The 117,804-nt window shown below is 44.2% G+C and overlaps 4 protein-coding genes, 2 long non-coding RNA genes and 1 other non-coding gene across 15 annotated transcripts in view; 4 read left to right on the plus strand and 3 right to left on the minus strand.

Annotated features, from left to right (window-relative positions):
- The window catches only part of wdfy3 (WD repeat and FYVE domain containing 3), a 75,690-nt gene extending 67,418 nt beyond the window's left edge, over positions 1-8,272 (plus strand). For 7 of the 8 annotated variants that reach the window (XM_034596213.1, XM_034596209.1, XM_034596208.1 and 4 more), the window contains 22 exons: positions 384-532; positions 1,104-1,224; positions 1,390-1,475; positions 1,721-1,801; positions 2,177-2,231; positions 2,326-2,445; positions 2,582-2,699; positions 2,825-2,931; positions 3,355-3,508; positions 3,604-3,695; positions 3,770-3,982; positions 4,085-4,226; positions 4,475-4,629; positions 5,011-5,169; positions 5,381-5,560; positions 5,651-5,833; positions 5,941-6,034; positions 6,122-6,265; positions 6,481-6,762; positions 6,903-7,014; positions 7,156-7,353; positions 7,571-8,272. In XM_034596213.1, the coding sequence (XP_034452104.1) occupies positions 384-532; positions 1,104-1,224; positions 1,390-1,475; positions 1,721-1,801; positions 2,177-2,231; positions 2,326-2,445; positions 2,582-2,699; positions 2,825-2,931; positions 3,355-3,508; positions 3,604-3,695; positions 3,770-3,982; positions 4,085-4,226; positions 4,475-4,629; positions 5,011-5,169; positions 5,381-5,560; positions 5,651-5,833; positions 5,941-6,034; positions 6,122-6,265; positions 6,481-6,762; positions 6,903-7,014; positions 7,156-7,353; positions 7,571-7,691 (3,066 nt within the window). In that variant the 3' untranslated portion in view covers positions 7,692-8,272. The remainder of the gene's footprint in view (positions 1-383; positions 533-1,103; positions 1,225-1,389; positions 1,476-1,720; positions 1,802-2,176; positions 2,232-2,325; positions 2,446-2,581; positions 2,700-2,824; positions 2,932-3,354; positions 3,509-3,603; positions 3,696-3,769; positions 3,983-4,084; positions 4,227-4,474; positions 4,630-5,010; positions 5,170-5,380; positions 5,561-5,650; positions 5,834-5,940; positions 6,035-6,121; positions 6,266-6,480; positions 6,763-6,902; positions 7,015-7,155; positions 7,354-7,570) is intronic. The other variant, XM_034596211.1, reaches the window with a different exon arrangement.
- Positions 8,273-21,388: 13,116 nt separating this feature from the next.
- On the plus strand, positions 21,389-40,548 carry cds1 (CDP-diacylglycerol synthase (phosphatidate cytidylyltransferase) 1). The gene is made up of 13 exons (XM_034596225.1): positions 21,389-21,743; positions 30,372-30,529; positions 32,590-32,686; positions 32,783-32,880; positions 34,177-34,316; positions 36,105-36,163; positions 37,208-37,290; positions 37,649-37,736; positions 37,853-37,921; positions 38,909-39,061; positions 39,317-39,436; positions 40,100-40,203; positions 40,308-40,548. The coding sequence occupies exons 1-13, from the start codon at positions 21,675-21,677 to the stop codon at positions 40,441-40,443; spliced, it is 1,374 nt and encodes a 457-aa protein (XP_034452116.1). The 5' UTR covers positions 21,389-21,674; the 3' UTR covers positions 40,444-40,548.
- A 502-nt stretch (positions 40,549-41,050) lies between these two features.
- On the minus strand, positions 41,051-41,803 carry LOC117768116. Its single transcript, XR_004615011.1, has 2 exons — positions 41,765-41,803; positions 41,051-41,620 (listed from the first exon to the last, which is right to left on the minus strand). It is a non-coding gene; the product is annotated as an uncharacterized LOC117768116 (long non-coding RNA).
- Positions 41,804-43,645: 1,842 nt separating this feature from the next.
- LOC117768117 lies at positions 43,646-76,614 on the minus strand. The gene is made up of 3 exons (XR_004615012.1): positions 76,604-76,614; positions 74,602-74,621; positions 43,646-45,068 (listed from the first exon to the last, which is right to left on the minus strand). It is a non-coding gene; the product is annotated as an uncharacterized LOC117768117 (long non-coding RNA).
- tmem175 (transmembrane protein 175) lies at positions 45,498-49,949 on the minus strand. 2 transcript variants are annotated; one of them, XM_034596224.1, is made up of 12 exons: positions 49,911-49,949; positions 49,579-49,791; positions 48,990-49,028; positions 48,731-48,828; positions 48,590-48,641; positions 47,884-47,919; positions 47,715-47,798; positions 47,415-47,579; positions 47,222-47,300; positions 46,833-46,968; positions 45,904-46,582; positions 45,498-45,870 (listed from the first exon to the last, which is right to left on the minus strand). In XM_034596224.1, exons 2-11 carry the CDS (start codon positions 49,777-49,779, stop codon positions 45,910-45,912), a joined length of 1,563 nt encoding a protein of 520 aa, XP_034452115.1. In that variant the 5' UTR covers positions 49,780-49,791; positions 49,911-49,949; the 3' UTR covers positions 45,498-45,870; positions 45,904-45,909. The 2 variants fall into 2 exon arrangements, with proteins under 2 accessions (XP_034452115.1, XP_034452113.1); XM_034596222.1 differs by having other exon boundaries at positions 45,498-46,582; positions 49,911-49,948.
- A 30,264-nt stretch (positions 76,615-106,878) lies between the features above and the next one.
- Positions 106,879-106,950, plus strand: trnam-cau. The gene has a single exon. It is a non-coding gene; the product is annotated as a tRNA-Met (tRNA).
- Positions 106,951-112,285: 5,335 nt separating this feature from the next.
- On the plus strand, positions 112,286-115,039 carry LOC117767432. Its single transcript, XM_034595063.1, has 3 exons — positions 112,286-112,407; positions 113,640-114,278; positions 114,426-115,039. Exons 1-3 carry the CDS (start codon positions 112,359-112,361, stop codon positions 114,923-114,925), a joined length of 1,188 nt encoding a protein of 395 aa, XP_034450954.1. The 5' UTR covers positions 112,286-112,358; the 3' UTR covers positions 114,926-115,039.
- The last annotated feature ends 2,765 nt before the right edge of the window (positions 115,040-117,804 follow it).

The following is a 117,804-nucleotide window of genomic DNA, read 5'->3' on the forward strand; positions in this document are numbered from 1 at the left end:
CCCGAGCGGAGCAGAAGAAAGAATAAGAGATAAGACACAACAACACTCAGCCAGTGGGACGAGGCTTTTAAAGATTTGAATTGCATTTGATCTATGTCGTAGAAAGTTCAGGAGGAGAGTGAGTGTTAACAACTAAATAACAGCAGTTTCAATTTGGGAGGAGAGTTGATAACTCTTCCTGAGTTTTACATTTTCACATAATAATAACACAAACTTTCGGAACCTGAATATGAGCAGAATATGTTTCCTTTAAGTTTCTCAGTAAAGTTTTATTCCCTGAATTAAATCTGTAAACGAGAGTCTCCCTGTAGTCACATGAGTTTCAGTCAAGTCCTTTGTTTAGCAAATGAACCCTCGGTTGTTTCTCACGTCCCTTGTTCCAGATTCAGCACATGTATCGCTGTGCCAGAGTTCAGGGTCTGGACACCAGCGAGGGTCTGCTGCTGTTCGGGAAGGAGCACTTCTACGTCATCGACGGCTACACCATGACCGTGTCCAGGGAGATCAGGGACATCGACACGCTGCCGCCGAAGTAGGTCCACGCCTCTGAGTCAGTGTGTTTGTCCTGAGGTGTGAACGCCCGTGAGGAGCGTTGAGACTCAGCACCAGAGCTTAGTCATGAATCCTGAAGCTGCAGTTCACAGATGACTGTACTGTGTATGACGGTAACTGTACTTTTGAACGATGACTTCATTCCTCTGGACGCTGCAGTGGGAGCTGCTGCTGCCAGGATGATGTAATGCAGCTGAGGGAGCGAGTGTTGTGATGCAGACAGAACGGCTTGGACATATTTAGTATTTTTTTTTTTTTTGTGAGGGAGGATTTTTCTTTGTCTCTTTCTTTGAGGCATCATTTGGGAAAACAGCCAAAAAACCTGTCGCCAACAGATGGTTCTTAGATCTGAACACGTTCCCCTCAGGTGCTGGATGAATTAAGCAGAGTATCGGCTTCAAACGGCAGATGGGTAATGAAGTAGTTGAGGATGAATCTGCCATTTTATTTTGACTATTGTTATTTTTTTTAATGTTTAATAAACGGGAGGGGGGCAGCAAAGGGTCATTTTTCCCCTAATAGAAATATTATTAATAAAAATGTGTTTCCAGTTTGCATGAGGCCATCATCCCCAGAGGAGCCAGACAAGGCCAGAGCCTGCTGAAGAGGACCTGCAGCATCTTCGCCTACGAGGACATCAAGGAGGTGCACAAGAGACGCTACCTGCTGCAGGTCAGTACACACACATCACGCTGACACACACACACACACACACACACACACACACACACACACACACACACACACACACACACACTTTAAACAACAACAGTAAAGTATTTTGGGTCAGCTCTTGAAATGCTGATGTTTGGCTGGTGTGTCCTCTTCCTCTTTCAGCCGATGGCCGTGGAAGTGTTCTCAGCGGACGGGAGGAACTACCTGTTAGCCTTCCAGAAAGGGGTCCGCAACAAGGTTTACCAAAGGTACTGAATTCAAACACAGATGCTCTGTCAGTAACAGCGACAGTAGTTACAAAATTAATTTTTACTTTCTTTTGTGCCGAGTTCTACGTGATTTTCCGCTCACCGACAAATTAGTTTTTTGTGTTTGATCGGCAGTCGCTCACTATGAGTGATCTCTTTAAAGAAGTGATGTGAGAGCCACGTTGATCCATCAGATATTGCTGTTTTCCTTTCTGTTTTTACATTTTGCTGTTGATTTCCTGCAGGTTCTTGGCCGTGGTGCCTTCGCTGGCCGACAGCTCGGAGTCGGTCTCAGGTCAGAGGCCGAACACCAGCGTGGAACAGGGGTAAGATTAATACATATCCATGTTACCACTTCAATCTGCTGACTATTTTCAAATGTTGTGAGATGATTCAGAAGGGCAGAGGATGTCACACCATGTTAAAGCCCTATGAGACAAATTGTGATTTGTGAATATGGGCTATACAAATAAAATTTGATTGATTGATTGATTGATTCATTGAAAGGTTAGATATTCATTTTTGTTGCTTTGTTTTTAAAACAATGTGTTGGATTTTGATTAGAGTCTAAATATTTTACAGATATTATGATTTGAGCTATTTACAGAAAATAAATGAAAACAAAACCACTCAATCCCACAAATAACACACGAAGAAGAAGAGGTTTGAACTAAACCACCTCCCTGTGCTGGTGTTTTCAGATCTGGTCTGCTCAGCACACTGGTCGGAGAGAAGTCGGTGACTCAAAGATGGGAGGTAACAACCTGAACTCAGTCTAAACTTCTGCTTCGTCATATCAGCTCCTCCAATCACAAACCTCACTGATGTGTGTGTGTGGTCTGTTTTCCAGCGAGGAGAGATCAGTAACTTCCAGTACCTGATGCATCTGAACACGCTGGCAGGACGCTCCTACAACGACCTGATGCAGTATCCTGTCTTCCCCTGGATCCTGGCCGACTACGACGCCGAGGTGAGTGAAGCTTTTCTCTCCGCTCTCTACTGGTCTCGTGTTTATGACGATGGTACGATGGCTGCACGGCTAAATGTCAGGATTTTGGACGTATGCATGAACTCTCATTTGTTCTAACTTTGGTCACGCTAACCAGGAGCTGGACCTGAGCAACCCCAAGACGTTCCGTAACCTGGCCAAGCCGATGGGCGCCCAGACAGAAGACAGACTGACCCAGTACAAGAAGAGGTACAAGGACTGGGAGGATCCCAACGGTAAGAGGCCAGAGACGGGTTCACAAGCACCAGGAGGAAAACAAAGTCTGTTGTTTTTATTCAAAAGGTCAGAGGAAAACATTAGAGTGATGTTAATTTCATGTGTGTTGTTTCCGTCGCTCCAGGTGAAACCCCGGCTTACCACTACGGCACGCACTACTCCTCAGCCATGATCGTGGCCTCTTACCTGGTCCGAATGGAGCCTTTCACACAGATTTTCCTCAGACTTCAGGTTTGAACTGAGCTTTCGTTGCCTACTGAGTGTTCTGCTCATCTTCTACATGTTCCCACTGTGAAGAGAAATGATTCAGACGAAACATTTGGAAGTTATTCTAACGTTAAGCTCAGTTACAGAATGTAATAAATGGGTTTGATCTCCAGAGGGAAATAGAATCAAATAAAAAAATTTGGCGAAGATTTCTTTGCCTCCTCTTCCTGAAAGATACACACAGAACAGAACCGGTAAAAGAAAGTTCTATTGATCCTCACATCAGAAAGTTTCACTGCACTGAGTGCTGTTCAGTTTCTTCAGATCTCAAGGTCTAACAGAAAAGATCATCGTCCTCTCAGCCCCTCAGGTGGAAAACATTGATGCTTTCAAGTGTGAAACAGTGTGTAACAGTGTGTAACAGTGTGTTTGTGTGTTGTGTACCAGGGAGGCCATTTTGACCTGGCTGACAGGATGTACCACAGCGTGCGTGAAGCCTGGAACTCCGCCTCCAAACACAACATGGCTGACGTCAAGGAGCTAATCCCCGAGTTTTTCTACCTGCCAGAATTCATGCTCAACGCCAACAACTTTGACCTGGGTCAGTATGAGGTCGATAGCAGCACACGTCCAACTGACTGAGATACTGGAGTTCATGAATATTAATGTTCTGCCCTCTGCCGTTTGACGAACCAGGCGCCAAACAGAACGGCACCAAACTGGGCGACGTCATCCTGCCGCCTTGGGCGAAGGGCGACCCCCGGGAGTTCATCAGAGTCCACAGAGAGGTAGGACGTGAACCCACAGTGAAGGTCTCGGTTTCAGCGAGTCACGCGTTAACCTCCATCTCGTCCTCCTCCAGGCGCTGGAGTGCGACTACGTGTCGGCCCACCTCCACGAATGGATCGACCTGATCTTTGGCTACAAGCAGCAGGGTCCTCCGGCTGTGGAGGCGGTCAACGTCTTCCACCACCTGTTCTACGAGGGTCAGGTGGACATCTACAACATCAACGACCCGCTCAAAGAGACGGCCACCATCGGCTTCATCAACAACTTTGGTCAGATCCCCAAACAGGTTGGATGGACACATTTCTAACCCTTTCCTGTCAGTAGATGTCTGTTAAACCCAACTCTTCAATCACTCACGCGTGTGTGTGTGTGTGTGTGTGTGTTTCAGCTCTTTAAGAAGCCCCACCCTCCTAAACGGGTTCGCAGTAAAGCTAACGGCGACGTAGCGAGCGTTCCTCCGAGCTCCAACAGCGACAAGATCTTCTTCCACCATCTGGATAATCTCAGACCTTCTCTAGCGCCTGTCAAAGGTACGTTTGTGCACAACACACACAGAACCACAGACAGGCCAACGCACTGTGACGTGCTTATGAGAATCTAAAATGAAGAAAACGCTGCTGACCCTGATTTAGTGTGAAACCCCTGCTCTGACTTTCCACCATTATTTGTTCCTCGCTCATAGTATTTTCTGTATATGCGTTTCCGGGTGGGTTCCTATAAACCCTGTATTATTACTGATTATTACTCATACATTTCTTTGTTTGTCCCCTTTATGCAGAGCTGAAGGAGCCCGTGGGACAGATCGTCTGCACTGACAAAGGCATCCTCGCCGGGGAGCAAAACAAAGTCCTGGTTCCGCCCACCTGGAGCAAGACCTTCGCCTGGGGCTACGCCGACCTCAGCTGCCGTCTGGCCAACTACGAGTCTGACAAGGTCTGCAGCAGCTCCTACGACATTTAAACTCCTCTTGTCGAACGTGTGTCTTCATCCCCGTGTCATTCTGCTGCGTGTGGAGGTGTAATACGATGTGTCATGACCTTATGTGATTTGATTTCTTTAACGAGTTTAACTGACGTCCTGATCCAGTGTTGCTTTTCAACACTTTCCTGTTCACACGTGTGTCACCATGAACCTGTCGGGAGAAAGTGAAACGTTATTAAAGACTTTGCTTCCCCCTGCTGGTGCCTGAATGACACTACACATTCCTTACTGACTCTATTACAGACGTCTCTCGTGCACTTCTTCAGCAGAACCTCCTGTAGAATAAAGTGTGATCATTGAGTAACAGATAGAAAACTGCCGCTGTCGTTTCAGGCGCTGGTTGTGTACGAGTGTCTGTCAGAGTGGGGTCAGGTCCTCTGTGCAATATGTCCCAACCCAAAGCTGGTCGTCACCGGTGGCACCAGCACGGCCATCTGTGTGTGGGAGACGGGAACGTCCAAGGAGAGGGTCAAGTCCCTCGTGCTCAAACAGGTACACACACACACAAATCAAATCCAAAAAGTCAAATCTCTATGTGCATAAGTCGAAGGGAGAGAAGTCAGCTCGATTCCTCTGCAGCATTTTGATATAAAAAAGTCGGATGTAAAGATCTCAATTGTTCTCAACTGTTTAAATGACTTCCCTCTCGGTTCAGGCAGCAATGAAGAACTGTAAATCTAATCTCGTTTCTGTCGTCTACCAGGCGTTGCTGGGCCACACGGACGCTGTGACGTGTCTCACAGCGTCGTCAGCGTACCACATTGTTGTCAGCGGCTCGCGGGATCGAACCTGCATCATCTGGGACCTCAACAAGCTTTCCTTCGTCACGCAGCTCCGGGGACACCGGGCGCCCGTCTCTGCTCTGTGTATCAACGAACTGACGGTGGGTGAAGCAAAAGAACAGAACTCCTGATCTGCGTCATGGTGAAATGAGGACAAACTGATTTTAAAGATGATATTTGTGTTTGTTCAGGGCGACATTGTGTCGTGTGCAGGAACCTACATCCACGTATGGAGCATCAACGGCAGCCCCATCGCCAGCGCCAACACCTTCACCGGACGCAGCCAGCAAATCCTGTGCTGCTGCGTGTCGGAGATGAACGAGTGGGACACACAGAACGTCATCGTCACGGGACACTCGGACGGCGTCGTCAGGGTAACCATCCAATGTGTTCTCATGCTGCTTTGATACATTAAGTATTTAAAATGCTGCTCGTGGCGTTTTGCAAACAGTCATTGTTGTTACTCTTCTCTTTGTCATAGTTTTGGAGAATGGAGTTCCTCCAAGTCCCAGAAACCCCTGCTCCGGTGCCGGTTGAGCCAGATGTGCCCGACTGCTGTGGCGAGGAGAAGATCGGTGAGTCCATCAGCGACAGATTCTGACTTTCACATCAGCAACACCATGTCACAGAACATATCTGACGAGGTTTTCTTTCCGTCGCAGAAGGCGGCGAGAGTCACAACGGGGAAGACATCAGCAGCGAGTCCGACGGAGACGAACCGAGTCTGAGCCAGGAGCCCAAAGCGCCACGCAACCCGTCAACAGGCGGAGGCAGCCAGCCGGGCAGCGCCGTCCACAGACCCAGAGGTAAACACGGACTCCACCACCAGTCGCTGCTCATGTTTCTACAGCCACAGCACGTCTTGACCTCTTCGTTAGTTTAATTCACTTTGTCTGTGATGTTGGTTTGTCATGCTTTTCACGTGTCCTGTGTATTTCCTTCCCTGAGATTCAGGACAGTATTTTCACGAGTGTTAAACCACAGTGATGTTCTCACTCCTGATAAATAAAACCCCTTTTAGGTCCCTCAGCCCGAGCGGGAGCGTCATGGTCGATGGACAGCGGCTCCGACGACTCCCACCGCTGGTCAGACACCCTCAGCATCGACGAGAAGGACGGCTTCGTGTTCGTCAACTATTCTGAGGGTCAGACCAGAGGCCCTCACCCTCATCCTCACCCACACCCTCACCCTCACCCACACACTCACACTCACCCTCATCCAGCGCATCCAGGCCACAGCTCGGTGCCTCAGCCGCTCCAGGCCTCTGTCTTGGAGGCACGGACGTTCAACCAGCTCAGGGCAGGTGTGTGTCCGAACATCAGGTTTTAACGAGTCATGGTTTAAATTTTTTAAAGCAAAGCAACATTTTCTGAAGAGTTTGCTCCGCTGATCTGATGACAAGGCGTTTGTTAAAATGCTGCTGCTTTATTTGTGTGTCCGCAGGCTACAGATGGGAGCGCCAGCTGGTCTTCCGGAGCAAACTCACCATGCACACGGCGTTCGATCGCAAGGACAATGCTCACCCAGCAGAGATCTCCTCCCTCGCCATCTCCAAGTAAGAACGATGGAAGAGCGCGTGTCCTGCACCAAACTGACAAACTCTTAATGTTTGTGAATTGTAATGTAACTGGTTTTTATATGGTTCTAAATTCCACTGACCTCCCACTTTCCCCTCCTTTTTAAATCGTCTCCTCAGGGACCACAGTAAGATCCTGGTGGGCGATGGGCGCGGCCGGGTCTTCAGCTGGTCGGTCAGTGACCAGCCGGGCCGTTCGGCAGCTGATCACTGGGTGAAGGACGAGGTGGTCGACAGCTGCTCCGGCTGCTCAGTTCGTTTCTCCCTCACTGAGCGACGCCACCACTGCAGGAACTGCGGGCAGCTCTTCTGCCAGAAGTAATTCTTTGTTTCTGAATTGTTCTTTCTGACAAAAACTTCTTGTATGAACGCTTTGCACCTTTCTACTCACCTGATCCTCTGCATCTTTTAGGCTCCGTCCTGGGTCCCCTGTTATTTTATCTCTACTCTTTTGCAACGGCTTCATGACGGAGAACCCGAACTATCCCACCGATCCCTTTTTGGAATGCTCACCTTGTCTCCCTGTGTTTTTCAGGTGCAGTCGCTTCCAGTCAGAGATCAAACGGCTGAAGATCTCGTCGCCGGTGCGAGTTTGTCAGAACTGTTATTACAACCTGCAACACGAGCGAAGCGTCGAGGACGGCTGCAGAAACTGAGCTCAACCTGCCGCCGACGAAAGAAATCCTCCTCTCGGGGACCTGAGGAGGATTTCACTCCTTCATCTGCCTCGTCGTTCCCTCATCAGCCCCCAGATAACCTGAACCTCTCTCCCTCTAAACCCCCTTTACCCTTTGGTGTGTACAACCACACGAACTGTAACACACTGACAGACCAGAACAGGAAGGAACGGCCGTCCTTTCATCTTTGTGACGGTAAAACTCATTGAAGGAGAACGGAGGGAAACGGAGGTCGAACGTGATGGAAAGGAAATGAAAACTCAATCACCACTTTACCACCTGCTCTCGTCCCCTGGAGGAAAGAAGAACGCCCCTCGAGTGCGGCGCGCTTGATTCAATCACCCGCCATCTTTGTGTTGACATCGAGAAACATGGAAAACTCCTTCCTCCGTCACTGCAAGACATAAGAAACTTGTTGATATTGTAAATATTTAACATGGCCTTTTTAACTGTAAGAGGAACAAACAGAACAAAAAATAAGGTCAATGAAAAAAGAGCAAAAACAAAAGAAATCGCCTGTAACATAGCGTTGTGACTAACCACTCCTGGCTTTAAAAAAAAAGAAAAAAGAAAAAGAACAAAATCGATGGTGTGTCGTCCGCGTCACGAGTCACGGCGAGTTCAGCGGAGTCACACGGGAGGGAAATGAATGTCAATAATTAATGTCAGTGGGTTGAATTTACTCGTGCGTCTAGTTATTATGCAACGTTACTTATTTTCTTTTTTTTAATTTCCTGTTTTGTTTTTGTTGTTGTTTACAAAAAAAATGTGATTAATTTTTGTGCGTGTGCGTTGCCCACAGCGTCGAGCGCTCGCCATCACACGGATTTATTATCAGATCGTCTTTTCCTTCTTTTGCCAAATTGTTTAAATGTATAAATTAGGATGATTTTTTTTTTTTTTTTATCCTTAAATCATCGATTCTGTCCGTTACATGAATTCCCATTTGGAGAATCTTTGTTGTTGCTGCTTTTTTTTTTTTTGAAAGACTGGACACGTTATCACGTCAGATTCTTTATTTTTTTTTTTTTTAATTTTATATATTTTTTAGAAAACATATCACTTTATTTGTGAAAGAAATATGAATTAGGTTAAAAAAGAAAATACACCTTTAATGTTGCTGCACATCTGTTTTGCGTGTTTAGTTACTGTACAGTGTTGAAGCAGCGCTTTGAATGCGCACACAGAAAAAAGGGACTCGTAGTTTTTATTTCTGCACAGACTCGTCGTTCGCTGGACTCCCCCCCCCCCCCCCGATCCTGTGGCATTATTACAGCGGGTCAGGGAACGCGGCACTCCGTACACTTTATCCTCAGTTTGTGTTGAACTTGGAGGAGCAGCAGCCAATCGTCTTTCAGTGTGAGCAGAAAGTATGAAAAAACTTAAATAATCATTCATGAGATCAATTTAAAGACAGAGCTGCTGTTTGACGCTTTGATTCTTTATGTCGCAGTTTTGGTACAAATGCAGAAATTATTGATTTTTTTTTTACATCTTGGCTCTTTAGTCCAGTGGAGGAGGATGACAACTCTAATTTCTGTTTCAGCTCCTTCGTGGACATAATTTACGAACCAGACGAGTCCATTTGGTTACGATGACCAGGAACCGTTGGAAATTGTTCTTTCTCCAAAAGTTTTTTGTATTTGCATCTATTCCCGTTACAGGTAAATAAGAGTTTGGGAGGAGAGATGGGGGAAAAAAAGGATCTAGTGTAATTTTTGACACTACCACAAGGGGGCGCCACGTTCTACACAAAGAGTCCAGCAGGGACGTAAATGTCACTTTTGGCAACAAATTGAAACTCGTACACGACTGAGATGTTAATATCGGAGGTGTTTTTTTGTATTTTTTCTGTTAAAACGTAACTTACACGTACGGACACATCACGTAAACATGACGGTCGTCTGCGTACGAGTTTAGAATTCGTCACCACACGATACAGTTTCAGTTGCTGCTGCTGCCTCGACAGTTACACACGATGAACGCGCGTTTGTTTTCACCAACAGACCGATCGTGTTGTTTTCTGGTTTTTTTCGCTTCGTACGTGTTTGTGTTCGTGTTGTTTTGTTCGTGGCTCTGTGGGCGACACGTGTGCATTCAAGTGCTGCTTTCGTTTTCTTTCTCTCTTTCTCTGAGAGAACGTTTCATTATTTTCTGTTTCCACACTCATCTTCAGTCTTCAACATGTAAAAAAAGCAAAAAGAAGACACTTTAATATTCACCCCCACAGATCCCTGACATTATACTAATAACACGCACTCTTGTTATCGTCCTCTGCGTTTACGTACTGTAACTTAGCGTGCAATCATGCCACCTAGCTGAAACGGCCGAGTCGGCTTCCGTCAATCAAGAGTTGCTTTGCACCTTCACGTGTACAAAATAAAAGTCACGAGTTTTTATTCAATGCAGTTTTACGTTGTGGTTTTAACAGAGAGGTGCGTTTCACAAGCGGATAAATGAACTGAACAACGTATTTATGCAAATATAAATGGATTTAGATTTTTTTTTTTTTTTTAAATGATTATTGCGATTTCAGCAAGTTTTGTTACTTGTTGCATGTCTATTAACACAGCTGACTTTCTGTGTCAGTGCATTGTACATGTTCTTGGCATTATATTGTTTTTGTTTTTTTGTTGTTCTTTTTCTTTTTCGGGTTTTTAATTTGTTTTTGTTTTTTTGGAGGCACTGTCTGATGAGTTACCCCCGAGTGACCGAGCATCAGGTTTATGTACAGAGCTGCAGATCGTCTCCTGACTCAGACTTTTTGTATTCTTAACGGAAAAGAATTCATGACAAGTGGAGAGAAGAAGAAAGAGGAGGAGGAAAAAATCTCGGATTATTTTGGTGGTCTTGTGTTAGACTGCGATATTACAGTATCTGGTGTGCAATCTGTGATAGCTGAATGTTCCTTGTATATTTGTGTTCACTACATCCCACAAGAGAAAAACCAGTAGAGTAACGACCCCGCTCCCCGTTACAAAAACAAAATGTTACAATAATGCAATAGATCTGGTACTTATTCTTTTTAATTTCATTTCAATAAATAATTGCTGTTTACCACCAAAGGCAAGACTCACATGGTTCATTTCTAATTTTGGCAAAAGTTGATAAAATGTGGTTGAAATTTCACACCTGCACTTAAGTCTGGACATTTTCCAGAAATCATCCGGAGAGTCTGTATGTGAGAACGCAAATGTCTGACTCAGTTGCTCTGGTTGTTTTCTGGATTTTCTCTTGCACCCCCCCTGGTAAAATGTCCGAGTGAGGAAACAGCAGGACAATGTCCTGAAGCTTCCCAGTGAGCGAGTGGACGTGTTGATGAGGTTTCTAACACGTGACGGACGTGAAACTGGAAGAACACAAACATCTCAGGATGAAGAAGAGGAGCCGTACACGTAGAAGACGAAGACGTCAACTTGGAAAGACGAGGAGATTCCAGAGCTTCTGGTGCTGAGGGCCGACGCCGGTGTGGATGAGCTGTAAACAACAACACTGATCTTTCCACAGCAGAGTTTATACGTCATGTCCGGCCTCCTGCTGCTCTACAGGCTCCGCCCCTCGCCTGGATGTTCCCCACATGTTCCTGTTGGCGTGAACGAGTCGGGACCCAACAACCTGCTGCTGCTGCTTCACAGGAGAAACACACTTTTACAGGGTGAAACAAAAATATTTTGTTTTAAAAATGTATGAGGTGTTAATGGTTGAGCTTTATCATATGTTTTCAAACTGAAAACTGAAAGAACTTTAATTTTTAGAAATGTTTCAATTAATAATACTTAATGAGTCTAAATGAAATTGATGTAAGTGTGTGTGTGTCTCAGTTGGGACACTGGTCACTGCAGCATGAAGCAGAGCAGCTGGTTGACCAAGTATAGACTGACTGAAGAGAGAGACACTTGTTTTACTTTTAACACAACTTTATTTAGATCATTTCATGATTTTTCATCTTTCCAATAAACCGCAACAGCAAAAAAACAAAAACAAAAATCCTTCATGTCACACACACAAAAACAAACGCACACATGTTTATACTTCTGTCTTAGTGAGGACACTCATTGGCATAATGCATTCCCTGGCCCCTTACCCTAACCCCCCAAACTGAATGCCTAACCCTAAACCCTAACCTAAACCTAAATCTAACCCTAACCTGAAAACCAAGTCTTAACCCCCAAACAGTCCATTAAAGGGGGGTCACAAAGTGAGGACCAGCCCAAAATGTCCTCACTCCATAGGCTGTAGGCTCAAGGTGGTCCTCACAAAGATACACAAAGGACACACACACACAGTCCTAGAATGTAGAATATGTCCACTTCAAAAGGAATCATAGAACTAAAGGTCTTAAAGCATGATTTTGATCTATCTCCTATGATGTTGGTTGCCCCTTGTCAATAAACATCATAGAACTAAGGATCTTAAAGCATGATGTTGATCTATCTCCTATGATGTTGGTTGCCACTTGTCATAAACCATATAAAGAGGAAGAAGAAGTAAGATAGAAAATAGAAGCTGTCCAAATGGCCACTCATTGGAAGATCGATTTACTAGAAGTTATTATCGAGGAGAGTGAGGAGGAATTTGAGGACGACACTAGAGAGGAAGTTGACGAGACTGGAGACAAAGAGGACAAAATGGAGACGATTATAGAGCTTGAAGTATGATTGACTCCATTTTGATAATTGACTATTTCCATAATTCTGTGCGAAATGTATAAGATAATCCCCCCCCAATTTTGTTAAATTGGTTCAGCTACAAAAGCACAAGAGTAATAATTGTTTTGTTTCACAGGAAAGTGAATCCGAGCAGGCGAGTGCAGGTGGTGTCCTAGAAGCTCTACAGAGAGAAAGAGAAGCCAGAGCTGCAGTGGAGTTGGACCTGAAGCAAGAACAAGCTCAAATTCAGATTCAGCACATGAAGGCACAAAGGGAGCAGGCAAAGAACTGCAAACTCCAGAGGGGCGATGAGGCTGGAGTCTCCCAGCAGCAGATGGACGGAGAAGAACTGATCCGTCTAACTCAGGAAAACCAACGTCTGGCTTCTGAGAACAGGAAGCTACAAGATGAACTTGAGGATGCTCTAGAGTTTGGTGAAGACACTATCATCGTCATGAATCAGAAGACAGAAAAAATTCACCAATTGGCTTCTGAGAACAAGAGGCTACAAGATAACCTTGAGGATGCTCTAGAGCTTGCTGAAGAGGCTGTCATCTCCCTGGACCATAAGGACACAGATAAACTGGACCAGCTGACTCTGGAAAATCACCAACTGGCTTCTGAGAACAAGGAGCTACAAGATGAACTTCAGGATGCTCTACATGAGATAGTCCTTGCTCATCAGGCTGCCATCTCCAAGCAGCATAAGGAAACAGATGAAGTGATCCGCCTGTGTCGGAAAATTCACCAACTGGCTTCTGAAAACAAGGAGCTACAAGGTGAATTTGAGGATGCTCTACGTGACAAAGACCTCGCTCATCCGGCGTCCTTCTCCAAGCAGCATAAGGAAAAAGATAAAGTGATTCGCCTGTGTCAGACAATTCACAAATTGGCTTCTGAGAAGAAGAAGCTACAAGGTGAACTTCAGGAGGCTCTACACGAGAACGACATTGCTCATCAGGCTGCCATCTCCCAGAAGCATAAAGACACAGATAGACTTGACCAGCTGACTCTGGAAAATCACCAACTGGATTCTGAGATCAAGAAGCTACGAAGTGAACTTCAGGATGCTCTACGTGTCAAAGACCTTGCTCATCCGGCGTCCTTCTCCGAGCAGCACAAGGAAAAAGATAAAGTGATCCGCCTGTGTCGGAAAATTCACAAATTGGCTTCTGAGAAGAAGATGCTACAAGGTGAACTTGAGGATGCTCTACATGAGAAAGACCTTGCTCATCAGGCTGTCATCTCCCAGCAGCATGAGGACACAGATAAAGTGGACCAGCTGACTCTGGAAAATCACCAACTGGCTTCTGAGAACAAGGAGCTACAAGGTGAACTTGAGGATGCTCTACATGAGAAAGACATTGCTCATCAGGCTGTCATCTCCAAGCAGCATGAGGACACAGACAAACTGAACCAGCTGACTGTGGAAAATCACAAATTGGCTTCTGAGATCAGGAGGCTACAAAGTGAACTTCAGGATGCTCTACATGAGAAAGACGTTGCTCATCAGGCTGCGATATCCCAGCAGGAGGAGGAACTGGACCTGCTGACTCTTGAAAATCACCTACTTTTTTCTGAAAACAAGACGCTACAAAGTGAACTTGAGGATGCTGTACGTGAGAAAGACCTTGCTCATCAGGCGGCCATCTCCCAGCACCGTGAGGATACAGATAAACTGGACCAGCTGACTCAGGGAAATCACAAATTGGCTTCTGAGATCAGGAGGCTACAATATGAACTTCAGGATGCTCTACGTGAGAGTCAGCTCACTCGAAGGTACAGCCAGAAAGACAGGGAAGCTCGCATCAGACTCGAGAAACAACTGAAGAAGGAGAAAGCCTTCATCTCTATGAATCAAGCTACGATTGCTAAGCTCCAATATATGGTCGATAACTTCAAAGCAGAACAGTCAGAGAGCAAGACAAGACAGGCCCAACCTGAAAATGCCCTAAAACAGGAAAAGATACAAAGGGCTGTCTTGGAGGAGCGAGGCAAACACTCTGCCTCTGCCTTTGAAAACGAAAGGGAGAGAGCTGCTGAAATTGGTTCTGCTCTTGAAAAAGAAAGGGCCACAAGATGTGCATGTCTTCCGCTTAAGGGAGTTATGATCAAGAAAGTCAAAATATTGGAGAAGCGGCAGAGTTTGCTTCCGAACCGCCTTGAAGCTACAAGAGCAGTCGAACCTTCAGCGCACATTACGACCATAATGAGATGATACTTTTAACCCTTGTGTTGTTCCTGGGTCGGATTGACCCAGAGTGTGTGTGTGTCTGTGTGTGTGTGTGTGTTCTTTTTAATTTCATTTCAATAAATAATTGCTGTTTACCACCAAAGGCAAGACTCACATGGTTCATTTCTAATTTTGGCAAAAGTTGATAAAATGTGGTGGAAATTTCACACCTGCACTTAAGTCTGGACATTTTCCAGAAATCTTCCGGAGAGTCTGTATGTGAGAACGCAAATGTCTGACTCAGTTGCTCTGGTTGTTTTCTGGATTTTCTCCTGCACCCCCCTGGTAAAATGTCCGAGTGAGGAAACAGCAGGACAATGTCCTGAAGCTTCCCAGTGAGCGAGTGGACGTGTTGATGAGGTTTCTAACACGTGACGGACGTGAAACAGGAAGAACACAAACATCTCAGGATGAAGAAGAGGAGCCGTACACGTAGAAGACGAAGACGTCAACTTGGAAACACGAGGAGGTTCCAGATCTTCTGGTGATGAGGGCCGACGCCGGTGTGGACGAGCTGTAAACAACAACACTGATCTTTCCACAGCAGAGTTTATACTTCATGTCCGGCCTCCTGCTGCTCTACAGGCTCCGCCCCTCGCCTGGATGTTCCCCACATGTTCCTGTTGGTGTGAACGAGTCGGGACCCGACAACCTGCTGCTGCTGCTTCACAGGAGAAACACACTTTTACAGGGTGAAACGAAATATTTTGTTTTAAAAATGTATGAGGTGTTAATGGTTGAGCTTCATCATATGTTTTCAAGCTGAAAACTGAAAGAACTTTAATTTTTTGAAATATTTCAATTAATAATACTTAATGAGTCTAAATGAAATTGATGTAAGTGTGTGTGTGTCTCAGTTGGGACACTGGTCACTGCAGCATGAAGCAGAGCAGCTGGTCGACCAAGTATAGACTGACTGAAGAGAGACACTTGTTTTACTTTTAACACAACTTTATTTAGATCATTTCATGATTTTTCATCTTTCCAATAAACCGCAACAGCAAAAAAACAAAAAACAGTTCAATCAAATAATTTATACAAAAATCCTTCATGTCACACACACAAAAACAAACGCACACATGTTTATACTTCTGTCTTAGTGAGGACACTCATTGGCATAATGCATTCCCTAGCCCCTTACCCTAACCCCCCAAACTGAATGCCTAACCCTTAACCCTAACCTAAACCTAAATCTAACCCTAACCCGAAAACCAAGTCTTAACCCCCAAACAGTCCATTAAAGGGGGGTCACAAAGTGAGGACCAGCCCAAAATGTCCTCACTCCATAGGCTGTAGGCTCAAGGTGGTCCTCACAAAGATACACAAAGGACACACACACACAGTCCTAGAATGTAGAATATGTCCACTTCAAAAGGAATCATAGAACTAAAGATCTTAAAGCATGATGTTGATCTATCTCCTATGATGTTGGTTGCCCCTTGTCAATAAACATCATAGAACTAAAGATCTTAAAGCATGATGTTGATCTATCTCCTATGATGTTGGTTGCCACTTGTCAATAAACATCATAGAACTAAAGATCTTAAAGCATGATTTTGATCTATCTCCTATGATGTTGGTTGCCCCTTGTCAATAAACATCATAGAACTAAGGATCTTAAAGCATGATGTTGATCTATCTCCTATGATGTTGGTTGCCACTTGTCAATAAACCATATAAAGAGGAAGAAGAAGTAAGATAGAAAATAGAAGCTGTCCCAATGGCCACTCATTGGAAGATCGATTTACTAGAAGTTATTATTGAGGAGAGTGAGGAGGAATTTGAGGACGACACTAGAGAGGAAGTTGACGAGACTGGAGACAAAGAGGACAAAATGGAGACGATTATAGAGCTTGAAGTATGATTGACTCCATTTTGATAATTGACTATTTCCATAATTCTGTGCGAAATGTATAAGATAATTCACCCCCAATTTTGTTAAATTGGTTCAGCTACAAAAGCACAAGAGTAATAATTGTTTTGTTTCACAGGAAAGTGAATCAGAGCAGGCGAGTGCAGGTGGTCTCCTAGAAGCTCTACAGAGAGAAAGAGAAGCCAGAGCTGCAGTGGAGTTGGACCTGAAGCAAGAACAAGCTCAAATTCAGATTCAGCACATGAAGGCACAAAGGGAGCAGGCAAAGAGCTGCAAACTCCAGAGGGGCGATGAGGCTGGAGTCTCCCAGCAGCAGATGGACGGAGAAGAACTGATCCGTCTAACTCAGGAAAACCAACGTCTGGCTTCTGAGAACAGGAAGCTACAAGATGAACTTGAGGATGCTCTAGAGTTTGGTGAAGACACTATCATCGTCATGAATCAGAAGACAGAAAAAATTCACCAATTGGCTTCTGAGAACAAGAGGCTACAAGATAACCTTGAGGATGCTCTAGAGCTTGCTGAAGAGGCTGTCATCTCCCTGCACCATAAGGACACAGATAAACTGGACCAGCTGACTCTGGAAAATCACCAACTGGCTTCTGAGAACAAGGAGCTACAAGATGAACTTCAGGATGCTCTACATGAGATAGTCCTTGCTCATCAGGCTGCCATCTCCAAGCAGCATAAGGAAACAGATGAAGTGATCCGCCTGTGTCGGAAAATTCACCAACTGGCTTCTGAAAACAAGGAGCTACAAGGTGAATTTGAGGATGCTCTACGTGACAAAGACCTCGCTCATCCGGCGTCCTTCTCCAAGCAGCATAAGGAAAAAGATAAAGTGATCCGCCTGTGTCGGACAATTCACAAATTGGCTTCTGAGAAGAAGATGCTACAAGGTGAACTTGAGGATGCTCTACATGAGAAAGACATTGCTCATCAGGCTGCCATCTCCCAGCAGCATAAAGACACAGATAGACTTGACCAGCTGACTCTGGAAAATCACCAACTGGATTCTGAGATCAAGAAGCTACGAAGTGAACTTCAGGATGCTCTACGTGTCAAAGACCTTGCTCATCCGGCGTCCTTCTCCGAGCAGCACAAGAAAACAGATAAAGTGATCCGCCTGTGTCGGAAAATTCACAAATTGGCTTCTGAGAAGAAGATGCTACAAGGTGAACTTGAGGATGCTCTACATGAGAAAGACATTGCTCATCAGGCTGTCATCTCCCAGCAGCATGAGGACACAGATAAAGTGGACCAGCTGACTCTGGAAAATCACCAACTGGCTTCTGAGAACAAGGAGCTACAAGGTGAACTTGAGGATGCTCTACGTGAGAAAGACCTTGATCATCAGGCTGTCATCTCCCAGCAGCATGAGGACACATATAAACTGAACCAGCTGACTGTGGAAAATCACAAATTGGCTTCTGAGATCAGGAGGCTACAAAGTGAACTTCAGGATGCTCTACATGAGAAAGACGTTGCTCATCAGGCTGCGATATCCCAGCAGGAGGAGGAACTGGACCTGCTGACTCTGGAAAATCACCTACTTTTTTCTGAAAACAAGACGCTACAAAGTGAACATGAGGATGCTGTACGTGAGAAAGACCTTGCTCATCAGGCTGCCATCTCCCAGCACCGTGAGGATACAGTTAAACTGGACCAGCTGACTCAGGGAAATCACAAATTGGCTTCTGAGATCAGGAGGCTACAATATGAACTTCAGGATGCTCTACGTGAGAGTCAGCTCACTCGAAGGTACAGCCAGAAAGACAGAGAAGCTCGCAGCAGACTCGAGAAACAACTGAAGAAGGAGAAAGCCTTCATCTCTATGAATCAAGCTACGATTGCTAAGCTCCAATATATGGTCGATAACTTCAAAGCAGAACAGTCAGAGAGCAAGACAAGACAGGCCCAACCTGAAAATGCCCTAAAACAGGAAAAGATACAAAGGGCTGTCTTGGAGGAGCGAGGCAAACACTCTGCCTCTGCCTTTGAAAAAGAAAGGGAGAGAGCTGCTGAAATTGGTTCTGCTCTTGAAAAAGAAAGGGCCACAAGATGTGCATGTCTTCCGCTTAAGGGAGTTATGATCAAGAAAGTCAAAATATTGGAGAAGCGGCAGAGTTTGCTTCCGAACCGCCTTGAAGCTACAAGAGCAGTCGAACCTTCAGCGCACATTACGACCATAATGAGATGATACTTTTAGCCCAGCTGCAGGAGGATGACCCTGGTCGTCTTTCACAACACTCTCTCACAAAATAACACTTGTATACTCGTCTTCATGTTATAATTAAAGATGATTAATTTATGTTTTCGTTTTGTCGATATTGTTATTTTGCCCTGATATAGTGGTGATTGTTCACTTTGAGGGTGGAGAGAGACAGAGAGAGAGAGAGAGAGAGAGAGACTTTATGAATTTTGAAAACAACTTTATTAGGTACTATTTTTTGACAATACACATTGAAACACCTAATAAATTATTTTAAATTACACATTTAGCTATAAATAAATAAATAAGAGAATCACACAAAATAATCAGTACAAACGAATTCTCGAGTTGTCACAGAACATAAAACATCTTGAAAACACCACAGATCATTAAAAGAGTCCAGGTCACCTGCTGCTTTATAAAAACTATCTAATCATGTTGACACCGACAGGGACCGACTCAATGTGGACGTTCTGCTCTACCTTCCTCTTCCTGGTTATGTACACGGCCATCGTAGCCTGCCCTAAAACAAAGTTTAAAAGATGGCTTTTGTGTTTTTGTTGGCAAGTGTATTTAAAACCATAAGCAAAAACCTGCTTGTTAAAAACCTCTTTAAAACTGGTAAAAACAACTTGTAAAAACAGAAACAAATCAGAGAGACGGTGACACTCATAAAAACAGTGAAAGATTGTTTCCTTGACACTACAAAATGGACATTTGTCTTCCACTGTGTTCTTGATTATTGATATAAAAGTGTTCACCGGGTCCTCCACATTGGGGGAAATGGAACCATCTTTAAAAGAGTTTAAAAGCAAGATGTCCTGATCGGCCAGTCTTCTCCTCCAGTGGTCAAGTACCCTCTCCATCGTTCTTTCTGATTTAATCCCCAGTTTGTTGGCCAGCCCTGTGGGGTCTTCTAGTCCAGGCCCGGCTAGCTCCACCACCTGGCCCAGCGTGGAGACCCCCGCAGGCTGCAGCACTCTGGACAGGGTAACTTGTGCCCAGCGGGGGGGATCTAAAATGGTCCCATACAGGACAGGCTCCTGCAGCAGCCAGTGCAGGGAGGCCCCCTGTTGCATTCACTCTTTTTTTTTAAAGGTTCCAGACTTTACAAACACTCTTGTAAAAACCAGGAAGAGATGGTGAGATCATCTTGGTATCGTTCATTAAAAACAGGCTAAAATCCAGACCCAGGCTGTTAGAATGTTAGATAGAGGTCTCCACAGAGCGTCCCTCAGCAATCTCTGGATGAACTGGAGGCGGAAGGCAGCGCCCCTGCTGGCCAGATGGACCAGACACTCTGTGGGAGGGAGGGAGGGAGGGAGAGGGAGAGGGAGAGGGAGAGAGAGAGAGAGAGAGAGAGAGAGAGAGAGAGAGAGAGAGAGAGAGAGAGAGAGAGAGAGAGAGAGAGAGAGAGAGAGAGAGACCACCGCAGACATGCGTCAAGTTCAACAAAGAAACAGACTGAGACTTCCCCTTCAGAATAAAGCTCTCCTCATCTCTTAATAACAGATCGAATGAATATATGAGACAAAAGTTTTATTATTCAACTTCTTAATGGCAGTTTTTCCTTTAAAAGGAACAAAGTAAAAAAGTTTGTACTTCTTCTCACTCCTTTTCGAATATGTAGATTAAATCATTAAGTGTTTGATTTCTTTCCCCTCATCACTGTTTGTAAATAATACATTTATTTTGTTTTACTTGTTTGTATAATTTCTCTTTTTTATTTACATGATCGAAATAAATAAAAATGAATGAATGAAATAATGCTCTTGATTTGCACTTTAACTACGTTGGCTCAGTTGTTAAAGTTGCTTCTTGTCAACTGTTTTGACAATTGGTTGAATAAATGTGGTGAAAGTTAAATCTTAAAAAAATTGTTCAATCTAAAAGCAATACGATGCATGTGTGTTTTAACTCAACCAACGGTTGAGCAACTGCATTCATTTTACATGCAAAGCAAATAAATCATAAAACAAATTCAGCCTGTGATTTACCTGATGTTACAGCTATGTTCCTGTGATGACAGTATTTACATATGTTGAATTGCTTGATTATAATATGTCAGGCAGAATTTGGTTGTTGTACCTGGTTGAGCTGAGGTCATTTTTGTTGGAAAGTTTAATCTGATGCAATTTGTCATATTTTAGAAGATGTTTTATTTATTTTTTAAATACATTATGGACAATTAGCCAGATAACTGTGACGAGGAATACAATTTATAATATTTGCCTTTGCTGAGGAGGTGATGGTGTTGAATGAGTCAGGGAATAACTCATTAAATCTTCATCTGGATCTGCATCATGTAATGGTTTGGGGAAAAATTAAATATCACCTTCTTAAACATTGCATTTTTCAACATTTTCACAAATTTATCTTGGAATAATTCAAGTTAGACATATCAAGGTAAGTGACTGAATTTAAGGGCCTTTTGGGGCCTTGGAGAAGGTTTGAGCTCAACTGAGTAAAAGTCGTGTTCCCTGTTCCCTAACAATAATTTCAATGTCCTGTTTTATTGTAGTGCTGCAGTTTTATGGGAGGGGGTTGTGGCAGGCACCTTTACTACTTTCTAAGATAAATAATTAGCAGATGAATTTATAATAAAATACGTTGATAGTGTTGATCATTAACATTTTTAAATTTATCGGAGAAGCAAAGAGGAATGAAATGAGCGATGAAGCCTTTTACTGTGAAAGAGTCCAGCGGAAGTCGTCAGTGTCGGTTGGCGGAAGCTGACGGCGGAGGGAGGACCGGAGACTGCGGAGATAAACAAACACACGCAGCGGACTCTCCACTCACCTGCTGCGGACTCTCCACTCACCTGCTGCCGCTGCCGCAGCTCCGCGTCCGACCCGGGTCCAAGCAGCCAGGAACGGAGAGAATAGCCCGGGATACCCTCCTCTTCCTTCCTCCCCTTCTCTTCACCCCCACCCCCCCCCCACCCCGGAGGCGGCGGCTTGTGTGACTCGCGTCCCGGCGGAGAACCGAGCGAGACATGACGGAGCTGAGGAAGCGAGGCGGCGGCGGAGCAGACACCGACAGCACCGACAACATCAGCGACAAGGTAACGGCGTGAAGCCGGAGAACAGAGGCCGGTTCCCCCCCCCCCCCGCCGAGGCCCCGGCCTGTGGAACGGGTTGGGCCGGTTTGTGGCTGCGGTCAGACCCGCGGGGCTAGCTGCGGATACCGGTTAGTTAGCAGCGGTTGCTACATGAGCTAATGGGTTAGCCTCCGGTAATCCCGCAACAAGCTCCCGCAACAAGCTCCCGCAACAACACGGTGACGAAATAACGACTTTTATTTCGTGGGACGTTCATGGCATCTTGGGTGAAGATGTCCCCCCATGTTTTAATCCTGTCATCAATGACACAGAGTCAACAACAACAGTATAATAATAATAATAATAATAATAATAATAATAATAATGTATGACGTTTAATAGTTCCTTTATTAAACGTAGCACATTTCAAAACAAAACATCAAAGACCTGACGTCACACTAAGCTGCAGTGCAAGTTACGTAAAATGACCAAATATATTTGAAATGTGAATTCAATCCTGCCAGTTTTTCAAATTTTAATTAAGTTTTCAGTGAGATTTCTCGGCTGGAAAATATGAAGTGTAGCAAAAACTCTGCTTTAAAATAATGATTTCAGTGCTGAGGCCATTAACGATCAATAGCATTGATTGATCTTGACCTGTCAGTCTTCACTTTCTAATCAGCTGTTGACCAAACAATGTCCAGTCAAACAGGGGCGACCCCCCCACCCACCCACCGGCTTGTCCCTGCATAAACTCAAACCAGAAAAGAGGTTTCTGGTTAGAATCCTGACGGGAACAGGTTCTCCCAGTGTCTTTGTGAGTTTTTCTCCGGCTTCCTCCCACAGCCCAAAGACCGGGGGTTTGGTTAATTGGAGACTCTGACTTGTCCATACGTGTTCTCGTGGCTTAGGTCACCGTCTGTGGGTTTCTGACATTGGTTTCTAACACTGTCTCCTGTACATTAGACGATCGTATAGTTCAAGAGGGTTCTCACAAAATAGTTCTTGCTGTGGACTCAACCCTCCTGCTCTGAGGGCTCTTACCTCCACTAAGGCTGTTGTGTGTTCACTGCTGTCCATTGGTTTGTTTGTTAACACTTCATGCGTCGTCTTGTGCAAATCCCTCAATGTGGCCTTCATGCAGGTTCTGACTCTCGCTGTGTGGAGTTCAATCCTCTCTGGAGCCTCTGGTGCTAAAAACAGATTCCCCACATCAGTCACATGTGCTGTGCATCTAAATGTATTCGTCCCCGGTGGTTACTGTTGCCTGGCCGTGTGTTTACATTCAGGCACTGAGCTCCACATTTGGCTCTTTCACGGTTAGTTTTTTGGCGAGTCTGCCGTCGTCCCAGGGAAGCCCCCCCCCTCTGAGCACCAGAGATATGTGAGAGGCATGACTCGACAGGGTTCAAGCAGGGATACAAACTGTTTGTTAACCCTTGTTTAAATTTATAGACGAGTATAACACTCTTTCCTAACAAATTGTGAAATATTCTCCATCAGGATTTTATCATTTTCATTTCTGTAGCATCGAGTCACCAAACCTCAGCCTGATTTATTAGCTTGACTCTGGTGACTCCACGTGACTCTGGTTTCCACACCCTGATTGGCTTGTCCTTAAATGTTGTGAAAAACACAACACAACAAAGCAGCAACACGACCTATTCCACTATGATTCAGATCAGAAGGAATAAACTGAAGAGAGGGTCCAACCCAAGTGTTGAAGGGAGCAGGGTTGGGCAACTCGTTTTCTAGGATGTGGCCCTGTTGTTGTAACTGACAATCCTCTGTGTCTTGTGAAAGCAAAACAGATCTGCAGAGAGGGAAGAGGAAAAACCCGTTGGGCGTTGAAGTCGGCTGCATAATAGACCAAAACCCTGCCTCCTCCATATTAGGCAATGGCACACAGGCTTTTGCTAAGAAGAGTGACTTCTTATCACGCTGATGTATGTTCAAGTGTTATTTAATTTGGGGCTTTAATTGGTTATCTGTTGCTATAAACATGGGGCAACGTCATGATTGACAGCTGAGAGTGACTCCCTAATGGTCAAGAGTGTGAATCGACGGGACCGTGAAACCGTGGCGTCGTCCCACGTTCTCTACTCCGCCGACTCTGGCTCCAAATGAAGTCGACAGTGCAAAAGTGAAGCGTTCGTTTCTCTGATACTTTGGCCTCATTTCTGGATAGTGGAGAAAAAGGAATGGAGGTTCTTCATCCGTCCAGTCTGTGATGTGTCCCCTGAATTGCGATGCTGCCACTGCTCACTTCCATTTATTAGACAGCCGCATGCAGTGTGTGTGCTCGACTTACATATTGAGCTCGCGTCCTTCACACTGCTTCTCTCCAGTCACGGCTCTAACACCGTTGTCGGGACAATTAGCGGCTGTTCAAGACCCCAACACGACAGTTGACCTTGGTGGGCTGTCTGCTGGTTGGCTGGGCGTAACGGAAGCCTCCAGCAGCAGCAGCAGCAGCAGTGATGGTGGCAGCAGGCACTTAAACGCTCTGATGGTCACAGCTTCATTCCACACAGACCTAGTTAGAAATGTCTTGGGACAGCACAGGACTGTTATTCATGTGGTGGCTCTGTGTATAGATAGCATCATGTTGTGTTTTCAACCTCAGGCTCAGTAAAGTTAAAACACAGATACTGTAGATTTTGTTTTTTCCCCGTTAGTATGGTTCTTGGAATAGTAACATCGGTTTGTAAATCTCTCGACCACCGTTGGATAGATTGTTCTTTATGTTGCTTTTTTAAACTTCTTGGCTCTTACCCACGCGTGTCACCATTGTTTCTCTGACACTGGAGGATAACGTGCGTCTTCGTGTTCTTACTGACAAAGCTCTGATTAGCTCGGATGAGAAAAACAACCCCCAGCACCAGACCTCTTTTAAATGGCTGTTAAAATCAGAGATGTGGCTGAACCTGCAGAGATCTTGAACAAGGTTACTTGCCAATGGCAATTTTATTCGAAGAAACTCAATGTACTTCAATTTGAGAAAATACATTAAAACTAAACAAACACACGCACATACAGATGCAAAGATAAATACTATAATAACAAATACAAGAGCATTATATAATACAGCATTCATCAAGTACACCACTCAGGAACCAATTAGAGATACCACATAATGCTAACAGAACATGCTAACATTCGGATGTACTCTATGTTGGCTATCATGGTAGCATTTGTGGAGGGTGTTATTAGCTATCATGCTAAATGTTACACGTGAAACTACACTTTATATAAAGATGGACGACATCTACACTTCCTCCCGTTGTACACAAATGTGGCCAAAAATATCTTGGATACGGATGCTGCTATCTTTTGCTTTTCACGCCATTCATAGCGGGCCAATGTGCTAAATGTCCAATGGTAAACTAGTGTTTTAACAATGAAGTACTATAAGCATGTTGTGCTAAGCTGTTGACTTGCTTACATGCTAACATTAGCATTCAGCTCAAACCAATGCAGAGCCAGGCTCGCTAAGTTAAGTCATGAATGAAGACAATGTATTGATGTATTGTATTGACGATGTATTGATTTCCGGTTTGAGTGCCACCTCTGAGGCGTCACTCTGTCTCCTGGACAATGTCCCTTATTGCTTCGTGCAGCACTTCAGAGAGTTGGAAGTTGCAGCAGTGCTACTTCAGGTCAATGTTCGCTGCTGATTAGCCTAAATCCTTCCTTGCAGCATGAGTGAACCAATGCAGGCTGTAGCTTACTCATTGATCCTCAATGAGCCTGGCACTGCTGCTGCTGCTGCTGCAGGTCTGCACCTCACAGGTGTAAAGACGTGTTTGGTGTGCCGGGGGGGGGGGGGGGGGGAACTGCTGCCATGAAAGCAGCTTCTCACTGCGATTCAACCTTCCAGGTTAATCCAGAGCCGTCTGGATGAAAACTGTAGATCACGGCCCCGTGTTCGGTTCTTCTGATTAAAACTAAATGGTTGTAGATTCAGTGGATGCTGGTTGCTGCTCAACTCACCACACTATGTTTTTAGGTTGAGTTTGTGATGACTCAGGGTTTATTCATGAATGTTGGCAGGTTCTGTTGTGTCTGGTGATAGTCAGTCTGTTTTAGAGGCTCTGCTGTTTCCTAAAAGGTAATATTGTTATAGAGTTAAAAAAATGTTCAAAATAAAACAAGTTTGAATGAATTCTGTGTATTTGAGTGCGTCCCACATGTAGTCGGATGAAACAAAGAGGTCAAACAGACTTTGTGACTCACAATCACTTGTCCTGATTGTCCGCTCAGGACAGGTTTTTGTCAGTGTATGCTTGAAATACAAACCACCATCTGTGAGTGTACATGTGAGACTCGATGAGCCGGATTCATTGGACCTTTTTTAAGTAGAAAACCATTTCACCTCCACTGTCACTGGAGGGAAATTTGTCACCATAAAAGGTTTCGTTAATCCTGTCAGTGCTGCAGACGGTGGTGTTAACTGTGCCCATTTATATTGTCAGTCATGCTTTGGACATTCTGGGATAACCTTGCACATCCACAATCAAACACACTTGGACACGCACCCGAGCAGGAAACAGCTTTTTATCTGCAGGGCACAGAGGCAAAACCAGTTAGTCCAAGTTCTCTCAAAGAGTGAATATCATCAGTTCTGCTTTTATGTCCCAGACTGTCCCAAAGTCATGGGTTCAGTGAATCTATCTCAGATTTCTTAAAAGTCTGAAATCCATCTCACGGGTGTAAAAGTAAAGAAGCAGAGATTCTCCAACTGGTTTGATGATCTGGTTTCAAACCCTCTATTTGCACAATGGCACGTTTGTCCCCTGAATTCTTACAGAAACACATTCTTAGAAAAGATTTTCACAAAAAGTAAAAATGTCAGTATCGGGCTTGGAAGGCAGCGGAAACATAATTAAATTAGGAGTTTATCTCTTAGTAGAGAATTTAAGGTGCGATTGCACTGAGCTAAGTTTTCCTCAATCTGTGTCGTCATTATTTCAGAATCTCTGGGTCTGAAATGCTGACACATTATAATAGTTTGGTGGTTTCTATTTGTAGTTGGTCAAATTTAATCATCTCACAAATTTACCAAAACATAAAACCGTGATTCTTTTGTTTGCATTAAACTGCGACAGCTCTCACGTGGTTTTAATTGTTTTCCCTCGTGCGAATTCTACAAAGTCATCGTTGTTTCATCCAAATGAAATGAGCTGCTGGGATTTGATTTCACGGTAAAGTGGAGGCAGAGGATCAGGTGTCAAACAGCAAAACCGTGTATTAGATAAAGTTTCGGATTCCTCCCAAAGGCTAAAAGGAGGCATGTCATCTTGATGTCTTCTGTGTCGTCGTGATGTCGTGTCACAACAAACTTACCCGTGTGTAGTAATGACACAATAATAATTATAATGACGGTGCTGGTATCTGGAGGCAAAACGACTGGAGGCAGTTGTAACACCGGGGTTGTCACGACTTTATTAGCGACTCATCGCCCTCCTCTCTCTCCTGTGACCCCGACTCTCTCCTCCTCCTCCTCCTCCTCCTGGCTCTGCAGAGAAGGCATTAATAGCCAAGAGAGGAGGACAAAGACGACAGGGGAGGTGAGATGAGCTGCAAGGACAGTCGCAATGCTGCTGCTGCTGCTGCTGCTGCTGCTGCTGCTGCTGCTGCTGCCTCTGTCTCTGCAGCTCACAGATTGTAGGAAAACATGGGCGTCTGGTAGAAGGTGAATTCTTGGATGCACCACCGGCTGTGGCTGCTTTTGTGTTTCACTCAAACCTCTGTTCACAGTGTTTTCTGTCTGTATCAGCCGGTGTTGATGAGGGGCTCAGGGTGGCACTACTCACGTTGATATCACGCAGATTTGCAGCTTTGTTTGACTGTGATTACACAGCAGGTACCAAACTTCACTCAATAAACAAAAGATTAACAGTGTTGGACAGTTTGATTAAGAACGTTCACACAGATTAAGCTTTAATAACGTAGCTCTGCATGTAACATATTCGTGTGGTTGAAGTAATGAACTGACCAGAGGCTCGTTTCCCCGTCACCGAATCTTTTATTAAGCTGCTGACTAACGGCATCAACGACACACGGGTGAGAAAACACGCTCACTTGTCATATCCAGGCACATTATCATCATCATCATCATAGATTTCCATCCATCTATTCATCCGTCATCTATACTTTTAACGTTGGTCACGGGGAATCATGACTGGAAAATCATGAGTTATAATTTCCCAAAGCCTGATGTGATGTCGTCAGATTTCTTACTGTATTCAACCGACCATCAAATATGGCAAAGAACTTCAGCCAATCATCACATTTTAATTATGCCTCGAAAAAAAGTGATTCTGTTATCAAATATATAGAACTTTGAATTAAGAAGTTTTAAATGTAAACATTATTAAAATGTAAAATATAAACTGTACACAACTTTTCTAATTATTCTGATTAGCTGGTTAAATGGTCGGTCTGTTTAAACAGCTACAGATGAACTTGTTTCTAGTGGTGACCATGATTTCAAATGAAACTGTCTCTCTTTGACTTCAGTGTGAGTCGTGTGAGTTATTATTTTCCTCTTTCAGTCAGGACACCGTGTGTAAGCATCGCCGTCTGAAAGGACCGTGTAGCTTTCCACGGTTTCAGTCTGCGGGCCTGAAAAACGTTTCCTCATTAAAACCTGAGTAGAAATCTACACTTCATCTTCTCTCCTGAGCGCTAATGCCAACTGAAGTGACCCCAGGCTAATCACAAAATCTGGACAAGATCACAGACCTTCTTTCTAAATGAAAATCTGTCCGAGTTAACCCCGACGCCCTCCGCTCACCGTATTTAGCAACGTTTGAGTAAAAGCAACCATGAAAGGGAAAAAGTGTCCAGGAGCATCAGCGAGGACGTCAAGTGCAGAGAGAAACCTAATCTCCTACTGTGTGTGTCTGTGTGTGTGTGTGTGTCTGTGTGTGTGTTTGGTTTAAAAAAAGACTCCCTTAGGAAGAAGAAGCGTCTCCTCTCACCACTTTGTTACCTCACAGACCATTACTGGTTAATTTAAGAACAAAAGTGCTGGGTTTCTGTCACTTTACTTACTTTTTATAGAAGTTAGAGTGTCCAAAGTAACTCTGCTCAATCCGTTTGCCAACATAAAAACTTTTTTACAGAATAAATAATGTGGAAAATATGTGGAGTTATATTTACACATTTACTTTCTCAATTCACCTTCTGTATATTTGCTTGTGTTTTCTTTTTATTCATAGTTATTTATTGTAACTGCTTCGGGTTAAACTGTTAAACATCAAGTTTCAAATAATCCATTTCTCTGTTGTAAGGTTTTGATAATTACATTTTAGGGATCATTGCCAATTTAAAAAACTAAATACACACACACACACACACACACACACACACACACACACACACACACTGGGTCTGTTGACTGGGTTTAAATCCAGATTAAAGATTCATTAACACCAATGAAGAGGTTTGCCTCCCGGGCAGCCGCCTGTTAACCTGGCGACACTCGGTGTAGACTTTCAGCTCCGTCATCCTCACGTTTCTTCACCAGCCTCCAATCCAACATTTTCTGCTTGTGTACATTTTCATGTTGGAATTATGACGTTGGGATTAGTTTAAAAGATGGAAATGAAATTCACTTCTGCCTCTGGTTTTAAATACGACCACAAACACACCCACACGCCGCCACGTTTACTCACAGGCCGTTTGAATCACAGCCAAGTTTAGAAGACACATGAACCACTTAGAACCACATGTCTAGGAAACTTCATCAGAGAGACGACCTATATCCTGTGTGTGTGCTTCATATCCCCCCCCCCCCCCAATCAGACAATACTAACTTTATTTCATTCTAAAAATGCCAATTAGAGCCTTTTCTTACTAGCTAACAGATGTACAGGGGTGAAAACATAACCTCGTCGTCATTTATACCATTTTACTGGTTAATCTGACCAATATGTAGATTGTGTCTCTAATATTAATGGTTGTGAAAGTTGATGAATTACTCCACTCTACGACGTAATGTTCTGACTTCGTAGTGACATCATGACGACGTCGTTCCTTCCATAAGATCATAATGATTTTTTTCAATCTATATAAGCTTCAAGTCGTGTCTGTAGGACGCAACGATACCTCGAAAAATGCATTTTTTTAAATGTGCATCACATCATTTTCTGATCAATATTTATTAACTTTTTCTCCGTAGCTCTATTATTAGCAGCCTTGACCTTTAATCGATCATCTGGAGATAAACTCCCAAATAATAATTAGTAAATTTGGTGAAGAGCTGTCCATGCTTTATTGAGTTATTTTGTACACACACACACACACACACACACACACACACACACACACACACACACACACACACACACACACACACGGGTAAAAGCAATACCCAATTAAAGCACCATCTGCTGAGTCGTATGTTTCCCTCCTCGGCTCAGACTGATGACGACCTCAACATTTACTTGTCGTTTGCATCTCAGCAGCTCTCAGTGTCTGACCTCTGTCTTCTCACAGGACGACTTTCATGTTTTCCTTCTCTGTTGTCACCTTACGACTCTGCTGTCTGAGCTTTCTACACTAACCTGTGTGTCAGGTGAACACCCACCATCTTGAAACACTCTTTGAATATCTCTCTGTGTGTGTGTGTGTGTGTTCTGACAGGAGGCCGATGGTGATGACAGGCTGGGTCTGCACGGTGACGCAGAGGGAGAATGTGACGCCGACTCCAAAGCAGACACTCCAGATGTTCCTCTCTCCACAGCAGACACAGACAACACTCCACAATGCCTGAACAAAGCTCTGGAGGGCCTGCCGCCCAGGTACACACACACACACACACACACACACACTCCCATACACTCTCACTCTCACTCTCAGGAGACAGATGCTAGCAGCTGCTGTTTGTTCCTGAAGTGCATCCTCACTGCTCGACCCTGCCACAGGACTATGGGACAAATATCAGCCCATATTCCGAAACTGAAATAACCTGGTATACAACATGTTATCGGACTTGGTCCAGAAGAGAGTAAACTATAGACGAGGAGCAAATGCCGCTGCTCTCCAGGGATCAGTTTCGGAGTTTCTACAAAACAAACAGGAAGGATTGAGGATCTGTTAACACGTAGCTCAACAAGCTTTATTCAAGATGGTGGGAAAACATCAGCAGATGAACTGAGGTCAATTTAACTGTGAACAATCATGTTCAGGAAATAAACCGTTTTATTTTTAAATAAATCACAAACTCCCACGACTGGATTTCCTTCCCTGCTGTGATTTCAGCCATAATTCTACTGTAACAAGCAGCTTCTCCTCCATCTTTTCTAGAAAGACCCTGACAGGGTGATTGATCACCTCCCCTGCACCATGTAGGTTAATTGGACCAGAAATAGATTGAAGTCTGCAGAGGTGCACGAAGACGCCCTTATTAATGTAGTGGAGGAAATACAGTAACTCTCTGTTAATACACTGCAAACATCGACCCGGAGGTTTACTGCAGGTCTGTGACACATGGGGTCATATATATATATATGTTGCCGGCCACAGGTACAGTTTAAGAAGTTCATTGACCACATGAATTGAAACTTAACACAAGTCCTGTTTACATTCTGACAGTTTGCAAAACGCTTAATGCCAGGCCTTCAGCAGTGTTGATGCACCAGGTCCGGTCTGCAGCACCTTGCATGACGGAGGTTTGATACACGGATGAGTCGTGGAGGGGGCGTGACCAATGAGCGACGGCCAGGTTACAGGGCTTAAAGGCTCACGAGGAGGGAAGCACTAATCCCCGCTGGCTTGAACGGCATTGGAGGTGGTGTGCTGCAGAGAGAGAGCTGTGGATGAACAGACTGCAGAGGGAGGGAGGGAGGGAGGGAGGGGGAGAGAAACATATGGAGAAGCTGTAGTAAAAATAAAGAGGAGGAGGAGAGGCGGAGGGAGGAGGAAGGGTGGTGCTTTGAGTGCAAGTGAGTGAATGATGATGGTGGGAGGGAGTCGGAGAGAGAGCGAGCGTTGTGCTGCGTGGAAGCAGCAGCAGCAGCTTTTTTGATGACGCAGCTGTTTTCCTCCTCCATTCACATCCAGGCAGCTCCTGTGCAGCTGTTAGCTCGTCCCTCTCTTTTGTTTTGCTCGCAGGCGGCGGGCATGCGGCAGTTTGTCTCACAGCAACACGGACCGGCTGACGTGTTGTGAAAAACACATTCCACACTTTTGGCCACGCTAGCGTCACGGCACAGGTCGTACTGGTGAAATGATTTGATGTGAGGTGCCGATGGTGATAATGAGCCTTGAGGCTGCACCAGCTTAAAACAGGCCGCAGCATTTCTTTAGATTACACTTCTATAGCACTTTTCTTGATGACCCCTCAAAGCCTTTTTACAGTATTAATACAGTTTTTGACATTCCCCCATTCATACTTTCTCTATCATGCATCATTCATACAGTGCTGGCACAGCCGTCAGGGGCCATTTGGGGTTCAGTGTCTTGCTCAAGGACACCTCAGCACGTGGTCACACCTCTGGTCAGTGGACAACCCGCTCTACCTCCTGAGCTACAGACGGCCCCTACTTTTAGTCCCAGGAACTTTTTCAAGGAACTGAAAGGGTTCCCTCTTTGACATGGAGGGGGCCGTGTTCGAGACCTATACTGCAGCCAGCCACCAGGGGGAAGGGGGTGGGTGGATGTATCTAAATGACTTTGGTGACTCCAAAGACATCGCAGTTAAAAAAATAATTGACGAAATACTAACTGGAGCTTTGGACATTAAATAATATACTGTATACTTTCCTCTCTCGCCATCTTCCTTTCATATGGAGTATAAATTAATCAAATTAGTTTTCAGGAGGGAAATAAATCACTAATTCAAAGTTTCCATTCTCCACAGATGGAAGAACTACTGGATACGAGGGGTTCTGTCGTTAGCCATGATTTCAGGCTTCTTCCTCATCATCTACATGGGACCTGTCACTCTTTTATTAGTGGTAAGTGGCAGCACTCGATACCATAGCTGGTGTTTGAGTCGTCAATGCGTCTGTTCACGTGTCACGCTTCCGCTCTGCTCCTGTCTTCTCATCTAGGTCATGACCGTCCAGATCAAGTGTTTTCAAGAAATCATCGACATCGGATACAGAGTTTACCGTTCCTACGAGCTGCCTTGGTTCAGGACTCTGAGCTGGTGAGTACAGGATGTCACGATAGCAGCAGATATGCTCTAGAAACATTTATTAACGGAGATTAGTGCAGTTATCTGACCAACCTCTCATTCAGCAGCACAGTACGTGTGTTAACAGACAAACAGGAAGTGGTTTGAGAATCAGTCCAGCATCTGCGGTGTGGTCGGAGATAATTCAGAGGGTGGAATATTTGAATTTCAGACTCAACACATGTCGATTTCAAGTCCACGAGGATGTTCCAGGGAATTTTACAGACTGTTCTGGAAAAGAGCAAAGACAGACTGATTTATTGGTTCACAGATAAAAAACGTCGGATATGAGCCTTTCACAGACATAGAAGTATATGTGTTGGTTTGCTGATATGAAAACTTATTTTACAGAATAAACCATGTGCATTTATGTTTCTAATTATCTAAATAATTTAAATTTCTTCATTCAAGATCTATACCTTTTGTGTTTTCTCTTTATTTAGAGTTATTTATAATAAAGTTTATGGTTGAACTGTAAAATATCAAACTTCTTTTACCTGAGATCAATCTTATCGAGCAACATCTTTTTCTTACATATATCAGCTGATATATTGATATCCGAATCTTTTTAACTTGCTAATATCAGTATCGACCCAAAATAATCTATATCACACGAGCTCTCGTCTTGTGGAACAAATAAAAACACATGATCAGCATCGTGAGCACCAGGAAGTATTCAGATATAGTTCTGATACTCAAGTTAACCTTTACATCTGAGCACCAATGGTCTGTTACAGGACCCCCGGCTGTCTGAGCCACCTACAGCCTATTGTATGTTATAGTATAGTGTAGTATAGTGTATTGGTATGTAAGCAGGTGGAAGAAGTCCGTCAACTCAGTTCTTCCTTCAGTGAAACATTGACTCGACTTCGTCTGCAGCCACATTCTCAGAAAATGCAACATCCCCCTTTGTTTGCTCCCGTTTCTGTTGCAGTGTTACCTTTGTGTACACAGACACACACCCACAGCATGGGAGCAAAGATCACTGCCGTGTTGGAAACAAATGGAGGCTAATTGAAACTTGCCCTTTCCCCCCAAGGCCACCCATCACACACACACATACAGCAGGTCAATGTACAGCCAGTGTAACACTGTCAGACGTCTAAACCCAGTGACCCACACAAGAGGTTTTTCATACATTAGCTCATTTCTTCATAAAGACAGAAACTAAAGACAGAGTGCTTCTTCATAAAACCAAGAAGCACTCAAACATACTTGAGGCCAACTCAAATAACATGTAAAGTAAAACTAGTCCCGTCTGTTTCTCAGGTACTTCCTGATCTGCGTCAACTACTTCTTCTACGGGGAAACGGTGGCGGACTACTTCGGGGCTCTGGTGCAGAGGGAGGAGCCGCTGCAGTTCCTGGCTCGCTATCACCGCTTCATCTCCTTTGCTCTGTACCTCGCAGGTGACTCCCGCCCTCAAGACTCCTTTATCTCAGAGAAGAAAAGAAAAACGTGCTCTTTGACCCCTGGGCTCCCAACCCCCTTTTCTTTATGGACTAGATGTCACCATACGCAGTCTGTAGAGGAGCCGAGTTACAAGTCACATTACTGAGGAGGAAATAAAACAAAAACAAAAACCCGCAGGAAGACGTTCTATATAAACGTTTATGAGTTTTTAAAGTGATTTTACATTGTGACATATTGAATCTTTTCATGTTCCTGCAGCAGGAGGTTTTTATTGCTCCGCTAATCTGCAGCCGGATGTGTCATAAAACACTGAGCTGAGCTTTCATCGTCACATCGCAGTTAACCAGGGATTCATATAAATATCTGTAAAAAGAAGTGAGCTTATATCCTGGATTTTACTGAATTTTTTCTCCTTCTCTGGATCACATGACACTAATTTACAAACACATGCTTCTTCTTCTTCTGGTTCTGCATTTATACAACGTGGAGAAAAGGGAAAAACACACATTACACACCAAAGAGGAAACAAAAGTCAAGAGTTGAAAAATTATATCATCACATACCGAACTATTACGTGTGTTGATGACAGTAAAACTGAGATCTTCACTCAGGCCTTTCCATAGAGCAGATGGCAGAACTCTGGTTATTACTGCCTTTACTTTACTGTGAGCAAGATTAGACTGTTAGTCTGCAGGATTACGCAAAAACTACCTCATGAATTTCCACGGGACTTGGTGGCAGGACGGGTCAAAGAAGAACCCATTACATTTTGGTGCACATCCAGGATTTTGAGGTTTTCTGAGGGAATAATTCATGGATCTAGATGATGAGGCACATTAAGGGGAACTGAAATCTAGCAGTGTGTGTAGCTTGGTGCAGCTTGATTGAAGTGGACTGTTGAAAGCTCCAGTATACTCAGACGAGTCTTATTATTTAGTGTTTACACAGAGACGACTTTTCAAATTAGTCCTGACTTTCAGCTGCGTTGCTGCTTTAGTTTTAACATCTACAAGAACAAAGTAAATTCTGAAAACAAGTCTTTTACAAATTGATGTTCTTACTTTGGAGACAAAACTAAAAACCACATTTGCCTTTTGCATTTATTAGAATAAAACTGTAGTCACAAATGTAACCGCTGAGATATCTGCATGTGACGATATTTCAACGAATATATCCTTCGGGGCAAGAAGGCTTTGACGAGTAAAAAGATTTTTAAACCAACTTGTCGAAAAGTACAAATTAAATGGAATAAAAAAACCAACATCCATCTGAATATAAATCAAGCATTTCCAGAGGATTTGGGTAAATTAGTCCTAAACCACAGTGTAAATCACAGCAGCAGCAGTTTAACAAAGATTCCCTGTGGGATGAATACAGGTTCTGTCCGCTGATCGCTCAGTGGTGAACACGTCGGCCCGAGTCTCGCTGACATAGCTGCCTTTCAGTCGACCCAGCACCGGCGTCGGCTGCAGTTTCACACCCCAAGGACGCCCTGAAGCAGACAGCCAGTTCCCAAGGGTAACCCTAACCCTAACCCCGGACTCGAGAATGCAAATCAGTGTCCAAACAAGTCACAAGATAAAACTCCTCTCAATGCTTCATGTAAAGAATAGTCTGAGTTGTGTAGTCACGGTCCTGCTACACACACACACACACACACACACACAGACACACACCTCCCTGTACATTATATATGATGTGTTACTGTTGTTCTGATCCACAGATGTTTAAACCTCTGTAATGTTGGAGTAATAACTGACAGCATGTTGTCTACTCTTTCACAGGTTTCTGCATGTTTGTGCTGAGTTTAGTGAAGAAACATTACCGCCTGCAGTTTTATATGGTGTGTATCAGCCCAGTAACCCTCTCCTCCTCCTCCTCCTCCTCCTCTACTACACCACTTACCTTCCTGTCCACCTCCCTCCACCGCTTCCTGCTGAGATGGGTCTCCAGGTTCTGGAGTCTCATCTTGTGCTTTGCAGTTTGCCATTGGAGAAGTCTCCTTTTAAATGCTGTGACCCTTCTGTTATTGTGCATCACACACGTTAGCTGCTCTCAGACACGCACTGAACTGTGGGTGATCCCCTGACGTTCTCTGGAGGGGCTGTGTGTGAAGAAGTTCCAGAAAAGTGTCTGCAGCAACTGACTCACACACACACACACACACACACACAGCTCCTCTGGAAAAGTTCAGTCGAACAGCTGATGTTAACAGTGCGTGTGTGTGAAAGCAGCTCCAGATTATCTGTGCACGTCACTGTGCAGAGTTTAAACCTGGATAACTGCCGGACTTCTGCAGTGGCTTCAGCTTCCTTTCACTTCTCATGCATCTGTCGAGCTTCCTCTGACATCTGAAGGCCGCTCTAGTGCAACACAGTTTATTGGCCTGGACTGACTTTATTGCCCATTTTGCTTTTATTGAGTCAACGTGTTTTCATTGAGCAGGCAAATCTATGCAAATGCTTTCATTGCAGACATTCGTAGAGTGTTTTCATAACCACCTATTGAAACGTGATCATTTCAAGTTAAACCTTTCTGGAACAATTTGACCTTTTCATCATAATTGATCTTGTATATGAGGTAGATTTCAAAAAGCTGCTGCCTTGTTATTTGCATGCATCTCCGCAGAATCCTTGTTTGTGACATTTGCTCCACCTGCTGCCTGCTCTTCTTCATATATTATATATTTATTATATTTAATTGTTTTGATGCATATGACATTTGCTGTTTATCATCTCACTCTGCGGCTCCGTCAGTGTCCTTTCACCTCATTGGCCTGTTTGTTTGTACATTGCACTATTTCTGACACGAGCCAACTTCTGAGCAGGCGCGGCTACATTCCAGTGCAGTGACACTGTCGTGTTTGTGTTTGTGTTTGCCATTCCAGTTTGCTTGGACCCATGTGACCCTGTTGATTGTGGTAACTCAGTCCCACCTTGTCATTCAGAACCTGTTTGAAGGAATGATCTGGTAAGCAGGACACAGACAGACCAGAGGAACCGGCCCTGTTATCTCTGACTATCACCACATATGTGTCCTTGCACCCGTGTTCACTGTTGTGTAGCTCGTCATTCTGTTTAAGTTCGAACACAATCATATTCTGTTTTAATTAACTTCTCTGAAGATAACAAGTCATTGAATTTCACAATAAAAACACACGTTGCCACAGTAGAAAACCACAAGTATACATTTTCCCTGTCTGCCATTTATCAGTTTATAGAGTAGATCATATATTTTCCAGCCACAGAGACGAGATCAGAGTTTCTCTGGTGGTTGGTTTCATTTCTCCCTCCACCTCTAAACTCCTTTGTTAAATCCTGTTTTCCAGGTTCATCGTTCCGATCTCCATCGTGATCTGTAACGACATTGGGGCGTATCTGTTTGGATTCTTCTTCGGGAGGACGCCGCTCATCAAGGTAAATCAAAACGCCATCTCAGAGACGGCGTTTATTTAAATCACATGTAGGCGAGTACAAACCACGTCATGCTGATATGAAAGACCGACGCTGTTTCTGTCTCTCGCCCCCTGCAGCTCTCGCCCAAGAAGACCTGGGAGGGCTTCATCGGCGGTTTCTTCTCCACTGTGGTTTTTGGCTTCATCGTGAGTACATCACATTCGCTGCTGCCTCACATGCTCTCGTGTTTCAGGGCTGAAGTCGACCACAGAAAATCCTACAGGGCTGAACGCTGTTTGCAGAGTTTACACTCGACTTTGTGATCACATCAAATCGCAGCGCACTGACGCCGCCTTTTGACGCGGTGTCGATTCCTTTTAGAGCCGACTCTGAATGAACCCTCAGTGAATATCAAACAAGTTCCCTGTTCCTCCCACCGCCGGAGAGAATGGATTCATCCTGGAAGATTATGGATGAAGCTGTTTCTTCTCTCTCTGAAACACCAGTTATCGATGGTGTTTGAGGAAGTTTGGAGTAAAAGTATAGATATATATAGATAGATGAAAATGTAAAGCTGGAAGTAAAAGTACCACATTTACTTTTCTACTCAAGTCAAAGTGAGTAAATACTTGCTTTTAAATATACTTGAAAACATAATGCTTTGTTAAAATGTAGTGGAGTAGAAAATACAAATATTTGCTGATATATGTTGTGGAGTAAAAGTGAAAATAAATCTACTCAAGTAAAATGTACATAAGTAAAAGTAGATGTACATCCCAGACTTTGGGTGGACAGCGTATTGAAGGAGGGTGAAACCGTTTTTCCGTAGTAAAACTCTCACTAGTAAAGATAAACACTCCAACTAAAAAGAATGAGACGTGTAAACCGTAGCTGGTTATCACAGCCGGCTGCTGGAGATCAAAACAGCCGTTACCAAAGCTGCTGGCAGTTTCCCATCATGCCTTCAACTGCCAGACACTGTTTTCATAACTTAAAGTCACATGACCTCCAGCTTCCGTCTCACGCTGTGTTTGGAAATTAGATTTCTGTGATTTTAATCAGGACACGAAACTTTCACTGCATCTTTTGAGTGTTTCCAGGAGTGCGATGATCCCGATGAGGTGACACATCGATGCACTCGGAGTCAGACGTCGATCTTTACTTACTGCTGTTGTTTGTGGTTCTGCCCTCAGCTGGCGTACCTCCTGGCTCGCTTCCAGTACTTCGTGTGTCCTGTGGGATTCAACAGTGAGACCAACGGCTTCACAGTCGAGTGTGAGCCCTCGGATATCTTCGTGATGCAGGAGTACACACTTCCTGTGGTCGTACAAAACATTGTGACATGGGTAAGCCTCTGTCCCTTTGGCATCAACTCAGACCTTTGGAAATATGATGATTCATTATCGTTAATACCTTTTAATATATTTGTTTAGTGCCATATTATTGTGAAACTATTTTCTGGTCGTTCCCAGAGTCTGATTGTTGACTAAAGGCCATTCGGCACATTTCTAAAAAAAAACATTAGCATAATTTAGCTTTTTTCTCCTTTTGTAAACATTTGATTAAATCTTATGAGATTTCTCTCTCTCTCTCTCTTTCAGAAAACGGTGAACCTCTATCCGTTCCAGATCCACAGCATCTTCCTCTCGTCCTTCGCGTCGCTCATCGGGCCGTTCGGCGGCTTCTTTGCCAGCGGCTTCAAGCGAGCCTTCAAAATCAAAGTAAACACCTCAGTCTTTGTCTTCGTCTCTGTCCTTCACCAACAAGCCAACACCATCTGAGATTTGCTTTCCTGCGTCTGACATATTGTCTTAGTCGTGTTTTCCTTTCTCATTTTTAAAACTAGACGCAGTTTTCCTTTTAAAATCTGTATTAGTATTAGAACCAGACGTTAGAACATACACTGATCACCACACTGTGTTTGACACAAGTCATTTTGTACAGGCAGTTATATGCGTTTACATTTGTTTCATATATTCTCAAAGTTTTTACTTTAATCTCAACATTTACACTTTATTCTCGAAACGCAAAATCTTCCTCTCCTCATTTTTATTCTTGTACTTTTCCTCTCCTGTAGATTCAGGTGTTGTTGGATAAATATTTTCTATTTCAAGCTGTGGTCTTTGTGATCATAACTTGAATATCAATCCCATGTCGTCATAGTGACTCCACCTCAAGCCTCAGGCTCACAGACACAGAGATTTGTTTAAGGGCGACATTCAAATATTCTAGAAACTGGTCGATCCACTTGTGTTAGGTCTCTTGGATTTGACTCAGCAGCACACACAGAGGTTGTGGCGGTGAACTGCAGCCTCCTGCCATCAGACTCTGTGGTTCCTGACATGTTCTCATGCTGTATCTCCCTGGTCTCGCTCCTCCTGCAGGACTTTGCCAGCACCATCCCCGGCCACGGCGGCATCATGGATCGCTTCGACTGCCAGTACCTGATGGCCACCTTCACGCACGTCTACATCGCCAGCTTCATCAGGTAAGAACAGCACGAGCGCGGCTGCTAATGACACTTTAAAGACGTGGGGATACTTTCTGACGCTCTTGTCGCTTGTTGTCTTATTTGTGTCTGTTGTGTTGCAGGGGTCCGAACCCCAGCAAGGTGCTGCAGCAGCTGCTGATGCTTCAGCCCGAGCAGCAGCTCAGCATCTTCCACACACTGCACTCCCAGCTGAGGGAGAGGGGCATGCTCCCCCCCGCTGTCGCCCAGGCTGAGTGAACGACTTCACGGGGGGATGACGGGGGAGTGTGTGTGTGTGTGTGTGTGTGATGGTGTGGATAGTTTGTGTAGGCATGTACACACACACACATAGTCACACACACACTCGCACGTATGCCTGTATGGTGTGTGTGTGATCCCAGGCCCCCCCCTGCTTCCGTCGTCATCCTGCCGCCTCTTCATTCGACTACAAACCAGCGCGAAATCCCACCCGAAGCGACTCTCGTTAAAAAAAATAACAAAACACAAGTGGCTTTGTTGCTTTCCACTTGGAGCGGCACATAAACTACAACGGCAAACAGGAAGTCCACATCCTGAAGACTCACGGACGGAAGATAAAATGTCTCATCACACAACACAGACTTCAAAGCACACAGCTTTCCCGGCGCAGGTGGACGGTGGACGTGCGGTTTCCCTTTGCGGACGGCAAATATTGCACTGAACAAATGGATTTAAGAAGCTTTTACCAGCATGAACTGGGCCCAGAGCGTCGGACACGTGGACCTGAGCTGCCGCCGACCGCCCGGCGCCACTCGTCTCTCTGGGGTTCGGGGTGAAGTCATGATGCAGCAGGGTCGTTAAAGTGTAAACACTGTTTTTCACGGTGTTTGCTCTATTTAAGGATCTTAACCTCATGTAGCATGTTCCTGAGTCCCCTGTCAGGCTTCTGCTTGGATAAGCCATGTTTCTTGTTTTTCCTCCACAGCGTGAACTGTCAGCTTTTAGGTTTCTGTCCGAATCTAAATAAGTCGCACAAAAAGTCAACGGTGTTTGACTGTAGGCATGTTAACGCAGAAACTAGAGCATCAGCCTCACACTCATGTATTGTACATAAATACATTTTGAAGATATTTAGCTAAACAAATACTTAATATATAACTACGTATGTGACCTGCTGGGGTGAAAAGATCACTTTTAAACTAAGAGAAATAATAATAATAATAGCATGAACAAATTAGATTTTTAAAAGTAGGGACGTAGAGTTGATCTGAGGTTGCTGCTTATTTAGAGGGTGTGAACTTTAACTAGAGAATGTGAAAAATAATCTAAAGGAATAGTTCTAACATTTGTAACACATCTGTTTTTCTTTTTGAGAATAAGATGAGATGATTGATTTCAGAGGGGGCTGCTGTCCCTCCTCTTCCTCCTCCTCCTCTTCTTCTTCCTCCTCCTCCTCCTTCAGACCAAGAGCCAAGTTGCAAACAGTTCCTCAGAGCCAGCGTCGCATTAGATGCTTTATTTTATTTGAGCCTCAGTCGGCCAGGACACCTCACATGACGTCTCCAGTGTCAATCACTGTTGATTTGTGATCATCTCAAACTCTCTGAAGGAAACTAAGATGTGTGCTTCTGGAAATGTTGAACTATTCCTTTCTAAAAGACTCGTGCTTCCTGCTTTATTGATTTAACCGATGACTTCAGTTGCACTGTAGCAGTGGAGGTGGTGATGATGGGTGGAGGTGGTGATGATGGGTGGAGGTGGTGATGATGGGTGGAGGTCGACTCTGAACGGTCCCACGTCCTCACTCTTTACTCTTCTTCTCTCCTTATGCTTTAAATCCCCGTCGTACGGATTCAGTTCCGAATGTAGTTTGCAATCTGAGATGTGATCGATGATGACAACCTATGTGCTGTATGACATGTGCGTGTATACAGTATGTGCAGTACTGTATTTACACATATCTGAAGTATATGAAGGGCGGTGGTTTTATTAGCAATATTTTCATCTTATGCAAGTCTGAGAATTATGATTTGGAGGATTTCATTCTACAGGGGATCTGCCTTGTTTCTGATTCTCCAGAGCTCTGCAGAGATGAATGTGAACCAAAGCCCCGTGTGATTAACACAGATTTCCCTCGATTACTGAAACAGCTCCAGGGTCCAGGCCCGGACGCTCGACTCCGTCCTGTTCCGACGACTTCTCCTCAGTGAGGACGGTCGGGGAGAGAGAGAGTCTGGAGCTGGAGCTCTGACAGTTTCATCTGAGGCCCGTGCAATGCGTTTCATTTTATTCTGTCCACTTCCTTCACATGTGGGACGAACAGGATGTCTTCATTTATTTGTCCAGTTTGTCCTTTTTGAAGGTGAATGAGGTGTCGGGGGGGGGGGGGGGGATTTTTTAGGGACCAGCTGTGTCACACTACAACGAAACCTCGTCCTCGGCAAAACACACACTACTGCTTTTCTGTGAGAAACTGTCCAATGTAACACACTGAACAAGATGAAGCAAAACACGTGCGTCGCATCTCTATCGCTGAAATCTGACCAAAAACAGGAAGCAAAACAAATCAAACTGAAAACACTGAAATTATTTGGAAGTTTTGAAACTGTTGTCTGGAGTCTGGAGTGTGTCAGCGGACAAATTATAATTGTTATATACCGTGTTTGTTTCTTTGTTTCCAATTTAATGTTTGATTAGTTCATTTATTTCTTTGTCTGAGAAATGTTGACAAATGTTCCTTTTTAAAGTTCCAGGTTGATGGAATTCTCCAAACCCAAAGATATTTAAATTGATGTAATAATGTTTAACAGGTAAAAACACAAATTTTTTAAAAACTGATTACTAAAATAGTTGCAGGAGGAATTAGTCAATCAGCTTATTAATTTAGAAACAATGACATTAAGCTATTGTCAACTTTACCAAGACGAATACAAGTGAAATTAACTTTCAACTAGAAGCATCGATGAAGTATTATAATTAAGAATATTACATTGACACGCTCAAGACTCCAGTTTCACAGCTGTGGTTGAAATTAGATTTAAGTGTCGACTATTTTATATTTTATTTACGGTGAATGAAACAACCGGTAAAGAAAGAGAAACTAAGTTTTAGAAGCTGAAACGTCAGGTAATGATGCACTGCTGATGTTTGGTTGCTCGTCTTTTTAATTGATCCTTTCTCTGTATATTTTGTTTGATTTGCTTTGAGGAGAAATGTTTTCTAATGAAAATCTATAGCTTTTTGGAGTGGATAATATTTAAAGGTTATACTGAGGAAGTATGCTGTTAATATAGGGGCAGTAGAAATCTGTATAAACCACGTGTTGATATCTTGTTAGGGATATTGCAGCTGTTTACTGTATGAAGGTGAATAAAGTTGTTTTTTCTTTAAAATGTCTTGAAACCTGTTCGTTCATCGTGTTTCATATGTTTTTCTAAAAATGACAAGTGGTTGAATTTCGAGTTAAAATTAACAATTTCAGATTTATTCACAAAACAAAGACGTGTGAAAAGGCAGATTCAGAGTTTGAACTGGTGAAGCAATAACACAATAAATAGACATTGATGCTTTGACAATAGAAATCTGTCAATCAACACTGAACAATGTTGGAGGAGTGACGAGAGAAAACTAGAATTACATCACTGGTTGTATACGTGTGTATATATTTCTACAAACTTTTATCATATAAAGGTCACGGTAACCTTTGACAACTGAAACACTAACATGACGTTGTGGACGGACGGACGACATGAAGCAAGCTGCCCACGGCCGATGGCTGATGGATGACAAAAAAATAATTCTTGCATCAATTCCTAGATCGAATTGTTGATTAATTCATGCTAGATATGTAAACTTAAACCAAAGCTGACTAAAAAACAAGAGATACACAAACAGCAAAATATCAATAAGCTTTTCATTCAACAAACAAGCAAAGAGAAAGATCATTACAACAAATAAAAGATTAGTGCTACGGTTGGGACTCAAAAGACTCTTTATGTCTCTAAACTCTGAAAATATGGCTTAAAATACATTATGTCATATGTATACGTTCAAAGGTCAAACTGACGACATTTTGGGTTCATTATTTTGGACTTTCACAATAAATATCAGACAAGTTCTGGCTTTCGTTCCTCCATAAAGTCCTGAAAACAAAAGTACTTCATCTAAATTAATCCACGCTTGATACATAAAAACAAACCAGAGTTGCTGCTGATCTGCAGCTGAGCTAAAAAACAAAAACAAACATCAGTTTTCAGTCTAATCACATTCGAGCATTTGACAGAAAATTGATAATTCAACGTTTCCTTCTCGTCACTCGTCCAAACTCTGAAGAAAACGAACTCTCCTCCATCACGTGACAGATTTCCATTAAAGTGCATTTCAGATTTGAGCCGATATATAAAACTCATCAGTACATCAAAGCGCGTGACATCATCGCAGCAGTAGCTCAGGACGCGCGACAGTGACACCTCCTGGTGAAACCTTGACACACAAGCAGAAACATACATTTTTCCAATAATCTTACGCTGAAATGACGCAACATTTAAAGTTTTCAAGAACTGAACGTCTGAAACTAAAACCAACAACAGCCCTGCGTCATAATCCCACAGTTTTCTCATTTCAATACATTTCTTATTAAAAGATAACAGTGGAGGGAATATGACTGTGGGGACATATTTGACAATATTCCTGTTGCTGTGACACACAAACATCGTAATATTTTGAGATTAGTGCAATTTGAGATGGCGCTACCCGCTCAGTGTAACGTTTAAAGTGCCCAACGCTCCAGACTTAAACCCAATCCGAACTCAGTCTAGGATTTGAGCCAAAGTCTGGAAAAACCAACGTGCCCTTGAGCAAAGTATTCAGAAGTTCTTCTGCCCTCAGCGCTCCTGTGTGAATTTCTGCAGCTGGCCCAGAAACTGAACCATAAAATTATAAAGTTTTTTTTTTCTTTCTGCTCCGTTGAATTTGTGTGTTCCGGCATGTGTTGAATAATTAAAAAAATGTGTGTGCTAGCTACATGATTTGAAGCCATTCCCCAAATCAGCCATCCTCAAAGACTGTAAATAAAGATGGACGACATGACAGCTCAGTGAAAGTAAAGCCAAAACATTTAGATCGCCCCCCCCCCCCCGGTGGCCGGTTCAAGTATAGATTCCTTCAAGTTTGTTTTTAATGAGTAATTTGATGTTAAAGCTAAACGGGTGGAACATCATGACTGACGGCAGAGACTCACTCCACGATCACTACTGCGCAAACTCCAAATAACATCAGAACTCCAAGATGGCGACGCCCGAATCTGAGATATTTTGGCTTCATATCACTCATCCAAACTGTCTGATTTGGATGAGTGATAAAAGCAAAGCTGGAAACTTTAGTGAGGGTTATTTGAAAAAAGGCTTTGGTTGCTTTGAGATGATAGCGTTGGCATATCTTCAGTTAGAAGGACTAAACGAGTGGAGAGGCTTTGTCTGTCAGGATCCTTCACTACTCTGCTCCACCACGAGTTACCTTCACCTCTACAGGTCCATATTCCACCTTCAACACCTGTGGTCACATCTTATCGATCGCCTCTCAAGATTTGAACCACTTTAAATGCTAAACAGAGAAGAATCCATTTTCCGTTTTGTTCCTGATTCAAACCCCAACAGGCTCCTGATGAGAGGTCGTTTCTAACACTTTCAGAAACAAACTGTTTCAGCAGTGACGCCTCGCAGCGCCGCCACTTCCCTTTAAGCTAGTTTATGCCACTACAGTGTTGAACGGCACTCTGGCCTCGTCAACGTCCTCCTCTACAACAATCCTCAGGTCCGGCCTATCGGGAGAGAAGATCTGCCGTATTAGCGCGAGCCCGACTCGCACCAACAGCCTCAACACGAGAAAGGCAAAAGGCACCGTGATCTCCATCAGGTGGAAAATTGAAGCGCTGAATTTACTTAGAATACACGTCAGGAAAAATGTCCCTAACGCTACGCAGGGGTACAGAGATAGTTTAGCTAGCATGAACGCATGCTCCCGTCCACCGTACCGCACGTACGGGTGCAGAGTTTCCCGCTCGTTGTAAAGAGCGGCCACCCAAATGGTCAGCTGAAAAATACCTGCGAAGAAAATAATCACACAGCTGATCTGAATGGCTTCTAGTTCATTCCGGGAGTTGGGCGAGAATTCTTGCGTTAGCTGGTAGGCTAACGGTAACCCTCCGACAAATGCCAGTGAGAAGGTGTTCAGCAGGCCCATGAAGCGCGTTGTCTTGGTGACGTGGAGGAAGAGCGAGTGGTGGACGAACCAGAGGAGGCCGACGGTGGCAAAGGAGCCGAAGTAGGCGAGGTACTCCGGACCGTAGGCCTGCAGAGCTGCTACCAGGCTGCCGCCAAACTGGTCCCGTACAACGGCCGGGTCTGGAACGTTGTCCTCGCTGAAAGGAAGGAACCAACAAGGTATAACGTTTGTCAACCTTTCTGTTTATCGCACCTATAGGTGATTAGTTCAGGTTTCATAGAGCCAGCGTTTGTTTTGTCCATTTGGGGCTACTGTAGAAAGATGCTGCTGTAGCATCTCAAACTCAATAAAGATATAAAGGGTTCACTCGATTCTTAGGTTCTGGTTATTTTAGCCATCTGATAGTTATCTGTCTTTCCCATTCAAGGTAATGAAGAGAATCAAACCATATGTCCAAGATGAGAAGCGTTGCTACGATGGCGTAAACTCCGTCACTGAAAGCCTCCACCCGTTCTTTAGTGAGCGGTTCATCAGGCAGGAAGGTGTAGAACATCAAGGAGTCTGGAGACTCGTCCGCGGGACCTGGAACGGACACAAATGAGTAAACGTAGGTTAACCTTCTACAGAAAGACGACTGACTCCTTTCCCATTGCCAGTAGAGGAGTCATTTCCCCCAGTGCGTCATAGTCAACGTCACAAAGGCCCTGAACACTGCGATGCTCTCACCTCGCTGGTTTGCCAAATTGGCGTCTTCACCCAGGTCTCATGTTCCCATCACAGTGTTTGTGACCAGTGGAAAAGGGATTTTAGTGTCAGGGAAAACTCTCGTACTTACCGATTGCTTTGCTGCGACACCACTTCAGACCCCGGGAGATGTAAGGCAGGAAGATAACGATGGCTAACAGCACGTAGGACTAAAAAAAACACAAAGAATATAATCAAACGTCACAACACAACAACAGAGTACAAGACGAATGGAACCCCGAGGAAGACGATTGTCCTCTGATGAAAAACAAGATGTCACCCACCAGCTGGAAGAAGATGACGGAGAAGATGCTGGCGAAGAGGCACATGAGGGGAACTCTCATGATGACTTTGAGGATGTGGTGCTTATAGAACGTCCGGTTCTCTGAGATCTGGATCTGTTCGTTCAGGAGGAACGGGCGACTGAAGGCGTACAACACGATCACCGACTGCAGAGACAAGAGACACAGGAAGTCGTGACGCGACCACACAGAGTGAAAATAAGAAACAAGACAACTTCGCATTTAGTTCCAACACAAAATAACAAAGAATGTGATGGATTAATACTTTGTTTCTAGCCTCACCTGAAGGACGCCAGTCACCATCACACAAGCACAGAACAGGAGAATCCCCAGGATCTTCTCGGGGAACGTCGCCATTAAAGAAAACTGCAAGAGAAAAGATCACGTGCAGAGAATGAGGAGCTTGAATGGATGAATTGATCTAATTTAACTTCCACTGACTCGTACTCACCGTGTACGGTAGAAAGGTGATCACCATCATGCAGGCCTGGAAACAGAAGGAAGAAGAGAGAAGGAAACGTGGTCACGAGAGAAAAGGTTCATTCATCGCACATAAAGTCCTGAAAACATGATTCTGATGATTTCATCCCACCAACATAAACAAATCATCTATTAATTATAAGATAAATACTTTAATTCATATGACAGAGTTGTTTTTTTAAATATTTGAAGACCCAATGAAATGAAAAAATACAATTTACCAGTTTTTATTCAGTGTCCACGTGTTAAATGTTATTTATATGTCAAAATACAATATCATAGTATTTGTCCATCTAAATCTCTGTCTCTTCTCGTCCTGTAAAATGTGATGACTCATACTTCCCTCAGGGACATTTTCTAATTCAGCGTTTTCAGAACTTTAACACTTCTCTATGCAGCTTTGTGTTTAACTCTAATATAAATGTAATAATTAATTAATTTAATTATGTGTAAATATGACAAATCAATGCATCTGTTTCGCAGAGTTTTCCAAAAACTTGTTTCCTTTATGTCACAATTAAAAACTTGACAGAACCATCGTTCACACTAACATCTTGTTTATTTATATTTCGGACTAATGTTGAATGTTGAATGTTTGAATAAATATCCAAGATGGTAAAAATAAACTTGTATTAACAGGATGCTCCTGAACTCCTGATTTCCTCGGTGACACTTACGAGGTTCAACAAGGCGAGGCAGTCGTCGATGCGCACAATCACCTGAAATAACCTGTGAAATGGAAAAACAAACCAGTGATGAATAATAATAATAATAAGCGACTGAAATCAGCTGCTGTGATCATAACGTAGCCAACTCACCTGATGTGAGCCGCCCACGCCACAGTCACGATCAGGAAGGTCATCAGGTAAACAGCGATCTTTGTGGTGAGCAGGAGCTGAACGCTTTGTCTCAACTCCTGCAACAGACAAGGATTTACAACATGTTCACGGTGAAGATGAACTGAAACTGTTTTAATATCAATATGGTGAATATTCTTAAACTTAATATCTGTGGTTACTTCCTGACTCCAGGTTTTTTTAATGCTACAACACGTGAATCACTGAAGTCATTACGTACCTCGTCATCTTCCACCTTCGTATGGGCGACGGGTAAGATCTGAAAAAACGTGAAATGAAAAGTTTCATTTGACAAAATCAAATGTTTGTGAGGTTTTTTTACATCTGATGATGAAATCTGATTTTCATTTGAATCCTAATAACTGATGATAAGGAGGAGTCTCTGCATTGAGGCCCCGCCCACACATGCCCTCGACCAACTGAAAGCTGTCAATCATGATGTTTTCAACTCGTTTTATAGCATCAAACACATTTATTCTGAAATATGTATTTGAGCTTAACCTCGTTGGTTGATTTGCTTCATGTCCCATCCACTAACATAGAGGAGGTCGGGTTTGTCTCATCTTTTAACTTGTGATGAAGAGGGTGGGGGTGATGCTGTGCTGCACCTCCTCAGCCTCAGCAACTTATCTTAAGTTTATCTTATCTTATATCTTATATCTTATCTTATGATGGGATCTGCGATGATGGAGATGAGAGCATCTGTGGGAGGACTGGGTTTCTTATCTTAAGTTTATCTTATCTTATCTTATCTTATATCTTATCTTATCTTATCTTATCTTATATCTTATCTTCTGATGGGGTCTCACCATGACAGTGGCGATGATGGAGATGAGAGCATCGCTGTAGGCCAGCAGTCTGTGGGAGGACTGGGTGCTGCTCGGCTCCTCCCCCTCGGACGGACTGACGCTGCCCGGGAAGGAGGAGGAGGAGGCGGCGTGGCTCCTCGTCTCCTTCCCCTCCACCGGCTCCTCGACCTGCTGCTCGATGATGTCTTCGTGTCCCTCCATGGTGGAGGAGCCCAGAGGAGCTCAGGGGAGGCACACGGAGTTTAGGGGAGGCACACGGAGCCACACGGAGCTCAGGGGAGGCACACGGAGTTTAGGGGAGGCACACGGAGGTCGGAGGAGGCACACGGAGCTCAGAGGAGCCACACGGAGCTCGGAGGAGCCACAAGGAGCTCGGAGGAGCTCAGGGGAGGCACAAGGAGCTCGGAGGAGCTCGGAGGAGCCACAAGGAGCCCGGAGGAGGCACAAGGAGCCCGGAGGAGCCACACGGAGCTCAGGGGAGGCACACGGAGCTTGCAGGAGCTCGGAGGAGGCACACGGAGCTCGGAGGAGCCACACGGAGCTCAGGGGAGGCACACGGAGCTTGCAGGAGCTCGGAGGAGGCACACGGAGCTCGGAGGAGCCACACGGAGCTCAGGGGAGGCACACGGAGCTCGGAGGAGCTCGGAGGAGCTCAGAGAAGCCACACGGAGCTCGGAGGAGCCACACGGAGCTTGGAGGAGCCCAGAGGGGCCACACGGAGGTCGGAGGAGCTCAGAGGAGCTCGGAGGAGGCACACGGAGCTCGGAGGAGCCACAGACAGAATCCACGGGGCCCGTGTTTGTTTGCAAACAGACGAGAATCAGCTGATAGAGGGCGGGGAAACCGGAAGCAGCTCCACTTCCTGTTCCGTGCAAAGATCGTCTACTGAGTGAGAATAGCCGCTCTGTTTTTTTTAGTAGAGAGGATACAAATAAAGAGACAATAACTTATGAATAGATAACAAGAGAAACAAATGATCATTTAAAATGATACATATTTTGTGTTTTATTATTAATTTCATATCATGTATTCTGTGTACAGTGAGTTGTAAAAATGTAAAATAGAATAAACGCAGTTAATGAAAGAAGTCGAAAATCAGACAGAAGTTTATAAACATAGAAACATGCAGAGAATAAAAACCTGAAAGAAGAGGATGGATGAGTCGTTGTAGAATAACGATGTAAAAGGTCACGTGTCTCATTTCCATTTTTATTTCTGTAGTTTATTAGAAGATCCAGAGGCAGCAAAGTGTAAAAGACTATAAGTCACTATGAAGAAAGAAAGAAAGAAAGAAAGAAAGATGAATAGATACAACAATGAGCGGCAATAAAAAAAGAAAGAATATTTCAAACTGAAGTCTTACCTTCATATTTCCACCAGGGGGCAGTAGTGGTGTGAACAGGAGGCTCCACATGAACACATGATACAAATCTATATTAAATGTGACACTGTATTTACATCCAAAAACCACAACATCTCTATATTTCTACAGCTGACAGGTAGAGTTTTACACATTTATATCTTTTACATGTGTTTTTATGTTTCCTTATATTGTGAATTTTGTGACATCTGAAGTCTGAAGGGAATTAATCGTTCATCTCTGTCAGATTCACAATAAATGATCTATATAAACTCTAATCTGTTCACCTTTGAGTGCAACTGAACATTTTTACCAAAATACAAGAAGTTCCTGACGCTATTGTTGAGATATGGTATTATGTGATGAGTGGTTATTGTTATTAAAGAGCAGCGTAACACAGACCTCCATCAGACAACAGACGATTACATAACACGGTGCAGACTGTGGATTTCATGGCTTAACTCCTTCCACCAGACAGCAGATTAATTCAATCTCATTTCCCCCAACATGTGGTGGCGCCACACATCTGGAGCAGCTGAAAAAAAACAAAAAAACAACATCTGTAATATTACAATATTTTGTGTCTCTGCTCATATGAGAAACCCCAAATATTTAAATTAAACCTCACAAAAGGAGCACTTCTCTCTCCTCCTGTCCGTCACCACGACGTGTTGCATGATGGGATTTATTCTGCTGGGCGCCAGCTGCCGTGTAACACTGGACGTGAACATGCAGCCTCTCCTCTCAGCCTAAGCTCCTTTTACATGTTCAGGACAAACTGCTGCAGAATCACAGCATCGTTTATTCTGAAGGATGAAACTGGGCTGATGTTTCCCCCTTTACAATAAGATTGTTCATGCTTTGATCGTCTTTCACTGCCTTAAACGTGTTTGTTTGTAAAGTTGTGTTGATGCTTCAGAATTATTCCTTGTCAATAGTTGAATCGTCCTCAAACTCTTCTACGATAAACTGTCACTTTTTATTGTTTGTGTGACGTTTCACTCTGTTTTGACAGCATCAAATATTTAATTCAAACCATAACTTAACAGAAAACTGAAAACTTTATCTGATGCATGTGTTGACTTTTTAGTTCTCTTCATGTCCCATCTGCTAACATGGAGGAGGTGGGGGTTTATGACCTTTGCTGCAGCCAGCCACCAGAGGGCGATCAAGAGGATTTGGCTTCACTTTTGAAGAGCGACAATGTCACATATCACGTCCTTCCACCAAGTTTCTCTCTTAATCCCTCAATTCTATTTGTGTGTAAAGCTGCTAACAAACAGATAAACAAACAAACACTTCTACCTCAGGAACATCAGCAGGAGGCATCTCCAGCCCACTGCCCCTTCACCGGGTTCTGACACCACATCAAAATCTATTTCCCCCGAGAGACGTCCAGGTGGAGGCCCATCTGTCGAGGACTCGTCTCCGTGACAGCACATCAGTCTTTCCTGCTCGTTTCCCGTCCTCCTGACCCCTCTCCTCCTCTCCTCCTCTCCTCCTCGTGCCATCTCTGGATCTCCAGTGTTCACATCCCATTATAGAGACATTACTTAGTCTGGGATATTGTTGTTGTAACCCAGGCCGTCCCTTCCCCAGGTGTGAGCCCTGATACCTTAATCAGTGTTGGCAGGAGAAGTGGCTGCCATCACATCCCTGCTGTCTGGATATACAGCTCATCACCCCGACTTAATAAACTCTGTCAGATGTAACGGAGGAGCTGACGGCGGCGCCTTCCCTCAAAGACCCTGCTGCGACCACAGTTCATCACACGACGCTCTGAAGGACGGGGTTACGGGACATATGGTTTCCAGGGTCAACTGTCAACAGAGACGTTTGATTATTCCTTCATAAAATAAATATCTATTTGAGAGACTCAACTCCTTGTGCATTTATTTAAACGTGTGTTTTAAGAGATCTACATACCTGCACGTTGTGGTGTCAATGACAGAGTGAGGATGCATCGTTGATCTTTATTTACAGTCACAGTCGAGTTTACCAACAGATTAAATCTTGTATTAGCTCATTCAGCAGATTTCTTCTCGCAGCTCTTTGGTAAATAAGGTTGAGCTTTTTTTTAATTCCTCACAGAGCGAAGCCGTCCAACTGTAAAACCGTGAGATTCAAACGATCGTTTTCATTCACGTCTCTAATTCAATATCTCAAATCTGAAATAACTACATCAAGATAAATAATCTGCAACAATATTGCACATATTGTAAATCGTAAATTTATATTGCACGTTTCTACTACGGCCCAATATTGTATGTAGTATTTCTATTTTAATCTTATTTATTCTAGATTCAGTTTCAGTTCTTGTTTTGCATTTCTTGCCCTCGTGCTCCTGTATCACTTTTGAATTGATGCAGAATCACTAGATGTAAACTTCTCGTCTCGTAAACGAGGAAACATCTTCCTCTTGTTCTGCTTCTGATCATCAAACTCTCCCTGACTCTGCTGTGAAGGTGCAACACAGCACCGTCAAAATAAAAAAGACCTTTTACCCTCAGTAAATCTCTCATGGGCAACGAGCGTATGAAAATATAATATGAATTTCTCGCCTCCTTCTAAACGACACCTTTGACTCACGTCTGTCTCAATTGCTGCTCTATTTCCATCTGGTCGTTAATCTCCTCATTTGCGTTGCGGTGGTGTGTCGGCGCCCGGCGGTGATGTGGCTGCTCCAACCTTTCACTCCTCGTCAAGTCGCTAATACCAAAACGTCAGAGCTGCAGGTGTCATTATGGATCCAAGACATTTACAGAGTGAACGACTTTTATCACAGAGATAATAATGAGCAGTTATGACTCAATCACAGGAGTCGAGATGAGTTTTATTACAACAGCACAGAACAGACAGACTTTTGTCGATATAAATAAATAAGCAAATCACCATATTTTGTTAATGGTCAGCATCTTTTTAAAGTGACCCAACTAATATGGGAATATATTTGTATAATCATGCAACACTATGTCACATTTATTGATCAACAGCGCCCCCTGCAGCCACATGTGGTGAGTAAAGTCTATCAACGTGTTGAGTGGACACAACTGAACGCTGGATATTACCCATGATCCTCGGCTTCCTTCTTCATATTTTAAAAGTCTCTGGTTTTTAATGACGTCTAAGTCTTTTTAACAGATCTACAGTCGAATAGACCATAAAGCACTGTATGCATCGACGTGTGGATACCTTGTGATTGACAGCTAGTACCGTCCAATGGGTGGAGGTGGGCGTGCAGTGTCCTCGAGCTCTCAGTCAGGCTCCACCCCCTGCTCCTCCAAATATGGTTACTTGTGGTTTAAAGAAAACGAGACGGCTCTGGACTAAATACCAAAATCAAGGTTTCAAACTGCAGCTCACAAACCAAACGGTTGACGTCACGGCGGTTTGATACCCGAGGGTGGTTTTCCTTCCCCTGCGACCCGACCTTGGATAAGTGGTGAAAAGTGGGTGGATGAGAATTAAAATGACGTTTAGAGAAATGACCACAGAGCCTTTAAATCCCGGAGCCGCTCAACGACAGCCACTGAACGTAAACACAACTTTACCTCTTCTGACAGTGGAAGGTCGCTCGTCCCGCAGACGTCTGGAGAGAGAGAGAGCGCGCCTCGCCCCTGCTGCTGCAGCTGTCCAACCTTTATTTACAATCTGCTGAGTGTACAGTTCGTGCTGCGCCCCGGCCCAGCGCTGCACATCTTATTGATGGGTCTATTTGCCAAGTGGCGGAGGATTGGCGGTGGAGGTCAATTCCATTACACCCGGCCTGTGTAGTGTCCACACGCCTCAGCCCGGAGGCTCTCAGGGAGATTGTGGGAGCGGAGGAGAGAAAGTCTCGTTCTTTTGATCCGAACTTCTTCATGGACCAACGGGCTCACATGCGAGGTTGGACCTGAGCTTGTGAAGCTTCTTCTTCATCATCAACACGATACTTCACATTCACACAGATGAACAGTCACAGTCGGGACCAGTCGTCTGATGTTCTGTCAACACACGACTTAAAGCTCAGATCGGAAATTCTACCTTTCTTCTGCCAGTTTATATTTTATTTAAAAAGAAATTCACCTTCACCAAATTATAAATAAACAAACAAAGAGACAGAGAGCATGTCTGTAAATAAAGATGGACGACATGACAGGCCCCCAAAAGTGAAGCCAAAGCGTCCTGATTGCCACCTGGTGGTTGGCTGCAGCATAGGTGATTAATCTTGCCTCCTCCACGTTAATGGATGGGACATGGACCAAAATATAAATAACACTTTAAATGATTACATTTTAGGTTGTTCTTGTTACACTGATGTGTTTTCATATTTTTGATAACTTGGGACGTCATGGTTATTGACAGCTGAGACTGACTTCTGTGTATCGATACAAATCTCTCATGGAAATCATTCATTTATTTTCCTGTATCAGAACACATTGTTTATAAGCAGCAGAAACACGCACAGTCAATACAAACTGTTATTGGTTTGAAACCAAAATGTCAAATTGAATAATGACTTAATAATCAAATCTGAAAAGCAGGTTTCAGAAGAAGTACATTCAATTAATTGATTGAAAATATATTTTTCTTTAAAGGTCGCACACAGTTAAATTGAGTAAATCTGATCAAATTGTTCATATCTGATAATATCTGCAGCAGGATGCACCTCAGACGATTACTTTAACGTTTTCATTTGATCAAATCTCGTCTTTTTCTGCTTCCTGCAGAATAAAAGCAGAAATCTTGGACGTCAGCTCCCACATCTGGACCCAGTCTGTGCCTCAGAATTACCCAGAAGGCCCGTGGTGTGTTTGAGCCGGTCAGAAGGAAATAAAGGAGGTAATGAGCCTTCGCTTCAAACCCGATTACCCAGGAGCCTTTGCTGTGACCCGGCCCGGCCAGGCGTGGCTACAGTTCGGTGAAATGGAGAATGACGGATGAGATATTCTGCCTCGTTCGCTGGTTAAAACAACTCCACCGAGAAAATGATTAATTTGTGGAAAAAAAAAAGGGACTTAATGAGATAAAACGTTCAGTATCGTGAGGAGACTGTTTCAGGATCTGTGGAGGGCAGAATTAATGATGTTGTTCTGTGATGTGTGAGCGAAAGAGGAGAGGAGACGGAGAAAAGAACAAGGATATGATATCATAACTGGTGTTTACGCCTTTAAAGAAACACAGAATAACACGTTTCAATGATTTAGTTTTTTGTTTTCCAGCCTGAAAACATTAAAATGTAAATATTTTCCTTCACGTCTCCATCATTTCCAGATTGTGACACATTCTGGATGTTGGCACTGACGCTCCAGCGCTCTGGCTTACTGGCAGTTTATGTGATTGGAGCTAAAGCTTTGTGTGGCCTAGATAGTCTGAGCTAATACGGAGGTGCTGACCACTCTGCTAACAATTCTGAATTTAACGTTATGGAGTCAAACCGTCTGACGGATGAATAAGAACGTACAACATTTAACATCATCCAACCTTTTGGATATTTTTGTGCAGTTTGTCTTTATTGATCGGAAAGTAAGTGTGAAATGGGAGAGAGACTAGAGATACTTCTACAAACATTCATAAACAATGCACAGTGACATATGTTGGACTCAAGAATGACCTGATTCAATTTTGGTGGTCAGAGGTTAAAGGTCAAGGTCACTGCGGCCTCACAAATCATGTTTGTGGCTTTAATTGAACTCAAAGATGAACTTATTAGATCTCAATCATTACTGTTACTGGTGGTTATCGTCACGTTATTGCATTTGCAACATTTGCTCTCCTGCATGGAGGTTAACTGAAAACCTACCGTGGCCCCAGAGCTCTCTGCATGTGCCCACAGGTTCTACACTGTGATCCATCATTGCAGAGACACAACAGTACACACACTTCTCCTCAGTATCACTAGTATCATCTCTCTATAGCCGGAGTTCACCCAGATGTGACATCACAGGCAGAAGTAGGACTCGCTCCTGACGGCTTGTTGATGGACGACTCCGGTGTGGGTTCTCGTCCCTGCTCATGGGCTGAAGGCAGATCGACCTGAACAAGATACACACAAGGTCACAGCTTTTCTATCTGTAGTAATTAACACAACCATAAATCCATTAATTTCACTTTAATGACACTCACTTCTATCACCAGCACGGAGCTTTACTGCTCTTCAAGGGGATGAAACGACTGTAGCTTATGTGTGTGTGTGTGTGTGTGTGTGTGTGTGTGTGTGTGTGTGTGTGTGTGTGTGTGTGCGTGTGTGTGTGTGTGTGTGTGTGTGTTCAGCTCACCTCCATCAAATCACGACTCGTTGACTAAATACAGTTGTGGCGTTCAGAGATTAAATCAGATTTGTGACACTGTGTGACATTAAGCGAAGTGCTGATAATCCCAGTGATGAACGTACAGAGGTCATCAACTCACGTTCAACACCTGAAAGCTTTTTCTACGGTGTTTCACTCAGTTTACTAAGTTTAACAAACAGGTCTGACAAGATCATGTGGACTCAAGCAGTCGACAGCTCTGAGTTTACAACGTCCAGATGCATGAGAACCCAAACGTGGGGGGGGGGCCTTCGATCGCAGGGCCCAGCTTGTTTCTTAGATAAAGTGAGACCCGAACTTGTCAAGTCAATAAGAATGAGTACGAGGCTGCTTGACCTTGTAGAGGTTAGAGGTGACACTGGGGCACACTCTGAAAGAGAGAGGGTACAAGTCAGATCAGCAATTATGTTAATTTCAAAGCTTTCCAGGGATTAGATTAAAACTGTAATGTGTTGGTTTATGGTTGGTTTTTCTGGACGCTAAACTTTGTCCCAATCAAACTACTGGATTTGAGGTGGTTACACTGAAGTGTAAGTGTTACACGCTCTATCTTGGTGGTTCGGACCAAACGTGGTAGAACCTTCAGCACCTGTATGGTCTCGCAGATAATCTTAAACGTTACATTTTCAGTAAAATTCCTGCCTCCTCCTCTTTCCACACAATCTCTGCAGCCTTTACCCTGAATCTGAACCCAGACATCAGATGCAGCTCTATCCTCTTAGCTCCGAGTCCTTTCGCACTTCGAGAGCGCCACGGACAGTCACTCTGCGCGACGCTAAAACCCTTCCCCTGATGCTCTTTAATGATAACATCCTGCGGGCTGATCCTGTCTTACCCTGCTGCCGCTGCTCTTTCCGCATCCTGTTCACCGGCTGGTCCTCGCCCTCCAGATGATCGCATCTTATCCGTCAGAGGAGAGTGAAAGGCCGGAGATATTAGGGGCGGGGTCAGGGAGTTTACCTTCCATCGATGGTGCCTCTCCTAAATCGCTTAGCCTTTACCACACACACACACACACACACACAAACACACACACACACACACACACACACACACACACACACACACACACACACACACACACACACACACACACACCAGTGCACAGCTGCTTTTCGACCAGTTACTCGAGCGGTGTTGAGATTAAGCAGCAATTACAAGCTACTTCAACCAGTGATGGATTGGAAGAGGAGTCGATGTGATGGTGACCCACTTCTAAGAGAGAGGAGGAGAGGAGGAGAGAGAAGATGGAGAGGAAAGGAGACAAGAGGAGGAAAAGGAAACAGTAAATTTGCTGTGGGACAAATAAAGGATCATCATATTGTATCATATCGTATAATAATCGTATTGTAACGTAATATCCAAGATGTTTTTCATCAAGATCCATGAATTTATAATTAAATTATATAGAAGTGATAAAGAATTATTGCCTCTGCCTCTTTGTCCAGATCCACAAATATTGATGGATTCATTCTTGGCCCATTTCTCATCCTTCCACCAAGTGTCATGGGAATCTGTCCCGTAGTTTTTGCGTAATCCTGCTGACAAACAAACAAACAAACAAACAAACAAACAAACAAACAAACTAAAGGGGGTGAAAACTGAAATTCAATCTGTGAGACGTGAGCGTATTTTTTCATCGTAAAAGTGAAAGATGATGTTCCTGCATGTTCGGTACAGCAGTAATTTGTTTGGGACAAATCCAGTGATAGTAAACAAACATCTCTTTTACGAGGCGATCTTAAATTGTCTTGAGACTCAGGAGATTGAACAATTTCCCCGGATCAATTCCAGGTGACAGGTCTGAACGTACAGTCGTATGAAACTGCCTCGCAGGAAGTAAGAAATCAACGCCTCAGCAGATCCTGCGCCGCAGTTTGTCTATAAAACAGACTCCAGGATCCGTCTGGGTCTTCTCCTCCGTCACCTCCTCCATCTGGGACTTATTAAACCGCCCCTGCTGCTTTTAGGTAGATCGTAAGAACTGCTGAACAAATGACTCCCGAGTCCTAAACTCATCTGAGTCCTTGACGTTAAACCTGCTTCACAGCGAGAGGCCCTGTAGGAAATAAGCTCTCACCTCGTTCCTGAGGGGGAAAACTGCAGGATGATTTATTATCTACAGGAAAATGGAGATAACGGCGGGAGTGAGGCGGAGTTAATTGGTCGACTGTTTTCAAAGCAGAAGGCGTTGAGACGGTGGAAAGAGACGGCGCCGGACGTTCAGCCAAACACTCAGAGAGTCAACTTCGACCAATTGAAGAGAATTATTCAATTTATAGACGTTTGATAAAGATGGACGACACAGCAGCTCCCAAAAGTGAGGCCAGCTCCATGTTAGTGGATGGGTCATGGACCAGACTTAACAATTTAGGTGAAGATGGTTGTTTGAGGTAGAAGGTTGGAGGCAGATCGGGGTTAGGGTGGATGGATGATGGATGATGGATGATGGATGGATGTCGTTTATGTGGTTTCTCTCTCTCTCACTTTGCAGTCAACAAACTTTGTGAACTGATGTTTCATCAAGTTCTCATCTCTTCTTAAATCATGAAGAATTGATGCTCGTTGGTCATTTCTCTAATTTGTCTCTTATTGATTTCCTCCTGCGTGTTTCCCTGCATCAGACTGAATGATTGTCTGTGGCCGAGGGGATTTGAAGTTTGTGTTACACTCGTTTGTCACTGGACTGTGAAGAGATGAAGGGAAACAAAGAGGTGATGAATTCAGCTCCTTCACATCTGTATCTGACATTTTCATCAACCCCCCCCAGAGATTTTCTTTTTTGACATATCAGATGTGTGTGTGTGTGTAAGAGAGCTTTCTAATAATACTCTCAACCAGCAGGTCCTGACACTGGGTTTGACATGTTTTGCTGTGTGTGTGTGTGTGTGTGTGTGTGTGTGTGTGTGTGTGTGTGTGTGTGTGTGTGTGTGTGTGTGTGTGTGTGTGTGTGTGTCACTCAGCCAGTGGGGAATACGATGAGGCGGGGGATGCATCTGGTTTCAGTCGATGCATGAATGAATGTAAAATTCACATCATCACCCGACAAATTGCCTGTATCTCATTTTTCGGGACGACGGACGAGACTCGAGCTCCCCTCGATTTCACGGAAAGGGAAATTGCGTTTGTGTGTGTGTGTGTGTGTCTGTGTGTGTGTGTGTATGAGTGTTGGCTCAGCTGTCTGATGTCGGGAATAATTTCACCTCCCACAACACAACATCTGAGGTCTCGATCAACCCCCCCCCCCCCCTTCAGTTTTAACACACAAACATCAGACGAGTTCACGTTAAACACGACAAACAACGAGAATCAAATTAGTCGACATCACAGACATTTTTGAAGCTTTCATACATCTTTAAACACATTTCACTTTCAAAGCCTGTTTCCTTTCACCTCCTTTGTTCGATTTAAACCAGAGCGTTCACGTTTCATCGGACGGGGACTCGGGGAGTTTGAGGAGGTTGTAGCTGTGCAGCTAATGTCTTTAATTAAAATGTCAAGTCCAGAGTCGTCTGCTGCAACAGACTGTAGAAATATTCAGTTCGTGCATTTTCTAAATCAGCAGAGGAGGTTATGTTTTCATCAGCGTTTGTTTGTCTGTCATGGTGACATTTATCCAATTAGCCTTGATAGTTTGAGCTTTTACTTGAAAAGCTTTACGTGCTCTCTTTGAGGAACGATTACATTCAGAAAACATCACGTCTCCTTTAAGAGCTTTGCTTACATTTGGTTTTAATTGTAAAACAGTTAAAAGAAGATGCAGAGCTGAGTCACTTCAGTGCCAATTAAAGTGGGAACTGACGTATTATTAATATTTCTGAAAGACATTTTAGGGAAATAAGAGACTGAAAAGTGCAGAAACCAACATAAAATCAATTTACACAGACTGAGAATGTTAAACATCTTTCCTGTATAATGTGAATCGAGTGTCTCAGAGGACAGATTGTGAAGAAACTCTTTTTACTCCTCGTACCTGCCTTCTGTTCCCAAGTACATTATTAATAGTGAGAAGCTTTCAGCCACACATCCGTCCTCATCAATCATTTACCAGAGAGAAGCTGCAGAGGAAAAAACATCATCGGTTTAGTGCTTGTGTTAAATATCTGGAGCTCTGGATGTGGTTCGTGAAATCTGGGCTTCTGATAAACTTTGCTTTCAAAAAACACACCGGAGAACTTTTATAGTTTAACAGTCATGCATTCGGCTCCGGGACCTTCTCTCAGTTCTTCTACGTCAAACTGTGGTTGTCAGGAAAACTTCTCTGGGATTCTGACATGAAACATGTGCACAAGATTCAAAACAGCGATGGTGTCCGAAACGTTTGTGACGTCGAACGTGAACAAACACAGTGATGCAAACTCAAATGGGGAAAGAGTCAATCACCTTTACTTGCCTCTACCTGCTAATTTTGGTGTAAAAGTGTCATCAGTGAACCTCAGAGTGAAACAGACAAGAACTCAAATCAGCATTTCCTGCTTCAGACTGAGGGAAACACCACAAATACGAGGTGAACGTGTTGTTCTGGTCAACTGGCTGATTGTGTTGTTATGCATGGGAGGACGGACTCGGGGGATCGGGGACCACAGCAGTGAACTCAGCTTCCTGAGCGGCTCTGGCTCTCGGCCTCGGGCTGAGAACCAAAAGACGAGAGGAAGTGTGTTCTCTGCCATCGGGGTGAATTAGGGCTCATTTGCTAAATGGTGAAACGTGATGTCCCTGCAGCCGAGCGGAGGATAAATCACACCCTCTGTTGTGCTGCAGTGCAGAGAATCTCTCTTTCTCTCTCTCTCTCTCTCTCTCTCTCGTTCCCTCTCTCTTATTCTCCGCTCTCGCTCATGAGCTGTGGAGTCGATGGGGTTGATGATGGAGCGGCGTCGTGGCTCTAACGCTGTGAATATCCATCAGAGACACGGAGAGGGGGAGAAGAAGGAAGAAGAAACTCTCCGTCACTGACTTTCCTGAACGTCTGGGTCTTTGATGCAACATTAGGCAGCTGCTGTGGTGGAGGGTGGGGGGGTAGTGTCACTGTGTCAGGGTGTGAGCATGTGTGAGCTTCTCTGTTTATTGGTCCTGTCTTAGATATTTTATAAAAGAAAAATAAAGTCTTTTGAAATGTGTCTCTGGTTTTCGTCGCTGCAGCCTCAGGAGATAAAATGAGAAATCTCTGAGTAGAGGCACAAACCATCAGCCAGCTTGGAAATATGTTCGAGTACATCTCCATTATCTAAACCTGGGTGAACTCTGTGTGATTCTTTTGGGATCAAACTCGAGTAAATCGTTTGCGATGGAAAGACAAAGGTCGCCAGGTCACGATTTCTGATCTGCACGTCGGAATTTCAGTGTTATCGTTAGTCAATCGCTGCTGGACGGTAGATAAACGTCTGACACGTAAGAAATGTTGGGTCGACCCTCTTCTGTCCCCAGAACACGGCTCCTTTGTCCTCACTGCGTTGTCAAAACATAGTTAGTGGAAAAGAAAAAGGGATTTTTACGCTGCAGTAACCAGAGTGTGGCCAGTGATCAATGTACGATCCAGTCGCCTCAGGCAGAGCTTCTGTAAACTGGGTGCGTGACGGCTGAACTGCTGCAGAGCTGCTACATGAGGTTTCTAGTGTAACGACTGGATCTCCTCAAATCGAAGCAGGTCTATGCTCTCAACTAAAAGCCAGGACTCTACAATTTAAATCATCTTCCAGTCGTGGGACATATTTGACAGAGACATCGAAACATTGGAGAAATGTGCTGCTCACAGACCAAAACCCTTGTTCACACGGTGAGGACGCTGCAGGGTTATAAAACCACAGGCGCTGCAATATCAGCACATTTAACACATGTAATTAACACACGTGCACATGACAACACATCTCATACATGTTTGGATCTGCAGGTTTCAGGTTTTCTTGTGCCTGGACCTGAAAACTCTTCCAGACATCACCAAAGATAAGTAAAAGGGAAAAAGACCCTCAGACCCTGAAACGATGTGTGGAGGAGAATCATGATATCTGAAGTGAAGCGTTTACTTAATTTTCACATCAACACGTAAACATTCATGATGGCGTAAAAGAGGGAAACAGAATCCTCTCGGGGGGGATAAATCAAATGTCCTGGCAGCCAACGAGTTCGCACACACAAACATGTGAAGCTCTCTATCCCAGCAGGGGGCCTCGCTCTGAAGCTGCGTACGGACCATGTAGATGCTGCTCCCCACAGCTGGAACAACATATGGAGTCGCGCTCGCCAGCCAACACGGAGCTTGTCATTAAACAGCATTATTAAAATCACATACAACAGCGGGGGGGGCGATGAGGGGCTCGGCTGGAGCTCGCTGATTGCTTCATTAATTATGTTTTCTTTTTTTTGGGGGGTTTCGACAATTTGTTGCCCGCTGTCAGTTTGTCTTTAATGTGTTGGAGGTTAGAAGATAAATGTGGTTTATTCATCTAATTATGATTGTGTGTCTGTCTGTGTGTGTGTGTGTGTGTGTGTGTGTGTGTGTGTGTGTGTGTGTGTGTGTGTGTGTGTGTGTGTGTGTGTGTGTGTGTGTGTGTGTGTGTGTGTGTGTGTGTACTGGGGTGTTTAGTCGAGGCAGCAGGTGGAACAGCAGGAGGTAACATCAAAGTCATTTGTGTCACATGAATGTAAACATGCCAAAACCCACAGGAAGCTCTGATGGATCGAAGGAGTTGACGTGCACTGAACTCCGGAGATCCTCCACAGTTTCTCCGGACGTTCTCCGCCTGCAGCCCCCTCGTAGTAATTCTGCAGAAATCCTCTGGAGTTCCTCTGCAGGTCGTGTCTGAAAAATAGATTTTAACGAAGCTTCTCCACTTCCTCGTGAAGCCAAAGACAGTTAACATGGAGGAGATTCAAATCGTGCAAACATAATTAAAGTAAACTATTTTCCTGGGAACCTAAGTTTGTTTCGAGTTCCTGGTTCCTGGTGAAATTTCCTTTGGTGGAAAACTGTTCCAGCTCTAACCCTCAGAAAGTGGAGTCAAACTTAAATATTGAAACTCCCTCTAACTTTTTCATGAGTTCTGAATATTTTTGCTTAATCTTAATTTGAACTTTTCGAACTTCACTCCTCTGTACTTTGAGCTGGAAACTTCTTCCAAACTTTTTTCCTTCTCAGAGTTTTTCACTGGATGTGTGTTGGGGGGGGGGGGGGGGGGGGGGGGGTGGGGGGGGGGGGGGGGGGGGGGGGGGGGGGGGGGACGAGGCAGCCTGATGAAAGAGGTGACATCACACAGACTTCTTACGCTCTACATACATTCATACATCAAAGTGCTGCAGACGTTGGAAATATGAAGATGAATCCTACGTGTGATGGTCGTCACATCCCGATCTGTGACCGTCACAGCCGAGGGAGCGAGGGGGGGGAAGCACGGACGTTACCGTTCTGCTTCCAGAGCAGAACATCCAGACTCTTCTCTCCTGAGCTCGATCCGCTTCCCTTTATATTCTCTTACTCTTTTTCCTCACGAGGCTTTGATGAAGATACAGTAAAGATAAAACTTCCGGAGTAAAACCCACAAAAAGGATCAGAACAACAGGCAATATGGTGATGAAGCGGGGTTCAACAATAACTCTGTGGATTAACACACTGAATATTTCTGTGTGGTAGTTTTATTTTTCCAGAGGGTCATGACCTGATAATCTCTTTCACACTATGATAATTTTCTGCGTTTCTGCGTTTTTGATCAAAATAAATTTCCTTCCAGATTCGTCTCCTGGTTTTTTTCCCTCAGATGATGAAGTGAGAAGATCCTTTAATGTTCAGTTTGCATTAAGATCCTGTTGAATCCCTGAGTGGAAACCTTTTTCCTTCTCCAGCAGATTAATATGATGCATAGGATTAAATTAGGATTCTGATATAGATTACAATATGATGCCTTTAGGACAAGAGCAGACACAGCAACACAATTACAAATGAATATTTAATGAGTGAAATATGTTTATCCCTTTTGTGTCTTATTTTCCTAAATGCTGCACGTCTTATTTTGAAATCACAACTGTAATATGCTATAGCTGTATCTTCCCTATCGGTCTTTTATTTGCTGTTTTCATCATTTGCATTTTGACTTTGCAGCCCCCCCCCCCCCCCGACCTCGTGTTGATGTACGATGTGAAAATTAGATTAACATCTGATTTACAAGCTTTTTCAGATTAATTGCTGCACGAATCACGAGTCCTTTTGTTTTTGTTTGAATCTAATGAACCCAAACTGGAATCGTCTCTCGCCTGCTGAGGCGTCTAAACCACCGGGACACACACGGAGAGGCTGCAGATGAATTATGAGATTCTGATGAATAAATCACACATTTAAAAACACGAGGCAAACACATGCATCACGGTCAGATGTGGTCACATAACAAAAGTCATAATTCAACAATAAAGCAACGCGCTGCAAAAAAGTCACAACACGTGTAAAACACAAATCATTGAAGGTTCATTTATGGATTTGCAGCACGTTTCTGTATTTTCACGTGTTGTGACTTTTTGTGTGTCAACAAATTGACGAAGTTGTTTTCTTGATTTGCACGTGTGGTTTTCTAATTGCATGTGTTTTCTGGATTTGCTGTGTGTCGAACCGTACAAAATAAACTATTAAAATACATTTACTTGTGGTTTAATTTGTGGTCAAAGCATAAAATACTGAGTGTGACACAGAATGAATGTGAGGTTTAATCATGGTGATGTGATTCCTGGTTTATTCTCTCTATGAATCAGGAGGAGGAGGAACCACCTGACACCAGAGGTCCCGCCCACACAGCCTCTGCTCGGCCCCTCCCATTGCCCCCCCCACCACCACCTCGCTGCTCAGAGGATTTCAACACTCAACCCTTCACAGAGCTTCACTGCGCTGGACTCGCACCTTCATCCTGCATCCAGCTGCACATCTCCTCCTCCTCCTCATCCTCCTCCTCCTCCTCCTCTCTGCAGGGTTTACTGGAGCAGCTGCAGGAGAAGTGGAATAAAAGAAGAAGAAGAAGGGGAATGTGCGCAGGGTCCTTGAACGCATCAGAGAAGTTCACCTGTTGATTCTGCTCACTCCGGAGATTTCAGGAATACTTCAGGAACACTTCCTCTCACCTCTATGGCAAAGTTCCTGTCTGAGTTACTGGGCTGCACACTTCCAGACAAGAGCGCTGCGCCTCTGTTCGAGGTAAGATGCTGAAGTTCTCTCATCATCTATCTGTCATCTATCACCAATATTCATCCATCACCAGGTTGCATGTTCACGGCGTCACTTCTCCATGGCAACGGGAGGCTGCGGCAGCTCCCTGTGATTGACAGGTGCCAGGAGGTGCAGCTCTTCATTTAACAGTGATGCTGCTCCAGGTTTGGACTCACAGCTCAGATCTGTGCACACACAAGATGTTTTTGTGGGTTTTTTCTTTTCTCCTCCTCTGACATGGAGCAGATTTGATTCTATGATATTTGCAGTTATCTGCCAAGAATAATTTTAGGATGATTATGTTGAGATTTTCATTGTAACTTGGTGCCAGGAAGCAGAGTCTCAGGGGATAAATGGCTGAAACACTCAAGTATATGGGTCAGTGTGCCACACTTACACTGCTACACACACACAGAGACAGACACACACACACACACACACACACACACACACACACACACACACACACACACACACACACACACACACACACACTGCACCTGCTTGTTCTTCTGCCTCAGGACCGTTCACTTTTATTCAACTCTTCACAGGCTGATGGATAAATCTGCTGTGAAATGTGTTTTTTGTTGAAAAGTAGAAAAAACTGCAGAACTTTTTCGGCTCCTTGTCTGATGTGTCGCCCTGAAGGTTTGTCTTCGTGTTTTAAATCGTTCAACTGCTGAAAACTGATGAATTAAGTGATTACTTTATATTAAGTGATACTTAAAGGTCTTTTGAGTGTTGATCAGACAAGTGATGGGTGGATTGTCTTTATTTATCCCTGAGGGGGGAAACACGCGTAACAGAAAATAAATAAGACAAATTGCAATGACATATAAAACCTGATCCCATCTGCACTGGGAGCTGCTCACGATCCACCAAGAGATGGAAAGTGTTGCTGGGACCCTTATTATCTGGCTGCCTCCGTGACCTGAGCACTGAGAGGCAGTAGAAAATAGATGGATGTCTGGTGAATTGACAAAAGGCAAAAGAGAACATGGGTTGAGAAGGTGAAACAGGAAGACGTCTCCAAAACAATTCAAATCAGATCATACCCAGTTTTTTCAGCATCTCTGCAACGCCACTTCTTCAAGTCAGTGAAGATATGTATATGTTTACTAACTCTATATTCACCAGCAGTCCCGGATTGTTGTTAGTAAAAGTAAAAGTTACACAGATGCACGAGGAAGAACATGAGCCGATTACTTTTTGCATGACGTGTAATAATGTGACGTTTTCTGTCCGATTCCATTGATGAAACAAAAGGGAACACGATTAATTTTAGCGTCTGTCTGTTGAAAAAATCGGGACCTGTTGCGTAACACGGGCTCAAAATGAAGAAAAACTGTTTTTTATATTCATCCCCATCACATAGAAAACCCACATGGAGCCGTAATCCACTGCAGCCGCGGGACCCTTAATCCACCGGGCATCATCTCAATCTGCTGAGCACACACTGGGTGAGAGCCGCGTATTAAAATCATCTCAGAAATGTGTCGAAGAGGATCATCGCAGGAACTTCTGGGGAAATTAAATGATGACCAGATCGACCGGGGGACAGAGATTAGATTCACACGCGTTATATAAATCCACGTTTTTTTCAATTCCGCCTTCAGCCATGAAATCTGTTGAAGAGATGCTCTGCTGCTTTTTTGTCACACTAACATTTCACTGTAGATAAATAAAAACTACGTCTGTTCGGACTTTGCTGCCTCACGTCTCCACATCGACATCAGGACTGGATTTCTATGCAGGAAAGTGGCAGCTGCAGGAGGAGAGCCACTCGGTGGAAGGTCCCACCAGAGCGAGCTGTCACTCAAAGATAACTGCTCGTCACAGAGGGTTTCTCCTGCCGGGCGGAGGGTTGAGTGTTGATGAAGCCCCTTCTTCTCCCTTCATGACAAACAGCTGCGCTTCCTCCCGAATGTGCCAAACACGAGAGCGAGCAGATTTCCTATTATCCGCAGCGATTTGTCATCAAGTGTCGACCCCCGTTACTCCTCTAATGGCTGCCGGATACCGGCGCCAAGAAGACTGAACTTTACTTCTTCAACAACTTTCAAAAGCTACTTTGACTATTGTTAATATAAACGATTCTTTTTGGGCACTTTTGATAATTATTGATCCTTTCCACTGATATTAAAAGCTTGAATAGAATCATATTTTGGGATAAGTCTCTCTGGCTAAACTCCAAAATCACATTCTGAGTTTCTGGCTGAAGAAATTGGCAAAAGATGACGGCAAACAAAATCCAGGTGTAGAATAAACTTCTCACCAGAAACCTGCAGGTTTACAGATTCACATTTCTACCACTTGTAAAGTAAATAAACAAATGTGATGTAACTATAAATAGTTTTTATTAATGTTTTGCTTGCAAATGATTATTATTATGTAAACTCTTATATACAATGAATGAATTTAAACATGTGTGGTGGCAACTGAGAGGTTGCTGGTTCTATTCTGTTTTACATAAAGCACCTTGAGCTGCATTCTGTGCTCGGCTATATAAAGATTATTATTATTATTATGAGTGTTAATCTGAGGAGTTTTCCATGATTTCTGTCAGTTTTCCAGTTCATGTATTTACTATGTGATATCACCACACGGGGGCAGCGTGCAACACACATCCACGTGCAGCTCATTGGTCGACTGGAGTCCAGAGAGAGAGACTGATCTAATCCACCGACTCTCGGGGGAAACAGACGTTTAAATGTGACATGTCTTCCTTTATTCTCGATCTTGTGAAGAAGAACAACAGAAAAAACAGCTGCTCATTGAAAAAACCTTCTGGTTTTGAAAGGTTCAGCCTCAGCAGCAGGTCGAGGACTCTTCTCCAGTGCTGTTGAGAATGTTTAAATACACAAATATCTGTACAAGCGTGATTTTTACTGCATTTAAAAACCTTAGAAGTCTCTCTCTAATGGTCGTGTGTTGTTTGTGTTGCATGTTTTGTTATTTTGGACAAAATGTGGGTGAATTCAGGACGTCACAGCAGCCGAGAGCTGAGGACACGAAGAGGACGCACTGTGCTTTCAAGCAGATATTGTTCATATAATCTGTTTGTCTCTAGATGTGGTTTTTTCTTTAAGTCGCTCTCGGGCTCAGAGCTGAAACTGAAAACAAATCCTCTTCTGTGAAGAAAAGGTGTGAACACAGACATCCAGTCCTTCAGTGAACTCAAATCACAACTGTCCTCTCATGATCCCGGAGGGAACGTGATGAGAGGAGGAGGAGGAGGAGGAGGAGAGGAAGGAGGGAGGGAGGGAGACGCTGGGAGGGAGTCGAGTGATAAGGAGCTTCACGTTTGAGGCGTCACCAGCTGTCAGTCATTATATAAGGAGCCAGCTGAGTCGTCATTAGAAACACTTCTACTATAAACTGTCACTTTCTATTGTTTGCATGCTGGACGTTGTGTGTAAGAGTGAAGGTAGAAAACCTTGTGTTCATCCTGCCTGGTTCGTCTGCACTGAAGATCTTACAGTCAATGTTTGAGTGTCCGAATCGCACCGAACTCGGCGCTGCACCTCCCATGACCACTAGGAGTTCACGTACCAAATGTGAAGTCGAGTAGAAGAACGCTTCGTGAAGATATTCGCTCCACATACAGACGGACGTTTGTGGAATTAGTCGACGTTTGCTGAAGGTTTGACTCTCAGATGAGAAGATAAATCAACTTAACTGTAAAACCACAGCTTTCGATGTTTTTAATCAGTTCTGCAGCTTAAGGTCAAAAGGTCAGAGCAGAAAAGTACAAATGGCGAATTGGAGAAGCCTGACAGGCGACGGTGGGAGCGTCTCCGTGCACCTGCACTGTAAACATCAGGCGACTCGATGGAGTGAGGCCGATTTCATCTGAGAGGAAACTCTGCTGGATTTCTCTTCCAGCTTTTTAACTCTGTGCAAATATGCTTTTGACTGTGGTTTGATTTCCAGGAGACTCATTCACATGAATAGCAATGAGATGCTCTGGAGGCGCTCTGCATTCAGGAAGAGGAGACCCCCCGCCATTCATATGCACGTAACAGTGTCTCATACACACCGGCTCATTGGCAGACACACACACACACACACACACACACACACACACACACACACACACACACACACACAGTTATTTGCAGAACCAACCACTGCATATGCACACGTACAATTCTACATAAGCACAAACCAGGGTGGGGGGGGTCTCTGGTCAATATGTGCTTGTTGATAGCAGCTTGCGTCTCTGCAGAAAATCAGGACGCTTGCAGACACACACACACACACACACACACTTAATGTTGTGCACAGTAAAGATCTGTGTGTGTGTTTTTCAAATCGTCATCTGCTAAAAATCATCACGCACAGAAACCTTGCTCACAGAGTCAACATGTCTCATGCATGTCCCCCTTAAGATGAATTTAATACTTTGTTCATTTTTTTCAAGCCTTTTACGACTTCCTGTTAGTGTCAGTGTGGAACCATGTGACCACGGAGTTGACCTTGACCTGTGAGGGCGACTCCCCCAACAGAACGACCACGGCCCCACTGACACCTCATACATCATTACCCCGGGACGACTGATGCACCGAGGTCCCGTGTGACCTTTAAACACACTCACACTCACACACACACACACACACTCACACACACACACACACACACACACACACACACACACACACACACACACACTCTGCGTCTGACCTTCCACAGAGGGCGAGCACGTTTCATCTGCAGGGGCGAGCGGCTTCAGCAGCGACGGGTCACCGAGGTCTCTGCCCGCTGGGACAGATTTAGCAGATTACAGTGGTTGACTCAGGATGACGGACATTAACGGCCTCTTGTCCAGAGACAAACTGCTGAAGTGGAGTAAATGTGCAGTTAAATGTAAAATACCAATTAACAGTGAACTCAGAACTGAGATTCTCTCTTTATCTTTTACGTGTTTGCGATTAGAGACGTTTTGATTCCTTTTTCCCTTCGAGCTACTGAACCGATACCAGGACTTTGCATTTCGGCCGGTTCCTGTGCATTTGAGAAAAAGAACAACTCTCCGCTCGGTTTCAGCTCCGTCACGTCTCCCTACAATATTCAGCCTGTAGAACAGAATCAGCAGATTCACACATTTCTTCCATTTCTTTATTCCACAAAATTTTTCTTCTCGTTTGACGTGAATCTTAGAAAAGAGACAGATATCAGAAACCTCCAAGAGACGTCTGAAATGTCAGGAACCAAAATGTTCTGAGCTCGTGATCAGATGTGCAAAGACACCAGGCCATTCTCTCTCCGCCTCACCCCCCCCCCCCCTCCCCTTCTCATTTTCCTCTACCTTCCCCTCACCTCGTCCCTCCACCCCCCCCATCAAAGACGTGTTCAATCACAGACACCGTGACGCTCTCTCCTCTCTCTCTCTGTATACGACTCCTCCAAAGGTCACGGCAATTGTCTGCAGCAGTAAAAACAAAAAAAGGACAAAAATGATGAAACACATCTCTTCTGTTCCGAACAATCAGATCTTCTCCGTCAGACTCGGGGAACACGATTTGCTTGTTGACTCAAAGCGACGTCTGTGAAGTCGAGCCGTGGAATGAAGATCCCGTCTGATTGGGCTGAAGGCGGCATCATAAGATATGGATGATATATTTGCTCTTTGGTTTGCATGGAATTAACGAGATAATGACACAGTGGAGGTGAAGAGAGGTCAGGAGGGAAAGTTTGCGATGGGAAGCTTTGACATTTAAACTTTTCTGGGCGGAGTGAAGGTTGATATCTCAGATATTTGCCCAATTCATTAAAAACCAGGTCATAAAGTGAATCCTTTGTTTGCTCTGTACTGAAATCACAAGTGATTTATAATCTGTGTTCAGCCGTTTCATCACTTCAGGACAAATGACTGCGCGCACTGCGATGAAAGCAGAACCACTCAGATTATACTCTAAACGAACTCGGTGCAGTTTGAGCCTTAATTTGTTTCCAGTATTTGATTTCTTTTTTATTCTGACACATTTCCTTTCATGTAAAGATAAAAAAGCTGCTCTAAAGTTTAGAGAGAATTTTAAATGCTCATTCCAAGTAATAATTTTACTGAGACAAAATGGGATAAATTGTCTTCATGTCAGGTACAAATGTCTCTTTAGGTAGCGTGTGTCTCTCGGGGGCACACGCAGGAATATTGTCCACAGAATTCACCGCAAGAAAAATTGTGTCCTACACGTAGAAGACGCAGATGAAGACGTCAGTCAGGTGGATCCATGGATATTAAAGAAAAGAACTCATATATTATATTAGGAAACTGATTTCTATGAGTTTGTGCAGTGTGGTGCATCTTGGATGAATTTACAGGGCGTCTGTTGTGGGTCTTTACTGCAGGTATGTGTCCTCCTAGTTGGAGAAAGTTAGAACCTAACATGCAGCAGCGGACCTGTAGGGGGGGCAGTGTGTTACAATACATGTGGCTGACTTACCCCCCCCCCCCCCCCAACCTTCCCAGATGTTGTGCTCCATAGGCTCCTGCAGTAATCCTGTTTGACGGATATCTGATTTCCACCGAGACGTTTCTTCTGCCTGTGGAAACCAGACTTTCTTTTCAACACCTCTGCATCGGCTCTTTCTTTAAAATGTAAAAATGCTCACGTGAAGCAAAGAGACGCAACGTTTTTATTAAAACAAACACACAAATGAGCCAGTAAAAACTTTATCTAACGATTACTCACGGTGTGTTAAGCCCAAAATCCTTAATTAAAAGAAGAATGAACAGCAGCGTCTTCATTTAGCCTCCAACGGATTTATAAACCCATGAATTATTTGTACATCAAGACGTTTAGAACATTAAAGCTCTGAGGCTTGTGGGAGCTGAGGCTGTTGGATGCTTATAAATAATCACGTTACGATCTTTGTAAAACTGTGTTGAGTCCGTTAATTAAACAAATAAAAACCCTCCATCTTCCTGGAGGTTTGTTCTTCAGCACGTTACAGCAGCAAGCGTCAGGTTCCAGACTCGTTGTGTCAAAGGTCAAAAGATCCTGTCTCAGCTTCCATCCATCGACTGTGGGACAAATAAATCTCCATCCACCCGTCGGCGGAAACCTGAATACGAGAAGTCGTCCAGTCTCACACCTGCACCCCCCCCTCTCCTCTAACACCGTGCAACCCCCCCCCCCCCACAAAAATCTCCAGATGCTGCCGCTCGTAAAATTAAATCCACCGTTTCCTCCTGGAGGTTTAATGCTGCTTCCTCTGTGGATCAAATAATACATGTGTTGGGGTGGAGGTGTGTGTGTGTGTGTGTGTGTGTGTGTGTGTGTGTGTGTGTGTGTGTGTGTGTGTGTGTGTGTGTGCGTGTGTGTGTGTGTGTGTGTGCATCTGTGTGTGTGTGTGTGTGTGTGTGTGTGTGTGTGTGTGTGTGTGTGTGTACATCAAACTATAACTCTACACTGGGTGACAAACTGTATGAACGTGTGCATGTATGTGATTGATGTGTGGATGTGTACATGGAGAGCTGTGTGTGTGTGTGTGTGTGTGTGTGTGTGTGTGTGTGTGTATCTTTGTGAATATGTGTGTGTTTCTCTTGTCATTTTTTTAAGATTCATTAGGATTGGTTGTCGTCGTCTCTGTGTAAAAACTCAACATGTTCATCTCTGAGAATCACTAATGGCTCCATTCATCTTAACGGCTGCAGTTCAGCTATTTTGCATTTTTGCATTTGCAGCGTTTAGGAAGTGACATTAATGCAACAGAAAAGTGTCGACGGGGGAAGACCAATTATTGTTCAAGGAACAAAATTAATCTTCCTGCTTCTTAGATCCACATCCAGTGGTGGACTGCACATCTGGAGCAACGGGACATTTCCCACTGGCCTGATGGTCTTTTCAGCTTTGAACTCATAACTTGACCACAATGATGTAACGAGCAGGAATTAAGTGACTGACATTTCAAATCCACTTTTCTGGCAACCGACAAAAATATTGAGAGGAAACAAAGATATTTCGCAAATTCTCTGGAAAGGAGTCAAACTCCCGTTTCCTAATAATGGTCCCAGTCCACATCCACATTCATATGTTCCTATAAAACAAGTGAACAAGTATGTAACTTCATATATCATGTGAGAATAACCATTCTAATAACTAACGTGATGTTGTCTTCCTCTCCCTCTCTGCAGTGTCGGAGTCAACCTCCTCTGGGCCTGAGGCCTCCGTCCAAACAGAGGGTACGTAAACGTCTGAGACCTGAAATGACTCTTTACCTCCGTCAGACGTGACGCTTTCACCAGCGTGAAACTGTCGGTCTCTTTGTTTGTTGTTTGTTTGTCAGTCGAACGCACAAAGAGCTGATTTACATCCACTGGGAGATGGAGTTTTTCAGGGAATAACGTTTGGATCCTTCAGGTTAAACATATTTGTGATGCTTTAAGAGCACAGACGTGTGGGATGTTGGTCTTTCGTGGAACAATGTGTTCCTCTGAGAGACATTCTGCACGCGCACACACACACACACACACACACACACACACACACACACACACACACACACACACACACACACACACACACACACACAGCAGACTGTACAGAATGTACCATTGAGTTGGTTCGGCGTACACAAAACATCACATGACCACAGCGGCGGACTGAAACACTGATTCGACTCCATCCCAGGTCGTCCTGTGATGGAGTCCCATGGCTACCTCTGGTGACCTTTGACCTCAGACGCTACTGGTTGATGATTCACGAGGTCCTGAGCAGTGACGTGCGTCTCGTTAGTTTGTATGGTTCTTCACCGTATCTGACGTGTTTGTTCATCTCCTCTGCTGCCACAAAGAAATCTGTTATTAACAATTCATCATCTGAGGCAGCGACAGGATGATATAAAATACAAAGATCGCATCATGTGACGTAATATTCTGGGAGCAACACCTGCTGGTCGTTCTCAAGTCAACGCTGGCAACTGAGGGGGACCAGGTTTTAGCTTCAGTGGTTAATGGGCTGAGGGCAACTGCTGAACGTCTTTGAAGATGGTATAACACACACACACACACACACACACACACACACACACACACACACACACACACACACACACACACACGTTTAGGGTTGAACGCTGGAGGCCACCCCTTTGATCTTCTCCCTCTGTTTGACTCCTGTCTCTCCCCCCCCCCTCTCTCTCCTCTTACTTTCTTCTTGTTTAATGTCGTCCTCTCTCTCTCCATCGTATCGTATAACTACATCCATGAAACCTTTGTTGGAACAAGACAACAGAACTCTGATATTTCTGTAAAACACGTCCTGCCTCTTGAACTTGGGCTGATTCTCCGTCTCCGTCTGAGAACGCGGCCGAACGCGTCTTTCATCTCGCTCTCGCTCCTAATTCCCTCCGTCGGTCTTGCGAGTATTACATTTTAAAAGTATTAAAAATGATGGCGCCGATCATTTGAGAAGCATGAGCTCAGCGCCGGGCTTTTGTTCCCTGGTCAGAGCTTCTGAAAGCTGGAATGACGCATTTGTGTGTCAGTGGGTCACAGTTTTAGGGTTAAAGAGAGAAACGAGTATTAAATTCACCTCCAGCTTGTTACGTGTCATTTAACTGAACCTCCATGACGGACGGGAAACCCCGGAGGGCCGGTGGAAACAGAACCGACTCTGTTCGGCTCTGAGCACCGGTGGTTTCACGGGTGTTAAGAAATTCTTCAGGCGACTAAACACAAACGGGAGAGGAGACGGAGGACGATGACAAACCGCCACAAACCCACAGACCTCAAGTCAGCGGAGGCAGCAAATACTTCATCTTTCACACCAATGTCCTGAGTCAATATCACAAGATCCTCAGGTTCAGACTGTGACTGTTTGTTTGTTCGCAGGAAAAACGTTGTGTCATATTATCACAGGAAGTATTACAACTGAATCAAGATGCTCTTTTAGTGCTGTTGTAATTCTAAGAAGCTGATTATGTGTGTGTGTGTGTGTGTGTGTGTGTGTGTGTGTTTTATCTCCAGGTGATTACCTTTTAGAGCTGATTGGTTAAAGGTCAAAGGTCAAGGTCCACAGTCCAACAGAGACATTCTATCTCTAATATCGTTCAGAAATCACGTGATAAAAGAAAAGTCAGGAAATGATTCACCATCATAAGATGTCATGTGACAGAAGAAGTCAGGAAATGAGGTCATTCATGGGTCAAACATAGATTTTTCCAGGGATCGCTGCCCCCTACAGGACAAGAAACACAAACTGCAGCTCATGTAGCTTCACTTCTCCCTCTGGCCATACAACTGGTCGATCCCCCCCCCCCCCCTTCTCCACGTCAGCTGACAAATCTGCTTCTTACAAGGCTTCCTATTCAATCCAATCCAATTTTTATTTCCGCAGACCTACAGCATGCCTGCCATCACCGCAATGAAGCCCACGGGATTATTCTCCAATTCAAACATGGTGTAGTCAGCTCTGTTTTCCTTTTCTAGGACGAGGTAAACACTGATTGTTTGCTGATCGTCTGTGTTTTTAGTCTAAAGAAGAATCTTCACTGAGGGACCAGTTTTATTAATGAATACAAGGCCGGATGCAGAAACGGTGGTTTTAGACTGAGGATGTTTTCTCTACGACGCAGGTTGAGATTATTCATTTCAGTGATGTTTGCCTTTGTTTATGGACCGAGCTGTTTTTAGCTGCACGGATCTGATCCGTCAGACGTTAGACAAACATCAGTTAGACGGTAAAATGGATCGTTTTAGAGACAACTGCAACTTCACAATAAAGCTCAGGCCCAAAAGCCCCTCAGATTCAATCAGGCTGCACCAAATCTCACACACTCATAGATATCAGTCCTCTAGATATGTCTGATTGTTTTCATAATGATGAGGAGTTATTCTCTGGGAAATCAGAGTCTCACAATGTTAGAGGAAGGGAAGACACAAAAACTCTTTGGGGTTGTGAGTTAAACTGATTGAAATAAACAATTTCCTGGGGACATTTCTGTTCTTATTCTTGTTTGTTTGCTTGTGAGAAGGATTACGTGACAGTGGCCGAGAAAGAACTTTTTCTTTCAGAGAATAATTCAAGGATCTTGATGGAAAAAACTAAACGGGCACATTTATGGGACTGATACCGACGAGTGTGTGTGAAATTTGGTGCAGATACATTTGAATGAATTTAAATGTGGTTTAAAGAAGGAGGCTGAGATCTGTGGACTTTATGCTGAGTGACATTCTGGATATTTTACATTTTCACTCTTGTCTGTTTGTTTATTGGTTTGTTTCTCAGCAGGAAGAAACAATATCTAAATAAAGGATCTGTAAAGAAAGAGAGAATTTTCATTTGTTTTTGACATTTTAACCAATGAGAATAATTCCTGTATCTTGATGAACTCAGACAGGACTGACTGTGTGTAATTTGATGTTGAATTCAAAGGTCACTCACTCATTTAGATTCGCTGCAGTTTTGACATTCTTGTGTCTCATTTTCCTTCTAAGCCGTCGCTGTAATCGCGGTGAGCGTTTAGAGAACGGTGTAGAAGCCAAATGAAACATGCAGTCAATCTCTCGGACAAATATCAAAACTACACGCCCGGCTCTGAGTACACGGTCGCTCCGCAGCGCCGTGGCCTGATTCGCTGACCTGGTTCGCGGTGAATGACGGACGGACCGGGGTCACGTGATTCAGAAGTCTTTTCAATCTAGGGCAGGGCAGCGGCTGTCCAGAAACCACACAGACTTTGATCCGGGCTTTGTAACAGAGTCACGTGACGGCCGTGCACAGCTCGTGGTCAGAGAATCGAAAAAAAGGACAAAAAGAGATTTACTGGACGTCTCAGGAGGGAAAATATCAGTCGCAGAGGAAAATTGTGACCAGAAACTGACGCTGGGATAAAATAGAGACGAGGATCGATTCTAATAAATGCAAAAAAGAAAAACATTGATTACTAATTAGACATAGTTTTATGCAACAGAATACAACTGCAGGAGTAATCATGTAGGAGGAGGAGGAAGAGGAGGAGGAGGAAGAGGGGGGCAGGGAGGTCAGAGGCTCGACGTCTCCGTTCAGCTGTAAAAAATAGTAAATTCAACCAGGTCAGCTGCAGTTCAGAGCAGCCTTCATCAAGATAATCGTCCCGTTTCCCTCAGATGTCGCAGAGCGGCGGCTTCCTGGTGGTCAGCCTCCCTCAGCAGCTTTGTAGTTGTCACAAGTCACAGGTCAAAGGTCAGAGGGAGAAGCGCCGCTTTGAGGTCCGAGTCCCCGAAGCGATTATCTCGCGACTGGAAATGAAAACGCCGAGAGGCCGAGTGGACGTTAGAGATGTTGGACGAGCGTCTGTTTACTGCGTCCTGACTCTGTGACCCAGCATTTCTATTTATTTGTTCCTGTCAATTGCTCCGACATCTGAACCTTGGAGCCGTTTGAACAGTGACTAGTTGTCAGTCGTGATGTGAAGCTGCTTCCAGACGTGACCTGAACTCCGGAGATCCTCCGCAGAGTGAGAACCTCCGGAGGTTTTGCAGATTCTCTCTACCTGGTCCTCAGGTATAAAGTCTGTAGAAAGTTGAAAGTCCAGGACACGTCTGAAAACAGTTGTTGAAGTGAACATGAGTAACTTTTACTTTGCAAATGACCGACAGGGTTGAGACGCGTCGAGTACGTACACGAGTATTGTTGCTTTTCCAAAACCCTTGTAAAAGTCTTACAAAGCTTATTAAATAATTCTTTCAGTACCTGAACTTTATGTAAAATATGTTGAGGTCCACCTTCAGTTAGACGCCAAAAATCTGCAAAGTTTACAGTGAAAGTTACTTTATTTCTCATCACAACAAGTAGAAAGGTTATTCGTGATGAAAAGTTAAGTGTTAATAACCATATTAAATAAAGATGGACGACATGACACCTCCACAAAAGTGAAGCCAAACCATCTCGATCGCCCCCTGGTGGCTGAATGCAGTGTAGGTCACAAGTTAGCTCCTCCATGTTAGCAGATGGGACAAGGACCAAGGTAGAAAATGGTTTCTGTCATTGAGGGTCGTTCTCATCACACTGATGTATGTTCAGTTATTTGATGATATTAACAGGTTCAAATGTCGTGATTGACAGCTGAGACCGGCTCGTGATTGGTCGAGGGCAGGCTGCTCTGCAGTGACACTACCTACGGACGCCAGTAGCTGCCGTGTGACTTCTCTCTGCTTCTCCTGCATAATTCCTAAACATCTGATGACCCCTCACTGTTCTTTCTTCTCAGTTAGTCTCCGCGCGGCCCAGTAAACGACTCGCATAACTCGGCCTGAGCCTGAATTAATAACCATCAGGACTAAGTGACAGGAGGGAACAGCCGGTTCGCTGGCACGGCCGAGGGTCAGAAAGCTCGGAGATTACGCCGGTCACGCTCCCGCTGCAGGAGGTCATCTGATAAAGAGCAGAAATGAACCAGACGTTATCCAAACAGCTCGTAAATTATATCGGTCATTACGTGGCTGCTCGGGTTTGGGAATGATCCGAGCCAACGTGGTCGAGTGCGGAGCTTTGACAGCGGCTCGTGTCGCTGCTTTGTCCAGGAGAAGAAGGCTATATTAGGAATTTGTGAAATATGAGTTGATCTCTTGATCCTCGGGCTAGATAATGCAAACCTCCATGATTTAATCAGCATAATCCCTCTTTTTGCTAATATGCTTTAAGAGGATTTATCTCTATATGTTATTATGGCGTCAATTCCTCAGAAGAGATTATTCATTTTCTCTCTGAATCATATGTTCGATTGTATTATTTTAAAAAAAACAAACATATTTTATAAAAGAAAAAGGATTTCGTGACACACATGAAAGGAAACACACACCTACACGCCATCGAACACATGTCAACGTGTTGCCTCGACCAGAAGCAGAATGAATACAACATCCAGTGTGGCAGCATCAACGTGGCCTTTCCCATTGATTTCCTGTTTGTGTGTCACAGAGAAACATGTCGGCTAATAGGCTGAGTTATGCAACAGCATGCAGCCGTGGGCTTTTACTCATAAATCCCTGCCAGTGCTCAACTTGAGCAGATTAAAGTTGAGTGAATGCCCACCCTGACTGCAGCGCGTGGCTGCAGAGTCGCTTCCGCTCGATTTTATTCTCTGCTGGAATAAAGAGAAGCGGACTGGGAACCTTTGTTTTGAGGAAAGGTTTGATTTCGTGCTCTTGGAGATGCAGAAATGTTTATTAATCTGCATGAAATTTCACCAAATTGAGAATGTCAAGCTCTTCTGAGTGATTTCAGCTCTTCTGGGTGACATTCTAGTTCCATTTTGTGAAATTTTGTGCAGATTAAAAACCATTTAGGCGTCTTCAAGAGCAAGAAATCAAATCTCTATTGAAAACAAAAGTATCTCACAACGCTAAAGAAACTGATAAAAAATCTGGATCTGCACCGTAATTGAAACGGTTCTTCCCCTGATCCATAGTTCAACCTAGTTTCGCTGATGAAAACATCTTCAGTAAAAACCTGTCTGAATTATCTATTAAAACATTTTCCTGCTCGTGCAGCAGCAGTTTTCTGCAGAGTTATGAATCTCACCCCAGTGACTCAGCAAACTCCACAGTCATTTGTGTCTGCACCTCATAATTCCCTCGGCACAAACATAGAGGAGATATTTGTTCATCGTCTCTGATTCCTGGGACAAACTGTTAATCACTTGGTTCTTTCTCTTCTTTCTCACAATCCACAGTTTTTCTCAGTATTCGTCTGGTGATCTGTGTCTTCTGTGTCAGCGTCGGGTCGTCACGTGACCTGCGGAGAGAAGCACTTTCATTCTGCTCCGTCGGCTCTTTCTCCATTTAACGCTTCGACTTTAATTAGCCCGTGTGTGCTGCCCACATTCTGCTGCACATTAAACGCAGATGACGACCGTTACTCTGGGCGAAGGCACCTGTCCCGCCGCAATAAATCACACGTTTTTATTAGCGCCATAATTTTCCCCCCGTCGTGCCGTCAGTGGCGTCCACCTCCACTGCCCCACAGCTCATCAGGTTTCTGCTCGGTCGCTGCTTTGTGCCAATAGATTTATTTGCTTTAGTTTGCTGGATTAGTTTTGACCGATACACTCGACTGAGGAACGTGATGAATCGAGCAGTTTTTATCATTCGTAATTAATTTTGAGGCCTTGAAATTCAATGACCTTACAGTACGATTTCTTTGCTCCATTGTACAAAACAACCCTGATGTACTGAATTTACATGTTTCTGATTTAATGTTAGCTTCTGACCATGTTTCTCGTCTTTCTTTTCCCCGCAGACGACTATTTTTGGGACGTTAAACAACGAGAGAGCGCGATGTGACAACAGACTGGTGAGTCACCTGCACTTTAACTTTCTGTAACCGCAACGTGACGCAGGCAAAGTCCGGACGTTTGGGTTCCGAGGGCGTCACGCTGACGACGGCTTTAATGGAAAAACAGCAAGTTGTGGGAATTTCAATTAACCTCAAATTCCTGAGGATATATATTCCCAGAAGCAGCAACAGATGTCCACGATGCTGTGTGTGTGTGTGTGTGTGTGTGTGTGTGTGTGTGTGTGTGTGTGTGTGTGTGTGTGTGTGTGTGTGTGTGTGTGTGTGTGTGTGCATGCATCCTCTAAATATGATTGAATGTACCTTTTTGTGAATATCGACACACTATGAGAAGAACGTGGTCTTTCAGCTGCGTTTGGAGCTTCCTCTGCTCGACAGATGGTGGAAGTCTTGTGTCTTTGTGGATGACACCAGGTTTCTGTTGATCTCCTCTTGTCTCTCTGCTGCTGTGAACTACAAACGAGGATGGCAGACGCCACAGAAAGCCAATTAACCAGCTACAAAGGCAAATTATTAAGCTGGCTTCTTGTTTACGTGGCTACTAACTGTGGGAGCAGGCGAGTCCCTGGTGAGCTTGTGCCAACTGGCACCACTTGTTTAATCACTTAGCCCAGCGGCACAGAGTGAGGCCGGGCAGATTTACGGTTTCGTCCATTTCCCATTGATCAGAAAACAATGGACGTGTCTCTTTATGCTCCGTCTACAAAGCACCCAAGGGCCCCGGGACCATTCAGCAGCATCTCTGTGCTCTGACCGCCGGCCCCTGGCTTCATTCAGTCAGGTCCCAGTAATGCACGGCAGCAGGTGGGGGGGGCGGACCACTGGGGATTCACAGGCATCTGATGGAGCTGATCATGAAAGACGTTTAGACCCTTTGAGAATGTAGAGATGTTCCGGTGGAATGTGTCCAGGTTCCTCAGCTGCTCCGAGTCGAGGGACTCACTCTTTATTCAGGTTGGAATTAATGTTAATAGACGTGAGCACGAAAACCTAATTCGACCAAACCAGGTTTAATTCATAATGAGACTGATAAATGATTTTCATTAGAAACTTGATATTTGAGTTATCACCTCATTTGAATCTCTCCTGCACACTCTGGGGATTTTCAACTCTTGACCCTTTTTAAAAAACGTGGGAGAAACATATTGACAGATTTAATAATCTTATAATGGCCAGAACGTGAGACCACACACTTTCTGGTTGTAGGAAACTCGGATCCACGGGACCTGGTACGAAAACCTGACCCACAACAATGTGCCTTAATATATGACGCACATCCGAACCCCTGATTTTTAAGAACAGTATCTTTTTCACCTGATCGTGGATTATGAAGAGAACTAGATTACTTAGATATACAATATAATCTCCTCACCTATTCTACCACTGCTGACAACACTTCTATCATTACTGCTCCTTCATGTCTGTCAGAGTTTTTCTTATGTACATATACTTCAAACGTTGTCCTACTTGTTCCTGCAACAAAACTCATACACGTAAAAGAAGGTTTTAGATACAAGAAAAGAAAACTGATTTTATTTGCAGCCGTTCTCCTGAAGCGGTGCAGACAACATGGATCCACATGCATGAATTTATACGGTTTTCAAAGGGATCTTAAATTCCTCCCTGTCACTCGTCACCTCGCTCTGTGTCTGTGCATCATCGGGGGTCAGAGATCAGGGTTTTTAGGGTTAAGGGGCTAAAGCTGTAAAAAAAAAACACCACATCACATAAAACCAGGCTTCATTTCTCTCCAGCTGGTTTCAGTCTTTCAGACGATCCAGGTTCATTTCCCTCTCTCTCCCAGAGCAGTGGGAGCTCAGGTGAGGTTTCCTCCTCCTCCCTGACTTCACGCCTCCTCTGGATGTTTTTGCCTTTGGGCTCACGAGGCCCAGGTGGAGGCGGCGTCGGGCGCTGGCCGAAGATTATGCTAATGTTGTGGATCGCGAACAAAAGAATCTCAGTGGGACCGGCAGCCGGAGAAGACTAGTCGCCCTGATGTCGCCGCTGACGGCTTAACTCTCTTAACGCATCACGGCTCTTTGTGGGATTAATCTAATAATGAACTCAGAGTTGTGCCGAAATCCTAATTGATTTTTTTCACCCATGTTGAACTGCGTTTGAAAAGTGGATAAATCCGACTCGCAGCTGACAACCAGGCTGAGGACTCGTGTCTTTACATTCTGTGACATAGAAGAAGATTCATTTACTGATGTTAGATTTCAGTTATAAGTCATTAGAGCTGTTTCCATTAGGACAAGGATCATTAACTGCAGCCTTTTGTTGACGATTATGAAACATTTTGATGAATAAACGAATAAAACTGGGCCGTCCCATCTCGAGGGCTCCCCTCGGTTTCCTGCAGATAAACTCTGGTTTTTAATAACTTCTGAGTCTTTTTAACTGATCTCAGTTCAGCTTCACTCTTCACCTGGAGCTGGTTGTGACAGTTGAAGCTGTGACTCTCAGTCAGTTCTTCTCACAGGAGATGGAACCCACTCAGCAGAGTTACAGAGAACAGACGCTCAGGGAGTGAAGGAGGAAACGTTCTCCTCGTTCACACTCACACATCAGACTCTGACTTGAGCTTGAGTGTCTCCTAACAAACCAGGTGGGAATCTGATCTGTGTTTTCCAATGTCTGGGTACATATTGTGCTCAAGTGCACTTCGGAAAATGCCTGTTGATTGACACGTCCTTGTCCTTTGCAGGGAATTGAACTCGAGGGCGGTCGGTCCGTGAGGCTGCTGCCAAAGTACATGTACACGCTGGTGCTCATAGTTCATTTTTAACATTTGCTCTTTTCACCCTCTGCTCACAGACCCAGAACGTCCCTGACACAAATATAAACCAGGCCCAGAGAGGTATGATGAGCATGTGGCACATGAACGGTTTTTACAATCCAGGCTGGTTGCATAAGACTGATATAAGGACACTGGTAATGTAAACGTGTTTTAAAAAAAAAAAAAAAATCCAGAAACCAAAGTGTGTTTCTTCAGAGACCAGATTTTTCTCCAACATCAGCAAATCAGTGCTGGGAACGTGGACGTCGGCCAAAACCAGAGTGCAGCAGTTCTTCCTCCTCGTCCATTTGTGACTCAGCAGCAGGAACAAGCCAAAGGTTCATTAACGCTCGGTGACTGTCAGTGGAAGTAATGAACCCGAGGCCCAGAAGTCATGGTTACACCACACAAACACGAACTGTGTTTACACGCAGCCAAATAACACAGAGGTGAGATTAGACCTCGAATAAACACCTCATCGTTCAATGAGTTCGACCCAATTAGATGGAAAAAACTTCTACGTGTTTTTTTGTTCACCGGGAACAAAACAACAAAGTTCTAAACACATTTAAACTAAACGTCTTTTATACACCGAGGGCGATTTGCACCTTCTTGCCAGCTCTTGTTTTGAAAAGCACTTTCACACAGAGGGTTGAATGTCTTGTGAGTTTTCGTTCTACGAATAAATGCATCGACCAATCACCGTTCATTTTTGTAGTCGAAGTTAAAACAGCGATGTTCCTCAGACAGATGCCAGACGCTGCTCTGTCTCAATGAGATCCCATGATCCTCTGCTCTGTCGTCACCAGCAGGACGTCCAACTGTCCCACGGACGTCCTAAAATATGTCCTGAACCGAGGCCTTGGTCATGACATGGAGACAGTGGACTCGCTGGACTCGCCCCTCAGTGTGTAGAGGTCTGAACTTGGGGTCATATAGAGAGTGTGTTATGAGGCCTGTTTGTTGTTTTACACTTCTGTCAGCTCTGTGCTCATGAGCCTCACAGACGGAGACACTCGTCTCCAGAGCGTCAACATTTTTCTGACACTGACATTTTTGTCTAATTGAACATGTAATCCCGTCAGAGGCCCACGTGTGACCAGCGCCGTTTGGAGAAGGGATTAGTCCACGGCCCGGTACAGTAACACCACTGCTGCTGACACTTTGACCTGCGTGGCCCCGGTGGGAATTGAACCCCTGACCCAGGCTGTGCTGGTGAACGGCCCCCACATGGCGCCTAAGTGACCACCAGTGAATCAATTATATTAATGGAAGATGTTCGTGAAGACGCTGTGATGTCATCGGGTTTCGCCTCCGATTCCCCACAGCTGCCATTATCGTCCGCCGTGTGTCAATCACACCGATAGGGTCAAGACTTAGGTTAAGGTTAGGGTGGGGGGGGGTTAGGGACTGCATTATGTCAATGAGTGTCCTCACAACTATAGAGAGACGTGCATGTGTGTGTGTGTGTGTGATCTAAAGTAACCTTCTGTTGGCATCAGACTGGGCACTGTCTCACACACACACACACACACACACACACGTCTTATGCAACCCTGTCATAGCAGGCTGCTGCTGACACACACACACACACACACACACACACACACACACACACACACACACACACACACACACACACACACAGTGATGAAATTAGCCGTCTGAGGAGCAGAGGGAATATCGGGTGGATCTGTTCTGATGAGTTTATTTTGAAAGGGCCGGCTCCATGCTGCTGGTCTTGTGATTCTGAGTCAGAGCCCGGACGTCGGCCTCCGGCTCTCTGCCTCCAACGTGCTGCTTCTGTACAGAGAGCGATGACCTGCTGACGTTTAAAGTTTAAATAGCGTCGACTCTTCCTGGAAATGTCACTTTTGTCCCGTAACGTGTGAGGACGTCTCAGTCTCAGGTTTCATTTCATCTGATGATGTCGATTTTAGTTCAGGGATGAGAAGATGTCAGGGGTCAATACGTCAGTTTAAAGTTTGTATTTGGCAAATGCAAACATCGTCAAACATAATCCATTAGAATCAAGACATAGAAATAGTAACTGGTTACTGTTAAAATACAATATCCTACTCGTACCACAGATATTTTTGTGCTGCGAGTGGTAAAAACAACTCTCACTTATGAGTAAGAAGTTGAACAGTCACATTAGTGTTTAAACAGCGTTTGTCATGAGAAGATCAGAGAAGATGCGTGAAGTTGTTTTCCTCTGTAATTATTTGTCCTGAGTCATGAGAAGTCGGCGTCTTTGTTGAAAAGCCGACGTTTTGACCTTGACGTCTCTGGACCAGCTCCGTCCACTTAACCTCCGGACCTGAACACAAAGGCAGAGTTGCTCTCTGACCTTTGACCTTCAGAGTCTTATCTTTGATGTGCAGATGGCAAAAACAAACTCTGATGGACTGGCGACCTGTCCAGGGTGAACCCCGCCTCCCTCGCCCAGTACCAGCTGGGATTGGCTCCGGTCATTGACTTTTAGCTTCATCCGCCATCCTGTTTTCATCTGTGTCTGTTTGTCTGTTAGTTTGCATCATTACACAAAAACTGCTGAACAGATATCAACAAAACTCAGTGGAAGGATGGAAGAAGGGTCAGAGAAGAGCTCGTTACATTCTGGTGCAGATCCACGGATGTTAAATACTCAATTTAACAGTTGGGCCTTGATGGACGAGCTCTTCTGAGGGACTGTGCTGTAGTTTTGGGGTTTTCACGATAACTAACAAGCTTTAAGATGTTTCCTCACCCGGGGTCTGACGAGTCTGAAGATGAGTCTGAGGAGATGATTAAAGGGCCAGAAAAGATAAGAAACACTTAAAATACAAAAAAGCTTTATCTCACATTAACCAGCCGAATCTAAACTAACAACAAACGACATCTCTGAACTTTAACGCACCTCTCGCACTGGACCAATCGTAGCTCACCTCCGCTGCTGTTGACGTGACCGAGCGTTTAATTCACTCCACCCCCCCCCCCCCCCCCCCCCCCCCCCCCGTCGAATGCAGTAATCCAAGAGGAGATGAAATTGGCTTAGTGACTGTGGACCTGTCTGTGGAGCGAGCGTCACAAAGGACGGCAGTGAACAGTTTAAGCTGATTAACCCCAATAAGTCGGTTTATCTCATTAAAGCTCGACTTCAGAGGCTCGGCTCTGTGGCTCCTATGAAATATGAGTGAATACAGTCGCTTTAATTAACATAGTTTGACTCCGAAAAGCTTATGTTACACTGACTTGTGTTTTCAGCTCACGCCACCTCCTCTGAATGTCAGATTATTGGATCTGACGGTTCCGACACTTTGAGCAAACGTCTGTCATCGTTCATACGTTCGACACAGACACACATTCTCACACTTACTGATACCGATCGTAGACTTTATGTAAAGTTTGACAACAAGACAGCTCCGAAATATGAAGTCAGAATGTTTTGGCCGCCCCCTGGAGGCTGGCTGCAGTACAGGTCTGAAACCCTGCCTCCTCCATGGTAGCAAATTGGACACCCTCCAATTATGAAGTATGTGTGAAATGATTTATTTGTTCGTGTTTCTGATAGTTTTGAAACACAGGTTGAATGTGGCTGTAATTCAAACACTGTGTAGTTAAATATAATAAATATATTAGTCGATCTGAGTCAACGGAGCCAAACTAATGGTGCGTTGTTCAGCTAATTGGATAAATAGAGCAGACGCTGATTAGTGGCAGTTGTGGGATTGTTGAGTTGATGCAGATTAGGGTTTGATTTATTTTTTATTAATTTATTCTTATCTTTAGAGAATATCAATTCATTTTCCTCCTGTTTTCCCAAAGATAAGAACCGTCACCATGTTTGTCGTTGTCGGAAAAACACCAACGTAAAGGAAGCGTGGATGTTTAGTGAAAAGGACAAATCTGTTTTTGCATGTAAAGGCGGAATAAATTGAACCTTAACATGTATGTAAACAGTAAAAAGGAGCCATGATTAACATAATAAGAAGTAAATACAGGTTATTATGCACATTTTATTAAATATAAATAGTGTGTCGTCACTGTGCCAATGTGTTTTAATAATTATATGTAAATACACATTAGTACCTGGACGTAGGACACACTGTACAACCTCCCGAGACCAGACGCCCTCTGATAATCGATGAAACTGATGCCGCCGTCAGACGCCTCTAATTATGAGCAGTCACCGTGCGGCGGTGGAAACAGTGCGGGTAATGAGTTTAGGCGGTGATCCGTGCGCTCTCATATTAGTCAGCTGACATTACGAGAGGAAGAGTCAAGCTTCACCTCCTGCTTCTTTCACTGCGACAGAAAAAAAACCCAATCAGAGCCATTCCATTAAATATGTTTGTATTTTTTGTTTTTGCATGTGATGTCATGCACAGACGGGATTCAGGAAAGACAAACAGGGATTAGAGTGATTGTTCCTGCAGCTTGTGTGATAGCAGCACCGAGCGAGTGATGATTGAATGAAGAAATTGTCGAAATACATGAAAAGAAAAAAGGGGCAGAAACAAAGAAATGAGAGATTTTTTGCACCAGATGAATAATTGAAGATGCAAACTAGAATGACACCTCTGCCAAGTCCCAGCCGTCCCCTTATCAAACCACGTTTCAATCTGCTGGATCCATATTTTTACTTGGACGTGCACCAAATTGCACCAGCTCATAAATATCAGTCTTCTAATTATGCCTGTTTTCTTTCTCTGAAAAACGCCCGAAAGAAAAGGGGGTGAAACACGTCTTGATCCGCCCCTTTGCCCTTTGTCCGGATCCACGCCAAATTCTTTTCTTGGTCCACGTCCAATCCTTCCGTCGAGTTTGGTGGAAATCCCTTCAGTGGTTTTTTGTGTAATTATGCTGAAAAACAAAGGAATAAATCACCTTTAACATAAGAGATTAACAAGAAAACAAACCAAGAAGAAGGTTTCTGCTGCAGAGCAATTCAAATAAATATACTAAATATTTATCAAAAGTTTTCAAAAGTATCATAACAACTGCTGCATTGCTTTTTAATTAGAAATTCATATAATAACAATACGTTCTACACATTCAGACGTCTCTGTTTTATGTATTTTCACTGTAGATCCTGTGGTGTTTGCGTCCTGCTGTCCAAACGTCTCTATGTCCCCCCCTCTCAAATTGTCCTTCAGTATCAGCAGCAGTGGGACGGACGCCCGCGGGAGGTTAACAGGGGAACAGCAGCTCCTCTTATCGTGTCCGAGCACAAAGCCTCAGAAAACAGTGTGTTTTAAATTTATGCATTGAAGATGCTCCGGGCTGCACTGTGCATACATCAGCTGCTAAACTAACGGGACGTTCAGATCAGATGATAAACAGTCTTTTGTTTGTGTCGGTAAAGGAGACGCACAGCAGAGCAGGCGATTCTTATATTCTCTCTTAATATTAAGGGTTCATGTTTTATTCACGACACGTCGTGGCCCCGTGGCCCGCACAGGCTGTTTTATTCAGTTAAGTGAGATTACATTTGTTAAGTCAGTAGTTAAATTGTACGACAAGGATAAGGTTGTGTACATTTTCACGCACCGTCTGGCGCGAGCGGTTGTGTTGTCACGTCTGTCACACAGCTCAGGACATGACAGGAAACATTAGGGCTGCAAATACCAGACTCAGCTGATGGAGAGACAGACGAATGTCAGGAGATATTAAAAACCGCTTGTTATAATCTGTCAGAGCCCAAAGTGACAGAGTCAGAATATAAATAAGATATTCAGTTTATTCTGACCTTGGTCACATTATGTGGACATGAATACGTCTTGATCTAATTATGATTTTCAGGGAGTTACCAGCTGCTCGACAACACATGACCTGAGTGTAAACAGGAAGTCGGACATGAAGTTGATCTGAGTCATAATCGCACTCTGCTCTGTAACATGTAAACGGGCATGAATGGAATATTCTATTAGCAAATCAAATAAACATTGTAATATAAATCATATCGTATAATAAGGTCAAGAGTCAGATTATTGGTGTCCATGTAAATGTTGTTACGAGGTACTGAACCCTGGAGATTCTACAGAAACAAACAAGACATTAATAATAATAATAATGACTTGAATTTATGAAGCTCTTATCAAAGTACCCAAGGCTGCGTCACAGAGTCAGTAAAAAATCCAATAAATAAAATCAGACAAAGCGTTCCCTGTTGTAAACACAGTGTGAGCGCTGAGTCGCTGAGATGCTTGGAAATCCATGACGCGATGATGTCACACCACCGAGACCGACATCATGTCATGATGTCACCAGCTCCTCGTACGTCGTCAGAATACAAACGCTGAACGTTTTTTAATGTTTGTTTGGTCATAAATAATAATGAAACAGAAAAAAACGTTGTGTGACTTTCTGCGTTCAACACTCATCACAAGATGAATAAAGTCCTTGAGGCTCCTGCTCCAACACAAAAACTTCCACTTTCACGACCACACAAATGTACAAATCAAATATTCCACACGTACGTGCTGCTGACGTCGTCTATGTGTGTTTACAATGAAGTGTTGATACAGTGATTGTGATGAACTGTAACGACTGGATCTACATCAGATATATTCTTTATTCCAGCTAATGTTTTTAATCCTGGAGATATAAAACCATATATAACACCCTCACATCTCCCAGAGGTGTGGGGGCGTGTCTCTGGTTTATTTTTTAGCACATCTGCATAATGCCCTCCCCCCTCCCCCCCCCGGCTGCTCTCATTGATTTGTAAAGGTCAGCGTGCCGTCGTTTGCTGAGGTGTAATAAGGTCGATTGTTTTCAGTTCCCTCGTCGTAAAGCTGCCACATAATTAATGACTGATTAATTAGCAGGTTCATTTCTACCTGTTCGTCCATCGTGGAGCTGCAGGTTCACTGTTCCTGCTTCCTGTGTGGTGATTGACAGGGTTTTTACAGTGTGTGTGTGTGTGTGTGTGTGTGTGTGTGTGTGTGTGTGTGTGTGTGTGTGTGTGTGTGTGTGTGTGTGCGTGTGCGTGTGTGTCCCCTAATTTGCAAACCAAATCTTCAATCCTGTGAATCTTAACGAGAGGGTTGTGCTGCAGAGCTGCTTCCACCTCGGTGATGGTGTAAGGCGTGACGTTAAAACCTAAACTTGTAGCCATTATTCTTTATGTTTATCATGAGTCACACGTAAATCAATCGGCGCTTAATGGAGTTAAAACAATGAACTGCTAATTATTAATTATTAATACACATGTGTGTCTCTGAAGCTCACGTGTTGTGTTCATGGTTACAACTGACAAACGAAATGCAGCAGTGAATAACCACAGATGATGAATTTCAGTTTGCAGCTTTCGTGCTGGATAAGGTGCGAAGAGGCCAAAGTGTTTTCAAATCCCAAAAATAATCTGCAAACGACGAATCCCCTTCACATTCTAACGTGAAGGACTTGACTCCACGTTCACTGAGGGCGTGTGAGGGCAGAGCCGAGCCGCGGCGTGAGGGATGCTCCTGTTATCCGGAGGTCAGGGTCCATGTATGTTTGGTATGTAAGCATCCTCTGGAATGTGAGCTGCAGCTGCTGCACATGACACATCAGGGCTGAGGTGGAGCCTCCTCCATGTTAACAGATGGGACATGGGCCAAACTAGGAAAATGAGATGTTTTCCAAGATGGTTTCTGTCCTCGACCTCGGCTCCTCTCCGTGTTCCGCCTCCTGTATCCAAGATATTTTTGGCTTCGTGTTTGTACAGTGGGAGGAAGTGGAGACGCGGCGTTCTTCTTTATTTACAGTCTGATGTGCAACACAGTCACAGAAACAGAAACAGACAGTTCGGACGAACAGGAGCATCATGTCTTTATTAATCCTCAGAGGGAGATGAGCCACAGTTTAAAATGCTTCAGATTAGATTCTATCTCCGTGGAATTGAGAACATCTGTCCGACCTTGTAGTTATCTACAAAAAATAAAATATGCTCGCTCTCATTTAGAAGAATTCCTGTCAGAAAACATTCTGAACATTTCTTCCATTCTCTGAGTGTCACAGCTTCTTCACCAGGCTGGTCCCATGGTCATTTGATTTTATTCTGATGAGTAAATATATTTGTTTTATTTTATGAAGACGCACAAGAAATAAAAACCTGTTTCCACGTTTTACTCCCAATAGTTTCCTCTTTAAATACCAGATTTCAGATACAGTCAGTTGTTTCCATTCTTTACTTCCGATGGATTTGACTCTGAAAGTGAACTGTGCATGTGTGTGTGTGTGTGTGTGTGTGTGTGTGTGTGTGTGTGTGTGTGTGTGTGTGTGTGTGTGTGTGTGTGTGTGTGTGTGTGTGTGGGGGACATGGAGGTCGGGTTCAAACACATAGAGAGGGATCAGGAATCGACTCATTTCCCACTTCTCTAATAACTCCCTTAGGTGGGCTGTGGTGAGAAAAGAGTCTGCCTCCACAGCAGAATGAATAATGGAAGGGTTTGTGTGTGTGTGTGTGTGTGTGTGTGTGTGTGTGTGTGTGTGTGTGTGTGTGTGTGTGTGTGTGTGTGTGTGTGTGTGTGTGCGTGTGTGTGTGTGTCTGCAGCCCACCACACAATCATGATAATTGACCAATTAGACAGCGGAGAGCAGCATAAACACCTGGGGCTCGACCAGAGAGGTGAAACATTAGAGAAAGAAACGAGAAGAAGATCCAGTCAACGGTGATTTCCTTGTTGTCCTCTTAAAAGGGAATCAACCCTTAACTGTTCAACCTCTCCCAAGCCATTTATTGTGATATTACAAGATTGTAAAATGTGGATGTAAACGCACCTCGTGACGAAGCGTAAATATATTTAAATACCTCGTCCAGTTTGTAGAGCCTGTTGTTCAGTCAGGGCTTCGCAGGGTTAGAGGTTTTTTGATGCAGTGCAGATACAACACAATGTTGATATATGAGGAATATAACATGATTTTCAAACTTCACTAAACTCGTTTTTTCATTTATCAAAGGAGGCCGGAGTTCTCCGCGTTGTGTGCGTGATGCTGACCGACTGTGATGTCTGCACAGTCGGTCGTGATAGAACTTTCACTTAATAATTTATGGGAGATTTTCTTTTAAATTTAAAATCGGGATCAAACTGATCAAAGAAAAAGTGAACGGGGCCCGAAAATCTGACCGAATCCTTGACAGAGCTCCGGATGCACTTTGATCAGAACTAATAGAAACAGTACTGACCCAGTGGCTGTGTGTGTGTGTGTGAGTCCGGTCTGTCGTGCTGTGGTTTCTCCAGGTAACTGCATGTTTGTGGATCGCAGGTTGATCCAGGTCAGCGTGATGACAGGGGCGTGAATGTGTGAACCGTATTTCAAGGCAACAATATTTGTCGCAGACTTTTGACCAAGACCAAAACAAATCCATGACCTTACGGTGTTTTCTTGAGACCAGACTCCAGATCTGTTGAGTGCTGCTCTGTTGAACCTGTTCCACTGTGAACTGCTCACTGTGGTGGAACTAAACGGCGAGACCGATATCAGCCCCGACGACTTTCCATCGCACAGCGACCCGCTCTCGCCTCAGAGCTCGGGCCCTGGAACAAGAGTTACATAAACAGTCGTGGGTCACGCCGTGCAGATTCCAAACACTGGTTATTTAACGGGCCCTTGATGCTGGCGAGGATCAGTGAGGGCCGGAGGCAGCTCCTCCTCGGACTCTCAGATGCTGGACCCCTCACATCTACAGATTAGAGTTTGATACAGGATGTGACCTCTGATGTGGAGCATCGTTATGTAATGAGGAGACGCTCAGCGGCGTCATGGACTGACAATAAAGATGGACGACGGGTCTCCACTTCCTCCATTTGTCCAGAAGTGAAGTCAAGATATCGTACAGTAGAAGCCCGGATGTAGTTGTGAGGATCCAGGGAGCAAGTTTGATAAATGTGCTGCTTTACTCGAGCGTTTATGTGTTTTAAAGGTGCTTTATGTACGTTTTTGCTATTGCTTCATAGCTAATGTTAGCATTAACAGCTGTTTATCAATTTAGCACATTTCAATCAATCAATCAATCAATCACATTATATTCGTATAGCCCATATTCATCAATCACTTATAGATCTTAACAAGGGGCAACATCCTCCGTTCTTCACCCTTCAACAAAAGTAAAACTACCAAAAAAGGGGGGAAAAAACAATATTTTATTTTAATACACTCTATATAACATCCATAGAGTCTATATAACGTCCATAAAGTGTATATAAAGTCTATATACTATATATAAAGTCCATAGACTGTATATAACGATGGATGACGCGTCTCCACTTCTTCCGACAATCAGAAAATGAAACCAAAATATCATGGATAATCACGCTGCCATCTTGATGGAAAAATGAACATACATCAGTGTAATAATTACCTAAAATTATTTAAATGTGTATATATATTTGACTTTTTAGTTTGGTCCATGTCCTATCTCCTAACACGGAGGAGGCAGGGTTGATGAAGGTCAGTAGTAATGACAAACAGAACTAGTGAAGTGATGCTTTGTGCTTTTTCCTGCATCATCCCTCCATATTAGATGTTCCTGCTGCACTGGGAACTGCTGAGTACAATTACTGAAGCTGCAGCCGGCCAATTGAGAATTGAGTTCCTTGCTCAAGGGCAGCGTGACAGCAGTGCTGAGGAAAGAAAACAGCATTACTCTGTATTCCCAGTGAGTTTCCTCTGTCAGGTCTGGGACTCGGGGAGCAGCGAACCCTCCGGTCACCGGTGTGTCTCTCTGACTTCAGGCTTCCTCTGTCCCTTCTGCAACCTCCCCCTGTCCTGGTTTGTCTCTAACCCATATCCACACAGGAAGTCGAGGACTTTTTTTTGTTCTTCAAGAAACTCACAGCTACATATTCATATCTCACTGTGCGAGCTCCAAATGCCACGGTTCAGCGAGCCTGGCCCGGGCGCCCCGAGGCGACAGGAGCCGTTTGATCTGCAAAGGCCACATTTGAACCTCCTGCTGTCGGCTTTGAGCACAATCATTCCACGATGCTGCTTTTGAAGAGCTGACCACAGCTGCCGCTCTGCCAGAGGACCGGTCTGCTCTGTGTGCTCAGTGTGGATAAGACTCTAAGACCCGGTTCAGGGAGCCGGATGGAAATGTGGATCATTGTAGACGTCCGTTATTTGTTTAATTGAGATAATTAACGTCTTAAAGATCCTGACGAGAGAATTTTAAATATGCAAACCAGATACCAGGTTTCAGGCTGTTTGAAAAGTAAAATAAACATTTAAATATGTGTTCCACCAATATTTCATGCTTTGAATATATTTACATATTTGTATGAGTGCATTGTGTGTAATTCCATGATTTGTGGAGACTAGCAGCACATATTGCAAACATAGCAGCTATCAGATATCAACCTTCAGCCGTAGTTTCCATAGAGATGATGAGGATGATGATGATGAAGATGGTGAAGATGATGATGAAGATGAGGATGAGGATGTTGAACCTCTGTCATACACCTCCAATCAGATCACAGCTGCAGCTTTGTGTTTGCTCAGACACATTTTCGTCTCGAACTGACACCAGATTTTACATTTACATATTTTATATTGTTGTTTTCATTCAAATCTATTTATTGGCTTCTCCGGAAATATTTAAATGTGATCACATGTCATCATCAAAAACACCTAGTTACACTGGAGCTGGATTTGACTGAATATTTATAGATAATATTTATGCTGCATCTTTCCGCCCTGATCCTCGTCTCCTCTCGGCTGCTTTAAACATCTGATTACTTCTAAGAGTTGTTGGGTTTTTCTTTGCGAATGACATTGAGGCGGTTGGAAAACTGCGTCTCTCTCCGACAGAACAAAAGCCGAACTCTTTGTTATGCAGCCGAAGCGTGCACCAGCTTTCTAGCAGCGATGGTATGAGCTCATTTACACACATTGCCACAGGCATGAAGGAGGGTGGAGAGGAGACGGCGAGCGGAGGAAGATGAGGCTAATTATTCTCCCCGCGGAGAAGAACAAACTTCCCCTGGCTTTGTATGGGGGGGTGGGGGGGCTTGTCAGGATGGGATTCCCTGGTGAGCAAAGAAGAAACGCTGAGGAGATGAGGCGAGAGGAGAAAAGTGACATAAAGCACAAAGTAGAATACGGATTCTCAATTAGCAGCTCGTCACGGCGTCTTCGGAGACTTGTATCCAGTACGAGCGACGTCTGCCACCATGTTGGAGAAATGGAAAACAAAAATATATATCAGGGCACTTTGCTTCCCGTGAAATGATCTGATCTTCGTGTGGCGTCGCTGACCGCACAGGAAGATCAGTCTTTTCTCTGCTTCCACGCACTGAAGTCCAGACATCTCCTGAAATTCTCCGGAGGAGCTGGATGTGAAAACGCAAATGAGTCAGTTTCATTTTCTGGAACTTTTCCAGATTTTAGATTTCAGTGGTCAAGGGTCAAAGGTCGCAGTGACCTCATTCCAGTTTCTTCCTGGTCCAAGACGTAAGAAAACCAAATATATGCTCCAGATACTGATTATTTTATAATGTTATTATATAATGCATAGATCGTTGTGATCTTTCCTAAAATAAATAAAAAAACATGTTAAAACGTCTTTTTAATTATGAGGATTAACATCTATGAACCTCTGCAGGGACAGAGCGTCGGCACCGTGAAGTCACCGCCTCGTCACGGACGCTGTAATGTTACAGAAGACGTGACTCATACATGACAGGAAAAGATCGTGGGGAGATTATTCACTAAATAAAGACGCATCATACGGAGGCTTGGTACCGAGCGAGAAGCCCCGAGCTTCTGTGATGCATCATCATGTCTGAGCAGACTCAAACAACATCTGAGTGGACGTGCACGTTGCTCAGAGAGCAGAGAAGCTTCTTTCATGAAGAAGTTTGTTCTCTTTGAAGCAACTTCAGAGAAACTTCCCCCTCAAGGACACGAGTATCGACTCCCCCAGTCTGGGATGTGATAATCCTGCCTGGAAGTTCACGCAGGCAAACGGGGTGAAGCTCTCAGTTTGAGGTGACGGGCTCGTTTGTGTTACTCCCACTTTGTGTTTCCTTTCTTTACATTAAAACTCATCCAACACACACACACACAGCTCCTTACGTGCACCGACAGATTGTGGTCTTTGAGTCCGCAGTAATCCATAAGGATCATCCTCTCCGCTCTTTCTTTAAAGTGCTCCAGCTGACGGTTATATAAGTTACTGGGGATTAACCTACTGCAGAGAACATCTCGTGTCCTCGGGGACCTTGTTTACGTTGTGTCTTACATCCCAGTCACACTCCACGTGTGGACTCCATCGCACAGGGACTTCCACAGAGGCTTTTGTCTGTTGATGACGTGTCTGAGGTGAGAGTCAGATCTTCTCCAGACATCTTTTCCCACGAGGTGTGAGTTTCTGTTTCGAGTCGGGGAAAAACGCTAAACTGGCAAAAATCTGCGTGAAACAAAATCTTCACTACGAAGTGAGAAAAAGTTAAATGGAAGTTTGTTTTTGCACAAAGCACAATTACAGGAGGTAACAATGATGAATTCACCTTCTCCACCGATTTCATCCTACTGCATCCAAACATGTTTCTCAGGAGAGACGCAGCAGAATATAAAGATGGATGAAAAAGAACCACACAAACTGGTACAGCTGCAATAAGCTTTTATTGTTTTTATTATAAAGTTCTGAGGGAAGATGTCTGTGGCAGAGAATCAGAGTTGGGTTTGAAGTTACTTTTTAAATATACAAAATGTGGCTACGAGCACAGTTCTTATAATGTTTCATCATCACACTGAGGGAACAGTTTAAAAATACTGAGTCAGGAGTTTACAGCTCTGGAAAATGTGGCCACAGACGCAGCAAGAATCATTTGACTCTTCCTCTATATTCAATTTTATTGTCATTTTCTTTCCTGTATCCATCTGCGTCCAACACTGTGGCGTCGCTGGAGTTAATGACGGAGCTTTATCTTTAATTTAGTGCTAATCTCTGTAATTTCCTTTTGGGGAAAAACACTTAATATTTGGAACGTTTTCAAAACTAAACAGAAAATACAAATTATCAGCCTCTTGCAGCTTATTTTACGTGTTTGATTATTTGTTTTGGCATCGTAAAAAACACATATGTCATATATACATTGTGAATGTAGATGTAATTCATGTGGGTGTGGCACCTTGTCAGGGTGCAGCTGAACGCAGGCCCGGCTTCCTTTTCCCTCCGCGGGGCCAAAACACGACGTCAGCGACCCACATTGCCTGGAACACCTCGAGTGCAAACACACTTAACTCGAGCAGGGTTGACACAGGATGCGGAGGAAGAGGAGGAACAGCGTGTTACAGTGCAGACGGGTACACTGTGCCACAGTACAGTTTGTCCTGCTGCAACCGACTACGCATTCCATCTCCCAGAGAAACTCCCAGAAGCCCCGAGTCGCGGTGCTGGAATGTGCCCTAGTTATGCCTCATCTGCGATATACTACTGCAGCTTTAATAATTCATGGCTCACTCCGTGTGGTCTACTTTCTGAACATGATCAAGCCGCTCGGCAATCCTGCAGCAGAGACGTGAGCGCGATGCCTTCAAGGCGCAGCTGCATGTTTGTACCGGGTCGTTTTGACTTTGTACCTGGAGCAGCTGCTGGTCGCACACCTGACGACGGGGGGAAGCAACGCAAACGCATCATTGAGCCAATTAATAAGAACCAATAACTATTAGGAACTGGTATTCAGTAGGTTGCTGGTTAGGAGGAGGCAGACGCTCCCGGTGGTCTCAGCCACACACAGACAGATTAACCTGGGAGGCTCCCGGGGGCCGAGTGAGCTGCTGGGCCCTATAATAACATCCAGTTCCAAAACTGTATTGTGTGCAATTTTTTGATAGGTTTTGCTTTCTGCATATTAAAGAAACATTTAACTGCTCAGAGCTGAACAGAATTAATTATCCCCTGTGGCTGCAGAGGGCGCTGTTGCTCAGTAACCTTTACTTTTGCTTTAAGGCCCTTATCATTAAATCTGCCACGGTTTGTTTGTTAGGTAGCAGGATCACACGAAAACTATCCGATGGATTACTACGAAACTTAGTGGAAGAGTGCGGAATGGGTGGAGGAAGAACCCATTCAATTTTGGTGCAGATCCAGGATTGCTTCACCAAACAATCGTCTTCAATAGACACTGTTTTAATCCTTATTATTAAGAAAATGTAATATCCAGTAGAAGCCCATCCGAGCACAGACCTGTGACGGCCAAGCTTCGGATGCTCTGTGGTTGTTCACGACCATTATTCTGTATCTTTGGATTTATTTTTGGACTCATGTCGGGGGCGGGGTTGAGGGTTTCCCGCTTCCTTCAGCGAACCCAGTGTCGCCCGTTGCTGCCCTCAGAATAGAAATCCATTTGTAATCATGCTGCAGAGATTATTAAACAGAATCTGCACCGATTGACTCTAATTGTGAGGAGGAAAAAATCTCATTCTAAGAATAGACTGAGCTGCTCCCTGATTTGTGGATGGTCACGAGGGAGCAGCGGGTTCCCTTCCTCCCTGGATGAATGAAACCATGGAGCTATTTCACAAAGGTTGTGCCACGTCAAACTTCAACACTGGACAGACGTCTCTTTCAAACCCTTCTATCCTCCGATTCCACGTTAACCTGGATACCGCAGCTCAAAGGTCGTCCCAGGTTAAGTTCAGTGCCGCAGTGCATTAGAGAATTTCCTGTGGGTTGTATGTTTTATAAGGAAACCTGACTCTTGTAGAAAATGTAATATCCTGCAGGAGAAAATAATTTGTTAGCACATGAGTTCTGAAAGCCGCCTCGATCCCCTGGCTGCTGCCTCGAAGGCTGGTCTGTGGAATAACACTCAATCGCTCGCAGCCTTCAGACACTTATAGTCCACACAAAGAACGAGGAGGACTTTCTTTCGTTTCTCAAATTTGTACTTTTCCTTTCGCCCGCTCCCTCGTGCTGTACACGTTCTCAGGTTTGGACCATAGGCAGCAATCAAACGTCTCATCTGGGCCAATTGGAAACCAGCAGAAATGTGCGAGAACCACCTGTGGCTATTTCTGGAAATCTACTTGTGCTTTCTCACCTTCATATGTTCAGAGACAAATCGTACAGTAGTTTCTATAATAACTATACCCGAGGAGAAAGAGGATATTTAATAGTAAAATAAAGTGGCAGACTCCTGCAGACACACTATTTCTCCTTCAGTCAGATACTCTTCCACCAGGCCTCACTTCTGTGACTCAGCTCTGATGCTGGGAAGCTGGAGAAAGATGCAGCTGGTGAATCCTGTGAAGAACAAAGTGGACAGATTGGAAGAGAGCCTGATCGATTTGTTTGTCTCGTTGTCTTTTCACGCTGCCACTTCTCCACCAGATCCTTTTTTTTCCGTGTGTTTATTTTTTCCCTGTTCCTCTGCCCCCCCCCCCCCCCCCTCCCGCCTCCCCTGTTCTCTCTCTCTTATTCCTTCACTCCCGTGTCTGCCTCGCTGTTTATCCTCCATCTATTCAGAGGCAAAAATAAAACCGAGAGCCCGAGTCCATCTGGACCTGTTGTGGCATGCCATTTGGTACCCTGAACGGCAGCCAGCCCTGGGCCGCCATCTGTGCCAGTCTTTGTCACAGAGGTACTGCTCTGGGGCATCGCCAGTGGCACACGAACCATCCACCCATCCAGTCACCCAGTCAGAGAGAGAGAGAGAGAGAAGAGCCCTAAAAAGGACCGTTCCAACTCACTGACTCGCCCTTGCTCTTACATAAAGCCCACAAATTATGTAATCCTGGACATTCTTCCATTTTTCTTTGTGTGGGTGGTTCCATCTCTCTCCAGGGCCGGACCGGTGCATGAAAGGAGCCGTTGAGATTGTGTATCCGCAGATTAGTGGTGCACTTGTATTTTTTTCAGGGGGGGGGGGCTGTAGTGTTCCTCTGCAGCTGCAGCTCACGACGGCAGCCGCCCGTCTCCGTGTGGCACTTTGCAGAAGAGCCATCGGCCCAGAGCTTCTCCTGCAGATCACATTCCTACTGTATGCGTGAGTGAGTGAGTGAGTGAGTGAGTGAGTGAGTGAGTGAGTTGGGAGAATTCATGCATGTGAGTTTGTGTGTTTGTCGGAGGTAGTTGAATTGTAACCTGCTGGGCCTGAGACTCATTAGTCACAATGCCGATGAACACACACACACACACACACACACACACACACACACACAGGTCGGTACACACTTGCAGACACACACTGGGGACGTGACCATGCAGAAGAATCCCCTGCATCCGACTGTTTATCCATTTTTTCCCGTGTGTGCGTCACCAGATGAGTGATTCAAAGCCCAGGGCGGCTCCACCGGAGAGAAAACCTCAGATAACATGACGTGTTTTGCAGTTTGTGACATTTATCAGTGATCAGTGAAAGTAGAGCAACTTGATTCCGCTGCCCTTTTTCTTTCACCGCTCCCATTATTTCTTCCCTTAAACTAAACTGTCTGTTGAAAAAGAATGTAAAAACCACATCTGGGCAATAATAAATATTCTCTAAATGAGGTGTAGCTCCGCATGTAGTGTGCGTTTTCGATGGCGGCCGTGCCAAGAAATATAAACTGATATACATCTGCAGAGCCCAGAAGTGGTTGAACGCTACGTTTGACCGTGATTGCACCATTTTTGCAAGAGGTACAATGATTTATTATCACACCGGTGGACAGGCCGGGAAGGAGAGTTTAAAACATAGCCTGAAATATGTAATGTTTTTCAGTTATAAGTCGGTAAAGTCAACATTTCCTGTCTCTGATTTAAAACACCGACACTTTCTTTACCTAACTCTATATGTGCTGTGAGCGCCTAAACATTAAGAGCAGGTCAGACTCATGATGGCGTCTTCGTGCAGCTCGTTCATCTCAGAGAAAAATGCGTTTCCCTCTCAAAAATTGTCTTCCTGATAAAGTGGAGGACGAAAATTGAAAAATCCATTCCTCTGATACCCGCAGCTTCAGTCAGCTGAAGGTTTGGGGAATGGAACAGAAACACTTCCATCATCTGTCACTTGCCAAAAAACACATTTTTCAATAAGTAACTCTGTCGCTGACTCCCAACTGGAGTCTCTGAGTCTCGGGGGCCAATTTCACATCTACTGTGTTCGGTCCAGAGCTTCACACTTTTCAGTTTTACTTCCAAGGGAAAATATCGATGGATCGGTGCTGAGATCCAGCAGCAATCAGGAACCTAACGGACCGAATCACAACTCAGACTCTGAGCCTGAGCTCTGTGCTGACTCACAGGCAACATAAACATCTCCACATGTGCTTAGTTAACATTAGACCTAACTCTGGTGGCTACACACTCTCTACATGGCTCCGGGAGCACGTAACGGTAGCTCCACTTTGCTAGGAGCCTCCTCTCACTCTGCTAGACACAACATATGAATACCTGAAGTTAAATGGTGGAACCTCGGCTGTATTTCACTCCAGATACTTTTAAATCTCCAAAAAACAGCCTTTTTTCTATTTGTCTCTTGAAATAAAACCTTTTTCTAATCTAGCAATATGTCACCTCAGTAATCGGATTACTTATATTTGCATGTGAACGCTGATTTCACATTAGTTCAGTTCATGTAAACACAGTTTCTGCTTCTCCTTATTCTTTTGTGCACATAAACACACGCTGACTGTTTCTATTGATCCAGGGCGGGGCCGCCTCCCCCCCCCCCCGGCTGTCGTCATCCTGATGACGGGAGGAGGGGAGAGAGAGAAGGAAGAGGAGGAGGAGGAGGAGGAGGAGGAGGAGGAGGATGGGTCGAGCTGGGTCGATTTGGGTGGGGCGGTTTGTTTTGGTGGCGTCTCATTGTTTCCCTGGTTTCCTCAAGTCACTTCCCCCCCAACGCAAACACATGAAATAAATAGAGATTCAGGGAATATGTGACTCGCTCTGTTTGGACGTGAGAGGAGTTAAATACCATTGTTCCATTATATTTGATAAACTCTGATATTTTAGGATGGAAGTCGATGATAAGCTTTGTTGTGAGCACTGAATGTGAAATGTGTTGGAAAGACCTTTTTATTTTATTTAATTCAAAGGCCATAAGGTCATTTATTCAATAAACTTTCATTAGATCTATAAGAACTACAGACAAATCTAATGTGCAAAGAAGATATGATTATTCTTATTCTTCTGTTGTCGGTGGCTGGGAAGTAAAAACATCACATTCTTACATCTGAAAAGGCGTCAAAGGCAAAAATCTATATTCTTATACAAGGAGGTGAATGATTTTATTTGTTATGATTTTTGTGAATAAGTCATTTATCACCCTCTGCTCTGACAATGTATTAGATCATTGTGTCAAACCAATAAAACACACACACACACACACACACACACACACACAGACACACACACACCTCAGTCTACCAGCTGCTCAGGCTAATTAACCAGTCACCTCTGCTCCCCCAGCCGTGCTCCTCTGTGTTTTTATGAGTTAATGATATTAGTGTTTGGCGACGCTGCTGCGTCCTCATCGCTCGTCTTCATCGCTCGTCTTCACGCCACGGCACCTGTGTTCTCCAACCACTGCAGAAAAAACCGAGTCTGGTAATAGTTTATCGTTGGCAGAGCGATCACGAGCTTTTTCTTTTTTAATCGTGACCTGATGAGGAGAAGCAGGTGTTTCACGACAGGAACGTACAAATGTTTCTTCTCTCACAAAAGAACCAGAGTGGAAATGTGGTGCTGACATGTGTCGCACATAAAATGAGCAAAATGGATTTTTTTACACGTTACATCATATTGATTTTAGGGTGTTATTAAAACCAAGATACATGTGAGGCCCATGAGTCTGAACCAGTTTCTAAATGACATCAGTATTTCTTGGAAAAGCTGCTGATCCCATTTTATTTTGAAAACCCTGGAGTTTTGTCTCAGTCTGGACGAACAGAAACTCAAGACTGTTGGAAACTATGCAGTCACCCACGTTCGCTCCCTGATTGGGTAATTATCAGTCACCCATCATCTACCAGATAAACAGAAATTAGTTGCTAGGTTACATAATATAAAATATAAAACATAAAATATGTTTACCCAAAACTTAGTTTCTACTTTTCTTGACATTTGTAGGAGATACTTAGAATATAAGCACCTGTATATCTTATATTATAAGTATATGGTATAATACTTGTAATATAAGTACATATATACCTGTTAAATAAGCTCTTTGTGTACATATACACTAAAGGAATGGAAACTCAATTAGACTTTTTCATCCCTGACTAACAACACTCGTACACAGAGAATTCCCAAGTGTTTGTTCTGTCCGGTGAGAACAATGCACCAAAGCCCCTGAAACGTCAGAGTCTGACCTGGTCTGTGAGATCTGAGGCTGATCTGTAGAAAGGAGTGAGTCTGGTCCTTTATGATGGGGTAAAGGGACAGTGGGGGGGGGAGACGAGGCTGAGGACAGCTGTAGAAACACAGAGACACATCCTGGAAACAGATCAGATCCAACGACTCGTCTCTTTTTGGGTTTTTTTAAATGTTGTTGAGTTTCTCTGCAGGCTATTACAGTGGAAATGTGTTTTACTCCCATAGGTCGAATTAAACGTAAAACAAATTGAACTGTTGCATGAGGAGATAACGCACAATGTTTAGAAACTATTTTAAATGTAGACACAAGAGAACGGGTCTCGTTTTGAGGTCGTATGTAAAGACGTAAATTAGACCAATTTAAAACCACAGACTAAATATAAACATGAACAACGAAAGATTTGCATCAGTGTGATAAGAACTAGCTGAAATGACAGAAACCATCTTTACGAGATGTTAATTTGACGTGTATTTTGCTTTTTTTTGGACACTGAGCAGGCAGATTTATGACCTATACCACAGCCAGCCACAAGGGGGCAAACAAGACGTTTTGGCTTCACTTTTGGGGAACTGTCATGTCGTCCATCTTTATATCCAGTCTATGGTCTAAACAGTATTTTTGTTGTATTTGTTGCTCAAACCTTCCTCTTCTTCTTCTAATGGCAGGATTGGAAATGATTGGCACATCACCGCCACCTGCAGACCACAATCATTCTCTCCTCATGTCAACAATGACCCCGAAAACATCTTAAATAACGAAAGTCCCCGGTTCGGCATCAGCAGAAGACAAAAAGACAGAACGTTTGCATGAGAAAAGGAAAGTGAAAGTGTTGTGTGAGATTGTGAGACGTTGATGTGACGAGAGTTGACAGATCGTCTTTCAACACTCAGCACAAAGAAGCAGAAATAAAACATGAAGTGTGACCTTGTAAAACTGCCTCAGAGCCGAAGATAATATCATTAAGTTCTGTTGATTAATGGTGCCAGAGATTTCAAACGGTTCCACGCTGCAGACGTTAACAGCGTCGATCTGGTTTTACTTATCGCGTCGTGTTATTGCATCCTCTCCGTTACCTCTTGCCCTCTTTTCCCCCGTCTTTGATCGCACTCTGCTTCCTATACACTCAGATCCATAGGAGGCCCACAGCCATGGAAGTGGCCCACTTCTTCTTCTTCTTCTTCTCACAGTTATATAAGCACATTCTTGGTCGAATTGGAAGCAGCAGTTCCTCCACGTGGTTTCGATCAGCTGTGCCCGGAGTATTAGGTGTTGATTGACGGTAGTTCGGGGGGGGGGGAGGGAGCTCCTCCTGTGTGGTCGGGATCAGTTTACCAGAGGGAGCGTGGACACTTGTCTGCGCTGTGAAAACAGTCTGAGCAGCCAAACGCCGGGAATTCCTCGGACACCAGAAGGGGGTCGCCCTGGTGACTTATGGGGGACGCATTCCACTCAGTCCCTGGAATCCAGAGATGCTGTGGGGGGGGGGGGGGGGGGGGGGGGGGGGGGGGGAAGTCTGGATCACTGAATGAAAAAAACCTTTATTGGTTTCATTGTCTGTCTCAGGAATATCTGGACAAAAGCTTGTGCTTGAGCTAGAATTGCAGCTCACAGACAAACTGTTTGTGTATCCGCTCAAATACAAGCAGTCATAATGCAGAAGAATATCATTATATTGTTTGTTACATGAAGGATTTTATCACTGTTTTAATGACTAAGCAGCATTTTTAATCTTATAACTGGTGGATACAGAGCGATAGTTTATTCTAAACAGTGGTTTTGAGTGTAAGAAGTGAATCTGAAACGTTAACCATCAGATAAATGGTTAATTAAAAAGTATAATATTCTCCTCTCAAGATAAGATAATCCTGTATTAGTCCCACTATGGGGAAATTTGCAATATTACATCAGTAAGAGTCAAAAAATAAGCTTCAGTAATTAATAATAAGTAACATGCAATACTTAAGGGGAAGGAAACGTAAAAAATATATAGAAAATTATGAGGTGGTGTCCAACACCATATTTTTCAAGCTAAATTATATGTAGAAAGGAAAATATGTTGTGTTTCGTATTGTAATCAAAGCCCTAGTGCACCAGTCTGTCCACCAGTGATTGCTAGTTCAAATCCCACAGAGTGTGTGTGTCAGCAGAGTGGCGCAGCGGAAGCGTGCTGGGCCCATAACCCAGAGGTCGATGGATCGAAACCATCCTCTGCTAATGGGATAATTTTGCCCATTTCCCAGAAGTGGAACTGATAAAAGAATCTCTCATCTCATATCTTTGGAAGCAGATCAACAAACCAGTGGAGAAGAACTGTCATAAAATTAAAAATCCACACTGACGTTACCGTTTGCTTTTTGCTCTATTGGTCTCTAACTGGATCATAACTTACTGAGTGAACATCAGCTGTGTTGAAGAAGACTTGAAACCAGAGACTGAGACATAAACTCCTTTTTGTTCACTGGCGTTATAATCAAATGAGAAGTCGAGTCATTTTCTCATTGGCTGTTAAAAGGCTTCACGTTCCAGACCCAGAATCGATACGTCTGTTTAAACAGTCTATAGTTAATACCACGTCTTCATGTGGGTCAGAGTCGGGCTCGTACACTCGCACTGACTCTCTTCACACTCGTCAGCTGATCGTCGTGTCGACCTCACACACGTCGTTCTGCTCGGTGAAGGTCAAACGTGGAAGTCAAGTAACAATGAGCACATTTTTGAGTGGAGGAGAAATACAGAAGAACAAGTAAATCAAGAATTGAGTTGAATACTTTGAACCTGATTCAGCTCAGCTTCCACCTCGATGTGTCAAAGTTTCTTGACCCTGCAAATCAACACATTTCCATTCCACCCTGTGATGTCACCAGTCAGCTCTGGCGTTTGCTTCTTACGCAACTATTTCCTATTTAGTTTGGTAAAAATACAACCAGGAGTAATGCTGCTATTTTTCTACGAGCGCAAATATGTGCAACAACCAAGCGCGACTATATTTAGGAGCCTTTTAAAGTCTTTGTTCCACTTTCAGCTCCTCGGTTCCTGTTTGAAGTTTCAGCTCGTGCAAACACAGGAAGAAGGAATTCGAGGTGGAAATGCCTGGAGAGTTCCACACACTGGCAGATGACTGTGACTCAAATAAGACGTACAGTACAGGAAGTGTGACGCGTGGCCGAAGTTAATTTTGGCTCCGTGTGCTGATGAACAGAAAGATGCTCTGTCGCCTGTGACCTCTGGATATTTACGCAGAAGTTGTGGAGTAATCTGCGTTCACATGGTGTTTCCAGCCAAACCGTCACCACACACTTCCCCAGATGCTCCCCGGCACTTCATCTCTAATTGATCTGTGCTGTTGAATACATTACAGCGGGCGGGATGTTTTTCACATGCAGGCATCTGGTGTCCATAGGAAATGTTTTGAAGCGCAGATGCTCTGCCATAAGTTCGCTGTTGGTCAAAGTGGCCTCGGCAAATTGGTGGCTACTATAAAAATGCGAGCAAATTAGAGGGCGTCCGGGCGCGGGACCAAGAGTTCTGTAATTCATTTGAGAGAGTAAAGCTCGCAGCTCCACATCACAACAGAGCCCACGTTTACGGCTGGTAAATGACCTGCCGCGGTTCCTGGAGATCCTGTGGCTCGGTGTCCCGCCCTGTTGCAGAGGCTGGTGCTGCACAGCTGCAAATCAAAGCTACGGATCCACAGACCATAATAAGCTCGTGATCACCACCCACAGACATGTGAGCTTTGTTTTTCTTTTGCTAACGAGCGCTGTCAGGTTTTTTAGGTTTGTTTTTCTGTTTGCAGGGTTGGAAATGGGCCGTTTGCGTGGCCACCAGCTGTGATGGTGAGGGATGTCGATGTGTGGCAGTGAATTAATAAATTAAGAGATAAAGATTCGAGCAGCAACAAAAGTCAAAGTAGTTTTCAGACCTTCACTGAAGTCTGGACATTGTGAGAAGTGAGAATGCAAAAGTCCGAGTCAGCTGCTCTGTACATTTTCTGGAACTTCCCCGGTAAAGCCCCCTGGTAAAATGTCAGATTGAGTCCAAGTAAGAATACAGAACGAACGTTGTGCAGAAATCTCACAATGATGATGACACACAACGGGCGTAAAACTGAAAATAAGTGTTTGTTGTCAGTGGGATTACGATTTCCAAGAAACTTGTTGGAAGGATAAAACGTGAGCCACAATCCAAGGATTACTTTTATCACTTTTCACAAATTGAGAGATATGATGTGTTGTTGACATTTTCCTTTATTTCCCAGAGAATAATTCATGGATCTTGATGAAAAAATAATCTGGCACATTTAGGGAACTGATTTCTTTGTATGTGTAATTTGGTGCATTGAATTCAAGGTGGTGGAGGCTTGTGCACTATTCAGTGACGTTCTAGCTCTGCAAATGTTTCAGGGTTGGCTGATACTTTGAATCTTCAAGTGTAGAACTGAGAATTTTTATCAATAAAATATTTCTACTACAGTCTGTCGCTCTGCAGGAACACCACTTTGCAACCAGGGCTCCAGTTGACATCACTTTGATTCTTGGGAGGCTAAAAGCTTGAGAAAGAGAAAACACAGATTCCAGGAATTGCTGCACAGCTCCCACGTCGAGTCTTTGTTTGCATGCGGTGTGAAAGTTTGCGAGCGTCTGATCTAAACAACGCGGCGGCTGCTGGTTGTCAGGAGACATGAAAGGGCTGAAGATGGAGCCACGCCAAAGAGCAGCGTGCAGTCAGGGATCCTGAGCCTCCGCAGCAGCAGGACACTTTGCTTCCACTCCAGCCTCGGCTGACGCAAAACATCTCCGGCGTGTGAGCCGCCCTCATCTCACCTCGCTGTGCTCGCTGACCTGGTTTTCTGCTCCACAAATCACACACAAGATGTAGACGCTGTCGCTTCCCTCTGAGGAGACAGTGCCGGCTCTGTGCTGTGTCATTCACTGGGGTCATATATTATTTGTTTTGGTTGACTCGTCGTCCTTTAGATTCCAGGAGAACGCAGACGACTAATTCGAGCTCCTCCTATATGATAGAAACATCTCAGGTTTGAACTTCGCAGCACCAGGTTCTCCTGCAAAATTCATGTTCAGGAATCCTCCCTCCATCCTTTTCCTGCAAGAGGTCGACTCGAATGTGATTCCCATTGATGCTGCGCTGTGCTCACTGCTTCTTTATGAATAATAACACACGGCTCACTGTTTGTAGTGATGGAATCAGAAAAGCTGCATCGAGCTCTTGACCCTGACTCTCCAGGGGTGTGTCGTGTGTTTGTCGGAGACTTTGCCAGCTTGTGAGATAAGAGCGTGTGATGTTCCTGTGAGGAACAGCCCAGAGGTGCGTGTGAGTAAAGAGACGAATGTCCAGTCGACTGTCTCATCTCCCCTCTTCCTCTGTAATTACCTAATGCTGTGATGGGCTCAGCATTGTGTCGTGAACCTGCCGCTTCAGGGCCTGACGCTGGTCCCAGGATGGAAACTACACAATCAAACCTTTTCAGGCCTGTTGTGCAAAATGTCTCAAAGTATCGGCCGGTGTTGGACGTGTTGTTGTCCAGAGATTCGAGAGCTTTTGGTGATAAGACGCCGTTGTAGATGAGCTGTGAACAGAAATGTGAATTTATATGTTTTTTTCATGTGCGAAAATGGCTCATTAAACACACAGAAGATTTTGACTCTTGGCATCTAAATCTTTGAGAAGTGGCAAAGGAGAGAATTTCACCAAACAAGTAGTTTTTTTAATATATATGTATATGTGTGACGAGATGATTCAGTGCAACACGATAAGGAGACAGAGGAAAATGGGCTCAGAGAAAAGACGACAAAGACATTACTGTTAAAGTCACTGTGTCACGGAACAAAGGCTGAAAGCTCAACATGCAAATGTGATGCACGGGAGCAGACTGAATCATTAACAGCACTTTAACCTCACCCCCCCACACCCCCCCCCACCCCCCTGTAATCGCTGTGATTGTGGATGAAAGACGTGAAATAGAAGAAGAGGCTCCGGAAGGTCTTAATGCTCCCAGCAGAGAACGCAGAGACAAACCATTATCACCTCATTCAGGAGCCGTTTCCTCCCGACGGGCTCCTCTTGTTATTCAAAGCACAGATGAATTTCTCACTGTTCGCACTCAGGGGGGGGAAATGCACCTTAGGCTACATCCACACGAATACATTTTACATTTTAAAACTGTAGTGACTCACATCAGAAGTCGTCCAAACTCACCTGGAGATGCAGATCACACGAGGACTCACATTGGCTGCGTCCATATTACTAAGATTTGGTTTGAAAGAAGCGTTTTCAAACTTAAAATCTCTGTTTCCATTGGAATGCCCGTCCATCACCTGACCCCTCACAGACACTGGTATCGTGCTGTGGTGAAGGTGGAGCCCAGTTCATGCCCGAGGTCCCTGTGGTGGGATCCCACTGAGCCAACTGCTGTTTCATTGAAATGAATGAGGTGGCCGCATTTTTTTTACATGCAGTGCTTTTGTCTCTGTGATTACACCTCATTAGTATTTGACTTATACCCCCCCCCCCCCCCCCCCACTCCCTTAACCCGCCCCACACTGTCGTGCCGTTTCTGTGATGTTTGAAACTGACACTCTGTTTCTCTATGGGTCATTGTAGTTTGAAAACGCCATGGACTGTATTTATATAGAGCCTTTCCAGTCATGACTGCATTCACCCAATCATGCACATATTCATACAGCGCTGTCTAGGCTACCTAGTAGGAATGCAGACTGAAGGAGCCGGGGATCAAACCACTGACCTCCTGGTATTTCACTTTCCCAGTTGAGATCCCACCTTGGTAATAAAATCTTATACAATTTCTAAAAATCTCTTAATGGAGCTACTCCCACATACATAAAGGACGTGTTAGTCTAATATAACCCTGTGAGACCCCTGAGATCTCCGGGGAGTGGTCTGTTAATGGTTTCCACTGAGAACAGCACTGGAAACAATGATGCTCCATCCACTGGGCGTGCATTAGACTTTAATTGTTTTTCATTGTTTTAGTTGTTTCTTTTATTTGCTCTTATTGTTTTCTTCTTATGTCTTATTATCATATTGTAAATCATGTGTGAAGCACTTTGCACTTACCTTAAAACATACGAAGAACAAAACAACAATAAATAATAAACAGACTTTTAATGAGAAACATAAATTAATATATGATTGAAGGAGCAGGGAGAAGCAACAATCCATGTCCAGCTTTACTCCTAATATCAATACATCAATAACTCAGTTCATCATGGACTGATTGATCAATTGCAGTTTTTAAAACCAGGTTGAAAAACATTCTATTCACAGGTACAAGTTTATTCTATTTTTATTTCATTATTTTATACAGATTTATCATTTTTATTCCTTTTGCCTCTACAATATTTTAATCTCCTCTATTCCACTCTTAGATTTAAAATTTGCTTTTTTTAAATGTCCCTGTTCAGCACATTGAATCTAACCCTGTGTATGAAAACTGCTTTTTGATTTTATTATTATAACATTTTTTTGATTTTCCTTGATTTGCTGAATTTTGACTGTTGCGCCTGACCGGAAATCACGTCACGCGTTGCGCTGCGTCACCCGGAAGTGAGGAGCGTTTGTTTACATTGCTGCAGCTCGTCGAGATGAATCCTCCGATGATCAACTCCACAAACTCCGTGTCGACGACGAGAAGTAAGAGGAGCACGAGCCGCCGACATGTTGTTTTCTGCTGCTCATCGCACAGCAGGGGCCACGTAGCTAGGGCTGCTAGCTGCTAGCTGCTAACGGTAGCTCCGGATGTTGTTGCAGAAGGCGGAAATGCCTCAGGTTCGGTGCTTTTACAGCCGGTGAATAATGTATTGTTTTCTATAATTCTAATTTATATGAATCTTAACTTCAACAACAACACCTGAGCCCCTTGTTGTGGTGCGATGCTAGTGTTACCCTGTATGTGTCTGAGTTAGCATGTTAGCTAGCCCCCTGCTTCTCAGGTGGAGGTGTGAGCTAACTCTCTCTCTCTCTCTCTCTCTGATTGGTTAATGTGAGGATTTGACATGAATTCAAACTGTGAACCCACAAACCTGCAGAGCAGCTCTGGAGTCAGTGTGTGGTGGTGAATCCTGCCAGGTTCATGCTCACAGACACTGTCATTATTAGACAGTAAAGTAATGTAATACTCTTTTATTTTATCTGAATGTGAAGCTTTTCTCATATTATGTGTCAGTGGGAGTTAGAAACCTGCAGGTTTACAGTCGATGTGTCGTCACCTGAGCAGAAGTCACAGGTTATTTCCCCAGAGGAGACTGAAGAAGGTTGATGATGACACGTGGTTGTGATGTGGTTATTCTCAGGCCTGGGGACTCGAACCTGCAGTGACCTGGTTAAATAAGCAGATGCCTGTTTCTGTGTATCGCTCAGTATATTAAGTACACCTGGCTAGAGTTAACTCTGTCTAATAGATAGATAGATAGATACTTAATTGGTCCTGAGGGGAATGTAGGCATCAAGTATCACATAAAACAGTCAGACACGAGAGCATAGGAATAATAAAAGTGGGATGAAAGTCCAACCACCAGAACTACTACAAAGCTGTCACTGTAAAGACGTATCTGCTAATGGAGATATTGACTATAAACATATTTCAAATATTATATGATTGAAAGACAGATTTAAAGATAAATAACTGAAACTATACAAAGTTGTGCATAATACAGCAATTCTGCAGTAAATCATTTCCTCTTGAACATTTCAGTTTAATCGTTTTCATGTTGTATGACATCTTAAATTAGAATCAACACCTCAGACTTTAATAAATACTTAAAATTCTAACCCTGATAAAGTCAGGACTTACTGCGTATCCACTTGCTAACATGTGTTTACGTGTTCAGAGCATTTAAACGACCCATTGAAACCTCTTTGTGCAGGGAAACGAGAGGCGGAGCGCTCCGTTAACTGGACGGTGGAGGAAACGCAGGTGCTGCTTTGCGCCTGGAGCGACGAGCGTGTCCAGAAGAGCCTGGCAGAGAACCTCCGCAACCGCCATGTCTTCAAACACCTCTCAGCCCGCATGAGTGAAATGGGTTTCGCCCGGAGTCCGCACCAATGCCGGCTTCGGGTGAAAACGCTCAAGGCCAATTACGTGAGGGCCAAACTCCAGAGGAGTGTCAACAGCCCGCAGCAGTGCACTTTTAAATACTTTGCCGAGATGGACGCTGTGCTGGGACGGAGGTCGGCGGGAGGAGAGGGGGGCTCGTTTTTTGCCTCTTCAGAACAGACGGCGGATGGCATCGACAGGGCAGGAAGTATCCCACACGATTTTAACTCTAGTACTGAGATGGGGGGTCACCATTTTGGTCCGTTGGGGCGGACGGGGAGACAGCGCTCGAGCTCCCTGGAGCTGAGAGGGGCTCGTCAGTCTTGGCAGCTCAACTCCGACGTCAAGTTGGAGGAGAGAGAAGATTCAACGGACGAGTTCGAGTTCATAGACGCAGGATTCTCACAGTGTCCGAGAGACAGAGCCCACCAAGTTTATCTGGAATCAACTGTTCATCCTGAAATAAGTGGTATGTAGTGATTATCATATTAATTATATTAACACCCATTTTATTACGTTGTTAGAATTGTTTGCTTACTCGTGATAAAGGAAGCGTACTTTAAGATATTCTTCTCATTACTAGTCTCACGCTCTGTTTTTTATTTTCCTGTGTCAGGTTCTCCAGTGGAAAACAGCTTTAGCACTCCTTCCCCACACGTAGTACTCCCTCCACCATCTCCTCCCCCTCCTCCTCTTATCCAGTCCACCGCCTCTCCTCTTCCCGCACCACCAGATCCTAACGCCCTCCCCACTTCTGGCCGCCATCACCTTGAGTCCCCCGGCCTGGAACCCGTCCTCAAGCACCTGCTGGAGAGCTTCCAGCGGCTGGTGTCGGACAGCCGGGGCCTGCTGGTGCAGCTGGAGAGTCAGCGGCAGGAGCAGGCTCACTGGCACCAGGGGCTCCTGACCCAGTGGCTGGAGCGAGAGGAGCGTCGGCAGAGGGAGACGGCGGAGAGGGAGGAGAGGAGGGAGAAAGCTCGCATGGAGCACGAGATCCGAGTCCTGGAGCTCCTCACCAGTCTGGGCAGAGAACGTGGGTGTAAATGTGGAGGCAGCCAGACTGTACCAGAGGCAGCGACTGGTCCCAGTCACAACACGGACAGAAACAGAAACTAGGTTGTGGAGGATTTTTTTAATGTTTGACCCAAAGAGTGGAAGAGGTGAGCTCAGGTGGAACCAAATAACGGCACTGATAATGCAAACCACCACGTTGAGGCCAGTTTGGTTCAGGTCTCAAAGCCGAGTGCAAACTTCAGGATGTTCCGCCTGAGTTTTAGAAGCCCCCCCCCGCAAAACCCCCCAAATCTGCACTGAAATCACAACAACGGCAAGACTCCTGATCACAAGACAACAGGTCGTGTCGTGTGAACCAGGTGAACTCTGTGTGGTTCGGAGTGAGATTTACACCGGACCAAAAACAGGGAAACGACCCTCACACCAGCTGACAGCAGGTGGTTTGTTTGTCTCCCTGGTCCCTGGAACCACATGTGTTCGGGGGATTCATCCGTGTTGATTGAACCAAATGTAATTTAATCTTTTCATGCACTTTAAGAGAAATTAAAAGCTCGATATTTTCCAACTGTTTGCTCTGCCAGTGGCGTCTGTTTGAATGTTTCTCTGCTCTTCAACTGGAACACGACGCTGGGCTGTGACCCTGGTGGCACACATGGGAAACATGCAGCATTACAGCATTGCAGGGGCTATTTTGGGAATATAGCACAAACCTAAAGCCTGTGTTTGTTTATGTCCTTTGCAGGAACATTTCAAATCCATGTCACAGTTACATAAGGGACCTTAAACACACTCCTCACATTCCAGTCGGGCTCTGTTCCCATACGAGTGAACAGCTGATGCTTTAAGTCCCGTCGCATGTGGACGAATCCACATTACATGACTGATTTGTGATTGATTTTAGCTGTTAAAGCTTCAGTGATATAAACAAAACAAGCCACACAGTGATACCCCCCCCCCCCCCCCCCACCCCTTTCTGTGTTACCCTCACATTTAAAATGCAGTTTATTAAACCTCTGGGCCGTAGCTGCTCCGTGCTGATTGTTCCCTGAAACAGACAAACTGGAATCTTTCACTCGACTATTCAACACGAGCCGCCCCCGAGGTGCCGAGTGTGAACGAGCTGAAATGGAACAGCCCCACTTCCCCTTAACTTTTGAAATGCTAAAACCAGATTGTAATCTACACTGGTCAGGGTGGTATTGTGTTATAAGCCTGGAAACCAGACCAGTCAGCAAACTCATGTTTATTCACTCTCTCCCACCCCCCCACCCCCCCACCCCCTCCTCGTTCAGACAGGGTTCCATTCGTCCTGAGACGGGTTGGGCCAATCACAACTATTTATCTGTGATGCCTGACAGCCATCAGTCATTGTGCTGCTAAAACATTTCCATTAACAACCAAAGATGGCTGCTTCTAATGTTGACAGGTCTGTTAAATCTTCTATTGAGAAAGTATTTAACTAACTGGACAAGGAACAAACAACAAACTTTATAGCGTTTGTTGATTCGCGTGTCGTCGCTCTGGTTGTTTTCGTCTCTCCAGTTTCATGCAGGGACATTTTGGTCTGTGACTTCTGACTGAGCCTCTTTGAATCTGATGGCAGAATAATTGTGTAAGGACACGGTCACCAAAGTTAAACTCCACTCAAAAGCCACGCTGCAATTTGCCCTCGCCACAGGAAGGGAATGTTTTTATTTGCCTCCTCGTGATGAACGGGAGGCGAAGGTTTGTGCTCCTCTGTCCCAGTCAGTGTAAATACAAGTTGAACAAAAAAAAAGCTAAAGACCCAAATTGACATTGATTTGAATATTGGGTTAAAGTCCCAATATAGAAATTCTATGATTCCTGATCAGCTCTGATCATAGTTTGTATTTGTTGCCATCGTTTTTGTTGCAGAACAAGAGAAACAAATGAAGTCGAACACCAGAAATGACCTGAGCCTCCTGTTGTTGTGTCTGCAGACGTTTGTTGTGTTTGAGCCTCACGATGTCCGACGCACTGACGGCAATCCTGATCCCTGCGGTCGATCTCGTGTGCGGTCATTTAAGCGAGAGAAAAGCAGGATTACTGCATATTCATGTAAATCTGCGTTAATCCCATGTTACACAACGCCACTGGATGTCGACGAGATTTGCGATGATTCACCGTTATTTCACCGAGGCTTATTACTCTGCTCAGAAACCAGGAGGAAATCCGCCGAGCGCAAAGAATTCACCGGCCAAACAGACATCCAGGATCCAGTCTGTGCACAAGTCACATTTCTTTATTGTCTGAACAAGCGTTACTACTGTGAAGCCTGTTTCTGTAGATAACAGGAACCGTCAGGTAACATTTGTTCAAATTAAATCAGACATAAAACAGAATTTACAGCATCTTGCAGTTGTCTTTATTTGTTCTTATCTCATCTGGCTCGTTGAATACAAATACTAAAAGGCAAAAATACCTAAAGACGACTAAATTAATAACAGTTTGGTGCATCGGAGGATTTAATACAGTTGTCGTGTAAATACGATTGTGGTTCGCACGGTTGTTTCATCTAATCCGTCCACATTTTTTAAAAATAGAAATCCAACGATTCATCATGTGAGACAACGATTTTTTTCATTTCACTTCAAACAACAGCTTCTGCCCAAATCAAACAGTTGTTGCTTTGAATTATTTTTGGACAAACAAGGAACACCAGTGTTGGTTTGAAGAACTGAACCAGGATGTTTTTGTTCATTCGCTGCGACGACTCTTCCATCAATATAATTATGATCTGTTTCTTTTGTTGTTTACGAAGCGTCAATTAATTGAAATGACAATGAGGCCTTTAGATACACAAACTGGAAAAGGGCGGGGGCAGGTATGGAGATAACAAGACGAGGGGGGGGGGGGAATGATGTGAAAACATATATGTGGCAGGTCAATTAAAACATGCAACATTAAACATACAGCTCAGGAAACATAACTGCATATTAATGAGCATTTTTATTGCAGTA

The sequence above is a fragment of the Hippoglossus hippoglossus genome, chromosome 9, assembly GCF_009819705.1.
Source record: "Hippoglossus hippoglossus isolate fHipHip1 chromosome 9, fHipHip1.pri, whole genome shotgun sequence".
Taxonomy (NCBI): Eukaryota; Metazoa; Chordata; class Actinopteri; order Pleuronectiformes; family Pleuronectidae; genus Hippoglossus; species Hippoglossus hippoglossus.

Excerpts from the sequence above, each read along its gene's own strand:
- cds1 (XM_034596225.1), top strand. The coding sequence starts at position 21,675 with ATGACGGAGCTGAGGAAGCGAGGCGGCGGCGGAGCAGACACCGACAGC. Across the intron at positions 30,530-32,589 it reads CTGGAGGGCCTGCCGCCCAG|ATGGAAGAACTACTGGATAC; the intron begins GTACACACACAC and ends CATTCTCCACAG. Across the intron at positions 34,317-36,104 it reads CTTTGCTCTGTACCTCGCAG|GTTTCTGCATGTTTGTGCTG; the intron begins GTGACTCCCGCC and ends ACTCTTTCACAG.
- tmem175 (XM_034596224.1), bottom strand. The coding sequence starts at position 49,779 with ATGGAGGGACACGAAGACATCATCGAGCAGCAGGTCGAGGAGCCGGTG. Across the intron at positions 48,829-48,989 it reads CGAAGGTGGAAGATGACGAG|GAGTTGAGACAAAGCGTTCA; the intron begins GTACGTAATGAC and ends TGTCTGTTGCAG. Across the intron at positions 47,799-47,883 it reads TCACCTTTCTACCGTACACG|TTTTCTTTAATGGCGACGTT; the intron begins GTGAGTACGAGT and ends TTTCTCTTGCAG.
- LOC117767432 (XM_034595063.1), top strand. The coding sequence starts at position 112,359 with ATGAATCCTCCGATGATCAACTCCACAAACTCCGTGTCGACGACGAGA. Across the intron at positions 112,408-113,639 it reads CTCCGTGTCGACGACGAGAA|GGAAACGAGAGGCGGAGCGC; the intron begins GTAAGAGGAGCA and ends CTCTTTGTGCAG. Across the intron at positions 114,279-114,425 it reads TGTTCATCCTGAAATAAGTG|GTTCTCCAGTGGAAAACAGC; the intron begins GTATGTAGTGAT and ends TTCCTGTGTCAG.